The sequence below is a fragment of the Chaetodon trifascialis genome, chromosome 22 (assembly GCF_039877785.1).
Source record: "Chaetodon trifascialis isolate fChaTrf1 chromosome 22, fChaTrf1.hap1, whole genome shotgun sequence".
In the NCBI taxonomy this organism is placed as follows: Eukaryota; Metazoa; Chordata; class Actinopteri; order Chaetodontiformes; family Chaetodontidae; genus Chaetodon; species Chaetodon trifascialis.
In genome coordinates, this window is record NC_092077.1 from 12,262,894 (window position 1) to 12,395,025 (window position 132,132).

The 132,132-nt window shown below is 44.6% G+C and overlaps 3 protein-coding genes across 8 annotated transcripts in view; 2 read left to right on the forward strand and 1 right to left on the reverse strand.

The window, feature by feature from the left end:
- Positions 1-22,317, reverse strand: part of LOC139350551 (ninjurin-2-like) — a 30,436-nt gene extending 8,119 nt beyond the window's left edge. For 3 of the 6 annotated variants that reach the window (XR_011603528.1, XM_070992021.1, XM_070992023.1), the window contains exon 1: positions 22,050-22,307. Coding sequence is in view for 5 of the 6 variants with exons in the window: in XM_070992021.1 (XP_070848122.1) it covers positions 22,050-22,145 (96 nt within the window). In the remaining variant the exon portion in view is untranslated. Of the gene's footprint in view, positions 1-22,049 lie in introns of all 6 variants that reach the window. The other 3 variants (XM_070992022.1, XM_070992020.1, XM_070992024.1) reach the window with 2 other exon arrangements.
- Positions 22,318-35,339: 13,022 nt separating this feature from the next.
- On the forward strand, positions 35,340-121,290 carry wnk1b (WNK lysine deficient protein kinase 1b). The gene is made up of 39 exons (XM_070992502.1): positions 35,340-35,915; positions 39,003-40,697; positions 76,939-77,111; positions 82,024-82,244; positions 83,079-83,236; positions 87,454-87,542; positions 88,422-88,561; positions 89,048-89,127; positions 89,323-89,619; positions 89,737-89,806; positions 90,221-90,429; positions 92,335-92,631; positions 94,216-95,658; positions 98,651-98,740; positions 99,437-99,511; positions 101,448-101,711; positions 102,421-102,491; positions 102,612-102,771; positions 102,972-103,088; positions 103,225-103,335; positions 103,476-103,527; positions 103,752-103,892; positions 104,141-105,074; positions 105,181-105,500; positions 105,583-105,653; positions 106,122-106,178; positions 107,239-107,322; positions 107,428-107,461; positions 107,547-107,614; positions 107,951-108,238; positions 108,316-108,587; positions 108,959-109,034; positions 109,128-109,257; positions 109,918-110,115; positions 110,539-110,631; positions 112,857-112,898; positions 114,415-114,587; positions 115,134-115,190; positions 115,468-121,290. Exons 2-39 carry the CDS (start codon positions 39,747-39,749, stop codon positions 115,906-115,908), a joined length of 8,547 nt encoding a protein of 2,848 aa, XP_070848603.1. The 5' UTR covers positions 35,340-35,915; positions 39,003-39,746; the 3' UTR covers positions 115,909-121,290.
- An 8,781-nt stretch (positions 121,291-130,071) lies between these two features.
- Positions 130,072-132,132, forward strand: part of LOC139350776 (proline-rich protein 5-like) — a 14,737-nt gene continuing 12,676 nt past the window's right edge. Inside the window, exon 1 of the mRNA XM_070992371.1 lies at positions 130,072-130,326. The gene's annotated coding sequence lies outside the window, so the exon portion shown is untranslated. The remainder of the gene's footprint in view (positions 130,327-132,132) is intronic.

Here is a 132,132-nt window from a genome sequence, read left to right on the forward strand (position 1 = left end):
AGATAAACCCAGCTAGCTAAGAGGTAATGCTAACCCATTTCCTACAAATGTGTTGTTATATGCATGCTTAATATTTATGTAAGTATTGCATATATCTCATACTTTACACTTTAAAGAGTCAACAGCCATCCTAGTGGCTCTATGATACTGAACTAGCATTGCTTTGAGCTAAATGCCCACAATTACAATCCTGATGTTGAGCAGGTATAATGTTTGCTGTGTTCTCCATATTAGTTTAGAGCGGTGATTCTTCCCTCCTCCACCACACCTGATTCAAATGATCGGCTCGTCATCAAGCTCTGCAGTTGCCTCATAACGAGCCACTCATTTGAATCAGGTGTGTTGGAGCAGGAAACATCTAAAACATACAGGGCAGGGGGGCCCGAGGACCGGAGTTGAGAAACACAAGTTTAGAGTGTTATCATGTTAATATTTGCTAATCAGCACTAAACATTAAGTAAGCAGGCTGATGGGAATTTGTGCAGATTTTTGGCAATCAAAGTACTGCACGAGTTAAAATTTTGATGTGATGATGGAACTTGATAACAAATAAAAGCCATTCAGTTCATTCTGAGAGAGACATGCAAGCGTCATGGCCATCCATCTGATAGAGTAGCTGAGAAACTTCACCAAAAGCCAGATATGTCAACCTCATGGTGACACTAAAGGTCAAGAATGTCAGCTTCATGGTCAGAGAATGAGTGTCACGCAGACGTTGGTGCCAGTTTATCCAGTAGATGAAAACATGCGTCACTGGATAAGTGAAAACGCTGGAGGAAAAGTCAGGGGATCTCCAAAGTTATTAGGATTCGTCCTCTGGATACCATGAACCATCCAGTGGTTGTTTCAGCCAAAAAATAATCTCAAGCACATGTTGGATCTATAGGGAAAGCCTGGGCGGTGGGGTGGGGGGTTTATCCCTCAGGAACCATGAATGTCTATAGAAAATTTGATGAGAATCCACCCACTAGTTGTTCAGATTTAACATAGTGGGCTGACTGACAGACTGATATTGGCTAATTTGGCTAAATGACAGCAGTATTGATGACAACAAAGTTCTCTGTCTTCCTCCTGGTTTTTATGGACACATGGCATTTATATAATAAACTGTTCCTAGAAATCCAGAGTCCTTGTAAAACTCCCATTCCTGAAATTCACTGATCCACAACCCTGGGCACGGGGCCATATCGCAAAACGTGCACATGCCTGCACCTAAACACACCGGCTCCACGCACATACACGAACTCATGCCGGAGCTGTACCTGCATGAGGCGCATACGAGTCATTCCACACGCACAGGTACGCACATGTGCAATCAATGTACACAAAAACATGCTTGCAAAACTGCACATAAACACACACACCAGACCGCATGGGAGGCCCCCCCCCCCTTGACCTCACAGGAAGTGCTCCTCCCCTGGATTCCAATTGGTTGCCATAACAGCCAATAGGAAGGGAAGCCCAACTAGGAGTGGAGCTCTGGTTTTCTTTTGGTGTCTTATTTTTACTGTCTCTCCATCTCTCTGCCTGTCTGTCTCAGAGCTTGGCTGTTTTTTTTTTTTCCTTCTGCATTTTTCCAAGGCTCTCGCTGCCCGAAGGCATCATCTTTCTGTTTGGGTTTTATGTAACTGCCATTTAGGGCGAGGGAGCAGGACGAAAGCAGAAAAGCAGATGAAGAGAAACAGATAGCGACACAATGGAGAAAAGTCAGCATGTCGGGTGGAAGAGAGACAGTGACAAAGAGATGAGTTGTCTTTTCTCTTGCTGGCTTACTGGCAGCAGAGCAGCGTCTGAGTTACTACTTACTCAAATGTTTTTGGCTCGTGCCTCAGCTCTTTTGCCTGAAAGCAGGAGCAGGCCTGAGAGGAGACTTTTCACATGAAGCCTCTCATTTCAGTAGCTAAGATTCATGGTTTGTTGACCGTCCACTAAATACTGTAAAAGCCCATTTTCAAAGGATTTTCAAATGACGACGCGCAGGTTAGTTGGTCGACCTTCCGGAGCAGACGTGAAACCATGTTTTCAAAGTTAAAATCCTTTTTGGCATCTTTCAGCTCATTGTTTTGATTCATGTCCCTTGACCTGTTTTGGTCCTGTCTCACCGCCCTACTCCCTTGTTGTTTCCAGCTGCAGCATGCAACTGTTTTCAACCAGACAGACAAACTTGACAACAATCGCGAAAAGTTAAATCTAAAGCTAAAGAGCCCGATATTTCCCTCAGGAGTTGGTTGAGACCAAGGCAGAGCTAAAAATGAGAGCTAATATTGGACTTTCATTCATCAGATGCCCAGAAAATGGCTCCAAATAAATGCCAGTGTTGCTCCAGGTGTGCTGGATGAGTAAATCGCCAACTGTTTGGTAACAACTCTCCCATATCATCCTCATGAGGTTTTGTTTTTTTAGAGACCTTAATGGTAGAAACACTCAAACTTGAATTTTCCTTCCCAAAGCTAAAAACATCATCATCGCCTCTTGAAATGTTCTGTGTTTGTTTTGGGGGACACGGGTCAGCACATGAAATGCTGCATTTCAGGTTATTTGTTTGTCTGTGCATGCGTGAGCGGATGATAGGTGGGGGTAGCGGGCCTGCCGCTGAATAGGCTCATTATGTTTGGAGACAAACAAACGGTGGACACCACTCAACACATGCACCCGCAAACCCAGCCAGAGTCAAGACACTTATTAGGTGAACTTTGACATGGAAAGCAACAGGGAGGAGGCTGTTATCCACACACACACACACACACACACACACACACACACACACACACACACACACACACACACACACACACACACACACACATATGTCATTTCTGTCCCTTCACACACAGTAGGTTTGCAGCTGACCCTTGATCTCTGCCCCGTAGCTAACTATCGTCTGGTAATTAGCAAAGCTGACATGAGAAAACAGCCCTAAAATGGTGTGTGTGTGTGTGTGTGTGTGTGTCTTTTTACTAATTAAGGTCTATGCTTCATAATCTGAGGATGATGCTGGTCTTTATCTTATGGTTCCACAATTATAGGTTCAAAGAGCACATACACAAAATCCAAAGGCAACATTACTGAGTCTTTAACAAACATGTCCCCTGCTGCGTCCTTTATGTCACAACTGAGTGAACCCATGTGGCATTTTAACAGACCTCTTCATCCTTTTTGATCCTTTCCCTCCTCTTCCTCTCTTATTTACCATCACATAAACCACAGCTTTCTTCTTCAGCTGCACTAGCTGCATTCTGCTTTGGTTAACAAACAGAAAGGCTTGAATAAAGTCCCCAAAATCTTGACATATTCACCAAACTAGCCCTGTATCTTTAAAAAATTCAATATAAAAACAGCTCTGCACAGAGCACCAGCAACAAAAATCAAAAGTCAAAAAGAGTCAAAAATAATTATTCCTAACCACCTTTTCTTTGAGTTACCCCTCTGTGTTTACTTCCTCTTGTCGTCTCCTGCCTGTCTGTAGGATCAAAGTGTCATCCTCCTGTTTTCCTTTGGAGGGCGAGCTGTTACACAGCAGGACAGACGCCTCAGTAACTGCTGGACAGGATGCAAACAGAAATCCATTTAGTGTGTGTGTGTTTGTGTGCGAATGGTTCGATTTTTTTTCTGGTCCTCATTTCTTCCAAGATTTTGTTGAGAGACTTGCAGGATGAGTTTAGAGTAAGGGTCCAGGATGTGTAAACAGCTCAATGAGGTCAATGAGGATCCTCACCAGCATGAAGAGATAAACATGTGTGTGCCTTAACACCTTCAGTCTGAGTTCAGATTTGTGTTTTGAAGCATGTTTTGGTCAAAATTTATGACAACTCTTCTTTTGACTGTTGTTTCATATAACTTTGATTGAATATGCTGCTCCATTTAACGTCGCAGATTAGCATTTTAAATAAAGTACAACATATGATCAGTTTATAAATTATGATTCACTGTGACACATTAAATTAAATCTTATAATATATAAAGTTCTTTCTCCACCGAGGGCAGCTACAACATTAAAATGTATGCATGAGTGATAATAATCCCACAATATATAACAATATAACTCTGACAAGGGGCTGCATCAAGAACTTTGTACTTTCACTGTAATAGAGTATTTCTATGCTCCTATGGCTCTATAAGATAAGATAGGAGCACTGGGAAAATTTACAACCCACTCAACCTCAGTGACCTTTGACCTTTGGTCCCACTCCCCCAGCGGTGGGACACACACAGACTCAGACACACACACACAGACCCACAATATCACCCACAAGCGCAGAAAATAAGAGATGATTGAACAGAGGATTTAACACAGAGACACAGAGTAACCGCTCCATCAGACCACATGTGTGTGCATTTATATGTTTGTGAGTGTGTGCGTGTGCATTTGGTCTTCCATCCGCCATCTGGGAGTAGGAGAGAAAGAGCGGCAGTGATCCAATATCAGTTGACTGCATTCCTGACCATAACCACAAGGTGTAACAGAGATTCCCATATCAGGGACTCCAGCCGGCCCCTCCGGCCCTGCAGGGGCATCCTACAGAAACCTTACAAAGGGTCGCACTTACAGCTGGCAGACTGTACAGATATGGCATTATGAAGCTTCTGTTGCTCAACTGCCTGCAACGCTGACGGTCAAAGAAGAAAAATCATGTTGTTTTACTTCATCACATGATGGGAATTATGGAAAGAAGAACATGACGTTTAAAGTGTATTTGTGTTGACATAATCGAACAAATTGGCATTGTGTTCAGGAAACAGGTGTCCATGCCATGAGGCATACTTTGATAATGGCTATATGTAGGGGCCAGTAGTTGTGTGTGTGCGCGTGTGTGTGTGTGTGTGATGAAGAGCCCGTAAACACCTGGTTCTCCTCTGACGTCAGCCATGCTGGAGGAGACTGTTACACAAGACGCTGACGTATGTTACGTACTGTTATAGCATCATTTGGAATGCTAAAGACCCTTAAAGACGTGTGTCAGATATGTGCGTATGTCTCTCTGTCAGAAGTATGTGTGCCAGGTGGGTATGGGTGTGTATCACATGCTGCAGTGTGTGCACCATCCTTGTGCTCTTAAACACACTACATGCTGTCATGGCAACACTGCAAACACACACATAAACAGAAATGCCTTTTCAAGGCTGTTTTCTCTGAAGTGGTGACATCAGTTAACTTCAGTGTTGATAAGCAGGAATGACAAGTATGCGCAGCCTGGAGTTACCTCACTGCTTCATGGCTGATTTAAATCTGTTCAACATACAGCTCAGCCACAGAGAGAGTGTCAAGGAGACCTCCTGTGGGTGGAATTATGACAGAAGATTTACTTTATTAGCATCGATGTCTGAGTTTGTACTGCAGCTTTTCTTCATGTCATGGCTCTGCGCACGTAATATTCTTCCAACAGGTGATACTGCAGGTTGCTGCATTTCACACACAACAATGCGTACTGCAGCTCAGTTTAGCAAACATGGCACAACTGCAATATGCATGCATTAAAGGTCACCTGTGGTGAAGTATCTTATTCAACACTGTGGATTCTCTTAAGGTCAGCGAGTTTAATTCCAACAACAATCACCTGAAGCTCAATATCAGCTTGTGGTGGACTACAAATGTGGAAAAGTGCTGCAAAGAAGCTACAAATTCTAAAAACGTGGATGCTTCAGTCACGTCTTCAACCCAGCAGCACAGAAGATCTGTACATCAGCGCAGATTCAAGATTAGTGTCACCAATTCAGTATCTGTACAAATGTGAAACATGTTCACAATCTGTCCTTCTGTTCCTGAGCTATGATGTTGGATAACAGCCAGAAAAAGTGACACACACACCGAATCATACATCCTACAATTAGAGGAAATGCACATATACTTTACACAATGGTGGGATGATTTATAGACTTGTAAAAAAAATACTACTTATTGTTCAGTGTTTGCTTCGAGTTTTTATTACAGGGAAGGTGTGTTTGGAAAGAGGACGGGCCGATGTCAGTTAGTCTTTGTGAAGACAAAGACGGCAATAATAGCTGGAATTCCTTGTGTTTCTTTGCCTTTTTAACCTTTCATAAAAGATGAAGCTGTGCACTCTGTGAGAACATCACCGATACTGGAAATAAGCTGCTGCTGAAAAACATTACAGTCATCTTGTAGTCATAAATGACAGCTTATAACAATATCACAACATCAGGCTGTTCAATTTTGCTCGCCACCATCTGTCAGGAGGTCAGAGGTCAACAGTGAGTTGCTCAAGGACCCTTCAGGGGTGCAGATGTTTGCTCCTGTGGGAGCTGTTTGCAGACATTCCCTTTCAAGGATTGTCGTCTCTAAACGCTGTGCCACACCGCTGCTGCGTGTCAAAGTGAAATGCTCCATGGGACGATGTTTACACTGTGAGATGGTAATTTTGCAAAAAGAAAAAAAGAAATGCTCAGAATATTTTCAAAACGGAAGTCTTCCAGTGGTCTTCACAGCAATGCTGCAGCACCGCATTCTACCCTGATGGAAAAACACTGATGCTAACCTGCAAGCAAGGGCGTCCGCCAGGCCGGGCTGAAGTTGCATGAGCAGCGGCTCATTTGCCCTCTTAGTGCTGAGCTGAAAAAGTAAAATAACTGTTTCATGTTTTTAAACTGTTGTCACCTGAGACATCACACCTCCTCATTATATTACAATCATCATCATAAAATATCTCAGTCGCTCATTTTTATGGGTTTATTTAACGATCCCAGTGCATGACCACAGCACAGCCATTTAAAACGCAGGACTGGAGCCAAGCGTCATCCCCTTTAGCGACTGACAAGCGTGTTTACACACAGCCCGACAAAGGGCTGCGAAATTCACATTAATGCTACGTGATCATTTCAGAGTATAAACACAGGCTTAAATTTCCTATTTCCAATGATAAGGAAAAGCAAGTGAGTGTATAAACAAGTGTTTTCCATTGTCTAAACATGCATCTTATCTATTACACGTGCAGATGTTTGGAAAGGCTCGCTGTGTCGCTCGATTCCAGTGAGCAGAAGTGTGTTTGAATTAAGAGAATGAGAGACAATAGGAGAGGGAAAATGAGGAAGACCCAGGAAGAGCGTGAAGCTGGAAATCAAAAATACTCAGAGGTTATAAGGTGATAAGGTCTAAACTGTGAACATTTGGTAGAAACTTCATTCAAACTTGTAAATTTGTTTGTCCAAAATATTCCACTTTTAAATGAATGGACGGGATATCCAAACTGCTGTTAAACTCTACTTAAAAATCTCTCTTCAGCTGCCTCTTTCTCCCTCGATTTTCACTCTTTATTCATCGTTTTGTCCATCAAAATGTAGAAAAATATGTCTCCTTTCATACAGCTTATCCATCCAAGCAAACGGACTAAAACATTTTGTGTTATGAGCCTCAAAGTGACAAGACTGTTTGTGAACTGCCCCATTGACTCCACCAGAAATTTCAGGTGCAAATAAAAAACTTTTAACTTCTATTTTCCACATTTTTGATGCCACAAATGCATATTTTACAGCAATGCCTGCAGCAGAGTCTCCTCACTCTCACAAGGTTTTAATTGTAAGCAACAGGAATTATCCTCCTTGAGTAATAAACTGGAGTTTGAGTGGTGCCTCTGAGCTTAATCTCTGCTAAATTAACAGTCTGACCCAGGAGGCTCTCAGCTGCTCCTTCATGTAAACATAATCCAGCAATGCTGTTCAGATCCCAGCAACGCAAGAAGCAACACAAGCTGCCACAGTGTCACACGGCACGACAGATATGTTCACAGTTTGTTTTCATCCTGTCGCACAGAAACACAAGCGACGGCCGGTGTTGGAGAACATTCTGCTCTTCATCTTTGAATCCTCTACCGCTCTCCAACTATTCCCATCTCAATCTGAAAAGGCGTTTGAAAACACCAACAAACAGCTGGAAAGTGATCTGCCCATGACTCACACACACGGAGAAGAAAGAGGTTTTATCCCACAATTAACACCTACAACAACACTCCAGCAAAGCAACAATCACGCAGAGTCCGGCCTGCGCCCGCGTGCATGTGCAGCCTGCGATTGGCAAACCGTGCATATGAAAACAAAAATCAGCGAAGCCTCAAAAACAGCAACAAACTTGCTAAATGCTGTAGCTTAATCACATGAGTCATGTAAGCCTTGGAATAGAATAACAACCGCAGTGATTACACAATGCGTCCTCGGAGCGGCTGTTGTTTGGTGTAATCGTGATTCACTGAAGCGAGAAGTCAGTTTAACACAATTTAATCTTGACTTGCAGTCACACTGGAGTGCCTGTATCCAAAACAAACACGAAGCGGAGGGTAGGAGGGGCAGATCAGTGCAGGATGTGCAGAATGTGTGCACGTACGTATTGTATACTGTAAACAGTAGTATCGTCCTGTGCATGTGGCTGTGTTTTGGAGTTGCTGGCTGAGGTTTTGGTGTGAACAGATGCGATGAAACCAGCGGAAAGCTTCTGAGACACATCGTCTTCGACATGTCGCTCTCTCTGCTGCGTTTTTTTCCACAGATGAGCCGAAGCTGCTGGGAGTTTAAAACCCCCCGGGGGGCATGCAAGCTTTCAGGCCTCGGCCATGTGTGGCATCGCAGGACATTCCTCCCAGCGGCTTCCTGGCTTTCATGGCTCGGCCTTCATCACCGAGCTCAACACACACTTCCTTCCTCTGTGTTTGTGTGTATGTGGGCATTCCCGCTTCCTAAGTTCCACGAATGCTGCTGCTTTTCATCCCAAAACATGAGACATTTAAAGAGACGGACGGTAATAGACGCTGCCTGAGAGTGAAAACATGTAAAAATTAAATAAATAAATGAAGAATTCTGCTGAAGAAATTAGGGCTCCTTAATGATTTTCAATTTTTGGGAGAAATTTGGGGATTGTCTGGCACGAAGTTCATGAAGGGGTAGCACAAACTGCACATTTGCAGGATGAAATGAACATTTTCTCATCTTTTTCACTTTCCAAAGATAAGATAAAACATCATTGATTCTACGCTGGGGAAATTTTGTTGTTACAGACAGCAAGATTAAAAAGGAGATTTAGAAAAGAACAAATAGACACGAAAAAAAGAATACAGAATAAAATCAACTATATGTATGGAAATTATATACAAAGGAGTATAAAAATAATATCGGGGTGGCTCAGTTTCACAAAAAGAGACATGGGACGATGACACAACCTTAAGTTTTTAGAAGGAATAATAAAAAAGTCACCTTGTAGGCTTTTATTTGCACATATATATCCAGAGATGAAACAGTAATAGAGTTCTTATTTTACTGATGGTTTTACATGAATGATAAACTTACTATACCTTAGGTTGAGGAGCAAAGACCACGCCTCATCTAATTCAGCTCTCACCTCCATTTAATCTCTTATCGCTCTGTCCCTGACTCTCTTTTATCCCCTCATCCGACCTGCCGTCCCTGTAAATTAACTTGCGTTCATAAATGGCGTGCGGTTTATTAGCGAGTAGATATTTTAAGTAACTAACCCGACCTCTGCCTGTCATTTAACCTCAAGTGGCAGAAAGCTTCAATGGCAGTTTTAACTCACATCCCTGCCAATATTTTCTGTACTGGAGGTGTGACAGGTTCAAGGCAAATGTTTTACGAGCGTAGTGCACACCTTTTTACACAACAGTCACCTGCACCTGGATGCCTGCTAAACTAGTCAGGTATGATCAATCATGCAGCAAGGTCACAGTCGCGTCTCTCTGTGGATACACACACCTGAACCTGTACATGACTTTGCTGTGTGTGTGTACGTCTCACTGGCCTAAAACACAAGTTAATAGATGTTTGTAAGGGAACACAACAAGTGGTGATTTTTTAATGATGTGGAGCAGTGAGGACATGCAGGAAATGCATGTTTTAGGCCATTTTGAGTCAAAAGACGGAGAGTGCTTGAGACCAGTCAGTTACATATGACACAGTGAGGGTAGCTATGTCAAAGGTACACACCCGCAGGAGGTGAAGTGTCACTGTGTGTGCATGTACATGTTGTGCACACAAAGATGGATTATGCATGAACTAACATTTGCACTCACTCACACATGTTCTTGCTAAGTACAAAGCACACCTGCAAACATGTCCCACTGATGCAACTGTGCACAATGCTCAGCATTTAACACACAGACACACACATACACGGAGTTAGTTCCTTTATGACAGCACACTGCTTATTACCCCATTTTACACACATAAAATACAACACGCCTACGTAATTACTGCAGTTCAGTAGCCTATGTGCACACACAAGGAAGTTTACTGTAGTAATAAAAGCCATGATGATCTTTTTCACTGTAATAACTCTTATGGTCAGCGCGATGGTACCAGAAGTACAATTTATGGCTGATGTTCACACAGAGTAGAACTTCCTCTGCTGACTTTATACCACTGTTATCAGCCCGTGTTGAAAACAGGAAAACTCACAGTCTAGCTCCCTAGTTACCACAAGACTTTGTATTGCTGTTGCAATGTGGGAATGATCAACATGGATCTAAGACCTCTCTGATCAAAGCTACTTCAACAGCCACTCAAATAATTCCAGATAACCACATGGCTGAGATGCCCCACCGGCGCTGGAAATCAAAGCTTTTAATCGTCATGATGGAAGTTTTCCGTTGAGACAAACCTCTAAACGCTCAGTGCCACGTCTGATTTCTGCTCTGACAGACACACAGCAGACTCACATCCTCACTGTCAGTTTAAATAAACACATTTAAATCAGTTTACATTCAGTTTCTTCTACTGTCTGGTAGTTGTGCACACATTTGCAGATGAAATGCACCAGAAAGCACAAGTCAGAGCACTCTATCATCGCTGATGCCAGTGCGTCTGCAAGGCTGAATGCTAATGTCAGCATGCTAACATGTTGACAATGTTAATGCATGCTGATGTATAGCAGGTTTGATGTTTACTATGTTCTCTATATCAGTTTAGCATGTGACCATGCCAACATTTGCTGAACATAAAGTACAGCTGAGATTGATGGGAATGTTGTTTTATTAGTACAGACATTAGCATAAAATAGATTTTAACCCGATGATGGTGCAAGTTGACAAGTCAGGGGATCAAATGCATGCACTAAATTTCACAGCAATGCATCCGACGATTTGAATGATTAACACAAATATCAAACTGCTGGTAGAACTAGAGGGAAAGTCACAGGATCGCCAAAGTGATTAAAATGTACCCCTATCAAATTTCACAGAAATCCATCCTGTAGTTGTGGAGATATTTGACCCCGAACCATAAATGTCACCCAGCTAGTGGCTCCAGGGGAAAGGGCAGGGGTTCACAAATGTGAGTATGATCCATCCTCTGGGGATCGTAAGTGCCTGCACAAAATTTCATGGCAATTCATTTCATAGATGTTGAGATATTTCAGTTGGGACAAACACGATGGGCCGACCAGAGTGGCTGAAAACGTTGTTTCATCTAATTTTATTATCATTTCAAATAGTAGCCAGTGACTTTGTGTTTCTGTGGCTGTGGGAAGAGGTGAACTTAAAGAAGTTACGGCTGTTTATTTTCACTGAAAAGGTCAAAGGCTGGAAGGATATTCCTGAACGAGCAACACACACTCTGCTGCACACACCCATACAGCCACAAATATAAATACAATGGATCAGTAAAGGTGACTAACCCTCAGTAAGGGCATTTCTTTAGGTCCACTGAGGCTCCTAAACATGATGTTTATGTTTGCACAGAGTGGGCCTGTGCAGACAGAACACTGAGAAAAACTGCTGTGAAGCATTTTATGGGTCCGGTCATGGGAAAGCTTCAAAATACAACACGTGAGATTAGAGCTTGTGAAAGTTGTGCACAGCCAGAGCGATTGCCTGCATTACATTTATTCGGAGACGATAATAACTGCTAATTAGCATCTTCATAGTTGACATTTATTTTTAAATGCCGCCCAGTTGTCTCTCCAAAGACATCACACTGAAAGCTGACATTTTCCCTAACTCACTGCCTTTAAAGACATAATCATGCCTAGCGTACTGATAAACAAAAAGTGTAGTAGAACAACACATTTTTCCAGTTAATGGTAGGAAATACAAAATTTGTGAATAAATATGCAATGATTTTCACAATAATTGAATTGTATTCCCTCAAGACTTGGTCGATGCCTTCATGGTCTCCCACAGAGGACAGTTAATAACAGAGTGCCTTTGTTTCGCTTTAGGCGTGATCTCATTCTGTTGTAATCAACAATAGTCCCATGAGCACCAGGGGGACGTGAGTGTCGGAGACTGGATGAGGTAAGACAGAACCTCGCCCACCTCCCACACTCGTTCCTTCCCTCCATCACTCCTCCCCTGCTCCCACTTCTTTCCTGAAACGCATTTCAAATCAAAAACGCAGCCACAACAGTTTATTCAGGATAGCTAAAATGCAGTGATCGCATGCTCGTACACAAAGCTTGAAGTGATGCTGTCATGAAAACATGACTCCTAAAATCTTAATTCATTACAAATCATGAAGCAACATCGCATTTCTTTGGCCACCTTGTGAATTTAAGTTCAATATTCATTCTCTTTTAGCTCCGATCCACCATCTCCTGAGTGAAACATCTGGCTCTTTAGCAGCTAAATGCTCCATTATGTTCACCAGCGAGTCGCTAACAGTGTCTGTCGGTCTATGCAGGTAGTGTACAGCAGGTTTCTATAGGATTTTCTCGCTGAAAGATGCTAAAATGCTCCACAGAGCTGTAGCTTGCCATTATGAGCAACCCCTTTTATATTATATATAGTCACTGGATCCATTATTGATATAAAAACATTGATAAGAGCAGCTTTAAAGCTCTATTTTGACATTGTTTACATTGCTTCTGTAGCCTGTAAACTAGCTTAATAAACTAGTGATAACCAAATGCAAATACTTCTATCTCATTGGGACTCTTGTGTTGACCCCTGCACACACAACACACTGGCAGCCCATAGAAGCCACATATTTACATGTTCACAAACGTATGGACCGTTTACACACACACACACACACACACACACACACACACACATACACACACACCTGTAAACCCACATACAGGACTGACCAGAAACATAAACGTCTGGGATCTTTCCCACACACACGCTTTGTCTTATCCAGTGACCTAGCACTCATGCTGGAGGGAAGGAAAACACACAGATGACTGAGCGAGGGCTGTATTTACCCTTCAAGTGAGGTAAACACACACATACTCCATAGCGGCAAGCAGCATAGCAACACATGCTATCAAGAAGCTCAAGAGGTTAGCTGTCCAAGAATTAAATGAGATTGATATCGCTGACAACTCCTCTGCAGCGCACACGCTTGATGCATTACGCTCCCACCACACACAGCCTCCGATGCATTGTAAATGACATTGTACGTCCACGTCTATTTTCATGCGTGTGCCTTTCCACACGTGTGGCCACATGTGTTTGGCTGTGATCCAAGCCCAGTACACTAGAGCTCTGCGAGCTGCAGATTTAAATGAAGTGCATGGCACCTCAAACCGCTGCAGTTAAACGTTAATGTGCAGTCGATAAGCAACGCTCTGAAAATAAATACATTTTTATGAATTCCAAGAAAAACCATTAAAAGCCTACATGTGTTTTTATGAGCAGGGTGTGTGCACAAAGTGGAAATTCTGTGAAAAGATGAACTTGGATTTATAATTCTGCTGTGCGTTTGTGATTTATGTGCGTCTATGTGTGTGAGTTATGGTGTTGTGAGTTACAGTGTCCCAGCAGGGGAACCTCAGCACCAGAGGGGGGGGGTTTCCTGTTCGTTCTTGGCACAAATGCGACTGGAACAAGTGGATGAGGAACAAAAGTGTGACACAACAGCACTCTTGGCCTAAAGCTGCAGCCGGAGATTTATTTCATGTGTAATAATCAGCTCAAGGTTTTCAGGATGAGTTGATTTTACAATTGATGTCTTTGTGAAAAACCATATCAAAATAGCATTTAAGCAGGGTCGAGATTTATGCTCAAGGGGCAGATTTGTGCTTCTATTTGTGCTTTATATCTGCTGTGTTTCCCTCTATGACACAATAATTGTGGGTTTATGACTGAGAGAGCAGGAGACAGTGTGTGTGTGCGTGTGTGTGTGCGTGAAAATGTAATTGTTTATATATGGTTGGATGTGAAGTTTTGTCTGGTATAGCTGATCTTGGCTCTATTTTCAGCCCTCTAAAAATCTTTTCACGTGCACACACGCGCGCACACACGCACGCACACACACACACACACAAATAGGAGCAAATTACATCTTTTCCCGTAAAGCTGTTTCAGATTCAAACCGAGTCAGCTGTCATTTCCCCCCTGAAATGAAAAGAAAACACACATTCCCCCCCTGGACAGGGGAAGAGGAGGAAGGAGAGGAATAGAGAGAAAGGGAAAGAGGAAATGAAGATGAGGAGGAATGTATGAGGAAGAGGGAGAGACAGAAACGGAGGGAGAGAAGAAAAAACAAAGCAGAGAAAAAGCTTGTGTATCTGTTTTCAGATGACTGCTGGAGTAGCGATGGAGCGAGCAAATCTGCGACTGGGGTGCGTTGATCTATGCATTCAGCCACACCTATTCTCACATGGTGGCAGTAAGGTAGTTTTTCACTGTTTGCCATGAGAGAAAATCTAGATTTAAACATTTCTCAACTATGACACTCACGCCATGTTTGCATATTTATCTGCATAAGTGCGGACTTTGCCTCACACAGGTGCTGTTCACACTCGCCACAACAGGATAAAGAAGCCAGGTTGTGAGCAAAGAAAGGTCAAGGGTTGGAATCCCGGAGCAGCAGGATAAATCTGGGCTGGGAAATGAAAGGGCAGACCTCTTTTCCTCCGCTGAGATACCCTTTAGCGAAGGCCCTTCCAGGTGTGTAACAGTGAGCGTGTGTGAGCTAATCCTGAGCGAACAGCTCTAAACTCTGGTAAGAACACAGAGATCCGACTGCTGCTGGCGCTTTCTGACTCCCTCATTACGCTGAAGCCCTGCCTTATGGACTTTACGATAAGTTATGGCAAAGACCAAGCTCCCAAAACACAGCTGATTCCACCTATGCAAGACAGCTCTGACAAGATTTTGAATCCTGTATGAAGGCAAGAAGACCACAGTGATGTGGCCAGACCTTTTGACTGTCTGTGGAATAGCAATAATTTACCATTTCTCATATCTACATTCCGGTATCTTACAATGAGTGCATTTGAAAGATTTAGAAGATAATTAGTCCTGCCAATCAAAGCAAACGCCATTCAAATATAATTTAAAGGTTTCATGCTTTATTCATCTTTATTCACGGTCTTCATCAGGCTGAACGCTCCAGAACAAGCTAGTAACTGTGCTTTGAGCTGCGATTGTTCTGTCAAACTACAAGAATGAACCCTCCGGCTTACCTATGAGCAGACAGGGACAGGCAGTACTAGAAGTGCTTTGACTTTGAAATACGTACTGTACTTCATGACAACAGAGGAAACTCCATCAACTAATGAAGACAAGTGAAAATAAATGTGATATTAAGTCACATGAGATAGATTTGAAGCACACAGGCTTGAATTATGGTCAGTCACAACTTTGAACAATCTGGACATTAGATACGACAGTAGGTCTGAATGGAGACTGTCCATTGTTTCCTGCTCATTGTCTGTCTGAAAAATGTCTGAAAAATGTCACTCTGATTGGCTAGTGGTCATTGCCTGGTTCGGGTTCAGTTCAGGGTTCGACAAACATGTCAGTGTCAGAGCCAATCAGAGGCAGAGTAGGGGCGGGTCTTTGTGAAATCCATCCATCCATCCATTTTCTATGCCGCTTATCCCTTTCGGGGTCACGGGGGGCCGGAGCCTATCTCGACTGTCAACGGGCGGGAGGCGGGGTACACCCTGGACCGGTCGCTAGCCGATTGCAGGGCACATACACACAACCATTCACATTCACACTCACACCTAGGGGCAATTTAGAGTCACCAATCAACCTAACAAGCATGTTTTGGGTCTGTGGGAGGAAGCCGGAGTGCCCGGAGAGAACCCACACATGCACAGGAAGAACATGCAAACTTCACACAGAAAGGCCCGACCCGGGAAATGAACCTGCGACCTTCTTGCTGTGAGGCACGCACACTACCTGCTGCGCCACCGTGCAGCCATCTTTGTGAAATATGCTGAAAAATCGCAATATTGGCTCGTTGGAACAATGGCATGGCCTCATCTGAACAAGATACTCAAACCATATATATTCTGTTTGTCAAAATGTGCAAAGACATGACACATATGTACCATAGTTTGGACACACACAGCAAATATTACATTACACGCCTATTACACAACTACAGTCATTTAAAGATGAGGCTCAGTTGGGTCTCAGATGAAAGTTCCTGGAATCACACACACACACTTTCTCGTACTTAACACCCACACTCAGAATGTGGCATTTGCCGTGCAGGGGCCATGATGGGGTTACACACACACACACACACACACACACACACGCACGCACGCACGCACGCACGCACGCACACACGCACGCACGCACACACACAGGCGGGCACATATACACACATGTAATGTCAGAGAGTGGCTGCAGTGTATTCTGGGAGGTGAGAGAAGTGGGAAGGAGACGAGAGGGACGGTGGTCGTGGAGGGACACGAAGCACCGGGCACTAAAACAGATGGATGAAAGAAAAAGTAGCCTGATAAACAAGCTGTTATTCAGAGACAAAAACACAAGAAAAACAACACCTGAGATTACGGTTACACTCAGTTGTGATTGCTATGAAGCATGTGGATCTATTATTTCAGTAATTTATCAATATGATTATTATTATTGTTGGTATGACTGACGTGTTAAAGTGACCCTGCCCTTCTGGCGTCTGCCAAAGTCACTTCGTTTTGCAATTTTTTAATTGATACTTCCGTGTTAGTCCCTGGTCTCGCTTTATGGTCTTTTTGTAATTCCCTGAGTTTGGTGTATAGAGAATTGAGCCTCTCCTGTCAACGCTTTTTTAATGATGAAGAAATAGAAATTATTTTCCCCCTCAGGACTGCCTTAAATGCATCCCACACCATAGGAGGTGACACTTCTCCATTGCTGTTTTCTTTAAAATAGATATCAATTGCCTTTTCCAGCTCCTTTTACCTGAGGGTTATTCAATAAACGTGAGTTCAATCTCCATAGGGTAGATTTTGGGTTGTTACCAATAGTAATTGTCATTGCTATTGGTGAATGATCAGATATATCAACTGTACCAATATCACATGACTGAATTCTAAATCATTCTCTCTTAAATGCAAAAAAAAAAAAAAGTCAATCCTTGAGCTGCAGAAAAATAAGTGTAGTCACAGCCTGTTGGATTAAGCTCCCGCCAAATATCTACTATGCCAGTTTCTTTCATTATGGAGTTTATTTTATTAATTATGACTTTACTGTGTCCTAAATTAGAGATGGAGGATTTTATTTTTGATAATTTTATATTCATAAATCCTCCACAAATAAGCACACCCTGAGCTTCAACAGACATCATATCAAATAATTTTTTATAGAAGGTCCAATCACTCCCTTCCCGTTATCATTACATATCGGCCTTCTTTACCCTTAATCTCTGTAATTTGTTATATTGGACTTGATTTGAAATAAGGATGGCAGACCCTCATTTCCTGAAGCAATGCTACCTGTGCTCCCTCCCTTCTCAGTTTTGACAATATCTTTCACTCTCAAAGTATTATTTGCCAGTACCATTACGAAGAATTGTTTCCCAGTTTAGATGGAGTTCGTGTGACATCTCTATTTCTGCTCTGAACTGCAGCGAACACATGAACAACACAACAACCAATGAAGCTGGAACTCTTATAAACGCGTTAGGGTGCCAGAGTCACTTCATGGCCAGCTCAGGCTTGTTCACAGACTTCTCCGAAACATAACTGCAATGCTCGCGTTGATTTAAGCTTTCATTTCGTGCTGTGGTATGGTGTGGATCTGCTGAAGTTGAGCGTCACTCAGACACCTCTGAGCGAACTAACAATCCTTAACAAGTTCTGTACATGTGGGAAGTCTCCACTGTGAAAGGGGACTGTTAAAAACCCACACATGCCAAAATCCTCTTTTGCAAGAACAGAAGAGAGAGCCCTTCCCTCTGCAGCTCTCTGCTCGAGTTCATATTAATTCAAACTAAGCCCATTTTAAAGCTTTCCACTGACTTTGCACGCTGTTGCGATGCCAATCTGGCTTTGTGTTCGTTTTGGGTGTTTGAATACACCTTCAGGATTGAATGGGAATAGTAATTTGTAAAGAGTGGGTGTGGAGGAGGCTGGTTCTGGGTGAAGGATCATGCTGTTGAGTTTCTCTGAGACGTTTTCTTCCTCCGTCAGTGACTCAACAACATATCCATTGTGACAGCTTTTACTCCAGAGTCTGTCAAGAATGTACAGAGAAGATGGGAGAAAAGTTCAATCAAATCATCTGTATTCACTTAATGTTAATTAATGTTTCTTATCGCCAACAAAATCCAATTTAAAGGCGAAACCAACAATGACGTTATCATAAATGCTAATAAGTACTGTCTATACATCCAAATCTAGATTTAGCTTCTACCTCTGTACCATAGAGCTCCACTGTTGTCCAAAAACCAACGAATGAGCCACATCGTTGACATATTCCTTCATTACCATGAACATGGTAACTGTAGCTTATTTTGAGATGGTCCCACAACTTTCCCACTGCGGTAAACACCGACTAACACAACGAATCCACAGCTGAAAATAGTCCCCCGCAAACACGCTCTTAGCTCCCATTTAGTAACGTTAAATCTGCAGCTCTTTTAGTAAATTCTTGTTTATCTGACTATTTCAAGAAAAGAACTATAAAATATTAATGAGAATATATAATCTGAATCTGCAAAGTAACTAAAACTGATAAATAAATAGTGGAGTTAAAGTCCAAATGTAATGAAATGTAGTATAAAGAGCATGTGGTCACCACTAGTCAACAGCCAAACTTGATTATTTGCCAAAAGAGCTTCATTTTGCAAGCGAAGCACATTAAATGGTGACCGCTTACACCAGATGATGACTTTTATCGTCCTCTTTGAAGCTATTTGACTTTATCGGTTATTTGAAGGACCCTTAAAGCGGTTGTACACTAACAAATATTCCAGATAAGTGGCGTTGTTATCTTTCGCAGCACAAACACTGAAACATGACTGCCATGCTTAGAAAGGCTGTGTGATTCCTATTAGTGCTGTGTCAGCCCTCCACGCCCTGTTGCTGCGCTCTATACATAGAGTGTGACTTAGAGGTGTAAAGCCTTCGCACCATAGAAATAGATTCATCATGGCAGCTTCACACACACACACACACACACACACACACTGCGTGAAAACCTCATAAATCCAATTTCAGCAAATTATACGCTTTACCCGGGACTCGAAGCTGTGCTGAGTGCTCACTGTCTGCATGGAGACTTAGAAAATCATTCAAAATCAAACAAAGCAAGTATAAATTCATGAGCGTCAAACTATATTTAAAGTCTGATGTGACTGATATCACAGCAGATATCCCAATATGATTTAAAGGGCAACTCCGGATATTCAACAGAAGACATTCCCAGTGCACTATGAGCTCTGACCCATGGCACAAAATAACCAAGAAGAGTGCCAACAAGCTTAAAGACTGGCTGCAGTATAAGCTAATAAGGTGTATCGTCCAAGCGTGAGCCTACAGTGGAGGTGTCACAGCTGGTATTCTAAAGGATAATATTTATTTCATATTTCTTTTCATGCACCTGCTGCATCTTAGCATATAAGTACATTGGCAACCAGCCATCCATCTGTCGGTTAAATCAGCATGGCAAGGACATATGAGATGCTTAATGTGGTGATTACAGCATAAATCACCATCCGCTAGCATGACGTACAGGCACAGGATGTGTATCATGCCGCGAGAGCGACTTCTTAAACACACATTTCCGCTTTTCAGGGGATCATACACTCCTCTCTTCACGTCTGTCCACATATGATTAAGCCTCTGCAGTTGAAATGAGTAGTTGCGGGAAGGACTTGGCATCTGCGGATGTACACATTTACATTCTGCGCCACATGATAGGAGCAGTGCTGCCGTACAGGAGCTGGTGGCTGATGGCTGCCAAATGGGGCTATAGGTTCTCGGCTTATCTGTGATTAAAGGAGCGAGGACTCTGGCTCTGCAAACAGTCATGGTGGCGTTTATGGTCAGTCACAATCCACATTAGTCGCTTTAATTCCTGCTAATTGCTGCTGAGAAATACATACAAAATATGCCACTAAGGACTATCACAGATGCACTTTTGAGACCAATCATCTCCAGGATTGCTGTTCAGTGCACAATATTTAGATTATATTATATTTAGACATTCATAAATACCAATACTGTTCAGTGTCTCACTAATATGCAAGTCATCAAACCATGAGAAGGAGATTCAGGCGTTGAAAGTGTGTGTGTGTGTGTGTGTGATAAATCCAGTGTAAACTGCTTCCAGTTAAGTTAAATGAATGAACAGAACCAGCTTTCACCAGTGGTAAATCTGGAGGTGGTTAACAAGCAGGTAAACATTCTTCTTATTTTTGCTGCCATGAAAATTCATGCGGTGCAGCTGCTGCAGCTGTCATGCTGCTGACAGGAGCTGAAGGGATGGGTATGAGATTTTTACTGAGCAGCATCGCTTTTAGTTTTGAACTTTTTCAGTTTTTAGTTTTTACCTGTGTTAAGAACTTGGGCGGCCCTGAAGCTAATGTGACTTTCACATGTAGACATACACCCACTCAGCCACTGTACACCACCTTTTCTCCCACATCTGTCACTTTCTCACTCATGCATCCACACACATGCCCACACACATGTAGTAGCTCTCTGATTTTAGACACGCACGCACCCCCACTACACACATACACATTTGTTCTTTCTATATACTTGCGAAGACCCTCACTTGCATAATGCATTCCATTGCCACTTACCCTGACCTTGACCATCACAACTAAATGCCTAACCCCTAACCCCCCTTAAAACCAAGTTTAAACACTCAAACAGCCTCTTTGGAGGTTTTGTCCGAAAGTGAGGACCGGCAAAATCTCCTCACTTTCCAAAAATGTCCTCACTCCCGAGGTCTAAAACTCAAATTGTACACATGAATACCCACATACAACCCATGCACACACACACACACACACACACACACACACACACACACACACACACACACACACACACACACACACAGCTTGTCTTCACTGGAGACTGTGTAGCTAAATATACCAGTAACAGATAGCCCTGCTGGTTGAGGGGCAGGAACACTGCTGGCCCAGACACCGATACAGAAGATGAATCGCAACAGTGCATATGTGTGTGCGTGCGTGTGTGTGTATGTTGGGGGGGCTGGGTGCATACCTATAACTGCTGTGAATGATAGGCCAGAGGACTTTTTGAAGAAAGAAATAACTGCAAAACTGCTTTGAGTGTCAAACAAAACTGAACTTAAAAAAAAAAAAAATTTTTGATTCTTTAAAAATGAAACAAAATAAAGGAGCACAGATAAAAAAGCATCTTCTCAAAAAAATATATCAGGTCCCCAACCCTACTTTCACCCCTGGTTCTTGGCATTAGCGAGTACCTGCTCTGTTGACCCTGTGCTGCATTAGAGGACTTTATTAGCCTTTGCACCCGAGCCCTAATTGATATTTGATGGACGTCGTGATCGTAACTGGGTCTCAGACACTCAGCTGAACCCAGAGAGCCGCACAGTGACCCTCTGATCCTCAGCTCTCACATAGACAGGACATACCACAGCTCTGCGGCAAAGCTAAGACAGGAGCAGCGATTCAGAGTCGCAGATAGGCCACGACTGGGAGGAAAGGGGCATGAAAGAGTGAGGGGAAGAGAGAGAGAGGGGGGTAGAAGGAGACGCAAATCAGACAGAAAGATGCATCTATATTCAAACAGCACCTTTCACATTTCTCTTCCCCTCCTTTTCTGTCTTTCTAATTGTGTCCTCTCTGTCTTTCTCCTGGTCTGTCCCTCTGTTTCACACAGTCTTCTCTGTCTCTTTGGGTGCACTAACCTGCAGAGGGCCGGTGGCTGGCATGGTGGATCTCAGCGATGTCAGGTCGATGTCTCGGCCCTGCTCCCCTCTCTCAGTCTTCCCGAGTCCCTGCATAATAAGACCCGTAACGAGCAGGCGACCAAGCAAACACACACACTCGAATGTTGCCCCCGCAGCAGTGAAAATGCTAATGCAAGGATGGCAGGGGTCGTTGTGAAAGGAAATGACCCTGGACGCCAGGCACCGAGCACCAGGCAAGGCCAGGGAGGACAGCAGAGAGACAAACAAACGGCTTATTCACCCCATCCTGGTCTCTCCCTCTCTCTCTCTCTCACTCACTTTGCACTCTTTCAGACTCTTTCCCCCTAGCTAGTATGTAAAAATGTTGGAATACCAAATGAACCATCATCCTGAAAACCAGGCAAATACTGTCATATACTGCAGTTGCACTGTTACCATATTTAAAGTTTAATGTTCCAATCCATGACTATATTTGAGCAGCCACTGCAAACTAATGCACACCAACTTGTGTCTATTTGTGCTTGTTTGCTCAACAAAAACATTCTGCTGTATTTCTGTTAACTGAGGTTAGACGTGTTCTTGTAGAAGCACTGAAGCTCCACTGTTCTAAACCTGGAGTCCACTGGTTCTGCAACAGGGACCCAAAGATTTGGATAAGAGACGGGAAAGTGACATCAGGAGTGTTAGAGACGGATACCTGGACAAGAAAAACTATCTGCATGGCTACGTAGAACTACAGGTGAGTAAATAGCTACAGCTAGCTAAGATTAGCCACCATACAGGAGTGGTCAAACCAGACCAAGTAAGGCTGGACCTCCTTTCAAAAGTCACATAGAGTCACTTTAATGTAAAAGAGGTTTAAATTATATTTAGCATCAGAACTGCAAATGTGAACATGTCAAAGGGAATTAAATGTCCGGGACGTAATAGCCTGCAAAGGAAAAAAAAAATGTATGCTTTAAAAATGAAAATGAATGTTTATTAGGTTATAAGGTTGAATGGCCTTTTGTGAGACTGAGGAGAGGCAGGAATGTGCTGCTGTTGAGAAGCTCGGTTACCTGTCAGCATGGCTGGAAATGTTACGGTTAGGGTTAAAGAGGACACACAGAAATAACACACCGCAAGCAAACACACAGACGACACACATTTATTCTGGACGCGATTTCTTTGTTTCCCTCTGGCGTCTTCCTCGCACAGCACATCAGACCACCAACGCTGGACGACAAACATGCAGAAGAGATGAAGCTATGAGCCTTTTCGTCCCTCCCTCTCTTGTTCAAATACACACGGTGGTTGTCAGCAGTGATTAAACACACTGCAGCAAGCTCATAATCCTCCAAAAAATGATCACCTCAATGGCAGGAATTTCATCAGGTTAAGTGTACCTGAACAGAACATCACACACACACAATAAGCAAAGCAAACCTTTGTCCCACTTTGTAAAGTCTCCCACGAGAGGCGTCACACGGCGGAGAAAAAGGAGCAGTCAACAGGTAACTCCTCTTTTCTTCTCAACTGGTTTTATTTTTTTTACTTTTTCTTTAGCTCTCCCGTTGCAGATCTATCTGAATTAATGATATTCCAACAAGGCTCATTAACTGGTGACAGACAAGTGTAATTAATTTCCAGAGTTAAGTAGCTTAATATCCATCAGCCGTGTCGTGTTTGAAGCACTCTCCACTCTACTAGGCTCTAAAATAGCGGCTTAGAGCTAAAGAATGATGGTAAGCACAAGCACAAATGTACAGAACATGTCTGGTCTGAATAACGGTGTTTTTGAGATCGCAAAACCTGAAGCATCAGCACTTCCACTTGTCTTTTGATTTTGATTAGCTTTGCATTAACAAGCTTCCAGGAACTCTCCTAAAGTCAGCTAATGTTCTCTGAGAGGTTATTTTGATTTTGCGGTTTTCCAGAATTACATCTTTCAGGGATTTGGGCTAAAGTTTCAGAGGCACATAATGGACTATTTGACTCATGTGTGGATCGTTGGGCCGTTTGAGCAGCAGATTCCAAGTTAATCCCAAAATGAGAGGTTAAAAACAAACCGTCAAGCCCACAGATTTTTTTCTTTCTTTAAACGTTCCTAGAAACTGAAAGTTTACATGAGACAGCCAAACCTCCTCATTCTTTGGTTCTTAGAAACAGGGAGTCTTTAGAAGATGCCAGTTACAGTTTTGCCGGTTCTTCCAAGAAAGAATAACTGCTGTGCAGATGAAACACTTTGAGCGATATGCTAACATCTTTGCCCTGTTTCCTGTGTGATCTTTTTGGCAGACTGTCACTGAAATGTGTAATCCTGCCTGAGAAAAGGTCGCTCTGGTTTGTACACGTCTGTAAACACACTAAAGATGAACAGGTACTGCACTTCAGGGTGAAGACCGGTTTGAAAAGACAGATTTCATTTGGGGCATTCTTGACTGGTTTGTGCATGCTCAGTACATATGAAGGCTAAAGCCTGAGCTGTAAAGCCCATACCTGTAATTTTACATAATCCTCGCTAATATTTTTTTCTCCAGGCTACGTAAAGCCTTTGAGGGATTTGTGCTGCTTCTGCTCTTGATGTAGCAGTATAGTTTGACTGTAAACAAAGTTGTGAGGAGGTGTTGCGAAACACCAACAAAACCTGCCACACAGGCTTTTGTTTACACAGTTCTGAATGGGAATAGCTTTCATTTGTATATAGATGTTATTAATAGCTCCCTATGCAAGCAGATTTCAGCTGTGATGTGCCTGTGGTCAGTGGAATCCATTAAAAGTAATGACTCAAGCTGTTTGGGAACACAGAGCTGCCGCTGGTGAGAGGTAAGTGAAATAATGGGCTTTTTGTAATGAGTAGATACTTCCAGGTGCAAATGCATGGCCTCAATCAAAACCTCATTGCTTGAGGTGTCTGAAGAACGTTGGTGGAAAAGCAATGGCATTTTAGAAAACACTATTAACTTGCTTTGTAAGTGTATATTGGGAACATCTTTTCCTGCGAACACAAATAGCTTTTTAATAAAGCAGTTTCAGCTGCAGCGTGGACATTTTTAACATCAGCTTGCAAGTAAGCAAGCGAGGTTTTATCACGACATTAAAGCATATGCTGCTGCATGAAAAGAGACCCCTACCCCAAAGAGGGCTTCTGTCACAGCATCCTGTGACTTGCTCTAGATTTAGCTAAGAGGTGTGTAGTGGGCTCCAATAGCAGCGACACTCTTGCAAGTAAAGAGTTAATGTTTAGAAATGGAAAAAGGGTGTGCTTTACCTACGCTAACATAAGATACAATCATTAGCATGTTAGGCTACTAGCTTATTAGCTATAGAGGGAACCAAGCAGTGGCCTACATGCAAGGCCAAAGAGCTTACGTTAGTTTGTTGGTGTATGTTTAAGCAAAGCCATGTTCACAAGCATGTTCACGGTGTAGTATTTTCCCACTTGAGTTTATTTAGTTAGCCAAAATCTTCACCCGAGACAATATGACGCTAAAAGCCCAAATGCAAACAAGCACGAAAGCTTAGCATCCAAGCAAGGTTATGTTAAAACAAAATCACAGTCTGAGCTCACATTGTTCCTTTAAATGCTTAAACACATGAACAGTCTTTATTCTCTGTTGAGGCTCCATGGATCATCAGTTAGCGAGGATGCTAACATGTGGCTTTGGCCTCTGTTTTAGCATGATGATGCAGCCATCAAGTGCATGCTTAAGACTCACTTTCCATTTTAAGATAAGTCAGATGGAAGCATTAAGTAGCTAGCCAGAGAGAGGACTGTCATCACATAATTCAGTAACTAGCTACAGCTAATAAAATAATAAAAGTTGCTATTTCAGCCAGCAAATACACAGGACCTGGGCTAGAAATGAGAGACATGCCTTTATCTACATTTGTCTGAGGTTACTAGTCATTGTTCAAAGAATTCTTAATTATTTTTAGTGGTTAATCTGCCATTGTTATTACTGTAAACTGTGTGCTGTGTGAGAATGGAAACAGTTTACAGGCACAGCAACAGTGAGTACCAGTCAATTGAGACTTGCTCAAACATGTTGGGAATGACTTGACACTTGACTTGGACCTTCTCCAAAGGACATCGAATCAGCTGTGGCAACATGTGACTCTTTGTATAATGATACTGACTGGGACGTACAGCCCTCTCTGTCTTTGTCATTCTGTCTCTTTGTTGTGCCATCAGTCTTTGTCTTGTTCATTTGTGCTCTCATCACCCTCACACACACACACACACACACACACACACACACACACACACACACACACACACACACACACACACACACACAAAGATCGGCCTTCAGCATTTGAGTACCAGGCTGCGCTGACCTCTCGCTTTCCACCTCTGTCTGTATACACGCATGCACATACAAACACACACTAACCAGACGGTGCCAGTCTCTCATTCTGGGGGATGATAAAAGGGCCTTTATGCTCCAAGAAATTTCATCATAGTGATGCAAACACACGCACGCACACAGGCACACATATGGCTCAACAGGTAACCCACAAGTTAAAATAGCAACTTTGCACATCTAACCTGCTGATAACAGCGTGCGCTATCAGATCAAACACTCACGTGCCTGCACACACGCTCCAGGGGTTATGTAAACATACCTCACACCCACATTCGCATGCAAATACACACCAGAGAAGGAGTAGGGTACCTGGGCATGAGGGTGTAAGTGCAACAGCACAGATCAAAGTGCTGCTTTGTATCACTGACGGATGAGCAGGTGCACATGTGCTTTCATGTAGTTCACCTGTCCAAGTCAGAGTGTGTGTGGCGGTTCAATATTTTAGCTTGGAGACTTCCTCACTGTGGTTCCAGGACACAAACCTACAACATGTTCCATGCAAAAGCAATAATCCTTTTAATTCACACATATAGAGATAATTGAGTCCCGCTAAACAGATAATTACATTACATTTTCTTCATTTGTGTCATAGAGTCTAAACCTGTTTTTTAATTGTATTTGATAATGCAGGTAGCAGCTGATATCCTCTTAAAGACCTGAAAGAATATTTTCAGACATTTTTTATCACATTTCCTTTGCTTCTGGTCTCCATGTTAGCCTAAGCTGCTCAACTACATCATTGTCACACAACCGGCTTTTAAAGGAAAACTTCAAAGCACCAGTGAAGAGGATCTGTCACTCAGCTTGAGAAAGCAGGACTGTTATGAGGCAAAATAGGTCAACAAATGATTCTTACCATTGTGAGCGTGTGCCTGCCCTGGACTCCCGCAGCACCCATTAAACTCTTTTATAAGATGAGCACTTTAGTTGCACCAATTTATGGAGGCTGGATGTTTCCAAAGGTGCTGCAAATGGAATCTGAATGATTCAGTCACTGCAGGAGGTTTTTGATTAAAAAGAAAAGGTTGACAAAACACACACATGCACACAGATGTGCACATGATGATCCTCAACCATCGAGAAATGAAATGTTTTTCACATAGAAAGTGCTTTTATGGTGCTCCAAATTGCTCCAATTTCACCATTAAATGAAAATTGAACTATTTTTAGAAACATGACGCTCGCTCACACACTAACACACGCACAGGGCTGAACGCTTTCTTGTGCTTACTTATTTTCCTGGGAAACAGGAAATTAGATTTTTAAGCAGAACTGCAGATAATCAGAAAATGGTGCATGCTCTCATTTTTTGTTGTTATTCTCAAATACTCATCACATTATATGGTAATGTGTTCCACCTGTTGAATGCCACTCTGCGCTCCAATTTTGGCAACGGAGACTGGAGCGTCAGGTTAAGCCACTTGTTGACCCACCTGCACTTTTTATCTTGAATATACAGACTTGGCACTCCAACAGGATTTAGCTGCACAGGTTTACTGTAAACTGCTGATTTAGCATGAAAATGATTGAATAAAACAGCAGCTGACTGGAAAGTTGAACCTATTTTATTACCTGAAATTACTACATTTGAAGGCCATGCAGTATTTATGACAATTACGGTTTGGACAATGTGGCTTTGTATTGGTGCTGAATCTAGTCTACACACATGCATGCAAACACACACATGCTGATAATGCCAGCTTCCTGCAGTCATTTTCCTCAGTGAAAAGGCTTTCTGCGGAGAAATTCAAGCGAAAACCATTAAATACTTGCAAATACATGTTTTGGTAATAGTTTTGTATTACCACTAACCTCCCCGACACCGCCTCAGCAAACCTGATACCCATGAAGTCATAAAAACAGAGAATTATTATTTGTGGTTATATTTTGTTCCACTGTATTAAAGTGCTATTAATACAAGTTAAAAACATGGCCAAACAAAGCCGTTTATAATGGGACTAGATCAAAGTATGTAATTATCTTCTTTGCTTTTCTCTTTTCTTTAATCGCACTCTGTGTTTAATCACATTTGTCGTTCCCCTCTCCTCCCCTCTCCTCCCCTCTCCTCCCCTCTCCTGTCAGGCACTCCCTCCTTATATAATTACAGTTCAAAACCAAACCACCATGTCATATTTAACCCACTCCTCAGCCCGCAGGGAGAGAGACCTCATTTACGTTAATTACTTCCAATTTGGACTGTTACCGGGGGGACTGAGAACATGTGTAGATATATTTTGTTTGGTGGAATAATGGGTTTCTGACAGGTCTGTGGGGAGACACAAGGAACCACAGAGCGATGGAGAAAATGAGAAAGTGGAGGATGAAAGTTTGCTGTGAGATCAGGTGAAATCTGTCGAACTGGACGTTAAATGAGAATGACAGACTGGACTCTATAGTGACACTGTCTGGTAGAGGGATGTACTGCTCAGTGATTTGGCACTGCTCTCCACACTGCCACATGTCTTCACTTAACAAAGCTACAGTGAGGTTCCCTTTATCATATTATACATACTCTGATTGGGCTTTCATCACAGCTGAAGGTGTATCCCTGTAACATATGACCCATGTATCATCACTTTAAAGGTGATTTTTTTTTTTTATGAAAACACACTTCAGATCACTCGTGACAGGGTGACTGCATTAAGCACAGCTTTCACAGGCTACAAGCAAGCAAATGGATTAAATAAAGGAAAGCTACAGTTTGTTTGTTTTTTTTAAATCTTTTATACAGTGTTATTGCACTTTTAGCAACATAAGCAATGAGAAAACTTTGCTTCATTGAATCCAGGCTGCTTAAGAAGAAAAACTCATCTTAATCCTATGATTAGTAGGTAGGTATACAGAGAAATCTACATATACAATTGATGTCAGATGGACCACCACAGCACAGCACTCTGCAGAGGCTCAGGCCCACCTCTGGACTTGACCCGGCCACCCTCTGGTCCCCAAGCCACGTACTTATAGAGTGAGCGACTGCTGCCATTAAGATGAAGAACTGCCAGCACAGTGTCATTTGTCACTATCACTCTGAATGTCCCAGCCATCCTAGTAGAGGTAATTATTCCCTGAATGTTACATAAAAACATCAGCTTGAATATCTCATGTGGTCCAATGCACCAGATCGAAGTATTACATGTCTCCAAAACTTCACCACCCTCAACTCAAGATGCATACACTCACGCTGAAGTAGAGAGAGAGCGAGCTGCATGCAGCATCACAGAGAAAGGAAGTGACAGGTTCGCTGTTGCAACATGAGATCCTTTAAAGCACATCCTCTGACACAGAGAGACACCCGCATGCATACAGCGCACACGCTGAGTTACTGGCATACCAGTCATGATTCAAGAGGTCAGGCTTGAGAGAAGTCATATGCAGCACAGAGGAAGAAAAAAGAAGCAACTGATACTGCCCTCCCTCAGTCAGTCCTGTTTGAAGGGCCCTTGATCAAGGCACTCAACTAGCTGCTTCACTGGTTGGATTTAGTTTACAAAGAAGCTCTTTGGTGTGCGTGAGTGTCCGTACGTGTGTGCAAAGCAGAGGCTGAATGGGTTGAAATAAGTCAAGTGTGAGCCTCTAAGCAAGCGCAGGTTGTATTTAGTATCCGCAACAGCAGCAGGTGGTTTGAATGATTCTCCAGCTAATTTGAATTGTTAAATGACCATTTGCTGTTCTAAGGAGTGAAAACAATAGCTGGTTCCCTCCCACAGAAGACACCCACAGCCAGCATCTGATTCCTCACAAAGCCACGGAGCTTCTGTGTGTATTGGATATATTAACTCCTTGTTCTGTTAGATTCGTCTCAGGGATTCACTGAATATAATGTCAGATGTCTGTGAATGTCTTCTGCCGGGACTTGTACAAGACAAAGCAGCATAAAAATAAGGAAGATGAGGGCAGGAAGCAAAGAAGAATGTGTGTGTCAGAAGAATTGCATGCATGACATGCTGATTTTTGATTGTCAGGCAGATAAATACAGTGAATTGCGGAAAATGTCAGAGAATGCAGCATTATCTTGGTGAAAATCACCGATTTTGTCTTCATTTTGTGGTGACAGACTGTCAAATTCAGCTTTTGATGTGCTTATGGTGCCTCATAATGCTGAGCTGAAGTCAGGTGGAAGTAAAAGAAAGAAAGCAAAGAAAGACACACACGGATAGAGAGAAAGAGAGAGAGACAGAGGGGGAGTCCTACTTTACCTGAGCAGCCTTTCAACAAGTTTTCCAACCTGTTTTAACTTGTTAAAGCGGACAATTTCTTACTGACATTAGTAAACTGGGTCAACACGGGTCACACTTTGAGTGTCAGTCAGGTTGAAACAGACTGGCTGATCTCTGGAAACACTTTTATCAATAAACATGTTTATTTATTTTTTTTATGCAACATGAAAATTCACTCATCCGGAACTGATTGGTGCCAGCTGAAGGGCCGGAGAAGCAAGATGGAGGAAGAGCAAGAAAAGCACGCACACACACACGCGCGCACACACACGCGCACACACTTTGCCGTGTCAGCAGCCTTTCTGTGCATATTTCCCCTCTACATATTGGTTATACTTTCACTCTCACACCTCCTGTTTTGCAGAAACAGACCCACACTCCTTCAACATTCATGCATCCATTGTAATGCATTGAAACTGCAGTTAATATCATAATGCGAATAAGGACGGGAACTCCCACTGCAAATGCAAATGATAAACAGTGTTTTGAACAGATCCGGGATAATGTTTCTCCAGCATAAAGGTCAACTGGAAATAATTCTTATAGGAAACTGTTTTTGGAATGTCTTACTTTAATCAGAGAGGCATGAAGATAATGTATTATGGCATATTTTTGTCAGTGAGTCAGTATAGCCAAAGGGAGGAAAAGCAGGGAGCAATTATACAAAGCAGTTTTTTTTTTTTTAGAAGAATATCTGAGTTTTTTGTCCTCTTTCATTGAAAAATAGTGCTGTCTTTCTGATGTTAAAAAAGAAGCAAGGGTGCTTTTTTATGAGGACTGTTTCCTGTTTCTGAGTCAGAATGAGCTGATAATCCAGTCGTTAATGTGACTATAACTGCTAACAGTCTGCAGACGTTAGTGTTAAAATCCATCAGAGAGTTCTGTGGAAAAACTAGATTAGATTCTAGTGTGTTTGACGGAGGGATTAAACTGAGAGGAAACGACAAAAGGGGAAGAGGTTAAAATTTGACTTTTATTTTCTGAATGAAAGATTTCCAAATCCGTCAATGAACGCTTCCGTTGTCACATTCTCTCAGCTTATTTACCTCCGTGGTTTGAGCGTCAGTCAAGCTAACAAGCCAACGAGACCTGTTATTTCCTTGAACATGCAAGTGCTGTGACCGCCTGCCTCATGGAGAGCCACTAAGATTTGAACAGGCTAGGACAAAAACTAGATATAATATTTTGATTTTGGGCATTATATTGATAGCCAAAATGACTTGCAGTGCAATGATTGCAGCGCAGGAATTAGCATTAGTTTCTAATTGATTGCTCACATGCGGTGCAGTATAAGCCAATGATAGCTCATTCCTGAGCTGGACAAATATTAGCATTTTTACCCCTGAAGTGTGATTCTCACTGATATGTTGGCGGACAAATGGAAGCTGTGATAGTCAAGATTAAAGGAATAGCTAAAAAGGCTTATTTGACTTCTTGTAGGGAATTAGATAAGAAGATTGATACCACTCTCAAATCTGTATGTTAAACATAAGGCTACTGCTAATACAGCTAGCTTGCATGCACCAAACCAGATGTAAGATATAAATTAGTTAGCTTTAGAGGTGATGCTAGTAGGTTTTGGGCATAGCCAGGCTAGCTGTTTCCATCTGTTTCTTGTCTTTGTGCTAAGCTAAGCTAACTGGTTTCCTGGCTAAATGGCTATATATTCACCAAACAGCTCTGAGATCCGTATCAATCTTCTCATATAACTCTCAGCAAGAAAGCAAAATGTCAAACTTTTCATTTAAAAATCCATTTATTTACTCTCTTCTATGGTGCACAGTACAGCAGAGCGAGGTCCAGGTGTCTCCTGAACGAGCTGAGAAATGTGGATTCATCGCGCTGCAGCTGCGGCCTCCTGTCACCTCACCGAGGCCTCATGTTTTACAGTGACGCTGAGATTTTTCGCCCTGGGGCGTAACTGCCGCTTTCAGTCTGGTGTCCCTTGAACTTTGGGTGCAAGAATGGGTGGTCTAGAATGTGGGCTAACATTCTGCCTTCAGGTCAGTGCAGGTACAGGTACAGGTACAGGTACAGGTACAGGTGCAGGCAGGCAGAGATAGATCCTGAGAGTTGAATAAATTATTCATTCTGACAGAATAATTTTCAGTCAGGGGCAGTTTTACAGCTTAAAGGCTTAAAGGTGTGTCAAGGTGTGTGTGTACTAAATAATGTTGGGGCCAAACTCTTGCTGTCAGTTGCCAAGGTGGTAAGATCACACAAACGCATGCAAACCGCCGCCAAGGATTCTGGTGTAAACACTATTTTGTCCCATTGTTGAGCGGCAAATGTCAATGTAGAACAATGTGATGCTCTTATATCCACCGCCGCTCCATGAGCCCAGCTGTAGGCTGAATGACCTGCTCTGGACTGAAAGACAGAGGCTAATATTAGCCTCCCGCTGGGTCATGTGAAGATCAACAACAACAAGTCTATGACCCTGTTAGTGTTCCTGCAAACGCTGGAGTATCTGAGAGCTGCAGGTATGACAACATCCAGAGCAACTCTTTATCTTTACAGGAGTGTTTGCTGATTGCGTGGCAGCAATACTGAGAAAATTATCTGGCTATCAACAGTGGGAGCTTAGATAACAGCTATATTTGATTAAGATATGGCAATGACTGTATACATTAGTCAGTAAGGTTTACAGCCCACAGGCCAGTGGTGACTTTTATGGCATTTTCACAATGGTTACTTTTGTGAAAGAGTATGTGGAAGAACTGGCATGTGTGAAGTATTTTTCTTGATTGGGAAAGATAAAAACTTTGGTTTAACATAAAAGGCTATTGTGTGAGCTCAAGTGGGTCAGCTGCTGATGTAGAAGTCCTCAGCATTTCAGGGAAAATTAGTCATTGTATTGAACAAAAGGGCAATTGAAAGCTTGTATTTTTAGCAAGAAATCTCAAGTTCTGTACCATCTTAGTTATATTCAGAATGAATTTGGGGGCTCTCTTTAATTATGCCAAATGACAAAACCAATTAAATTCCAAAAATGAAGCAGTGAAAGAGACAAATGCCTGATAGGACATTTGGTGAATAGGTGGCAGGTTTCATAGCGGTCGATCTAATCCCTCCTTGGTGTGTGTTCATTTCAAAAGACTTGCTGCTTTATAGTCTGAACCCTGCTGTCAGATACAAACAGGAAGAAGAAAATGAACAATAGTGTGAATGTGTATCATCAGGGTTTGAGATCTGCAGCATACAGGAACTTGTCCTCCTATTTCATGACTAATGAGCACGTTAAAACCATTATCCTGTTTTGATTATTCTTGCCTGAGGCGCTGCAGCTCAATATCAGGGTGTGTAGGTGTGATAGACAGGAAAATGTCAGATTCTTAACTGTGGTTAGGTTCTGGCAAACAGTCTTTGATAGGAACTGACTTTAACCCCTGGAACCAAAAAATAAGAATGAATTAAGTAAAATGTTTCTCTCCTCCCTTTGGAAAAACTGCAGTAAAATCTGGAATAAATCACAGCCATCCACTGTTAAGGTATTTAACAACAAAAGACATATTATGGCTGTTTTTTTAAGGACACAGATGACTAAAAAATTGTATATTTTAATGAGGAATCAAGAGGTGGTCGGACAGAGAGTGACCAAGTGAAGGCCACACACGCGCGGGCGCACACACACTAGGTCGAAAAGCATCAATTGCAGAGCCTGACTATGGGTGAGTCAAACATGACCGAGCTGTAAAATAAAAGCATGATATGTGCTGGTTCACGCTGCAGCTGTTCACTGGCTCGGGGAGCTGGAGTTTGCCTCCGGTTGCTAGCGTCGAGACTGCCTGTTAAACAATAGCACTTCCGGTTTGACCTGTCAGCATAAAATTCTTATTAATGAATTTAATGAATCATTTCGTTTTAACTCTGTTTGCCTTCAACTTGACAACATATTGATGAGTAAGGAATATGTAAGCTACTGAGTTTGTAGTGGTGAAGTGCGGTAAGTTCCATCCATGTTTTTTTTGGACATACAAATAATTAGGATTCTAGTGAATTAATATGTTTTAAATTCAACAAGGTTTTAGTAAATAGTGTGACACATACATATACAAGTATATTTTAAATAAAATTATTTAATCTATTACTTAAATACCTAATGACAAGAGTGAATAATTGCGGTTCCTTGATACAGCAAAGAATTTTAGTTTGTAATTGTAGGAAAATAAGCATACAAGAAGGCCAATTTTCTTGTGAACATTGAAACAAATGATAGAACCGCTCATCGATTGAACAAATGAGGGAAAAATAAGCATTTAACTGTGCCAAAAAGAACTAAATAAATAAATTCAGCGTATGACACTGAGAGTTTGAGAGTTTACGACTGTTGTAGCAAAGAAGAAAAAGAGGTAAGAGATGCTTCCTGTCTTTCCTTCCTGATTGGACACAGCAGGAGCACAGCTGGATCTCTGTCAGATCATCAAAGACTGTCTCTGCTGTCCTCAGAAATAATAACAACAAATAGGAGGTGTGGAGCTGCAGGATGTCCTCCCATATACCCACGTGGCCCTTGTAAAAAGGAATTATAAACTGAACAATAGCTCTGCTCACTATATTGAACACGTTTAGGTGAATTTATGTGGTTTAGTTGAACAAAACGCACACACCTCCTAACTGTTGGATTTTATTTTGATAGAACCCCTCTTTTCCTGTATCATCCGGGTTAACGGTTGGACGCTTGACGCGGCACGTCTGCGTGAAAGCCCTGCCGTCGCCTTGTCGAGTCATCGCCAGAGAGGAGCAGACAGCAGACGGAGCCGCCGTCCGATGGCTTGAAAGCGGGGAATAACTGCGGCTCACAGCGGATTTATTGCACCATACAAGCCAAGAGGAGCGAAACGGCGGTCGCGGGAGCGGGCTGGGTGTCGACACGGATGAGGATATAGCATCTTTGAGGGAGACTGTTGCCTTTTGGTTCGCGGTTGCAGACCCCGGACACAGACAACACAGAGACAGACAGAAAGAAGTACCAGAGCCGCCGCGACACCAGCGAGCGAACTTGGCTTCCCTGCCCTGTGGGAGGTGTCGGTCTGTCGGCTGTGGCTCGCTGCACGTCCCGCTTACCGCTCGTACCTTTTGTCATTAGCTGGATAAGGTTGTAGCTAAGTTATGTTTTTGTAAATAGCTTCTTTTTTCGGGGGGTTTTTCGGCAACCAACTGTGGCTTTAATGTGACGCACTAACGCTACTGACATTAGTGCTGTGTGTCGGCGCGGACCCCCTCTGCAGAGGAGTTCAAGGCTTTTAAATCAAGTTTTTCACCTCCATATTTCCACGGTACCACCGATGTAACAGGTAACGATGCTTCTCTTTGCTTTATTACGATGCTGGGTTCAAATCGTGACCGGCGCTCTTGCCTGTAGGTAAAGTTAGCTGCATTGCCTCGTTTTTTTTTCTTTTTTTGAGCTCCTCAACAGGCGGCTGTGAAGCCCCTCTCTGCACGGCTTGCTCCTCACCGGACTGACTCCTCAGGACGTGCAGCATGTGGGAACTTGCACCCTTTCCAGCCCAGTTAGACACATGCACACAGTTTATTACCCGTGCAAGATTCAGATTTCCACACAACTCAGCCTATAGAAATAATAAACCCATTAACCGAGTTATCTAATGACTCTCGTCCCTCCCCTCCTTTAACAGGACACTTTGACTTCTGAATGATTGCTGAATCTCACATCAGCCTTTAATGTTTGTTTTTTAATGCTAGCATCTAGTTCAGTTTGAACAAAGAAGTTTTGGCCATGCTTGAATGTTTATATGTGCGGTCATGTTCTTCAGTGGCATTTTATGTGATGCATCCTCTTTCTTTCTTTTTCTTTCTTTTTTTTTTTAGCATTATTATCACGTGGGCTTTATTCTTCATCAGACATTCATTTTCCGTCCCTGTTTTTTATGTTCATTCTGTGTCTTTATGTGATTTCCTTGTTTTAAGGCAATTTGAGCTGCATTTCTTCATGAGAGGTGCCACACAAATTATTATTATTATTATTATTATTATTATTATTATTATTATTATTATTATTAGCAGGGGACCTGATAACAGGAAATGACACCCTGTCAAAGTACAATATCAGTAGAAAGTGAGGGTTTTTTTTGCTAGTATTATATTAAATATTTCAAATGACTACTTTTATTGCAGTATGTTTGCCTAATATAGTGTAAGTTCACTTAGAAGAGGTGTGATTGGTGGAAGCAGCGCACCTGTCCTGCAAAAATCGGTTATTATTTATGTTAATTTAAATACAGATGTTGCACACTTTACCTTAGAACCGCCACGAGCTTCTTCACAATTCTGAAATGAAAATAAAGATGAATTGAGTGTTTCTCCTCTGTTTCCTGGCTGCCCTAACGACACCCCCTAGCCGTTGTGAAATCGCTGTAAAAACATCTTGTCATGACTCAGTTCTTGAATAAGCGACATGTCATTCTCACAACAACAACAGGACAGATGTTTTCGCAGTGAGCTTTAATTAGCTGAACCGTGGTATCCCCGTGGGATCACATAAATTCAGAGTTGCGCCAAATTATAAACAGTGTGATATATTCTTATGCGGGCTCGGGGACTGAGAGATCACAGCTCTGATTGTGAGAGCAGAGACATTGTTTTGTGACGGAGATGAAACACCCAGCAGTACACCTCAGTGAGAATAACACCCTCATACTTAAGTCATCAGTCTTTTCAGGTGGTGTCACTCTATAATCAGATGCTATTGCCCAATTGATCGTGTCTGCATCTGCGCTTACAGATGAAACATCTGGTGGAGTAAAAGGCTTCTCTTAACCTCCAGGCCGGTCAGGTGCTGTTAAATGCAAACTACTTCCAAGGCTCCTTAATCTGAGGGATTATTTCAGCCATTATTTAAATCCTGCTCACGACATACAAGTAATGGAACAGCGTGTGAAGCTGCACAGAACAGGTTTTTATAGAGGAAAGGGTAGAAACGCGCTTTCTAATTGTCTGATTTCCCCTCGAGGATCAGTGAAATATTGTGATTCTATCAGGTGGCCTGAAGGCGCATACCTAGTGCGACCTCCTCACTGCTAATCCTGCATCCACCTCCCTTAATGGGGACAATATGCAGTCGGCTGTGGGGCCAAATGAGTCTCTGGTGTCGCGGTAAGGTCAGTGGGAGGAAACCGCCGGGGCAGATTTAACTCGGGGAAATTTAGATGTAAGATCTGAACAGTAGCATCTTTCAGATTGTGTGTTGCAGAAAGACGCGACATGAGATCCGTTGCTTTGCTTTGAAGTGCATCTTCTGGATTGATGCATGTGAGAGCGGTCGACACACTCCCGATATGTTCAGAGTTGCCTCGTGCAGTTTAAATCCCCATTCACAGAGGACACATCGAATTGAGGACAACTCTGTAGAAGACTTAATGAAGTAATCTGCCTGTTTCTTCGCGCGGCTCTGTCAATAAGCCTTGTGAAAACTTGTTTTACACATGAATTAATGTAGTGTGAATGATTTCTCACATCGCGCAGAGAAGCAGCTGCTGTGCCTCTGTGCCAGCGCCACTGTGGTAACAGAGTAGAAGTCAGTAAGGTTCCTGTAATGCAATATGCAGAGTAATATACATGATACGTATTTATCCGAGCGCCCCCTCCCCTCTCATGCAGAGCCGCTGAACGGCCACAGAGGAGCCTAACCTTGAGGTCAGCCGGGCTGCGGTGACTTTGGGCTAAATTTGGAACGTGGCGCAATTAGGCGCACACTCCGCTGCACCACTCCACGGCATTAACTGCACGGGGGCAATTTGGAGGGAGAGATTGGAAGTGGGATGCAGATCTCTTTCCTGTTAACGAGATTAAAGATGATGCCCGGGCTCAGCCCAAGTCGAATTATAAGTCCCAGACCAAGAGCGAAGGAGTCCTGAATCCCCCAACAGCCGAATCTGGAGTAATGAATTAGTTAAAACGCCGCTTTAATCAATGTGAATATTCATTTTTTTTGCTGCAGAAACTCTACTTTTTCCTCTCGCTGACCTAGTTTCGCTATTCCACTGACCAAATAATCGAGGAAAAGAACATCCAGTGAGGGTTTGATCTCTGCTTAGTGGTCAGAGGGGCTGACAGATTTGTCAACCGCAAATTTAAAAAAAAAAAAAGCTGTGGCAGCATTTGGCTGCTGTTCATTTCCCACCCTGCCTCTGTCACTCAGACCACTCATCACTGGCAAAATGGTGGTAAAATCTCACGATATCTGTCATCTTTCATGTTCTACCAGCCCCTCTGGCAGGAAGCAGAGCATCATTATGGGGGAGCTTGGCTTTGGTTGGGTCAGTGAAGTAGTGAAGTGACAGCAGATGGGTAATTTTGTCAAATATTGAATGAAAATATAGTTTCATCTTACGGCTCTCTTCCTTCTCTTTTTTTATTTGCAGCGACAAGGGCCAAAGCAGATCAAGCTGGGCCAGGCTAGGCCAGGCTAGGCCTACCTAGCCTTCTGTCTGGCCTTACCAGACGGGCCAGCGACCTCTCCAGGGAGTCCTGTCTTCAACGAGGAGTGGGGGCTTCAGCCTGTCCCTACGCAGACCTCCAAGTCGAGCTGTAACGGATTGGATTCCAGTCATATTTTGACTTATCAGCCTTTGGGAGGTCACACTGGTCTGTTCAACCTCCAGTCCTTCCATGTCGTGGTCATCCCTCTTTGGATGTTGGCACCAGGATGGATTCGGGTGTTAATTTGACGGTTGTCACCTCATTGCAGTGCTTGCAACCCCCCTCCTTGGACTGCCTTTCGTCCCTTCCCTCCCCAGTCTTTAAGCGAAAGCCCCTTCCTCTCTCTCGGGGCTTCCCTGAGCCCTGCACAGAAGGGCCTTGTAGAAACTGTAGGTTGTCTTGTTGAAACAGTTGCAAAGAGGAAGTAGAGTTAATAAATCCTAGCTGAAAAAAAAAACCCCAACAACTACAGAACACAATGAAAATAGCTGCGTTCAGTTGATTGATTTATTTTCTGTAACCCACCCCCTTTGTTTTTCCTGGAGCTGAATCAGAGGTTGGATAGCTTTTAATTTGAAAAAGAAGTGGAGACACCATTTACACATAGATTGGTCTGATTACTCACATGAAATAGGTCCTTATTTATATGTACAGTTTCTCTTTTGTGGTCTGAGCCTTGGTGAGGAATGTCTGAAAGCAGTAGCAGCAGCAAAGCGGTGAAATTCATTGCTCCGGCCCCCCCTCCTCCCTCTGCCTCTCCCTGTCCATCTCCCCAGACCCCCCATAAAAATGTGAACGGCTCTGCCAGTTCAGACTCGCACGTGGTGGAGAAGCTAACTGGACACCCTGAGGTCCAGCGTCGGCGCCACACGATGGATAGAGACTCTAAAACAGCCGAGCACCGTTTCTTCCGTCGGAGTGTCATTTGCGACTCCAACGCCACGGCTTTGGACCTGCCCAGCAAAGCAGCTGTGATACTCACCTCTCCTCCGGACTGCGAAGGGTCTCCCACCATCTTCCTTCCGCAGCCCTCCGGTCCTGGACCCGGGGCTCGAGATGCTGAAGTGGTCCCAAGAGGTCCCTATGTGCAAACATCGACCCCTCAGCCCAGTCTTGGGCTTGGTGGGCCAGCTGCAGAGGGGCTCATAAGAAACGCTGAGGAAAATTTAGCTGTGGGCAGTATCGCGGTTGCTGTTCCCACCAGTAGCGGTGTTGAGCGTGGTGCAGACAGGGCAGTAAAAGAGCCCAGCCCGACAGTATTGGATGTTACCGACAAAACAGCAGGCAAACAGCCTGAAGTCACATTGCGTCCCAGGGGGTCAGAGAACACAGAGCAGGTGGCGAAAGACGGAAAAGCGATAGAACGTGTGGACGAGGGTAGCGCTAGCAGTCCGAGCGAGGAGAAGGAGAGGGAGACGGAGGAGGAGAGGGGCCTGGCGAAAGCACGGGCGGAGCAGAGGGAGGCCGAGAAACGAGTGCAAGAGGATATAGAGGAGGTGGAGACAAAAGCAGTGGGGACGTCACCAGACGGACGCTTCCTCAAGTTTGACATCGAGATTGGAAGAGGGTCCTTTAAGACGGTGTACAAGGGACTGGACACGGAGACCACGGTGGAGGTGGCGTGGTGTGAACTCCAGGTGAGTCCAGACTCATAAAACTGTCCCCTCTCCAGACTTCATGCTCTGTCTCTTCCTGTTGATCCGACCCAGGCTTTCATTAAATGTTGTCTCGTGGTTGTGGTCATCTCTGAGTTGTCTGAATTCCAACCAGGTGCTGAATGTAACCTCCGTTTTTGTTGTTGACATCGTGAGATAGCTGGTACGTGAGAACTTCCTGTTCACCCACATGCTTTCCTGTATGAGTCTTTCTGAAATGAGATCAGTATCTGATTGAGATTGGGAGTCTGGTGCAGATTAAATCCCCGCTAAAAGCATTTCAGATAAAGCATGAGTAGATGCTCGTGTGCTATTTGAAGCAGCAACGGTTAGTTCACGTTCATGCTCAGCTTGCTCTGTGGAAATTTGATTGGTTTGCACGTTTCCTCTTGGGTCGTGTGTCTCGACTGCTGCCTCCTCTCATGAATGATGGATTCCATCTCAGTCATTAAAAAAATATCGCTTCTTGGACTGGTTTATTGCAAGATGAGCTGTCTTTCAGTGGAAGGCACTGCGTGGAAATACTTGGTTGACCGAGAGGTTTTTAAAGTTTTGTCATTTTGACCTGTAGCAGCTCCTCGGGCCAAATTCATATTCGCAAAATGCGGAAACGCACTTGTGAGATGCAGAATTTCTGCTCTGAACTTGCATGGCTGACAGAAAAATCTGACAAACCCAGGAGGTATGGTGCAAGTCGTCACTGCAGCACAGCCACTACTCTCCCTATGACTCATGGTTTTGTTTTTCACTGCTTTGTCCTTACACTCGCTGGTATTAACGGTTGGCTTTTTAATGTGTGTGAACGGATGCTGCGGTGCCACCACCTGTTGCATAAATAAGTGCTGAATGAGGAAGAGGATGCCAGACTATTGAGGCTCTAATATAAGCGTTAACGCGTGGGTTTGATGAGCTGATTGCTGTGATCTGCCGGCAGTCTAACCTCATGAACCTGCCTGCTCGAGATCTGTAGAATGTAGGGTGATTTTTTTTTAAGGGCATTTTCTTAAAGGTTAGAAAAGTTACCTCATGACTAGACTTCCTCGCCGAAATCCCCAGGCTGTCTGGGAAATTCAGGGTACTGAAAGTGCATGAGTAACACTGTTGCATCTCTCACCTACTTGTCCCTGTTATGGTGCCCTTGAGCAGGACAGATTAGATCCCAGCCGCCCCAGTTTAGTGTCTCTGCAGCTATAACAAGAGTGCTTGCGCTGGGCAGCCCCCCATCCACTTTCATTCTCAGTCTACAGATACATGGAGGTTAGCAAAAAAAAAAAAGGCCGCGTCTTGTGCACAGTGCGAAACATGAGACAGGATGGCACACGGTTCACCACAGGATGCGGTTGCTCCATTACTGATGCAACTTCTGCAGTCAGTGTGTGTGTGTCACAGAGACAGAGAGAGGCAGAAAGTGCCAAAAGGAGACTTGTAGAGGAGACGTCTGTTGGCGGGAGAGGTGAGGGCGACAGAACGCAGCTCGCCTGGTTGATGCGTGGGGACAAAAGGTGTGTTGAGCAGCTGGAGATGTATAATAACAGTCTGAGCCGGTCATATGACGTTCAGGGTACTGACTGAGCTGAGGAGGAAAACACTGACATGGACTCACGTGGAACTGCTTGGCCCGGTCACGCAAATTACACCGTATGAGACCGTACAAGATTAAAAAAATGCTATTGTGCAGAATGACATAATTAGCCACGGACTGAGAGTAATTTGTAATAAGTCAGAAAACATGTTTTTTCCAAACGATTTCCGAGGCGTGGCTAAGCCGGGCTACTTTTCGTGGCTTGTTCCATCTGTCCGACACGCGGCTTCGTCCTCTGCCGCGACCGAAGCATCAAAAGTCAAACGGGGTGAGGCTGTAATTCAATGTGTTCTCTGCAGATCCGCACGTGTATTCCTCAGCATGCAGTTTTTTTTTTCCTGGGAGAGTGCACTGTTGTTTTTCCTGTCATCTCCATCACAAGATGCTCCTCGAGTCTCCCTGAATCCCAGGAGCTAAAATCAGCTTTGCCTGATGCCCTGCGTCTAGGAAACGCCAGCTTGTTTATCAGAAAACAAACGTCGGGCCGCCGTCAAGCGCCCTCCCTCTGCCACAAAAGCCTCTTTCTGTCTCTCTTTTTCTTGTCAAGAAGAGGAAACCGAGTGATTCTTCACAGTGCTCGGGGTCGAATCTCCATCAGCTCACTTTAGAGTTGTTATTTGGTTAAACAATCAGGAGCAGCCTGATACAAGCATGCTCTTTAACATATCCTGGATTACAGGATTGAACATCATATACTGCGTGTGTTATGTAAGGGTATTGAAGGCCTGTGGTGACTGTGCTAAATGCATGCAGAGAGAAGTCATTTCTGCAGAGCCCACCAGCACAATCCTGTGTGTGTGTGTGTGTGTGTGTGTGTGTGTGTGTGTGTGTGTGTGTGTGTGTGTGTGTGTGTGTGTGTGTGTGTGTGTGTGTGTCAAAGATGACTGAGCAACTGCTGACATGTGGCAGAATGGTGGGAGTAAAGTTACACACATGTGCACACGCACGGACAAGCATCCAATCACATTCCCTCACTGGGTGGGCAGGGGAACTGGAGATCTGTGGGAGTCGGGATCATCTGGAACTTGTCGGTTTTCTGTATGTGCACATGTGTTTGGACGCGTGTGCGTGCGCGTCTGCATCCATTTGACTCACATGCATATTTGACTGAGGTTGTTTAAATTCTGGTGTGTCGAGTGGATTTGGCGTGAGGAGGTGTGTCTGTGCATTCTTCGGCATCTGATCCAGAGCAGGTGAACTTCTGCTCCTGGGAGAATCCATAGATGGATGGAAATGGAGGAAGATTCAGTGAAGATTTATGGAAAGATAGAAGGAGTGGCGAGAAAGAGGAGGAAGGTCATCTGGTAGCTTATCTTAAGGTGCCTTGTTAGGCTGAAAGGCAGATGATGGATGGGGAAATAGGAGGCTGACGCAGTTCTCCTGGAATGAGAGAAAATGCAGAGGGAGGAGTGTTTGGGATCGGTTTAACCTTGAGTTACTTAGAAATAGCTTGAACTGACGACACTGAACCTACTGGAAAATCGGCAGCTATATATATAAATACAGCATCAGTATTGTGCCATCGGTATCTTTGTGGCTCATGAAATGTGAAAGACGTAATTTATGATAGAAAAACATCAAATGTTTGCTTGTCCCAGCCCCTCAAATGCAAGAATGTGCTACTTTTTTGGTCTTATATCACTAGAATTTGAATAATCTGTGGCTTTGGTACTGGTTGATCGGACATTTCATCGCTGTTGCTTGTGGGGAGACATATTTCCGTCGTCAGCTTGAAATAAGCGGCACTCACGCTGTGGAATCTTAACTAGTGACAACAGGTTTGCATACGTGCCCCATGAAAGCGAGATGTGGTTCGAGAGTGAGTGAGCCACAAGGCGGAAAGAGGGGGTAAAAGAGAGGAGAAAATAGGGAGGGAAAGGAGAGAAATGAAGTCCTATGAGAGGGCGGGGGAGGAGGGGTGGAGGTCAAAGTTCAGCCCCTTTGGGTCCGCGGCACTCACTATGGGCCTGTCCAGCGTTCAGCTACCTTTGCTCGAGGGGGTGAAGTGTGACAGAGATGTGAAGAGCAAAAGAGGATTAGATAGAATAAACTGCAAAATAGAAACTTCAACTCTGGCAAAGTTTTGGAGGACAGGTGGTCGGAGGAGATTAGCAGGACGGGGGCGAAGGCAGCGGGAAAGATCGGGAGCAGGAGTCTGAGGAAGAGGGAGGTGATGGTGGAGGGAGTTCAGCGAGGGAACGGGGAAGTGGGAAACATCGGGAGGAGGGAGGGAGGGAGGGAGGAAAAAGTGGGTGAGAAAAGACAAAGGAAATGAAAAGGGAGGAGGAGGAGGAGGGAGAGGAGCATAGAAACTGAGGACGAAAAGTGTGTGTGTGTGTGTGTGTGTGTGTGTGTGTGAGTGTGAGAGAGAGAGAGAGAGAGAGAGTGTGTGAGTGTGTGACCTTAGGCTCTCAGCTCCACTGGCACTCAAAGACCTTGAAATTTCTCTCTCAACAGCAACACAAGGCGGATTAGCCCCCTCCGTGCACACACACACACACACACACACACACACACACACACACACACTAACATATACAAGGACACACACATGCATTTGGGGCTTGAAGGCTCTCCTTCAATAACGGTCATTCAATTGGTGCCTTAAGACAGCGCTCTGGGCTCAGACAGCTCTTTTGACATGTATTGTACCAGCAGTGGATTTTATTGTCTTATCTGACACCAACACCATGCGGTGCCACACTGAAGTCAGATCACTGCAGTCCTCCGACATAGAGAACATGAATCACGTCGAACAAGGCCAATAAATATGGTTCACAGTGTCCAATTTTAGCTTTGCGGCAGTTTGTTTAGAGCGGTGACCCATTTTAACCTGGGACTGGCCTGAAATCTGCCCATGTGCTGGTAAAAACCCAGAGGGACGGAGAAGAGATCATGTTGGAGGTAGAGAGGAAGATATTGTGAGGATTGTTTGTCAGGCATTTATAGTGTGATGTCCCGAAGGCAGTTTCACTGAACAGTGGACTCTGTGTTGCACTTTATCAAATTATGAGGCTTAATAAACAAGAATCTGTGCACATTTTTATTAAACGTAGAAAAAATGGCTTTTCCAAAAACTAGATTTGACACATTACGCCCATAAACGACACTCAAATGACACTGGTGGGATTGGTGAAATATAAAGTAAATATCCTCAGATTTCTCCAGGACAGCAGAGCTGAGGTGAGGCTCTCCAGAGGTTCAGATTTCCCTGACAGAACAGCAAACTGCAGCTGCGTCGAGCCTTCGGCAAAGGCGTGCTGATTGATTCTGAACTTGCTGTAAAGTAGTGTTAGCCACCCCCAAAGCACACACACGTTCGCGCGCGCACACACACACCGAAAAAGGAATGGAAACTGTTTGCAGTTTTTCTCGTAAATGTTTTAAATGCTGGCTACAAATAATTTACTCAGTTCCTTTTCCTTATTGGCAATTAAGCTAATGCCTATGTGCATGTAAATGTAAGTCTGTATATGAGTTCATGTGTGTGAGGCGGCGTGTGTGGCTGCACATGCTGCAGCTATCTTAGGGGGATTGTTGACTTATTCATTTGCCCTGAGCCGAGCTGCAGATGAGCCGGGCTGTTTAATAATGAAAAAAGTGGAAATGTTTTTTCCTGTGTTTTTAACGTGACGGACGGACAGATGGTTTTGTGGCCTGAGTAGTTTAAGAACCACCTGAAAAGGAGAGTTTATAGCTGAGCGTCAGGATGGAAAGTCGCCGTCAGCCGCGGTGCAGCTGGCTTGCAGGTCTGCGGATCAGCTGTCAATCATCAAGATTACATCACTTGAAAAGCTGTTCGCTAATAAATCAGTCTGTAAAACGGTTGAACGTCACGCCTCAGTTTAAGAATCCACTCACCGTGGTCAAACAAGTCTAGTTGGTTGGGGCCAAGCGAAAGTGAGGCTAAGCTAGTGCGGAGTAGCAAGCCTTAGCAGCCAGCTGATGCAGGCTGGTATTGAGGTGTTGCGGCGGCATTCATAAACAGGAACTTTATTTCCTCTGCAGCATCAAACACACAGCCTTCTATCGCCATAAGGCTGCAAGCTGAGCTTATCTGGACCCTGACCATTATAACTCACTCCCTGTAGCGTGTGCTTTATGGCGCTGCACTCTCACACACACGAGAGAGATCTACTGCCCACAACACATCACACCCACACAGCTTCAAAAACAAGGCAGAATATATGTTTTTAACACTCGAAAATCATGACACAACCTGATCAAAGAGTGCAGCAAACTCTTAATAGCTGAGTGTTTTGCACACATGGCAAGATGTGTCGTTCAGATATGTGAAGCCCCCGAAGCCCCAGCCGGCTGGATTTATGAGCGATGGAACGGGAAAACGCCGCGGGCCGAAGTCGCCCGGCGCTCAGCTCTGATGTTGGATAATCCAGAGATGACAGAGGATAAGACGAGGGCACGCAGGGAGTCTCTTTTTCATTCATTTTATTGCTCGTTCTTCACTGGAGCTCTCCGTCTTCCTCTGGCTCTGTCTTTGTCCTGCTTCAGTTCTTTCTCTGGCTCTGTCTCACCCACTCCATGTCTCTGTCATGTGTCAGTAACCAGCTGTGAGCAACAAAGGAAGGGAGAGAGAGAAGCTGACACTTCCCCCTATGCAAAACATCCCCGTGCTTCCTTCCGTGTAATGTGTGTGCATGTGTGTTCATCAGCTTCCCCTAAAGTTGAACAGTAAGGTCAGGCCGCCCTGCCTTTAAAGAACTTCGCTCGCATCAATGTCAGCGGACGGTGTCGCATGGCGTGAAGGCGAACGCTGTTCAGGCCTTCAAACAGCTAAAAGTGTCGTAGGTGTGGTAAACAAGCTGATGTTTTAAAGTAGCGTACAGTGTGTGGAGTCATTCAAATACAGTTAAAAATACTGCATGTAGTCTAGACCGGCCGCCCATGGGAGTGAAGCATTTTATCACACACATAAATCTCACTCGATGGCTTTGAGACCTCAGATATGTGTGCTAACAGCTCAGTTATGCGCGTGACTCTGTGTGTGTGCGTGCATGCGTGTGCGTGTGTGCACACCAGAGGCAAAAAATGACCGACCTTTCTCCCTCCCACTCCCTGTGTTTATTTAGAAAAAACAAGAAGCAAGTGTAATCCTGATCCCAGACTTTTGAGAGTGTGTGTGTGTGTGTGTGTGTGTGTGTGTGTGTGTGTGTGTGTGTGTGTGTGTGTGCGTGCGCGTGCGCGTGCGCGTGCGTGCATTTCTGTGTGTGTTTGTGTGTCAAGGAGCTGAAGATGCTGAAACGCTTTGGCATCTTCCTCTAAATAAAGAGCGCTGAGACAGAGACTGAAAGGTGCTTTAAAAAACTGCTGTGTGTGTGTGTGAGCTGACATCACACTGACTGGATGTACAGTATCTGTGTGTGTGTGTGTGTGTGTGTGTGTGTGTGTGTGTGTGTGTGTGTGTGTTGATGAGCATGGAAGTGAACTTTATGATAATTATAGCGAGGTAATTGGAAACAGGGTGTGTGTGCGTGTGTGTGTTGCTGGTTAATGGAAAGGCAGGGTGTGCTTACAGCTGATGCAGGGATTCTGTGTGTGAGTGTGAAGGGGTGACTCGGGGACAGTGAATGCATCGGGCAGATGTTAGATGACTTGCACAGTGAGACATGATGACATAGCTCATGCTCTCTCTCCGGTTTTCGATTCTCTCTCACGCGCCCTCGCTCTTTTTCTTCCCGCCCCGTCTTCGCTCTTTCCAGTCAGATCCCCTCCTCCCTCTCTTTATCTCCTGCTCTCCTCGTTATTTTCCTCCTCGCATCTGTTTTTCTCTCCGTCTCTTCCCCTGACATCAGCCCCGTCTCCCTCCTTAGATTTCACACGTTAAAAGGAGGAGTGACTTTTTTTTTGTCAGCTTCATCCTCCGCCACCGCTTACTCATTCACCCTATCATTGATCTTTTTGTAATCTCTACGCTGAAGATTTTTATCAAGGGATGTCTCATCTAGCTGGATGCTACAGAGACAGACCTGCAGAAAGATTACGTGTGGAGAAATACAGGACCTGCATTTGAACCCACAACACTACTACACCACTTTACAGTCAGCATTGTCCTGAAGGAATCCCTGAGATATACTCTACTGTGGATATGCTGACTGCAACCTAGATTCAGCCCTACACACACACACACACACACTCACACACACGCTCACAGTAGTCCGACTAAACGCAAAGTGTGCGCCTGATTAGCGAAAAGAGGGTTATTGTTTTTCCACCTTTCATATTTTTTGCCAGGAAACCGCAAAACAATACTGACATTGTGAAGAATAATTACTTCCTGGAAATTCAGAGCCGCGATTGGCCGGCAGCTGCAGATCAGCGGCAGGGGATTGGGTCACGTTGTCTTGAGCCCGAAAAAATGGCAAATCCGGGCTTAGATGGACGGCCTCTACTTCCTCAGACGGACTTTATTTTCTTTTATTTAATAGGCAGGAGTTCAGTGTCTGGCTTCAGTGCTTATCCTATATGAAACAGCACCAGTCTACCCAGTTGTCCCAGGTTCAAAGTGGCTCTGGTTGAAATGAAACCTTTGGCATTTCAATTACAGGGCGTTATCTGTAACCACTGGAATGAAGGAAAATTACACATTTTTACACATAAACTGAAAAGAGCAGATTGAGTGACAGAGGATGTGGGGACATGGTGAAGATAGATGCATAATCAAAGACAGAAGTGCAGGTTTTTGTGGATTTTGTGGCATCACCACACTAGTGCTAACATCTGGGCTGTTGCTGACTTGCTCCTCAAGCTACAGTAATGAAGACAAAGAGGAGCGTCTAGGCTCCGTTTTCAAGCCCTGTGTACAAAGCCGCATTTGAGAAATATCATTTAAGGCCTTTTGAGGCAGATTTGTGATATTGGCCTGTATAAATAAAGCTGATTGACAGACATAAATGTCTAACTCATATCTAAACTACATCACTGTGTCAAATTGGTCAACATCAAGCCTAAAAACATCATGGCGCCACACACTGCTTTGCGGTTTGTCGCCATCTTTTAGATGAGAGGTTGGAGCTGAGGAGGATACGCATTGCTACGCCTCTATCCTGATTGGATCTGACTGAGAAACACGCTGTGGTATTGACTTGTCAAAGTCAAGTTAGCCAAGCCCTAAATTATGCCCTGTCTTATGGTTTATTTTACTCTAAATGGGGCCATCATTTACAGAATGAACATCATGGTGTGTTGAAGAAGACTTGAAACAAGCCATTGAGACCATAAACTGACAAGGAAACAATTTGCTGAGGAAATAAATGATGTGAGAAGTCGGGGGAGTCTCCCCCTGCTGGCCATTAGAGATAATGCAGGTCTAAGGTCTTCCAGACGCTGATGCTGCGTTCACTGTTAATGCGGTCTATGGTTAACGCACGACATTTGTCCTGCCTTCACGACCTTCCTCCTGACCTGGTTGGATGCCTCGGTTAGAGAATTTGATTGAAATGCTGCTTTTAAACTGCCTCATGACTAAAAATACAGCAAGCGAGAGGAAGTACAGTGCAAGCTAATACCTCTGATGGCCGCAGATCAAAACAGTGGCTGCGTGGTTGAAGGCGCGTTCAGTCGACCGCTGCGCCTCCTGCATGGAAGAGGAATAGGTATAGGTGTGTGAGCGGGTGTGTGTGAACGTGTGTGTGTATCGGTCTAAAATAGCTCTAGTCTCTAAACTGCCACTCGTCTGCATCAGCGTAAAGCGACCTGGGCTGCACATCTAGGCTGCTTGCTCGACAGCACTGTGTGTCTTTTCTTTATGTGTGCACTGTGTGTGTGTGTGTGTGTGCTGCTCAGTGTGTGTGTGTGTGTGTGTGTGTGTGTGTGTGTGTGTGTGTGTGTGTGTGTGCACGTGCAAGTGAGCTCCTGTTTCTTTCTTTGTGTTCTCCCCTTATTCTCTGTGTGTTTGGGGAGGGTCCCCCCTTGTTTCATCGTATCCCACATTCCGATGACAAGATGTCATTCCTTAGTGGAATGGGGTGGGGGGCTCATTACATTGTGAACCCCCACCCCCGTAATAAATGAGTGTGTGTGTGCTGTGGGGAGAGCACTTTGTCTGTGTGTGTGTGTGTGTTTGAATGTCTTACAAACTTGAGCCTCTGCTCCCTTTGGATTTACATTTCAGGCCTTTTATCTTTAAATTCTTTTTTATGTTTGAGCTACATGCTGTTGCTCTTTCAGACATTTTTGCCATCATAGTTGATGCTAGAGAGGAGACTGGAAATGAGGGGAGAGAGAGACTTGACTGGACTCAAACCTGTGAGGCGCGATTACATAACCTGCAGCATACCAGACCTCCTCTGGATGGATGGTCCACGGTGTCTAGTGCTGCTCATGTGAGGGACTCAGCAGCTGAAGTCTTATTGGATGGATGTTTTTTTCCTAGAGAGAAAATGTAAAATATTTGATTCTAAGTTGAATCACTGTCATATTTTGTGGATTTTTACTGTAAACTCAGAGCCACATTTGTGCCACGGCACCATCTGGGAAGTCGTCCCTGGAAACTGGTTGGAAAAAGTGGCAGCCACTTTCAGAAATCTCTTGGCCGGTGTTTGGATGAGCCATCTGTCCGTCACCATCCGCCACGGGCTCGCTCCAGTCAAGCAGATCAACGGAACATACGACTTCGTAGGAGAGCGAAACTCTCAGCGAAGCCATGTGGGAGCAAAGCCTTCAACGCCGTTCTGTGCTTTTCTTTCATTGAGGAAATATTCTCCTGTTGAACTGATGCTTTAGCAGCATCTCGCTAACCTCTTTAGGAGGTTGTTTTCAAACCAACATGCCAGTAGTTCCTGATAGGACGCTGATTGGTCTGAAGGCTGTCATGAGGCCACAGTACCTGAAGCCTGCCAAGATGGCTTCTTGCGTCTCGCTGCCTCAAACTTCAACACACGGGCTGAAAGATCAAACAGATTTGTGTTTGATGATCTGACTTTTTTTATACCGAGAGAGTTTAAGTAAAATCAATTGATGCTCAAGATCCAAAAAAAGCCCATCAGGACTGGTTTTGGGTTTATCAGGTTCACTTCTCTCTGGAAATAGAACCGAAGAAGAGCGAGACAGAAAGAACAAAGTGTGGCACTGACGAGCTCCGTCTGTTTGTCGCTTTCTTTCTCTCGCTCCGCGTCGCTCTCTGGTTCTCCCCTTCTCCCGTCATCCTCCATGACCTTAACTAAAGCCTCTTGGGGGAGCAGAAAAAGAGGAGAGGCAGACAGAGAGGGAGCAGAGGGAGAAGAGATGGGATTTTTCTCTCTCATTTTTTCCTCTCTGGTCTATTATTAGCAGCAGAGCAGCCGAGTGTCATCTGCTGAGCCATAAGTAGAGCAGAAATGAGCGGGGACTGTGCGTGGCTGCGTGTGTCCAAGTGGATATATGTGTGTCACAGCGTGGTGTTTCTGTGTGTGAAGTCTTCTTTGCACACTTTGCTCACGTATGAAAAATAGCAAAGGGTTGGATAAAAGTCAGCCGGTGATTAAAAACAAGAAACTTCACGAGACATCGCCGACAATAAACGATTCGAGTGCTCAAATCTACCTTGTGAAATATTTAGCCTACTTGTTTCAGTCTCCCCCGAATCCGAAATAGTTTTCACGAGTAGTAGAGTAGTGAATTTTTTAGGGGCTGTTAGCATAATGTTGGATGGAAGCGTTGATCTTTAATTAAAGGGCCATTCCACTGCAGAGTAATGTTTTTACTCTAAAATGCTGCCTTAAAGGGCGGCTCTAAAGCATTAGTGTGGAGTATCTTGGTCATGATAGCATTATATGTAGCCGAGCAGCGTTGCAGGGGATGGTAGCGCTGCAGCTAACTGTTATTTTCATCATCGATTGATGTGCTGACGCTTTTCCCGATTAATTGATGAATGCTTTTGCCTGTGAAATGTCAGGAAACACCCTTTAAAATGTCCCTTAACTGAAGGCGATGCATTCAAATCGTCATTGTCATATATGACAAAGCATTAAATCCTCATATTTGAGAGGCTAGAACCTGCACCGTTTGGGTTTTTTTGCTTGGAAATTGTTGTAGCTGTAGTGCATTATGCTGCAAGGGTGGTTCAAGATCTTTATATACATCATATATATTTAAAAGTCTTTACTGGGAAAGCTCATTATCAAGATGAAAATGAGATGTTGAGTTCACTAAAACTTTGTTAAAATGATGTTCAGTGTTGAACAGACCGTCATTTAACATGTTTTAAAGTGGCTCTTTTTCCTGTGCAGCACTTGTTGCTTCAAGTCCAATCCCGTTCATGCCACGTCATTTGAAAGCTGGTCAAACTGAAGTTTCTAATTTTAAGGGTCACTTTCATGTCAGTGGAGGGAGAGTCTGCCTGACACAGTGCTGAGTCAAGGGAAGCAGCCGAAACACACACACACACACACACACACACGCGCGCGCACACACACACGAGATCGCACACACTGTGGTCGGTGAGGTAGGAAGTTCTCCATACCAGATTAGGAGTCAATCCCTCATAAGCCACAGTCCGCATGATGTAATCACCACAGAGCGAGGTCACATGGATGGTATGCAACGCTCTGTGCCGTTTGAATTGAACGGGAAAGCCCCCTCTGTCCTTTTAATGCCGCGGTCGGGCGTGAGGGTGAACAGCTGCGTGATTTGCAGCCGTCATCTGCCACAAATGATTTTAATGTGTAATAAACCTTGATGCTGCCAGACAGAGTGCACAGCTTGCCAGCAGTACTTCTGAGTATTACTTTTTGCCTGTAGTTAATGTGCTGGTATTATGGCGTCACATGCATTAATTGTCTTCTGTCATGGGTCTCCAGAGCGGTGGTCAACAGGCAGGGTGGTTTAAGGTCGGAGTCACCAAGTTCACTTCAGTGATGAGATTCTGGATGCAGGAAGCGTTTGCCAGATTCAGCTGATAGCAGGTTTTATGTTCCCTTGCAGTGATGTTGCATTTATCTGAGAAATTAGTTTCTGGGATAAGATAAGACGGGATGTGGGAATATTGTCTGGTGGTCTTATCTCAGAATTGAAAGGTCAAATGTTGGACGCTATGTCTTGTTAAAGGGTCCTTTTAAGGTAAATTTCCACCATTTACAACCTCGGTCCACTCACGCAATGATGGGACACACACATACACGCAGGTGTTTTCACTCAGCACAGTGATGTGAAGCGATCTGGCTCATTTTGAATAGAAAAATTTCTGAATGAGAAGGGAAAATATGAAATTCCCAGACTGAAAAGCAGCAAAAAGTCAGGCAGATGGTACATTTTAGCATGTCAGAGTAGACAAAGCCCTTCATCCATTCTCTTATCCGCCAATTATGGCCTGATTAGTAACAGGTGTGAAGGAGCACTTAATAGACAGGGAGTATTTCTTAAAATGGGTTTTTCCTCCTTTGTTCTAAAAAAAAGAAACCAGCCACAAAAGCACCATTTTTACAAATAATCTCCATCCATATGAAAACAGAAAAACACAATTGTCAAGTAAATGCCAAACCAGCAGACAGCACACTAACCCTAAAGCCACGTGGGCCAATCAGAAGCCTGTAAAAAGCTCTCAACGATAGGCTCCCTGCAGCTAGAAGTGCGATTCTTCTGTAGCGAAGGCACGACCCGCCTTCGCCATCGTAAACAAATGAGATATTAACGCACTCACTGATGGCAAACAAAAGATAAAATGGCGCACAAGCCAAAAACTTGTTTTCCCCGTTTACACGTCATCACTGCTGACAGAAAAGATCCGTTTTCAGTGACCTCAGAGTGCGTTTGTGTGCAGACGAAAGGACAAAACGCGTAGAAAAAGCAACGTTTTGACAGATTGTAGTGCTGATAAGTGACATTTTGAAAAAATAAAAGCATACCAAATGACATTACATATTTTCCAGGACGTTAGAGGAGAGGAATTTTATTTTGGACCGTGTTGGAGCGTGCAGATCTGAGACAGAGACAGAGAGTTTTAATATTAAACTGTTAGTTTGGTCGGTTGAGGCTTGAAACAACTGGGCTGGTTTGGGTGAGAGATGAAATTTCACAGGCGGCACACACCAGCGCAACATTATTACTGTGTGAAACGTGAATTTGGTTTCCACAACACTATTATTTTTATGGGGATATAGTTCAGAATGACACACAAAATGAGATTTCTTAGCGATAGCTTGTTCCTGAGGTCGTGCAGCGGAGCGGTAACGAGCTGTTATGGCTACAGTGTCTCACACAACATTCATATTTGTGCTATTAGAGCTATAACGCGCATGTAAGCCAAACAGCGTCCCGCCCGACTTTCCTGCACACACAAAAACGTGTGCGGCCACACACGCACACACAAACCCCAACAAAGCATGGCTGACACAGAGGTCGGGTCTGTTTATTTACTGTTGTCCCTCCTTTGTGTGCGTGAATGCGTGTGGGTTGTGTTGCATTGTCTATTCATTGTGTTGCGGGTGATAAACAGCTCACCTCTGTCACCCCGTTGTTGACTCGGGCTTAGCTGCTCTGAGAGCGCGAGCGATGCCGAGCCGATCGAGCCAGAGGAACACAGATGGAAGGAATAGAAAAGTGCAGAAAGAGAGAGAGAACGGATGAAAGGACGAGGGAGGAAGAGACATTTGAAGACAGACAGAAGCAGCTCTTTGTCCGACCTGTATGGGCGGGGCCGGGCCTTCTTTTAAGACTTTTCTTTGTGAGGCGTTTGTTGTGTGCATGTGTTTGTTTGTCTGCCCGGCCTCATCTGAAGTCCTCCACTCAGTCTCCCTCCATCAATATTTGATTGGAAACGGCTCTTGTTCTTCCTCTAGTGCTGAGTGTGCATGTGTGTTTAGCATGTGTGCACATTATTGCTAATGGAGCAGCAAATACAGTCATGCGCGTCTGCTCGTGTGTGTACATACAGTAACATACGAGGGCAGCTGCTACTGTCATGCAACTACTAATGCAATTTAATTGATTAGTTAATTAGTCTGAGAATATATTGCAAAATGTCGATGAGAGTTTTGCAGAGCCCAAAATGATGTCTTCATATTGCTTGTTTTTTTTCTGACCAACTGCCCCAAACCCAAGGATATTCAGCATAACAGAGGAATGCCACAAATGCTTTTATTTAAGCACACTAATAGTATATAACAAAGGACGTGAAAAAGTATACTTCTCATAAGTAGACTTTATAGTATTCAACATAATTTTGTACACTTTTTAAAGAAACATGCTTTAAATTGGGCACAGAAAGTAGAAGTGTTCTTTGAATGACTTTTCGAGACTTAAATTATGTTTCTAATACATTAAAGTATGCTACTCTTTGAGCTGGGATAAAGGACTCTCAATATGTAACATTTATGCATTAAAATGTCTGAAAATGTTTTGTTGAGTTGTGTTCTTGCGTTATTTCAGATGTTCCCAACAATGTTCAAAAGCCAAGAAATCCATAATTTTGTTAAGGCGTTGCACTTGGTTGCACAAGAAACACAAGAAACACTGGATTATTCATCAGAGTGAGTGACTGAAACGCTGATGCGTTACCTCATCCGTGAACATGATTTCTGAATTATGTTAGATTTTTATCAGCATGATGGCTGTTTAACAATGAAGAGAATAACTCCCATGCCCCCATGCCACATCTCAACGTCATCAAACCACATCTTCTTTCCATAATGTGTGTTTAAAGCAGAATCAGTTAGTTTTCAGTCACTGATTAATCATTTCAGTTTATTTCAGCACTATTACAAATATGTTTTATGAGTGTTTTTCACTTTTCCTCTCAGGACTGTGCAGCAGTTAAGTATGCATCGAGTGCAAAAACTGGATTTACAGTTGACTTCAATTCGAAGTTATAGATCAGTGTCAGTGAAAGTGAATACGCAGATGGATAACTGCTAAAATGTGATTAAAGAAACAAGCCATTGATGGACATTAACAAGGGCAAAGAGGCAAATATAGAAACAGAGAGAGGATTATCAGGCAGCAGCTGTAACGAAATCTCAATGAACGCTATACGGGAGAGAAACAGAGACAATAAAAAAGCCAGAGAGATAAGTCACGAGCAAAAGCTGCACATGAGACAGAGAGATAACGGCAAGAGACAAAGACAGAGAGAGACGGAGACAGAGGGAGAGAGAGAGACCCGACAGTTCAGAGGGAGAGGCAGGGCGCGTGAAAAACAAGCCGAAAAGAGAGTGTGATACTCACAGAGATAAATGCAGACAGACAGAGAGAGAGACAGAGAGAGAGACAGTAAGAGGGGAGAGTGAGTGAGGGTGACGCAGACTGGGAGAGTGAGACCGAAAGCTAATGGGCAGCATTAGAAGGTAATGGACTGTGGATCCCCTGTGGTCTGATGGGAGTCCCATTCAACCTGTGTACTTTAGGCATTGTATATTCAATATCCAGATGCTCCCCAGCCCTGGGGCTCTCGCACAGAGCACAGAACATGCTCACACAGCCATCTTTGGCAGTGCTGCAGCGAAGTTCCTGCTCAGAGAGGAATTGTTTGAAATGTAGGCTTGTATTCGTGCGCTGCAATAAGCCTGCTCAGCTCTAGGAATTGAGAAAAAACAGGTGATGCGAGGATGACGCGGAAATCCTGGTGCCATTATGCCCTGTGTGTACTTCATATTGAGCGTGCCTCCCTGAGCCTCTGGGTCTTTCTGTGTGTTTGAGGTGTGGGTGGCCATGCACCTGTGCATGCATGGCCATGCAGCTTTGTTTGCAGAAGAACAGGTTCGGGTGTCGATTTATTTTTGGATGTTGACCAAGAATAGCTTGTTTTTCAATATCATATCCTGAATTCTGTGAATGTTAAGGCTTCCATTTCTTATTTTCTGTGGTCGTCTCTGAAGAGAGAAGGATGGTTCAAGGAGGAGGCGCTTTGGTGTTTGCTGTCTGTGCTTCGTATTTGTCGTGGCGCGACAGAGCGGGAGGTGAAAAAAACCAGACGCTAAGACTTTCACAGGTGCCTAAACTTTGCTCCATTGCAGCTTTAGCTTCAGGTGGCAAGAAACCACACCGCAGTCTGCAGCGCATCGGCCCGCTGTGGCTGCTGCTTGCTCACACACACACACACTTTGCACGGTGCTATTTCTGTGCATTCAGAAGCATAGTTCAGATATCGTGGTGAACCGCCAGCTAACTGCGACCTGCGCACACATCTGAATAGCTTTTGTACACTCTTACACGCTCCGCTTCCTTCCAGCAGGCTGATGACCGTAGTTAACCCTTTAGTTATGATCATTTGCCATGATTGACTCATTTAAAATTTAGGGGCTCCTCCACATGCATGTGTGCCTGATACTCTCTATTGGAATAGACACTGTAGATGCTTGCAGGTGTTATATAGAATATGTATTTGTAAAGTGCTGTATGTTAGCAGACAAATATCTAAGTCAACACTGTTGACAACGTCACATTTGAATACGGTTCATCTAATCTGTTTGCTCGGGATGAACCATACATTTGATTCCAACACGACAGAGTCACCTGTCAGTCACCCGAGACACTCTGCAGGTTGTAATGCGTCACTCTTATGAAATATGTTTGCTGCCAGAGGCTTCTCTGGAAAATTTGGCACACATGGTTGGCTCTCAGTCAGGTAGTGTTGTGCAGTTATGTTCATTAAATAACTAATCTGCTATTTGTGTTTGCTTCCTTTCAGTGTTTTTCGAGCAAATGCGTTTTTTTCTACAGACAAGATGAATATTTGCCACTACTTTGAATTCTTTCTAAACAGCATAAGACGATCATTTGGTGGTTCAGTTTTACCATTCCTGCGTAATTACGCTCGCAAACACAGCTTGGCTTTGTTTTGGGTGGTGGTTGGTGAGCCTGAAACGGCTTAAGGAGCCCGCTGGCGTTTCGGATAAGTATCTTCCAGCACATTTTAGGGAGGATTTCTCGCTAAACTCTTTCGAAGGCTTCGTTTTTGGTGAGACAGCAGATCTGCTCCGACTGCAGTGGTGGGGAATGTCCTTAATTAGCCCAAACATTAGCTCTGTTTCAGCTCAGTAGCTTGAAGCGGGCAAAAGGGGGAGGATGAGAAGAAGGAGATATGAAAGGGGTGCAAAGGGGGGAGGCAGCGGAGAAAGGGAAGATGGAAAGCTGCCAAAAGCTGCAACGGCGCTGCTGCTGATGCTCGATTAAAGCACCACACTGGTGGCTTTAACGCTACAACGTGAGTGTATGTGCATGCCATGTTCTTAGCGGCCATCCGTAACTGTCGCAATACTGGAAACATTCATGTGTGTGGACACTTGCTTCGCCCTCTTTCACCACAGATTACTGAGAAATCCATCTGCGTGGTTTGGTTAAATATTGAGCAATGGCCGAGTGTGCGTGTTGCAGAGTGGGAATGAGCGCGTCACACTTGGCCCATGGGACTGGCCGTCGCCCAAGCCAAACACTATGACCGTAACGTCTGTTGTCACCCACATGTTGTCTCAGCGCGTCTGTGATTACTCGATATCAGCCAATCTCATCTCTGGTCTGAGTTTTTTTTTTTTTTTTTTGTCCTAGGATTCTCAGGTGTGTCGGACGCTCGTCTCTATTTATGGCCTCTTTCCCCTTTTGTCATAAATACATCTTTGTTATTCAGGAAGTTTTTTTTCTCATCAGCCAAAACAGGCCCTTTCTTCCTCCTTATCGAAAACAAAATCAGCTTTTTTTTTAATCTCATCTCTTATGTAATGTGAATAAACAGTCCACACACACGCTTACACACACCTGCCTTTGCTAAGGGGGTTTGGCAAACCTTAACTCAACTTGTTTGCCATTAGGGTGCCAACAGTGAAGCGTGTGACACTTCAAAAGAGAGACGCAGCATTTGTGTATGAATGGGTGTGTGAGAACATTTTTGCGGGTTTGCGCGTAAGTACGAAACTTACGCCTCTTCCTGCTGACTCAGCCCTGAGACGCAGGTACGTGCACCTGTCTGAGGCGGTGGGCGGGTTACATGGAGTTCTCAGGAACAGACTAAACGTTTTCCATCACTCAGCTCATTCCCCTCCTTCGCTCTCTCCATATTTTTGGTTTGCCGTTCCATCTATCCTCCAGCAGACAGCCGCTGTTTGACCCTGCTGTTTTCTCAGTCTGGTGCACAATCATTCGTCCATCTCTCCCTCTCTCTCCGTCCAACCCTCTAGTCCCTGTGTTCCTCTCTCCTGTCCGCTACTCTCCCTTTAACGGATTCTTCCTCTCCTCCCTGCTCTCCTTTTTTGTCTCGTTTTCTTCCCTTCAATCTTTCACTCCTCTTCCTGCTGTCTGCTCTCGGTGTTATGTTGTTTGTCTCTGAACTTCTCTTCCTCTGTGCTATCATTTTGCTCTCCCCCTCTCTCTGTCTTTCTCCCTCTCTCTGTCTATAAATAGCAGTCTCGTGGGCTGGAGGTGTTAGCAGCAGCAGCAGCGGCGGCGCATGATTCATATTTTAGCTCTGCCTTTTTATTTACCTTCACTGGTCTCCTCGCTAGACTCATCTCCTTCTCTTCTTTACACATGAAGGCATCTGGATCATATTCAAATTATATCCGCCCCAGTAAACCGTGTGTGTGCTCCCTGAATAGAGGCCACGAACAATCACGGCCTCCATTCATCAGGCAGTCCCACATAGCCTCCAACTGCTCTCGTCTCACTGCTCAGCGGTTAAACAGAGAAGAAGAAGCTGGTTGTCGGGAGAGCTCGACTTGTGAGCGCGAGGCAGGAATCAGCAAGTCATTCTGGGCTAATTTTAGAGAGAGAGAGAGCGAGATGGAGGTGTCTGTCGGCAGCGTCAACAGCTGAGCAAAGATGATTTCTCCTCCTGATTGACTGAAAACGCACACACAGAGCTGTACGAGCAGCGTGTCACACAAAGCATGATCAGAAGGGAAAAGATCTCTCTCCGTGTCGAGGCCTGGCCCATTAGCATCAGCTGTAGCAACATGAGGATTCATTGGTAAACCAGAGGAATGTGTCTGCTGTGTGGCTGAGAGGATGAAGTCTCAGAGAGAAACGATAGAGCTGTTGTTAGTTGTTTGCATTTGTGTGTATTTTGGACAGAAACGCACTGTGGACAGCTCTGAAGACGTCAGAAGCATCAGAAACGTTAGCATATGTCGGATGCTTATGCATTGTTGCGTGTCTTTGTGTGTGTGTGTGTGTGTGTGTGTGTGTGAATGCATTGATGTGGTGGTTGCACATGTGTTTATAATACTCTGCACATATATCTGACTCCATGTATGTATATTTACATAGATGTGTGTGTGTTCATCTGTACTACCGTATTTGCGGCCACTTTCATGAGCTACGTGACGAGCATTTGCAAATACGTACTAGCTGGAACAAACAGTGGGATTAATGAGAAATGTGCACGGCATAAAATCATTTAATCAACCCGTGCTCTTCAAAATGACAACACTGCATTACAATAGTGCTGAAACAATTAGTCAATCAGCTGTAGTTCATCAGCTTTTTGTCATTTGGAACACTTTTGGCTTGATTGCTTGTTTGTCATTGACGTTGATTGGCTAAACACTAAACTCACCGTATACAATGCAAATGTTAAATGATAGTTGATTATAGTCTAACATTATAAACCAAGCAGGCTCTAACACCCATAACGGTTCCCTGGGGAGTTTTTGACCTAGTAGCGCCATGGACTGATCTACCGCCACTGATCAACAGGTGGCAGTAACACGTCTGTACAGCAGGGAAGAAGAAGAAGCTAGAAAATTAACATGAATGTAAACAATGTAGGATTTAAAATACTTGAAATAATCTGCTTTGTACATGTTTTATGAGGAAGGAAATGCCTTCAGCTCAAGAATACACTGAATGTAAACATACATACAGGAAAATTTCCACAGGCGCTTTAACCTCTGTTACAACAGACGCTCTGGTTCATGTATGTGAAGTTAAACCTCTTCCTCTCTCATTCATAAAACGTGTAGCATTAAATGATTCTTTTCACACGAGTTGTCCACACGAGAGCCTGTTGTCTCACTTATCTCCCACACTTTGGTCACACACACTGAAGTCGCCAAGTTTCTACAAAGTGGTCACACACACACACACAGAAGGATTGAGGCTCCCATGAAGTAGAGGGGTCTGAGGTCAGATTAAAGGTCGCAGTTGGGGGTCACTTAAGGAGGTCTATCGGGGGAGTCCTTCTGAGTGATGATAGATTAGCAGAGACAAATAGAAGAAGAAGAAGAAAAGGAGAAGAAGGAAGAGAAGAAAGCACAGCTCAGCCAACACATGAATCATATCTGATGTCCTGTGCTGACTTCACAGGATGTGAGTGTGCAAACTCATTGTCATTTCTGGTACGTGTGTGTGTGCGTGTGTGCATGCCAATCCCTCATCACTCTTCTTTATCACGCTTTGGCCCTTTGGTGAACTGATGAGGCAAATGATTTGTTTTCAGTAGGAGAACATTAAAGCATTGATAAATTGGGGTTTCCTCTGCTGAGTTTGTCCATGTTTAAACTGGGATTTCTGGCTTTGGGGGGGGTTCTGGTTGGGAGTTAATTTTTCTGTGATACCTTCTGCTGCTTCTTCTCCTCTTCCTCTTCTGCCCTGACTCGTACTTTTGCTGGATCGCGTTCTTTGTTTCCTCTTTGTTTCTCCCTCTCATGACATCACCACCATGGCAGCTATTGGCAGCTGCACTGCGTCTTCATTAAACTAGATACTTTCTGCATCTGTAGCACTAGCAGATGCTTCAAACATGAACAAACGGTGGCTGACTCCTGGTTTAAAGTCAAACACGTGTGCCTATCATCACACCCAAAGTTTTGTGACATGAGGAAAGGTATGTTTATGACAGCGTTGTTTATAGATATTAGTGTAATAAATCTAGATAATAATAACTCTGCAGAATCACAGTAGCAGCTGTCGGTGTTACTATGCCAGCGGACCGTAACAACAGTTTGACAGGTACACTGTGAAAGATTTATGAAGATTAGTAAGATGCCTTTTTGCATTGTCTATCTACAAGGTTCGCACACAATTGGAATATTTCCACATGAAGCGACGAGACTGTTGCTGTTGTTTGGATCAGGAAGTTGAGCTTGGCACTAACCCTTCAGGTTTAGGGGTTTGAGTCATGAAACAAGTTCCAGGAGGTAAAAATATCATAAAAATACACTTACAAGAGCTTTTAGAATTGGCCACCTGTCAACGTCATACCCCAAACAACGTGGGGCTCGAAGGTTAGTGTGCACATCCCTTTGTGCACAGTCGCTCCCATAGGTCGTTCTTTCTTTCAACAAACAAATGTAGCAACGCTGTTAGCAATGTTATACAGTTAGCTACCTTAATAAGCTATCATGAAATAGCCAACATTACCATTAACAGCTGTTAACTTCTTGTCTTAAAGAAATGTGAGTTCTTCATCCATTTACGTTGGACTGAGAGCAGACAGTAACTCACCATCGCCTCTTGAGGTACAATGCGGTATTACAAGGCACGACAGGGCACGGGCTAGCTGGTTAGCATGCTAATTTCAGAGGATATCTCTGCAGCACAGTACAGAGATGTCTTGGGTGCAACATCAAAACTGTTATTTCTTAACATCCTTTTGATAATTGTAGTTCAATTTTGAACATTTTAAACTAAAATTTGTACTCCTTTAAATGTTCCACATCCCTCAATGTGCAGACTTGTTGTCCCTGCTCTCTGGGATGGTGTAGCTGGAAGTGGAAAGGACATGCTACCTGTTGAGCGGTTGAACTGTGGCAGTGATGCTGTGAGAAGGCGTGGGTTGATGCAGCAAAGCAGGCCTCGTTAGAAGTTTGATTTCCTGTGCTCGCGATACAGTAAGTGCAGTCTGAAGAGAGTCTCATTTGTGTGCTGCTGCTGCTGCTGCTGCTGCTGCTGCTGCTGCTGCTGCTGCTGCTGCTGCTGCTGCTGCTGCCACACAATATTTTCACAACTGCCAGCAAAGTGTTCACACAGCAACTGCGGAATAACTGGCAAACAGAGTGTGTTTTTCAGGTTTTCATCAGAGAAATTAATGATTTACCTTCCAAGCACAACATTCACACACTGATGCTGCTGTATGTGTTGGCCCTGCTCTTAGTATGGACAGGTGTGGGAAGTCTTTTGAAGTAGCTCTGATGGATGTTATCACAGCACGCACACACCTCTCTTCTCCCTTGGGCTCTGCACCTGAATGAATCTGAATCGCTGCCAGTCGCCACAGAAAGTGCGCGTGCCCCCAGAAGCCGTTTGAAGAGGCAGCCAGTTTTTTGTTTGTTTTTTTTTAACGAAGCTGCCTTATCAAAAACCAAATGTAGTCATCAAAGCAGACGTCCTGCCGGAGCCGCACATCCTTTTGCCCTGTGCCCATACATGGGCCATGTGTGCCTGCACCGTACGCTGCACAGCACCTCATTCGCCTCGTACTCCGTTTCTCGAACTTTCTTACCGACTTTCTTCTTCGCTCCCTGTTTTTCTGACCCCTCATAAACCTCCAGCAGCGTGATGTGGCATGTGTTTGTGTATGCGCACACGTGCTTTTGTGTGTTTTTATCTCAGCCAGAAAGCCTAGCAGAGGCATTTCTGTTGACATTACCCACTCTTTCTCTGTTCGTGCCCCCCTCTCCCTCTCACTGGAGTTTTCCAGATTTTTCTTTTTCTTTCTCCATTCTGCTCCAACAGTGTGCATACTTGTGCGTGTGTGCTTGTATAGAATGTGTTAATGACTTTTAATGTTCTGCGCACACCCGCGAAAACTCACATCTGTGTCACAGATCAGATTTCTTAATCTCTTTATGATGTCATAGCTTAATCAGCAAATAAGTACCATAAGTCGTTTTCAGCTTGTACACTGTGAGAATTTGTGGCTTTTTCTTGTCTTACACTGTAAAAAATTCAACATCTTTGGCTTTTAGGCTGTTTGCAGTTTGAAGATGCCACACTGGGCGCTGTGAAATTCTATTTTCTGGCATTTTATTGACTGAATATTGTATAAAAAGAGGAAACGTTACACCATGCATACTGCTAGCTGTTCAGTATAACTAGCCCACAGTTGGCTGCTGCAGCTGCTGCTCAAACTAAGATCTGGTCGCCTGTCATTTACTCACCTCATCTTCTGGAAACTCAAACCAGCAGCATCCATAGTCCCACTCATTTCACCTTCAGGCAGTCGCTGCTGTGCTTTGAGGAATCTGACACATGAAAAGAAAAGAAAGTTTCGTTCAGTGTCTCTGTCTTCTTTGGCCTGACCCTTATGTCATTGTATGCGTATGATATTTAAAGCAGCGATTGTGTTAACGCAGGCGTAGAAATCTTCTTGTCATCGCTCATTGTCGTCATTGTTCCCAAGAACGAAAGTCGAACATCTTTTATACCTACGCTCACACACACACACACATACTTATTCCAGTGTGAAATAGGTTATAGGCACAATGAAACTTTTTGTTATGGGTCATGCGTGCCTTTGACTTTGCACACTGTATGGATTTCTTTTTGCCAGTGCGTGCGTGTGCGTGCACATGGATCCCTGCGCTTGTGTGTGCCGGCAGGTGCGCGGTGTCAGAGCTCAGCTATTGTGCAGGTCTTTGTAAAGCTAATCGTAGCCAGATGTACTGTGTGATTAATTATTGGGTTTCCTTTCAGAGGCGACAGAGCTGTACATTATTGTAATTATCCAGCTTCTCTCCCCATAAGAGAGTCTGCCAACCATTACACTAAAGCAGGGGCAGCTGAAATAGCAAACTCACTTGTTTCTGAAGCTTCGGGTCGGGATCCAGAATGAGTCACAGGTTGAAAGCTGGTGGGAGATAGAAACGTGTGTGTTAGGGTTACTTTTAAAGTCCTGATATGAGATGTTAGCAGGGTAGCAGGGTGGCTTGTGATACTCGCAGGTCTCAGCAACAAGCAGCAGGACACCTTTTCAGATGCAAGTGATCAAACTTTCTTAAACAAATTTCAAGCAGAAAACAGATTATATGAGTAGTTAGTGTGGCGAAAGCAGCTGTATAATGACAGCAAACCTTTTCAACTGAGGGGGAGAAAAGTTCATTTCCTGCCTTATTATTTTAAAGAATGCTCGCCAGGCTTAGTCTGAACAGAGGTAAGAACAACCGTCAGCTTCTGAACAAACCTTTTAACTTCCTCCTTTATAAAAGTGTCTTTGTTAAAAGTTTTAATCAGGCCTCGTGGTTATCTTGGTATAATAGTTTGCTCGGGTTGCTCCGCCGTGTGTGAGTTGGTGTGCTAGTCTCATTAGCGCTGCCTCGTTGTCATCGTTATACTTATATTTCCTGAGAATGAGACTCATTATGAAGTTATACAATTCTGCTTTTGTCTCAATTGACAGCTCATTATCTTAGCTGCCTTCCCACCCATCCCTCCCCCCCTCCCCCAGCCCTCTCCTCCTCCTCAACATCTACCTCCTCCTTTTAGCTCTCCTTCTCCCTGCTCGTGCTATTTCTCCTTCCACTGATGAGCCTTTCACATCTGTCGCTCTGCTACTTTCCTCTCATCTTCCTCCCCTCGTCTCCTCTTCAGCTCTTCTCCCATCTGTCCTCCCCCCCCCCCGTCCCCTCCTATTTTTATTACTTTCCAAACATAACCATTTCTCTCACTTTCATCCTCTCTTCCCGCCGCCCTTAAACTGCACAGTCTCTCCTTCTGCTTCTCCATCCACCCTCCGCTCCACACGTCATCGATGCTGGGAGAACTGGGTTTTCTTCCAGCTCCGTCCCCGCTCCCGTCCTGTCCAGCCCGCTGGTGAAGCAGTGTTTTTCACTGACAAAGCTTGTGTGTTTCTGGTTGATGTAAGTGTTAGACTGACTCAGTCCTTGTGACATTGACATATCTGTCTCTCAGCAAGGCATTACTGAGACAGACAGGCACCTCTGCAGTAACCCTACACCGCGTGTGTGTGCGTGTGCATGAGCGTGTGTGTTCTCACACTTATTGCATCATTGTGTCATATAATCCAACCTCCATTTCTGCCTCCCTTGTCTTTTCTCCTCTCCCTTTGTCTCCGTCTAAACCTGCTGCAGTTTGCACAGTTGGCTGGACATTAGCTGTCAAGGAAACGGCTTTTGTTATGAAACTTTCTTTCTGGCCTGTCTGCTTTCCTTGAAATTTTCTGTTCAATCTCACAACTCAAACATGCAAGATACAGTACTGCTGGCATTGACGCCATGTTTGCGGCGAGAGAGATCAGGCGCTGTGTGGAACATTTCTGCGCTGTGTGTGTCGTCCCAACAGGAAAAACTTCAGAGGACAAATATGCCCATTTCCTCTTCCTGTAACCTCACTTCTCACCCATCCTCTGTGCTCACCTCCCCTGATTTGTTGGTCATGTGTCGGCTAACAACGTAATAATTTGTACATTTATTGTATCCTTTATGGTAAAAAGGACAAACGGGGAAGGAAAAAAACTCATTCTATCATGTTTCTATGCTTTCTTTGGAGTATACAAATGTTGCCACCGTTAATAACGTCACACATGTTGACATATATTTTCAACACTTGCTTCAAAGCATGCGCGGGTGTCTGAGATAGCGAGATGGACCAGAAGTCTGAGAAAAACTAGGCTAATGTCTTGTAGCAGTGTGTGCTTTGGCAGCAATGGAGGCTCATCTGGAACGAATTAACCCCAAAACCTGCATGTAACAAAACCACAGCCACTCATCAGACAGAAACACACATACCAACATGCGATTGGTTCCTGGAGCCCGTCTGTCGCAGCTTACTTCGGTTTCCAGCGCACGGCTCTATCGGTAGCTCGTATCTGTTTAACTTCTCTGGTTACCGCGTCAGAGCCGGAGCCCAAATCAGTTCCTCTCCCTCGTCTCAACTGACCAGCTGCAGAGGAAATATAGGTCACTGCGAGGGGAAGAAAAGGGCAGAGAGAGATCGACGGGGACGCCGACGGAGGCGCGGAGATATGAAGCGGGGAAAGGATTGTTGACATCCAAGTTTTAACTTGTTTGTCCTGTAATCTTTTTATTTTTCTCCCACGTTCAAATTCACCTCATTTTCCACTCACTTCCAGCTCTCTCTGTCTCGTTCCCTCTCATCTCTTGACATGAGCTAATCCCCCCCCTTTGTGTTTATTGTATAGCACTTGTGGAGTTCACGTGGGTTTGTGCAGTTTGTGTTTCATGCATGTGTGTGTGTTTATATCCCTTCAGGGTTTTTGTTAATCTGTTGACAACCTCGGGGGTTTGTGGAGGAATTAGAGACGAGACCACGGCACGAGCACGCAAACACTCACACGCATTGCTGACATAGTGCGTGTAATATTCTCAGAGTCAGTGAGTGTTTGTGCCAAAGCGGTGTTGTATACATGTAAACAGACAGTTGGTTACTCTCACTCAGGTGCTTGTTAGGCTGACAGAGCATAAACACTAAGTTCTGACTCCTATTCAGAAGCGTCCCAGCAGCGTATCTCCGCTCTGCTCCACGAACAATACTCGCCAAGTCTGTTTTTGACGGGCGACGGGTAAATATGCACAGAGCAGATCGAGCAGGAGAGGAAGTCAGACACCAACGGTGTAGTGAAAATTTCAAAATAAAACAACCTGTGCAGATTCACAATCACACACCAAAAAAAGGAATAATTACTGATACTTCTATTTGAAACTAGCTGATCACTTCGGTCGCTACGTGATTGGATGCCGATAGCTGTTGATGCTCTTTCAAGTGAAACCTGAGAAGTGCTAAAGTTCAGCCGAGGCGTTAACAGTGGAGGCCTGGATTTAATGTGTGTAAAGTGTAAAGGGATAGTCCTTGCAGATTATGTAATAGTTTTATCTGGGGCAGCCCCCGTTCTCTCTTGGCCTATCCCTCTGTTAGATCATCAGTTACTGTAACAGTGTCAGGACCTCGCTGTAAGATGCCATTTACACCCTATGGATCCCAGGGAGGCGTGCACAGAGGAGCGCACGCTACATAGTGGCATGCAGATGTGGTGTATAGAGTTTCTCGGTAATGAACTCGATAGCATCTGGCTGTGTTTTATTAAGCTTTAGTCGGGATTTTATCCGCGATCCTCCTGCAGCATATGGGATGTTTCTTCTCGCTCCAGAGCCACGCAGACTTGCTCAGCAGTGCTCTCTTTCTTCAGATGTAGAGGTAGTGAAAAGACTGAAAGGTCTGTGATGCGTTTGGTGATGATGTGTCAAAAGAGACAAGTGGATGGATGCTGTGTTAAGACTGCCACCTTTTGTACGCAAATACACAACGCCGCATAAAGACATGTACGCACTTCAAAAGCCTGAAGTTCACATACATTCTCGTGTACACGACGTGCTCACAAGCCGCATAAGCGCCGTGTGGCCTCGTCCGCACGAAGGGTCAAATCCTTAAAAGTTGAAAGACTTTTGGGTCCCGTCGAGGCAGACAGGGCCGCTGATATACGATGGCCATTACCTTCCAATGTCTCAGGTTTCAAATTAATCTTCATTACAGTTCAAAGAGCGTTTTACTGCCTAATCAATCAAGTGAGACACATGGAAAACGTACACGAAGCACTTTTACTGGGTACCAGATTTCAGAACCTGAGCAGGTGTGTTACGTTTGGACCAAATGTTTCAGAAAATGACTTGAACTTCATATTTTTTTAGACTTTTTTTTTGCAATATCCTGCGCTCCCATTTTCCTTTTTCCTCTCACATGTACAAAAGCATTGCCTTAAGCCATTATTTATCTTTACCTTTGAAAACAAGTGTCCCAAATTCACACCATCACATCGAATCCCCTAAACTCTGATCCAAAGCTTCTATATAAGATTACCGATAATCTTCCTGTCACAGTAATGTTATAATGAAGCTGCCACACTTAATAAAAAAGGCTTTGTGCTGGGTAACCTTTTGACCGTATTTAAAGGATACTTTGGATCCCTGTTTTTGTTCCTATTTAAGCGACAAAGGAGGTCGTTGTTGGTTGCTAATCATTTCAATCAAACCCCCGATCAATGAACAGGGCTTTGTTAGAGTCCTGGATATTGGGGCAGGTTGGCTCAGCTGATTCAGGATTTGGGCATGAGACTGGCGTTAGAGTATAAGACTCAGTATAAGAGACAGTGCTCTGTGAATTGAAGGTTGTGGATTTTAACCACAGAATCTTAGTTTTAAAGTCCATTTAAATGTGAAGTGACAGTATTTGAAGCCCGTTTTGTCCTCCAGCTGTGAACTTTGGATGCCTTGCTTGTCATCATTTCCACTCATTAATCTCCAAATTTGGGATAATTCCTGGTATAATGTGATTCTTTGTGCATGGCGTGCTGCTCTGTTCAGGATTAACACTTTAGAGGGGAAGAACTTTACACCAGAAGTTCCACTCATTGCCCTCAGATTTCCTCTCATTATCCTCGGATCAGGACGGTCGGATCAAGTGGCCAACCGGGAGGGTGTGATGTGGGCGAGAGGGGCCTTTTTTTTTTCTTTTTTTTTTTTGTGAAGCGCATCCTGCTTGTGTTCTGGGGGAATCCCGAGAATGGAAAAGAGAGGAGAGTGAAAGAGTGAGTAAAGGATAGAAGAGTAGCAGTGAGGAGAGAGGAGGGGAGAGGAGTGGAGATGAGGCGTGACCAGCAGAGCAGAAGACTGGCACATGGTCTGTGTGTGTGTGTGTGTGTGTGTGTGTGTGTGTGTGTGTGTGTGTGTGTGTGTGTGTGTGTGTGTGTGTGTGTGTGTGTGTGTGTCGCACAGCCAGGCACAGAGAGATGAGACAATAGGTTGCGCAGTGAGTGGCAGGCTGAGATGGCACCTATTGTTAACACACATGAGTACACAACATGTGCATGCGCGCGCACACACACGCACACACATTGGGGTTGTTATTGAACCCATCCTGATGAATGGGTTTGTTTGTAGTGCCTGTTACAAATCACAAAGAAGAAGAACAGAATCAATAGATATCGGTTCTACAGGGTAATGACGCCTGATCACGCTGGTTTTCTTTTCTTTTCCCTGTTATAAATAATAATAAATCAATAATATAAATAAGGTCCAACATGAGGAAAACCATAATATATGTATCTGACCACACTTTCTGCAGAAGCAACTGATTTTCAGCCGCAACTAGGTCAGATTACAATACACACACATGTACACACAGGGACCCCGACACATGGGCCTGGTTACTGCAATATGTAGAGTGGTGATTGATGGGAAACCAAAAACCACCTAAATGGGGGCAAAGGAGGTGGGAGCGGCAGGGCGACGGAGAAACAAAGAGCGGGCGAGGCGGGTGGAGGGAGGAAGAAAAAGATAAAGCAAACGCGAGGGGAATATCGCAGGAGGGCGTGAACAAGTCGAGCCAAATCTTGGAATGCGTGTTTAAATGACGAGATCGGTCTCCGCCACTTTCTCTCCCCCTCTGACTTTTACGGGAACTTATTCATCCTCTTTTCAATCATTCTTATTCATAACAGATGCTCTGTCTCTCTCTCTCTCTCTATCATAGGCTGGCTAACCATAACAAGCTGTGGTAAAGGTCTCGGAGAGGTTTTGGTTTGCGTGTGCAAGCGTGCCGCACGTATATGTGCGTGTCTTTTTCTGTGCATGTTTATGAGGTGTGTGTGTGTGTTTGTGTGTGTGTGTGTGTGTGTGTGTGTGTGTGTGTGTGTGTGTGTGTGTGTGTGTGTGTGTGTGCGCGCGCGCTGCAGGGGGTTTGTGGTTCTTTGCAGGAGAGTGTTTCCAGAGTGTGGGGGGTCTGAGAGGCGCTTTGGCTACATACTAATGGAACACACCAGCACTTCTGCACAGACACACCTTCACCACCCCCATCAGGAGCCCCTCTCCTCCACCACTGCGCTGCAGCCCTTTTCCTGTGTACAGAAACAAATTAGCTCACTCACTCAACCGAGAGGCTTAATGTAATAAAGATTTGAGGGTCCTGATTTCACTCTCCAGTTACAGACAAGCATTCTTCCATATTTGGGTCAGAACTCAAAGGTTGATGGAGGGACGTCGAAGTGGGTCAACAACACATTCTGGAGAAACTAGGCTAAAAAGTTTAGCGCTCACTTAGGTCTCCGAAAAAGGTTGTTTTGTCGTTTTGTTGTTGGAATAATTATTTCAAGGCAAATGTATTAGGTCATGCTTGGTGTTTGGGGGGAAAAATGACATATTTCACATCACCTTTTTGCAGTGGAGCATGTCTAAAAGCTCATTATCTCTCCTTCTCCTAACTGTACAAACCGTTTCACTGTGCAGCTGCAGACCTTGGACAGAGTCTGTGTCTTTTGTCATCATTTGATTTTCAACCAAATCATGTCTAAATGCTTTGAGCAGTAAAAGCCTTTCATGAGAAATGATTTACGTTGCTCGGCCCTCGGCTGTTTGATTGCGGTCATATGGGTACATGTTGTACATGCACGCACAAAAAAGGAGCGTGATAAATGTAACAAACCCGTCAGTATCTGTCAAGTTAACGATGATGACACTCGCCGTGTGCAAACATGCCTCGTTCCTTTTGGAACTGCATTGTCATTGGCGCTGGGCTCCCTGGATTGCTTTGATTTCTCACCATATATGAATTTTAACCATAAAAACGGCAGATAATTAAAACATAAAACTATATTTTCTGATGTTGTTATTTCATATTTGCTAGATCATGTGGTAATAGTTCATAGTTTATTAGTAGAAGGAGAATTTTCACCATCTTGGACGCATCAAAAAACCACGCCAGTCGTACAGAGCTGACATTAGATTATTACTGTCGCAGCGGCAGAGAGGGAAAATCCATTGCATGCAGCCATTTCAGTGTGTTATTTAAGTGGTTTCAGGATCTGGAGAAGTGTTCAACCCTCTGTGCTCAGTGCGCCTGGCAATCTGTTGAATGCTGCTCTGCAGTCAGCCCTGCTCCTGTGGTTTGCAGTTTGCACAGTTTACGTTTAAAGCCCAAAGTGTTAATGTTTTCAGAATAATATTTGGCCACACAGCCAAATAATAAACTGCTCTTTTTAGCCTGAAAAGTGAGTGGGAGAAATCACTACAGGTAAAAAAGTCGATCCAGTTCTTTCACTGTAACGACGTCAGTTTCTTGGTCGGACTGTGTGACGGTGGAAATGAGGTTTGCAAAAGGCGGCTCTGTTTCAGTAAATATGATATTCCTTCAGCTTTCCAACGCACGGACGCACAAGCACATGCATGCTAAAATTCCTGGGATCCTGCAGGCATTTTTCCTGAGAAACAGGAACAGATTTTGAGGAAATACAGACCTGATATTCAACCCAGATAAACACCTCTAAAACTTACTTACTGGTAAAACAATAAAAGTGTCACTTTGTGATTTGCCCCATGTATATTGCTGTTACATAATGAACAGCCTGAGAAACAGATAATTATTTTTTGGGCTATATTTGGGCTTCAGCTGTCCCCAGGAGAGGTGAGACACTTTGGACAGCATCCTATCAGTGTGGTACCCAGAAACTGTAAAGTTACCTAATAGCATTATGGTTTGTTATAACACAGTCGAGGACCAGTTCACCCTGTCACACTGTTTATTGTCTGAATTTTCTGGCGCTCGCCGTGTTGTCTTCTGTTGCAACCTCCATCCATCTGGTGCCGCGAGTACCGCTTGCTCGCCGGGGTGCAACAGACCAGAGCAGATGATCGCCGAGTGTTAGAGCGCGGTGGGACGTCCAGACTAGACGAGCTGATCAGAGGGTATCAGCTTTCAGCTTCTCTGCAGGAGGCTGCATAATGCTGTAACACTGCTGGTTCTGTTCCTGCGTGCCTGTCTGACTGCTCAGCTGTATGTGGGTGTGTGCATGCCCGTGTGTGCGTGCGCTCGTGTGTGTCCTCGGCTTGCTTGTTGCAGAGCAGAAATAGGGCAGACAGACTTAGAGCTGTCTCTTGCGAAGGGATGTATAGGTGGCTTCTTTCAGTTCCTCAGATAGTCGGAAAGGAAGATAGCGAGAAAGCGAAGCTGGGCTTAGAGAGCGAGAAGTCCTCTTTTCGGGAAGAAGTGTGTGTGTGTGTCAGATAAGACGCCGCAGATTTAAGCGTGTGGGCTCGTCTTGCTTAGGTGCGTGTTTGCCTGAGCCTGCGTGTGTGTGTGTGTGAGAGAGAGAGAGAGAGAGAGAGAGAGAGAGAGAGAGAGAGAAGAGAGAGAGAGAGAGAGAGAGAGAGAGAGAGAGAGAGAGAGAGAGAGAGAGAGAGAGAGAGAGAGAGAGAGGAGAGAGAGAGAGAGAGAGAGAGAGAGAGAGAGTCTCAAACTCAAGTCTCATGATGTTTTGCAGCTCGGAGCAGAAAAGACGGGATAGAAAAAAAGAAAGAAAGAAAGAAAACAACCACTCTGGACAGGAAGGCTTATGCACCAAGGATCAAATTAAGTCCTTTAAAAAAAACAACCTAACAGTTTTTTATAGAGCTGCAACAATTACTGGATTAACCGATTTAGTTCTCAACAACTTTTATCATTGACGAATTGTCATTTTTCAAAACTGTCAAACATCTGCTGCTTCCAGCTTCTTATATATAAGGATTTGCTGCTTTTCCTGTCATTTATCGTAGCAATGAAGAGTCTTTGGGATTAGATTGATCAATAATGAAAATAGTCATTAGTTGTAACCCTAGTTTTTATGTACATTTATTTTAGAAAGCCTGTATGTGAGAGTTGTGTACCCGTTTATACACTAGAATGAAGATGGAAACATTAATAATGTATTCGAAAGCCCCCATAGACTGTCTGTCTGTCTGCTTTCTCTGCTCACATCTATGGAGACAAACACACACACACACACACACACACACACACACACACACACACACACACACACACACACACACACACACACACTCACTCACTCAGCGAGAGACGGAGAAAAATACGGAGAGAGGGAGTGAGAAGTAATCTTGTGGTGTCCTGGGGGAGGTGTCTAACAGTGATATGGGTGGTCAGGGTCTTTTCTAAGTGCTGCTGGGAAGTGGAATGTTGACTTCCAGTCAGTCAGTCAGGTGACCTGCAGCTATTGTCACGTGACCACGGGGTCACGTGACGATAATGTGAGAAGGAGTGAGACGATGGCAGAAGGGGTCAGTAAGCACATGCATGGACGTTTCTGTGTGCTAATGTCCATCATCAGCAGAACGGTTGCTGCAGGATGAAGGGATAAGCTGTTAGCGCGCGCACACACACACTCTACACACATTAATGCACTTTGAAACACTGAAGCTTTCAGACTTTCTCAGTGTGTGTGTGTGTGTGTGTGTGTGTGTGTGTGTGTGTGTGTGTGTGTGTGTGTGAGTCATATGATATAGATGAGGCCCCCGGTTACACAATATGACAATATGAGCTCATCACCTCAGAGATTGTCCTAATCTCTGAAGCAGCTCACAAGGTTTTCAAATCGCTTTTATAACGTTTCACAAGACTCGCGCACCGTGACCTGGCACGATGTTCTGTGCTGAACTGTTGACTGGCTGCGGTGGATTATCAAAGCAGGAACATCACCTTATATTTAGACATCTCCGCAACACTCATATAACACCTGCACGCGCCTGAATGTTGGGCGTTTGTGGCGCTGTAGCTTTAAACGCTATGAATGATTGATGCCCAGCTTGTGCTTTGCCTCGAATGGTTTGCACTGACGCATTGTTTTTTTTCTTTTTAAGTTCATATTCAGGTAAAATAATAAGACATGCATTTGCAGTATTATATCTGTGAGTCTTGAACATGTCAGATATTGTGGATGCATTCAATGAAACAACCAACCAGTCGAACTGGAGGCAAGGTGCGCCTCATTGTACCTCGTTTTAAAACGGGTTGCCATGGTGATGGTCCTGATGACGGTGCTGGGAGTAAGTGTCTAACCTCCAACGTCTGATCTTGCATCACCTTAAAAATGCCGTTTCTTCTCTAAAACGAAGCCTTTGTCGTGGCCGCGGTCTCCCTCTGTGGTTCATCCACACTTTAACAAACGCACACAGCCTTTGCGTCGGTGCTGCTGCTCTTACCGTGTTTTGTCTGCACGCCCGTCCGTCTGTGCGATGTAATTTCATCCTCTAAAAGGGTCACAGGCGTTATGAAATGTTTCTGGATGTGTGTCACCAGCTCCTCTCAAAGCGCGCTTTTCAGTTTGTTCCAGGTTAATTGAAACATCTCGTTCATATTCGGTTCATATTTGTTTTAATCTCTCTCTTTTTTAAAATATCTGCTGTAACCTACTTGTAACTGCAGGTTATCCTGTGATGACACCAACGACGTTATCATTCAGAAGGAAGCTGCGACCATATTTGGGCTTAAATCCTCCGAGTATTGATTCTTTGTTGCCTTACTTTATTGTTGTCAGGCGGCACTGATTTTGTTTATTTTTGGGATAGCGATGTGCTGAATGTGTCAGCTATGGTTAGACACAGAGCTGGTGAAGACACTGGAAACACATTCAGAGTAAGCGAACACACACGCGCACACACACATACACACACACACTCGCACTCTCGCTGAACTGAAACACACATTCTGCAACAGAGATAATTGAAGTAAAGGCAAAAAGTAACAAATAATGATTTTTCTGAGCTTTTCTGGCATCTACACAAACACACAGGCTAGACACAGTCAAATGTGTGACTACCTTTTCCACACATGCGTGCGCGCACACACACACACACACACACACACACACACACACACACACACACACACACACACACACACACACACACACACACACACACACACACACACACACTTCTTTACAAGATCTGACCCGCCCAGGCTGCCCTTTGCATCTGTGTTTATTGAGGTATCAGTGGTGGAGCTGGAATGCCCATTAAAGCATTCAAGCTTGTGTGTAGAATGTGTGGCCGAAGAACGCAGACTGTAACTTCAGCTCATGTCGGTCAAGCTCTTGCTGGGTGGCTGCGACTGCCTCTAATAAAGGCTCGAGCTCCGAGTAACAGAAATGCGAAAGATGGAAGACGCGGGAGCCGGTACCTGAGGATTTGTATGTTCGATCGTAGCAGCCCTGCACCTGATAGTTTACTGACAGATCCACTGCATGACTGTCATTTTGTCAATGGGATTTTCAGCAAGACACTTTTTGGGGGCGTGCAGTAAAATTAGCACTCTGAAAATGGTGCAAAGTATAGTAGCTAACATGAGCTAACAGTGGATTTAATGGACAAGGATCACGGTAACGAGGAAAACACACTAGCTTACCAAATGTCCCTCCTGTGCAAAGTCAAATCAGTTGATTTATTTATTTATGAATTGCATAGAAAAACCAGTTTGTCTCTCAGGGAAACAAAGCATGCACTGCGCTGATAAGACAAAGTCATCAGAACACAGCCTCAGCCTCACTCTAATGGATGTTTGTGGCTCCTGTGAGTTCAGATGAAAGGACCGTCTTCTGTTTTATCCACATCCCTCTCTGCTGCTGCATTTTAATGTAACAGGGCACCATTTTCTGGAAGTGCTGGGTTTCATATTTCATCTGCTTTTGTATTCGAGGAGCGTGTCAGCGTTTGATGCAAAAGATGTTTGTGTACGAGGCCGTCAAACCGCAGTTGTGTGTTTTGTAGGCATTTATTAGAACTTGCTTTTGTCTTGTGTTGATTAGCTTTTCTTCTCCACCCGCCTCCCGCTTAATTTGATTGTAATCACACTCACCACAGTAGTGTTGTGCTATTTATAGAACATGTTATCTGTCAGTGAATCCTTCCTCCTTTAAGACTTCAGGTGTTTACTTTCTATGTACGTATGACTAATTTTCCCCCTCTGTCCTGTGTGCAGGATCGCAAGCTGTCCAAGTCGGAGCGTCAGCGCTTCAAAGAGGAGGCCGGGATGTTGAAGGGTCTCCAGCATCCTAACATTGTCCGCTTCTACGACTCCTGGGAGGGACCATGCAAAGGAAAGAAGTGTATTGTTCTGGTCACTGAGCTCATGACATCTGGAACGCTTAAAACGTGAGTGCGTGAGGGGAGAAAACGTGCTTTCCAACGTGTTGATTTGAGCGAAACATTTTGCTTATAGCCATCCAAAAGGTGGAGTGTCTTTTCTGTAGCTCCATGTAATTTGCACACACAGGTCAGATCATGTTTTTCATGTGCAGCACAACTAATGCACAAACACACACTTACACACACACTGTTGAAATGGCCTTTCACTGTAGAGTCGTAAGCACCTCTCGTCCCAGCAGGATTTCAGCGCTGAGTGCAGCTGTTAGTGGGTCAGCTCGTGTGTGTGTGTGTGTGTGCGTGCGTGCGTGCGTGCGTGCGTGCGTGCGTGTGTGTGTATGCGACTGACAGAGCGTCTGTCTACGTGCATGTGTGATGTATGTTCCAAATTAAGGTGTGTTCTCATCCAATTTTAGCATCAAATACGCAGAATAAGCTCAGGACTCATGGGGATACTCCTTTATGTGTGTGACAAACTGTACAGGACGGGCGTCTGTCAGTCTCTCTCCCCCCACCCCCTCCCCAAAATTCATTGTGGTGAATTGATGCCTCTGTGGCTGCCATTGTCCATGCCATGACCGCATGCCAGTCTGTATAGATTAGACGTGTGTCTGTGAATGCGTGTGTGATTGTTGAGCTCCTGACACAATAAAAGGCTAAATGTGGGGCGTGCAGTGCACGGCGTGCCCCGTGCAGTGCATCGTGGGACATCGGCCCACCTGCCAGCTGCTGCTTCTGCTGCAGATTCCTCTCATTCCTGACAGAGACAGACAGAGGGGGAGACCAAATGAGGCATAGGAGGGGGGAGAGGTGGAGGATGACCAGACTGATATACAGTTAGCTTCAGACAGTGACAGAACGAGGGAGACAGGAAGTCAAACGGTCTGATAAACTGATCGGCGGTCAGCCAGAGAGGCAGATAGATGCACAAATACATCAATAGATGAATAAATAACTGCATGTCAGGTTTAAAGGCAGAAAGGCAGAGTGACTGACAAAGCAATGAACCACCTGTGACCACAGAGGATTAATCCAGCAGCACACCTCTACCCAGGACAGTAGCGCCCTCCACTGGAGGACTGGGAAAGCTTCACAAATATGTTAACAAATGCAGAAGCTGGGCTGCATCTGTCCTGCATGCTTCACACAGAACAGTAAAATTAAGTAAGTTTAACTAAAAAAAAAAAGTTGAATTTTTCCAGCACTTTCCACTACACACTGTGTTAAAAAGAAGGAAGCAGAGAATATAAATTACCCGGAAGGTTTTTAGGAATTATGCAAGAGTGATTTAAATATTCAGATCAGGGACAAAATGAGTCACCAGAATGCAAACACTGTGCCCGAGTTTGACTTAGATCATCCATTAGAAAAGACGATGTACAGTTCTGCCAATCTGCTGGTTTATAAAGTATCATAAGGTAGTGAAAAGGTGATGTCTTCATGTATCTGGTTTTGCCGCCATGCTAACATGTAATCACATTGTGATGGCGATATCAAGAATCCCTCCCCAGAACGACTCACCCCTCCCATGAATGAGCAATTTTCTGTCAGCCAACTCATCAAAAAATCACCTCTGTTTTTAAGCATGTGTAATAAGCTCGTGTACGAAATGAAGGCTGCACAGGGATTTGGCCGTCATCCAGATGAAGACTCAGAAAGGAGAAGGGACTGTTGTACACGGTGGAGGATGTGGAAAAAGAAGAGAGAGATGATGAGAGGGAGGACTGATAGGGAAGGAGGGAGATGGTGAGGACGGAAAAACTGACTGACACTGAGCTCAGGGTATTAGAGGCCCCTTATCTGTGTGTGTGTGTGTGCGTGCGTGCGTGCGTGTGTGTGCTGCTATTGCACTTATCTGCTCATGCATGGCTCTGTATACGTACATATCTGCCCATTTGTCTGTTTCTGTGTGTGTGTGTGTGTGTGTGTGTGTGTTGAATGGAGCTCGGCTGAGTGAGAGATGCTTTGTGCAGTGTCACTCCAGCGTCTCATGCCACAGAGTTTAACTCCTCTGTCAGCACTGCTCTGACTTCAGAGAGGGAGAGAAAGAAAGCGGAGGAGACAGGTGAGGGAGAGGAAGGTACGGAGGGAGGAAGAGGAGAAGGAGGTTTGTGAGGAGATGTGTGAGGAATAAAAGGGAGAGGTGGCATGTGATGGAAGGGGGGAGGCTTTGAAAGGTTTTAGTTGGAAGACTTGAGTGATGCATTTTGAGGTATGTTCACTTAAAATAGCCCAGAAAAAAAGGATTTTCAGTGTGTTAATGTGTTCGGTGCCCTGAAGGCAAACTGTGCGAGTCCACCCAGATATTAATTTCTAACAACACAGAATAATGATTAGAGCCTGTTTAAGAGACACACTCATCATTTCAAGCCAGGGGAGAAGCTTCACTGTGTAATTGAAGGAATGAATTAATTATAACTTTATTCATGCAAAGATTCAGCCCAAAGAGCTTCACGAAGAGAAGATAAAAAAAGGTGAAAAACTGCATTAATAACAGAAGCAGCAGCACTAAAAAACAAACAAAAACAGTTTGTTCACAATGCAGTTCAAAATGAATGATGCCAGCAAACGTTCACTCGGACTCAGGAATGAACTGAGTAGAACTGGTGGTCAAAGGTCAGACTGTGCTGCCAACATCCATATTTGAAGCACTGTAGTCCACCACAAGCTCATTGGTTCTGCTGATATTGAGCTTCGGGTGATTGTTGTTGCACCACGTGATGAAGCTCTAAGTGAAGACAGCGTGTTTCTCACTGGAAATGATTCGCTGGAATCATATCAATATAATGAGACCTTCCATTTCACCAAGAAGTACACTTAATACCTTTTATTAAATTCCTTCGCAGTCTTCACCTCATATGTTACACGAGTCTGGACAGAAACGGATGTAAAGTGTAACTTGGTGGTTGGCAGAGGCACACGAAGGCGAGGCGGTAATTCTAGGTTTTGTCTCGTGTGGTAGTGAACTGAGTTGGGTTTTGTACGTCGGTCGGACTAAACGCTCATTTTGAAGAGATGAACTTTGTGAGGGGCATTTTTAATTGTGTTCTGACAACAGATTGATGACCTGAGACTATAATCTGCAGCGTAATGCTCAGTGAAGGTCACAGTTGGTTGCAGTTGTGCTGTGGTGATTCTCTGAATGGGCCGACTGTGATTTTGAATGAAGTTAGTGCTTTCGCTTATTCACTTAGAACGGCTCTTGAGTACAGTATGTGATTAAATGTACTCTCTTTTACCCGCTGATAATGACTGTAGTCTCCTCTGATAAAGACACAGGCTCCACTGGAGCCTCTGTCAGCAATCTGGCTCGGACCAGACCGATGTACGATGCCGATTCCTGATTTGTCTGGATGGCTCCTCGTCATATTTGCAGTTGCTGCAGCTGTTGACGGTCGGGATCTGTGCGTACGTGGAGCTGCTGGAGCCGGGCTCGCTGATGGTGCAGGCTCTTTGCAGGGTCACTATGCAGTTCGGTCATCTGCCAGTTATTTACCAGGACCATGAGAGGATTTAATTTGAGCTCGGACATTGAATTGACTGCAGTAAATAAATCAAGGATGGCGTCATTCTCAGCTGTATGACTGGAAATGCTTCAACAAATTGGGTCAAATTTGTTTTGATTCGGCTCGCTGTCATGCAGGGAAAGTTGAATAACCATCAGGATGAAACAAATCAAAAAACAGGAGTTTTTGGGGCAGTTGATCTCCTTTGAATCGCCCTCATTGCCTGAATGATCCGGGGGTGACTGAGGAGTACACCCTGCCTCTGTGAGCCCAGGAGAGACGGGCAGACGAGCCCCCAGCCGAAAATAGAAAACGGGAAAGGCTGTTTAGAATTCAAACATTGATTTTAAACGAGCTAATCAAGAGTCACAGTCAGATGAATTTTGGATGAGTTCTCAGAGCTCTTGGAGAGACGGAAACATTTTCATCGAGTAATTGCATCTAATTGAATCAATGAAAATAACAGCGACTGCATGGTAAAGTTAATCGACTAAAATCTGCTAATCATTGTGGAAATACTGTAGTGGACCTTCTTGGAATAAAACTGAAAGTCCTTCCCCGGTCTGCCTCAAATCCTGTGGGGTTTCCTCCACTTTCCTCCCACATTCCAAACACATACGAACCAGGTGGACTTGCGGCTCCAGATCACCTACAGGTGTGGATCTGCGTTCGCTCTGTGATGGCCCGGAGACATGTCAAGGGGTTTCCACCCAGTGCATGCTGGGATGGGTTCCAGAGTCCTATAACTCAAAGGCAATGAACAACTCCCGCTTAGAAACCACACTAACAGCACGGCTGCTGCTGTTTCAAAATGCTGAAGTGGAGAATTTTCATGAAAAGGTCAAATAAATTCAATATAATATATAATTCTACAACGACTCCTGAATAAAAACAGAGCTCAGGACTACTGGCTGTTCATTGACTTTGCAACTGTCATTCACCAGATTCTCTGTCAGTGTGTGTTTTAGTGCGCGCTCTCATGTTTGCGTGAGTATTTATGATGACTGTCTTTGAGCTGGAATTGTCTGACGGTAATCCACTTTGGTTGGTAAGCTTTCATCTTTAATTGAAGCATTATCCGTGTTTTCCGTCGCTCTTATCCAGCTATTCACTGGCCTCTTTGTGCCTTGCTTTGGAACAATTAATTCCCCCGTGGATGGTTTTCAGAGTCCCGCAATAATATTAATGTGGAATACATTCAAAACAGTTGAAAGAGTCACCTGAGTACGCCTCAACCTCGCTAAATTGGTGCCACGTGTGATGAGATATGAGACGCATACGAGTGTGTGTTTGAGCTAGTTGGCAGTTATCGCCACTTGAAGGAGATACATGCTGTTGAAAAGCTGCTGCGTGGTCGAACCATCGTGCTGCGTTGAATGACGCGCTCTCCCATGTGTGATCTTTCCATCCTGCAGCTACCTGAAGCGCTTCAAGGTGATGAAAATCAAGGTTCTGCGTTCGTGGTGCAGACAGATCCTGAAAGGCCTCCACTTCCTGCACACCAGAGCCCCTCCCATCATTCACAGGGACCTGAAATGCGACAACATCTTCATCACGGGGCCCACGGGCTCGGTGAAGATAGGGGACCTGGGTTTAGCCACGCTGAAGAGGGCCTCCTTCGCCAAGAGTGTCATAGGTAGGAAAATTCATGTGCACAGATACGCAAATCCCCTATCTCTGGCATGCACACACACTTGACATTAAGTTATGCATTCGTTGTGCACACGCTATCTCGTACAAGATATGAACGCACACACTTTCTGCACCACTGCGCACGCCTACCGTAGATTCATTTTACTGCTTCGAAAATGATTGTAAAAGCAAACCGCAGGCATTTGAAAAGTGAAATGCAGTCCGCTAGAAAGCTAGGATTAAGCTGTCTGGAGATGTGCTGGCTGCACACACACACACACACACACACACACACACACACACACACACTCACTCACACACCAAACACACACTCTGCATATAATACCCACTTAACACACGCACATTCAAGTGGAGCAAAGAGTGTCTTCTGCGCTCCATATAATAACTTGGCAGTAGTCTAGTTGTGCAGTTAACCACAAGTTTTCTGGTATTCACACGTTTTCTCACACACGTACGTACACGAACGCACATATTCCCATGCACTTGAGGCGAGAGTGTTTTGGAAATCTCACAGCTGCTCTGTAGCAATTAGGTAGACCAAGTATTTGGACACTTACAGAAATCCGCAACTTTGCACGAATATGCATGCAAACGCACAATAAGGCTAGTGTGTGTTACCAGTAAGTGTCTGTTATGGCTTATGAGAAATGCACAAATACCATTCACACACGCAAAAAAAATACTCAAAGCAGTTATTATGTCGGCCGCTTCTGGAGCAATGATGACACGCAGTATTACACTACAGTACTGCAGCTGAGTTTGATATGATGTTAAATTCCCAGCACGGTGTACGAGCTCAGCTTTTGTTTTTCCTCAGGAACCCCAGAGTTCATGGCTCCAGAGATGTACGAGGAGAAGTACGACGAATCTGTTGACGTGTACGCCTTCGGGATGTGCATGCTGGAGATGGCTACCTCAGAGTACCCCTACTCCGAATGTCAAAACGCCGCCCAGATCTACAGGCGGGTTACCAGTGTAAGTCTGCGTCTCCTGCACAGTGTGGCTGCGGCAGAAAGAGTGAAACTATTTCTTTTGAATGCCTCAGCTGTGAGTGATTTGAGACTCTGGGCTGACATTAATGTGTTGTATCTAACAGTCTCTAATCTCCATCCTCCTCCCTGCGGCGCCCTCTGCCACTACCCCATACTTGTTTACTGACTGTATTAATAAGTTTGGCATGAGCTGCAGCAGATCCAGTCATATGACTGTGTTTTTGCACTCATTAGTCTCTCTCGCTGATTCCCCCTCCCTCCTCACCTCTCTCTCTCCTGCTCTGTCTTGCAAAAGTAAAAAAAAAAAAAAAAGGAAGACCACCACCGCTAGAGAGCAATACCAGTCATATCAGGTCGAAATGTGTTACCTCAAAGAATGTCATTCTTCCTTGAGTACAACACTTTAAAGGAAGTAAAAGCGGAGAAGTAAGAGGCGTGTATGAGGAAAACGTCTTGAATAAAATGAAACAAGCGCAAATGTGCAATAGCTGCGACCACGCAGGAGAATGCATGCATCCCCGCGATCACACGCTCCAAATGCCAAATGTCAGCCTCCCATTGTGGAAACTGTGTCCGCCAACGGGTGGGGAAATTTTTGTGGACTGACTGACCAACTGAGCCTCAGAGCTGCCGTTCGCAGCTCAGATGAGGAAAATAAAAATGCATCAGATTGAAAAGCCCCTGCTTCCCTTTTAGTTTTTGACGCGTGTCCAACATTTGCTAAAATTGAGATGACAGTTGGCTGGAAAACACAAAACGAGACCAAAACACAGACGGAGGAGAGGACAACAGATGCAATCAGAGGCTGTTTTAAGTTGAGTGCCTCTGAGGTCATCACCCCAACACACACGCACCCACGCGTGCGCGCACACACACACACGCGCACACACAGAGGCAGATGAGATCTGTCTCCCTGCTCTCCTCACGGGACTGAGTTCAGCTTTGTGCAGGCTGACAGTGATGGTTAATGGACCAGAGGAATTTACTAGAAATCTCTCTCTCTCCCCCTCTCCCCCCCTCCCTCCCTCCATCCCTCCCCCCTCCCTCCTCTAGACCCTCCATTATCGCTGTTCTTTCTGCATCTTTTATTTCAATTCACTTTAAATCTTCATGTTGCCGAAGCACCGGCGCAAACACGTGGGCACATTTTTACTTTGTTCAATACAATTTTTTTACAAGAACATTTATTTCAAACTAAAGGAGGCTTACCACCATTATCCCTAAATATCTGGCTTTTATTACTACAGAACTGCTGTTTATCGCTTATGGAAGCGCGCAGCATCCCCCTCAGTGCTTCTGTTACCTCTGCTGAAGCCTAATGTTAAAATTTAATGGTAACTTTAGACACACTCCGGCAGCACTGAGAGGATTTTTCTAATAAGTAAACTGCAAATAAAGAATGGTGCGCTCCATTTTCTATTTTAGATTATTATTTTCAGGCTTTGTCCCCATATTTACATCTTAAATGCCTTCATGTACATTCGGTTTGTTCAGATTTTCATTAATGGAATCGATAAAATGTTTTCAGTGGATTTGGATTAAGATTGGCTCCCTCCCTCCAACCATCACTGTTAGAGCAAAGAATTGTCTGTCTGTCTGTCTGTCTGTCTGTCTGTCTGTCTGTCTGTCTGTCTGTCTGTCGTCTTTCTCTCAGTTTAATTCAGACCATATATTTCAATCTATATGTCCATCTGTCTCTTTTTCTAGTCTCTCCTCTCGCTCGCACAAAGCTGAAATCGCATCCTCACTTCGATGGAACTGTATTGATGACCTCAGCCTTCGCCGCGCTTTGGTTAATCTCATACGCTGACAGCGAGAGGGCATTATGCCTCTCAGCTCGCTCTATGCACTCAGCAAAACATGTAGTCAAACAACCAACTTCACTTGTCTGTATTTGTTATTGTCACATGTAACACACACACACACACACACACACACACACACACACACACACACACACACACACACAGCCTTGAGACAACCCCAGGGTGCCCGAGTCACCTGCTTCCTTTCATTTCGCTGCCTAATCCGTCCTTACAGCTTTCCACCCTCCGTTTCTCCCTTTGTCAGTCCTGGGGAAGTTAGAAGTTAACCCCTAATATGTTCAAACTGCAGCTTTGGAAACAGAAAGTGTGACTTTAACTGGAGCATATGTTTATGCTGACAGCCTCTTTTCTGCAGCAGGTTACTGAAGAGGAGTTACTAAGCTCATTAGGACACGAACAGGTCACTGGTTCTCAGGAGCTTCTTTTGTCCATTGTGCCATTTCTGGACATTTAATTATTAATTAACTCTTCTCATCTTTTCTTCTTGTTAGTCACTGGATAACTTCAACTCTTCAGACCTCTAAATGTGCCTAAAAATGGTTTTGAAACCACTGGCAATGGTCATTTTAAGGGGTCAAAACAAGGTTTTGAGGCTCTTTGTATTATTTTGTGTCACTGTAAGGCAGCAGGAGGATGCATTTTATGGCTCATCTTGTAATATCTTGACATATAAATGTTGTTGACGTACCTCGTGGAACATTCCTGACCTCCAATCAGCCTTGTTGAATTGAAACTGTGGTTTCTCTCTCTCTCTCGCTCTCCGTCTCCTCCTTCATCCTCCCTTTCTCCGTCAGACTTAATACCATTACCTCCTCCATCAGTCCGGACTCTGTCTGGCCCTGGACTCTCAAAACATCTCAGTGTGTGTGTGTGTGTGTGTGTGAGAGAGAGAGAGAGATTGGGGGGGTTGTTATGTAATAGTGGACTTGGGGGGTTGAAGGAGAGAAACAGACCAAGAGAGTGAAGAAAGAAAGGAGGAAAGGGGGCAGAAAGAGGTGGTTGTTAGCTGGCACAAACAGGAGTCCCAAGTCCCAAGACGTCAGTCAGTCAGTCAGTCAGTCAGTCAGTCAGTCTGTAGTCTGCTGGTCTCAGTGGTTTCCAGGTAAGTGACTTTATTAGCCAGGTATTCAGCCTGCTCCTCCTGCCTTTTCAAACCTATTGCCTCCATTCTGCACTCATCTTTGTGAGTTTATTTGTGCATTTGTACAGGATACACAGTATTATGTGCGATTTGAGGAAACATCTGTCAGCAGCTGCATTTTAGGTCGACTCTCCTCGGCGAGGAGGCTTTACACTGAACAAGCAGCTGGATGATTATTGCCCATAAAGTTTATTGAGGTGTTAGTAGCGTCCTCCATCGTCAGTTGGAGAGGATACATTTTTTTCATGTCTCTTTTGCCACCTTTTTATCTGCTCAGGATTTAGCTTCAGCCTCTTTCGTCCTCGCCTTTGCTTCAGTCTCTGTTGTGTTCCTCCATTGACAGCGTTAATGGGCTGGTCATTAAGATGCCGTCTGGCGAGCTGTGTGGCTCAGCTTCTGTTCAGCGCTGAATAGTGGACCTAAAATGTGATGGGCCTTTAGAGGGTCTTTGTTCTTAGTTACTTGTAAGTGCCAAAATGGAGAACCCTGCATTTCGTGCATCATATGTCGTCTTTTAACTGTTTTCTTTTTTCTGGATCTGCAAACAGTGTTGGCTTTTCCAGATATTAGGCCTCCGAGGTGCCTTTGCATAGTGCCAGACTTTAGAATGGGTCCCTTCTGAGGCCTTTTATTAGTGTTATCCATCAAAATGGGCTCTAGTTGTCTTCATCGGCTCTTAGCAGCTGTGATTCATTATTTACTCCTGAGAGGATATCCACATTCATGTGGGAATAAACCCTGGACGGTCTCTGTTGCTGTGGGACCTCTGTCTGTCAAATGTCGAACATTCTATTTGCATGGCTCATAAATTTGAATTGCTGAACGGGTATTTCACAGACGTAATTCAGTTTAATTTAATTAGCGTCAGTTAATCCTGCAGTGTATAAAGGGGATTTGACAGTTAAGTCTTTGCAATTTGTTGCATATTCGAGGCTTTTTCCTTATTTTATTTGTCCTGTTTTTTTTATTGTCCTCTTCTGAAAAGTGATTAATTGTGCATCACTAACAGACAAAACCAGCAAGTAAACAGAAAGGGATGACATGCAGAACATTTGTGTGTGTGCATTGAAAAACCGCAGCCGAGGGTAAATCTCTACTGTTAGTTAGTGAGAAAGAACACGTGTGCGTGCGTGCGTGCGTGCGCGCGTGTGCGCGTGTGCGTGCGTGCGTGATGGACTCTGCGTCTTTCTCCGTGGGGTTCCTCGTGCTAACTGCTCTTCTTTCTGTGTGCAGGGAGTGAAGCCTGGCAGTTTTGACAAGGTAGCCATTCCTGAGGTGAAGGAAATTATAGAGGGCTGCATCAGAACCAACAAGGATGAGAGGTGAGACGCACACACGCACACACACACACACACACACACACACACACACACACACACACACACACACACACACACACACACACACACACACACACTCTCTCTCTCTCTCTCTCTCTCTCTCTCTCTCTCTCTCTCTCTCTCTCTCTCTCTTGCACACACACGGCATGAAGTTAAACCCAGGATTGCTTATATTTTGTTCCATCTTTGGATGTTTAGTTGCCTTCTGGACTCTCTTTCATAAATTTGTGAGATTCATAGACAGCATTTTGATTCAGTCTCTTTCTTTTTGTGTTAATTAATCACAGTCTCACCATTGCACTCTCTGATGTGTGATGGCAAACATTGCTTGGCGTAGTGGAGAATCTGTGTGACTTCACCTAATCCTGTTCTCATTCACAGCTCCTTGGTCAGAAATAAGAAGAGCCCTGTTCTCTCTCTCTCTGCCCGTGCTGTGGCCCTGCCAAATCATTTGTTCCCCCCTGGCTTTCAGCTTTAAAACTTACCCAAACCTGAACCCTCTCCCTCTCTTGCACTTTCTTTGTTTGTCCCCTCGTCCTCCTTCGCCTTATTGTCCAAATTCCTCTGTCTCTCTGTGAAGAATAGTCATCCGATTGTTTGTTTTTCTTTTCTAAGAACCAACAGAAGGTCCCAGCTCACAAACTGAATGGCACAATGTGAAATATACGTGGAACGCTGTCCCAGGGCTAAATGCCAACATGTGATTCCCAGCAGATAAATGAAGTGCCATGTCTGTCCTGTTAGCCAATCAGCTGGACACCAGTCCACAAGGCCTCGCTGGGCTTGAACAAAAATATTAAATTAGTATCAAGATGTAAATCCTCTGTTTTATATCTACGTATTTGTCTCTTGTTCTTCTAGGTATGCTATAAAGATCCTGTTGAACCATGCGTTCTTCCAGGAGGACACAGGGGTCAGGGTTGAACTGGCTGAGGAGGATGATGGGGAAATGATCGCTATCAAACTCTGGCTCAGGATAGAAGACGTCAAGAAGCTCAAAGGTAAGGAAATATTTTACCAATTAGGGTTGTAATAATATCAAAACCTGGAAACACATCGATATTAAGGCCACGATACGATTGCGACATTTAAAAACAAAGAAAAAATGTCCTTTATTAATAAATCAGTGTATACAGCATTATTTTTTACTTAATGTGCTTCTGCTTTTCTTCTTTCATAAAATAAAGGCAGCCGGCCATGACTTAAGCATGTGCAGCACGAATTGTCTTTGGCAATGAATGATTGAACCATGTGTAACAGTGCAGCAGTCAGTAGCAGCCCTTTTATAATATAATTAATAAGTAATCGTCAGAACACCAGCTGTGACTGTAGTCTCGCTCTGAGCAGCTGCTGAAGTCCACCCGTCTGTGGTTATTGAGATGCTCTCTGCTTCTGTGAGGCTCGGTGTCACTTTGTCTCTTTGTACAGAGCTGCTATCACTGTGCGACTTGAGTGTGCCTGACCAGCCATTTGTAACTTGTTTGCAGGCAAATACAAAGATAACGAAGCCATCGAGTTCTCCTTTGACCTGAACAAGGATGTCCCTGAAGATGTGGCGCAGGAAATGGTATGTGCAGTAATGGCAGATGGAGGTATGAATGCTGGGAGGAAGTGATGGATTTAGGCAGGAGAGTATAGCTAAGAGGAAGGATATTGGATAGAAACGACTTTGGCAAGAAGACATGCAAAGAGACAAATCAAGTTGAGTTTCCACGCCTGTTTGCTAAGAAAAGCATCCATGTGGCTCCACCGAACTCCACAGGTCGAGTCTGGCTATGTCGCTGAGGGTGACCATAAGACCATGGCCAAGGCTATCAAGGACCGCGTGTCTCTGATCCGGAGGAAGAGAGAACAGAGGCAACTGGTACGAGAGGAACAGGAGAAGAGAAAACTGGAGACAGAGCAGCAGCAGCAGCAGCAGCAGCAGCAGCAGCAGCAGCAGCAGCAGCTGCAGCAACAACAACAGCAACAACACCAACAACAACAACAACAACAACAGCAACAACAGCAGCAGCAGCAGCAGCATCAACAAGAGGCTCTAAAACCTTCACACACACAGGTTTGTCAGCCAGTTAGCATGATTTAATGACGCTGGAGCAGTGGGAGCTTTGTCTCGCAAAAAATGTGGGGTTTTTCTTTTTTTTTAATACTTTTCTTTCTGTTTGTTTGTCTGCAGGCGGATGCAGAGGAGACGGAGGTGGAGCAGCAGCAGCTTCACTATCAGCAGACCGGCATCTCACACACATGTAAGACAAGCTGCAAACAGGAGATACGGTCGATGTGCATATACTCATATACATGTGACGCATTACTGCATACAAAGTATTTGCTGGGGAGACACAATCTTCATCATCATGAGCCAGGAGGGTTGTTTCAGTATCATATTGTCACTGTCTTCCTGCAGATCAGGGGCGGCCATTGTTGAGTCATCCTTCAAATGTGGTGCACACTGGAGCTATTAATTCTTCCCTCCTGTAATTGCGTGCCATTAAAGTTGATGTGGCCTTTATAAACAACTTGTGCTCCACTGTGGCTGATCAAACCAGCAGCCAAACTAGCTTCTCCGTTGTAAATAATGGACTCTGTTAGGCTGTAGTAGATGCAGGAGATGAGGAGAGACAGGACGATGGTTGACCCTCCTCTTTCTGTCTGTCTCTCAGCTGAAGGAGGTTTGGACAGCGGCCAGGGCTCCTCAGTCTTCTCCTCAGACTCCCCCCACCTGGGTCAGCTGACCATGTCGTACAGCTGCCCCCCCTCCACCCAGCCCCCCTCCCAGCCCCAATCCCCCTACCCCTCCGCCCCCTCTGCTACCCCACAGCAGCATCAGCAGCAGCAGCACCCGGGCTACGCCCAGCCGCCGCAGCCAATGGTAAGTGCTGATGTCATCCAGGTTACGCATGCGTAGCGGCGCCGCTCACAGGTGTGATGAAAATGTCTGCAGTGAGCACCACGTTGTGTTTTGGGAGTGACTTGGAGTGAAGTTTGCAGTGTTTGCGAGTCGGCTGGGAATCGCGGGTGTTTGTCGAATGAAATGCGCAGCAGCGGCTTGTTTTATGTGGAGATGACCACCTCCGACCTGAAGACGACGAGAACTAGAGCTCGACTTAGACGATCAGTCAGTCAGCGTCTGATATCTGTTCTCAGCCCTTTTATTTTCTGTTGTTTCATCTGAGAGTCGCGCTCTCTTCAGTGTACCAGGCGTCATGCATCCATCTGTCCCTCACTGTCATTTTATCACTCAGTTCCTTCTTTCTTTCTCCTCTGTGCTGAAAACCATGTTGTTTTATATATTCTCTCATGTAGTTCAGGCATCTGCTGTTTATTCGGTCACTCGTCTTTTTGTTGCAGTCGATATGCTGTAGATCTCTTTTGCTTTCATGTTTTAAACTTGTTGTCTACATTTGAAATGCATGAACCCCCCCCCCATGCTTTTTATTTCATTCATGCAGATGCTTCATATTCAGGAAAAAATGTCCTTTTGACAGTCTTTAAATGTTATATTTACTATTTGTAGAATATTGTAGTTTTGGGGTGATGCAATTATCCACCTGGTGTGCACATTTTCTTTTACAATACAAATATTAGAGATAAATTTGAAGATGAAACAACATGTTCCTCTTTATTCACATTATTTTGCATTAATTTGTCACAGGAGAGACTTAGAGTAAGTGCATTTGAAGAGCTGGAGTGCACTTCAGCCAGAAAACAGAAAACTACTACTACTACAGTACAATTACTTGTACAAGTAGAAGAAAGCAGCTTTTCCTCTTATTGACTCCTGATGTGTCGTATATCTTCACAGCGTTGCCTGAGCACGGTTTCTACTTCTCTCCTGTGGCTCATGATTTTTATTGAGCTTCCTTCCTTCGCTCACTCAGGGAATGTTTGCTGAGCATACTTGCTGTTTTACCCATAATCCTCAATTGTTGACCTTTGAGCAGCCTTACGGCACCAGATGAGTCTCATTCCAAACCGAAGGCCACCTTATAAGTACCTACTAATGGAGCGCGAGCAGTTCTTGTTTAATTTCCCACCGTAGACTTTTCCATCTGGTGACCTTTTGGCTGTAAATGTTGTCTGACTTCCAGTTTAGCAGCAGCCACGCTGACTGATCTGCTGTCCAGCTGGACGATCATTCAGTTTGCAGGCTGATTGATTGAATAATTTAATGTTGGTTTTGGTTTATTTTTAGCATTGTAGCGTTTCTCAATAGGCTCATGTCCTCATCAGAGGTCACTACCAGCCGCCTCTGTGCAGACAAACACTTTATCTGATTAATTAGATACTTGATTAAATATGAATCGTTCTTTTGTTTCAGGTTGAGTTAATTTCTTTTTTTTGCTTTGTTTTGAATTTACTGATTCCATTTCTTTTGCCATTGCTCTGTCTTTCATTTGTTTTTACTGCATTTGTTCACAACTTGTTGTATATTTCTTTGTGTTATTTTGCTGTTTGTGCTGTTGTCGGAGCATCACTGGTGTAATGATCTTCCCTTTCCAGATTGAGTTTTCCTCTAAATCCTTTAATAACTTAGGTGCTATAATCTTGTTGTAATTATGGAAATATGTTTTTCTTTAATGTGAAACTTATAATCACTTTTAATTTTGTAAGATTTTCATCGTATAATTGATTTCTTTTGGCTTATTATCTTAGTTTTCATACGTGTGGCCTTTTGTTGTTTCACTGCTGTTTTATATGTTTTGTGTTTTTAATTTCTTGTGTTTGTTTTTCATGTCGGTCCCACCTTCCTCCATCACCCCTCCCTGACCTGCAGCCTGCGTCGCGCCGTCGTCGAAGTCGTAGCATGTCTGTTTGCGTCCCCCCGTCCTCCTACTCATTTTCCCATGCTCCTCCGCCCTCGGCTGTTCCTCCAAAGCAGCCCTCCACCCCTCCTCCAGACTTGTCCTCCTACACCACCACCTCCCCCTGCATGCCTCTCGCAGCCGAGAGGGACACATTCGCTGGGCGCCTCTCCAAAGCCCTGGAGACAGTCCTACCGCTTCACTTTGCCCCCTCTCTGCCCAGGGCCAGGCAGCGGAGGGCCAGCCTACCTGCCCTGTTCTCCACCCCTGTAGGTTCACAATCTTCAACCCCACCTGGGGCCACAGTGGTGGTGAGAACCACAGAGGAAGGGAGAGTCAGAAAGATGAGGAATATGGGCCACACAGGTGTCTGAAAGTAGATTTCCTTTGCAATTCCAGCCTGCTGCCATTGTACTTGGAAACCAGTGACAAAGTCAGTATACTGCACCAATGCCAGTGATTGAAAGGATTGTCAATCAAACAGCTTGCATTGCTCATACTGATGCAGCACAGTTTTTTTGTCACAACTGAAATGTGTAAACAGCCACGCGGAGACAGAAAATTTAATTTATTTGTAAATTAATTAGCGCAAAATGAGAAAAAACACCTCAGTCTTGGCCTCTTCATAGTTACCACATTGATAAAATCTTTTGTAATAAGGGCTGAACTGACTGTACGCAGGAGGTTTAAATTGTGTGGGCTGAGCCAGTGCTGTAGATTAGCTTGCACTCTCAGTGTACAAGAATAAATCGTTAGAAAAATGCTGCGATGCTCTTAATTTAAGGGATTTTGGGGTGATTTAACGATTTATCTCGTGTGATAGATTAGTCTGACCTCAGTGTTTGCTCAAATGAGCTGGTTGCTTTCAGACCCTGCTGTGAGCCTCTCATTCGCCCCATCCATCTCTCATGAACTCTCTTTCTCCCCCTCCTCGACCACTGTGTTCACCCTTAAAAACAGATTTACTGGCTTGAGCTTGAACTTTGCTCTGTCACACAAATGTGTAATATCGTGCGCATCTGCCGTCAGGAAAACCGCTCATGTGACAGCCAGAATTATTGAAGTGCTTTTGAGGTATTTTAGGGCCTTAAGAGACAGCTGACAGCAGAGAGAAAATGAGGAGAGAGGGATGATGTACGACATTCAGTTAAGGTTGTGACTCACGGTCGACGCCCTAACCCCCGAGGCCTCCGGGGCGTGGTCCTTCTCAGCATTTTTACTTTACAAGTCAAGACAACATGCTTAACGCCAAGCCTGTGAAGATAGTTTAAAGAAGCATCTCATCGTAAATCAGTCCTGACAACACAACCAAACTCCTCTTTAGGATTTGATTTACACTTTATCTATATACTTGGTCAAAGTCATGTCAGCCCACACATATTGTAATTAGAGGTTGCAGCTGGTTAGTTATAAGGTCAACATTTTGTTCTGTAATGAAAGTTTTCCTGCGTGCAGATGCCTCAGGATATTATTGAGCTTAGATCCAGTATTTGGCCTTTCTTCTCTTTGTATTTAGCGACCTGTGAGCTCTCACCATGTCTCCCGCTTTTACTGTCTTTTGGTTGTCTGCTTGTCTTTGTGCTGTCTGTCACTCGGTCCGTCCGCCTGTTTTACTGCACCTCTACATTATCTGTTTGCTCGTTTTTACAGCTGTTAAGTGTATTCTGTCTGTCTGTCTTAACCACGTCATTTTGTTTCTAGTGTGGAGAGAGAATACATGTTTTCTCTTTTATGGTCTTGAAATGATGCCCTTAACACACTCTTTTCTCCATTTCATGCGGGCCTTTTCTGTGGTTCTCTCTCTCTCATTCTCTTGAGTCTCATTCTTAAACCATTGTATCTCATTGTCGCAGCAGCATTCAATGCCGCACCCCTACAGTGGAGGAGCAGGAGGAGGAGCAGGAGGGAGCATCCCCCTCTCAACTCTCCCAGACCCCACTACTATTTTCTTCCCCTCCATCCCCGAGCGGCCCATTTCTTTCTCGCCTCCTCCCACGGGGCCTCCTAAGGCCTACAACACCCAGAGACGCAAGAGCACGTCCATTCTCGAGGCGCATACCCGACACTTCCAGCCTGCCTACACTCGCTATGGGAGCAGCCTGCATCCCTTTTCTGGGCTTGAGGGAGCTGAGACCCCCTCTCTCTTCATGGTTAATCCCGGCTTTGCAGCTGCAGCTCAAAGACTTGGTGTCGGGGAGCCACTGCATCTCCCAGGACAATCTGACCCAAGTATGTACGGCTATAAAGACATGCGAGCAGAGCATGAGGAAGCAGTGAGGAGATTAAGCCTAAATCAAGCTGCCTTATTGGACCATTATGAAGCAATGGCATATGGAGGATACCCAATGACTGCACACCAGCTTGGCCACTTGAGTTTCCATCAGCAGAGGCAAGCAGCAGCTGCAGCTGCTAGTTTGGGCTTTGATCCAGTTCCTCCACCTCAACCCAGCTTCTTGCACCCACACATCATGCAAAGAATGAGTGCACACAGCCCGATCCCTCCACCTTTACCGCCCATGAGCGCGTCCACCGGTGGCTCCGTTTCTTCTTCTACATCTGATGGATGCTATCCTCCACAGCACGCTTCACCTTCCGCTTTCCCTATTTCTGCACCTCCAGTAATAGCTGACACCCCGACGTCAGCTGGAAGCGTCTTTGAGTTCCATTTGGCTGCAGCCGCCGCCGCCGCAGCTGCAGGGGGCTTGTCAGGAGACCCAAGCATCCTTGCATCCAGACTTTTCCGGGCCCGAAGGAGCTCCATGGACCTCCCTCTGGAGGACAACACTGGGACTGGATCAGGTGGTTCAGGCACGTACAGCCGTCTGCAGCCGGTGACAGAAGAGCTGTACACGTATGTCAGTCCCGAGCTCCCCTTACCTCCAGGAAGTCTTCTTCTTCACCACACAGGTTTAACCACAAAAGACAGAAGCCCAGAACCTTCTAGTGACTCTTTGGCCTCCTCTGATGCCGGGGAGTTCCAGTCGCCTCCTCCCCCACCTCTCCTCCCTTCATTCGACTCCTCAGCCGCTCAGTCCATCCCTCACTCATCCTCTGCTGCGCTCTACGATTCATCCGGTGGAGTGTTTCCCATAGACCCCCAGGGACATCCACCCTCCATGCAGAGCTTCCTCCCTCCCACCCCATCCTCTGAGCTCCCACTAGGGGGAGCTTCATCATCCCAGCTGGAGTCTCTGATCCAGAGTGCCTGGGCCCGGCATGGCGGGGTGGTACCAGCCCAACCCGATATGACATACCATGAGTCATTGCTGGCCATGCAGGCTGCTAACCCCACTCTGGTACTGAGTTTAGACCTTTAAAACACCTCTAAACCTCTGGGTCAGTTACTGGTTAAATAGCACAAGTTGCTTTTTTAGCAAAGATCCACAACCAGCAAATTGTCAACATGTCATTGTTTGAGAATTTCACATATATTGCCATGGACCTGTAACACCAGGAAGGCAATTAATGCATTCATTTTGCACGACCTTGTAAAACAAATGTATGTTCAGCGGAGATAAGGACAAAATGGTGTAACCCATCAAGTGGATCCTTCTATGAAAAGCAGCTGAATTAACCCCTCATTGTAATTTGACCCAGAGGCCTGAATACCGGTCCCTGTTTTGTTTTCACCCCACCAACCCAGGAGCCCCAGCCGTTTCTCATCATGTAGTCTTCAGTTGTGATTTTAATCCCATCCAGTCACATCAACACCACAGAGTGAGTCTCATGGCCCGCCTTCAAAATGCCTCACATCGTTCATTTGCTTCCAGAAAAAATTGTCAGTCAGCAGTTCATTATTTGTAAATGAGGGCACAACCCACATAATGTTCCGGTGCAACCAAAACCAGAAACACTGCAACGTAAGAGTCAGTTTTGTGAGTCAAGTCATAAATATTTTAAAGGCAACATTCAGAAGGGAGTCTTTGAGACAAACTCTGGTGTTCAAGCTATAAGCAAGCAGTCTAAGCCCCCTTCCTTTCTGTCTTTATGTTGTGTATTTGATTTATTTATCGATGTCAGTAAGTAGTATTTTGTCTGTATGTTCATATATGAATGTATATGAGAAATGTGTGTTTGTGAGAGTATACTGTGTGTGCGGTATACTTCAATACTGCTCGTACAAATCCAAAGTCCACCCGGTGCCAAAACAACATCACCTCGAGCGGTGAGCGGTGTTTATGTAAAAACACCCGCACATTGAATAGCGTGCTACGAATCTAAGAGCGTGAAGTACGATAGAGCTGCGAGACTTTGTCGATTTGTACGGACAAACACGCAGAAACATACAACAAAACCAAAGGGGGCTTCGACAAACCAAGCAATGTAACATGCAGAGAGACATTTCATTTGTATATTTTAGATTCTTTCTGTTCTTTTGTGTTGTAATTGCTAAAGATCTTGACTTTTAAGTTGGGTCTTTGTTATAGTACACTGTGTTTTCATTTCCTGCCCCGGACTGCAAATCAACTTCCTACACAGGGTTCAAAGGTCACAGTTCAGATTCATTAAACCCTTAGAATGCTGCTGTTATCAGTGTCACCTTTACTTTCTCCGTCTTTCGTTTGAACCACTTGTGATCACTGGTCTTTGTTATCCGTCATTTCCTCTCTGTTCTTCTTTCATGTCATTTATCTTGAGTTCTCGGTCTTTCTTTGTGAATCTATTGATTAGATATCCGTGCTGTGAAGTTCTTTATTGTGTTTACGTGACTGCCTGTGATGTTAGAGAAAGGTAGGTAGCCGTGTGTGTAGTGCAACGTGCTTGTGTAAGCTCCCGCCACGCTTTGTGAGGGTGGGCTTCATGACAAGTAGAGAGTTGCAAACAGCCTTCTAAGGGTTCAGGCAGCAGAACGGCCGTGATTGTCTGTACGCTGCTGTCCTGCTGTGGATCATTCAGATATGCAGCCCTGTTTGTCCCGATGCTCCCGAGAGCTGAACCAAGGTTGAAAATCAAATATGCAAGTAATGCTGCAGTCAGTTGGCAAACTCATTTTGGTGGATGCGAGCAGGACGGTAAATTAGGCAGAATAACAGTAGATGGCATTGCCGTCCGAAGTTAAAATATTTAAACTTTTTACCATCATCCGTGGCTGAATTTACAGCCAGATGTTACATAATACAAGGAGAAAACAGGTGACCTGGACAACAAGAAGCTAATAATGAATAAGAAGTAATAATTAATCTAATAACCCATCTAATAATTAACAATTCCTTGTAAACAATATGACATGACCATGGCAACATGCCCAATTTAGAGCCCTACACAGGTGGGGTTCGGGTCGGTCATACAGTGTCAGGGCATGATCATGATCTCATGCAACAAATCAGAAGTTGATGCTTGTGTAGTTTTTTTTTTTTAAAGGAAAGATAACAGTGCAGGTTCTTTAAAATCTTTAAATTGCAGTTCAATAATTGTGTTTGGTGTCAGTGTTCCAGCTTCTACTCTGTGCTTCATTGGCTTATTATCACTACCAATCACGTAGGGTCTGACCTGCATGTTAAAACCCTGTACTTACGCCCAGCCTAACCCCGTACAGTACTGTGCCTGTACTGTTGTACCTGCTGCACTACAAGTTGTGTATCTGTGTATATGCATACAGCAGGTGTCGGTGTGCATATATCTGTTGCTGTAAAACAACCCCGATTCCAAAGAAGTTGGGTCTCTGTGAAACATAAAGAAAAACAGAATCCAATCACCATCTTTATCCAATCATGTGTTCACAAGGTGGTGAACCTCGCTCCACCCTCGCTTGTGAATGACTGAGCCTTTTCAGGATGCCCCTTTCAGACCCAATCATGACACTATCACCTGTCACCAATCAACCTGTTTACCTGTGGAGTGATCCAAACAGGTGTTTTTGGAGCATTCCTCATCTTTCCCAGTCTTTAGTTGCTCCTGACCCAACTTGGTTGAAACCTGTTGCATCAAATTCAGAAAAAGCATCTTTGTACTGTTTTCAGTTGAGTACATGTCTCTTTTATTCGTGCTTCACGAAGCGTCCCATCTCTTTTGGAATCGGGCTTGTAGATCAGAGTAGTCTGTGTGCATGTGTGCATACACAAGAAGAAAATGTAGCACTGACCCCTAAAGAAGAGCAGAAGTACCTTGTGTTTGCACTCATGTACAGTTTCTAGTCAAACTGCAAACATGTTCTCATTCGGTGTTGTTTTTCTCTCCTTTCTGCCAATCTCTTGATTTCTCACCGCTACCCACCTCCATCCTGTCGTGTCCCACAACATCGCATCTCTTCCTCTCTGTCCGTCTTTCTCTCAATCTGTTTCTCAACAGCAGGTTCAGGCTCCCACCCCCCAGCCATCTCCTGGACCCCCTTTGGTCCCCTCCACCACCCAGCCAGCTCCTCCCGGGACCTCCCAACAGGTAAGTCGACCAGAAAAACAGCCTGAAAACTGGGACTTTTTTTACACATCCACCCTATTTTTGCGCTTATGTCAGCTTTCTCTTTGAAGTCGTTGCCTTTGCTTCAAGGTGACCACTCCCACAGAGCTGGCACTGTGCCTGCAGTCATGTCACACACTCTTTCTAAAGCACTGTTTGCTCCCAGCACAAACTATGCTATGAACTAATTGCAGCCCTAAACTGATTTGATTGAGCGTGTAATTGGATGTTAATCAGAGATCAAATGTTTCTTGTCAGAATAAGATGGAATGTATTATGTTTTATTATTTAAACCAGCAGCAGTAGCAGTTCCCTCATAATTACACTGTTTAACAAAAGAGTTGCGTTCACATTTTACAACAGTGCCGTCACATGATTTCTATCTCATTTCGGAACTTTCTGGAAGTAGTTATATTAACAACCAGCCAGGAAATTAACAATAATAAAGGGAGCAATATAGGACTGAGTTTAATGAGATGAATTCCCAGCTGGTCTCCATATAATTCTGCTTTCTCATAACTGGGATTTGAGTTTATCCAGGTTATTATAAGCAGGACATGACTGGGAACTAAAAAAAGTATCAACCCTAAAAAGGACTTTGGTGTTCATGTAAATGTTTGCATTCATAAATTTAGCCATTTCTGCTCTTCTTTCCTCACTCTTTCTCCCCGTGTCCAGGTTGTTTCATCCAATCAGAGCATTACATCAGTTCAGAGCCCCACACACACATCTCTGCCGCAGGCGGCCGCACAGGTACGTAAAGTACTGCAGGGCCGTTAATTGAAATATACGCAGTACTTCATAAAGACATTCCTAATGCACACAAGCTGGTACTGGTCCTTCAGACAGGCGCACGCATGTCTGCACTCATCTTTACGCACACACAGTTTGTTTGTACGTATGGTAATTGTGCACACTTGAATATCCAGTCTAATAAACACTGACTCATTGCAGTCTCATGAACACACCTCAGGGTTAGTTTGAGTTCTAAATTAGTGCTTTTCACAGTATTTAATACGTCACTCAGATACTGTGCTAGTCCTGTTAATTCAGTCTTTGCATTTCTTTATTCTGTCATTCTTGATTTATGTGTTATTATCGCACGTTTTCTCTCAAATTGCTCCTTTTTTCACTTTCAATTTCTTCTTCAGCTCAGTTGATTTCTTCTTTTTTCTCCCCATCCTCTGGCTCGCTCATGGCATGCTGCCTGTGCTCATCACTGGGTTTGTTTTCATGTGTTTTTGCACATGCCTCCTTGTCTGTGCGCTTGTACGTTTGGTCATATGTTCAAAAAATGAACGGGTGTGCGTCTGTGTGTTCAGTTTTGTGACCTCAGTCCGTCTCCCAGTATAGAACATCTTTATCTTCTGTACCAAGCTCTGGTTCAGGTACCAATAATATATGGCAGTGGGTGTGTTTAAACTGTATGCAGATGCCCGTGTGTGTCTATCCTTGTGAATGAGTGTGTTTGTATGTGTGCATCATAGTGTGTAATTGTGTACGGTGTGATTTGGTGGGTGTATCTGCTTGATATCCTGCTTGTCTTCTGTTGATGCCTGTGGCCCTGTAGCCTCCTTTGTTCACACCAGATGCTCCCACTAACAATATGATTAAGAGCATGGATGCAAATACACGAGCACATTTGTAGGAAATGAAGATGGGTAATATTTCCTGGATTAGAAAGATGAACAGTGAAAGCTGAATATAGAGAACAGTGGGCATTAAAGGGTGAGGTGTTGTTGTCCTGTATGGTTTTAAAGAAAGCTTTTTCTGACAGTATCTGTGAAGAGCAGCTGAATTTGATTAACTGACACTGACAGATAAGAAGCGTTTAAAGATTGACGACTTAAGTTAATCAGCCTGACCGGCATGTTGGCTATTTTTATCTTTAGATTTTTGTGTTGTTTTGCACAAATAGATTAAAATAAAAGTGCTACAATTCTACTTTTTCCACAAACAGTTTAAAGATTTTGTGCCACTTCCTGAATATAAGCAAATTATTTTTATCTACGTTGCCTTTTTCGCCTCAGCATAGCTCTTTAAATTACTGGTTAAACAGCAGCATGTAGGTTTTCCAGCCCCAGACATACAGATGAGAGTGTTACCCATCTACACCGTACGAAGGGTTTGCTTGCTCTTCCTCCACCCGTGAAGCCGCACTGTACCTTGTCTGTAGAGATCTTTGTGGCTGCATGACGTAAAGTTGTGTGTGTTTCACACAGTCGTCCCGTCACAGAGTTTGTCGTTTCATTTCTGGTCCGTCACTAACGGGTTTGATTTCCATGTTCAGTCGTGTTGCTCGGAGCGTTGCCTGTCGATGGTCTCAGAGTCAAACGTGTCAGTGATGGGTCAGTGAGCTGTGGGTGGCTCTTCCTCCTGGAGAAAATGAGAAAATGCGGACACTGAAGCGAATGTTCTTCTTTTGATGAGAAGCCTTGATTCTGTTTTAAGTGGACTGAGAGTTATTCAACTGAAGACCAGCTTCAGCTCACTGCTCCATTACCAGACCATTGACTGTAAATGTCATCACCCCTGATCACACGCCGGGTTTAATACCTCCTCATCCTCCCTGTGACGTTGCTCCCTTTTCTCACGTTTTCCTCCAACCCGTCCTCGGCCTCATCTGCCTTCTTCTTTCTCCCTTCTGCCTCCTCCTCTTCCTCTCTCTGGCCCTCCCTCCTCTTCTCAGCCCAGTGTAACTCCGTCTACCGTTTCCTTGGTGACCCTGCCCTCTCCATCACCGTCCCTCCCTGTTACCATGCCGACAGCGGCCGTGGCGTCCCCTCCCTCTCCTCTGTCAGTCCCCGTTGGGGTGGTGCCTACTATTGTTTCCCCTCCTCCTCCTCCTCTTCCTCCTGTGCCCACACCTGTGCCTCAGCCATTGGCCACCGTGGTGCCAATCATCAGTGTAGTCACCGCCCCGCCTGATACTCCCCTGGAAGCCCCTCCCCAGGTACTGGACAGCCATGCGTTCAGCGGTAGTACAAATAAAGTTTGTAGTCTCATGATGGTTTACTCTTTATCTCCAGAGGAAAAACCAGCTTTTTCCGTTGAAAAGCTTCTGTGGCTTGTTTTGAGTGTAGCAGCGCTGGTTTACATTAAAAAAGCAGTAATTGTTGGGAAGTTTTCTTTGGTTGTGCGTGATGTCAGCCTGCCAGCGAAAGACTCATAACATCTGTGCAAACTGCAAGAGACAGTTTTGATTGTTCTGCAAATAAATGATGTCTGATAGGATCAGTCGATCACTGTCTGCAGATTTCTTTTTGGTCCAAGCGCAGCAGTCGTCCTCAGCTGAACTTTTAAGTAATCAGCGATAGACCTTAACGATAGGACGGAGTTGCATGTGTAATTGGGGAAACTTTATGGATGCAGTCCAGTTTCTTTTCTCTTTTGTGGCAGAGCTTTGCTGCCATTGTTCCATGCTCTAGTTTCAGTTCTGATGTGTTCTGACCTTAAACTCTTGAATATAATTCAATCCAAATGAGTGCTTGGGACTCTACAGTCATGATCTAGCTACTTTTCTCTCATGCTTTTGCCAAACTTGCCTTGTATTTCGTGCTTTCCTGCTGTGTTTTCTGCCCCCACCCCCCCGGTGTTCGACGGTGATCGTGATCATATTGATTGTGTATGTGCGTTTTGATTTGCCTGTGTGTGTGTTTCAGTCTGCCTCTCAGTCTTCAGAGCTGTCCCAGTCCCAGCTGCAGCCACCTCAAGTCCTCTCATCTATCGAGAGGTACGAAATGCATCAGCTCGCACACGATTACTGAAGTGAAGCCACATTCCTCAAACAAAACCCCTTTTTCCTCTTTTGCTTTTATTAACTGTGGCCTCTGTGTCTCCTCTGCCCCTCAAGCGGCCACTCTGAGACTTCAGGTCTGAGCGACGGCAACGAGGGAGGAGGAGGTGGAGCGGGTCGCCATGAAGGTCGCTCCACCAAGCGACATCAGAGGCGTTCTGTACGAAGTCGGTCACGCCACGAGAAGCTCTCCAAGGCGAAGCTCAATGTTCTCAATGTAATAGCACGTCCTATAAATCCTACCAGGTCATAATTAAACAATAAATCCTCTTTTACGCTGTGCCGCTGTGGGTATTTATAGGTTGTTACAGAGTTATGAGCTGCAGTAAAAGTAATGAGGAACATCTAATCGAGACGATCATCTGTTACATTACGTTCAGTCTCCTTCTTTCTAACTAGCTGTGTGTTTGCATATAGATCTCCAACCGAGGAGACCGTGTGGCGGAGTGTCAGCTGGAGACCCACAACAGGAAGATGGTGACCTTCAGGTTTGACCTGGATGGAGACAACCCAGAGGAGATCGCCCAGATCATGGTACACTCACGGTTCATTAACAGCTTTGTGTGTGCTGGCAATGCACAGGCGTGTTACACATAATCACACACACACACCTCAGTCTGACTTTTTTCCCTCTGTGTGTGTGTGTGTGTGTGTGTGTGCGTGGATTCAGGTCCAGAGTGAGTTTATCCTGGAGAGCGAGAGGGAGTCGTTCATTGAGCAGGTCAGAGAGGTGATAGAGAACGCTGATGAGAAGGGTCTGGAGAGGGACGCAAACAGTCAGGTAAATACACTTCACGGGGATAGAGAGTTGCCGGTGCATAGTTTCAGTTGCTGGTGTTGTTTTTTGATCGAAAAATGTGAAAATAGCTGCTTTTCTAAAATTAAAATTTGATTCCTTTTGTGTGTCTTGTTGATCTACAGATGGCAGGTGATAAGGAGCAGCAGATTCCTGCCATATCTGTCCCCATGCCAGGTAAAAACAACATAAAAAGCCTGTTTGAGTGCCTGTGGGGGCCACAGGGCAGCATGTGCCTTGAACACAGCACTGAATTCCTACCAGATCTGTAGACTGTAGAGATTTTCTTTATTTTCTCTGTGAAGCTCATCACTTTGCAGATGAACTAGATAAGACAAACTTTTATGCTGTTCTCTTCTAACAAATAGCAATGTTCTGCATGGACATTCATCTCTTCCCAGACATCCCTCCCAGTGCAACAGCACAGGTCGTCCACTCAGCGGGTCGGAGGTTCATCGTCAGCCCCGTGCCTGAAGCCAGGCTGAAGGAACAAATGTTTCCCCCCACGCCGTCTCTTGCCCCTGCACCTCCTGTTGAAACAGGTCAGGACTGTGTGTGTGTCTTTTCATACTTTGCTCCCAACTTTGATGTGTAAAATCAGCTGATTTCTCCTTTAACTTCTGTGCCTACTGTGAAAGGTACTGTCTTGTACATATGTGTGAGTCCCATGTGGAAAATAAAACCTAATTTCAATCTCCATGTCAGTGAAAACAGGTCCTGTTAAGTTGAGGACTGTGTTACGGTGAGCAGGACCTACTCTGAGGATTAAAACCGCATTTCTTTTTCCCAGTTCCTCCAGCTTCAGCTCCATCTCAGACTCCAGGCCAAGGTTTGGCCTTGTCCCAGTCGGCCGGAGCAATCAGCTTACAGCAAGCCTTCTCTGAGCTCAGACAGAACCAGAGTCAGTTTGATGCTGGGCCCAGCACTGCCCCGGCCTCCATCCACTCCACCCATCCTCCTCTGCAGCCTGCGGCGGCTTCTGTCCCCTCACAGGCTAGCACAGTCACTCCCACTGTGGACGCTACTGCTGGACTTGTCCCTTCAAATTTAAACCAGGCACAGGAGAAGGTCTTGGAGCCCTCTCTTCCTCCCCCTTCCTCCTCCTCCACCCCTTCCCCTGTGCCCGCTGTCTGTCTCAGTCCCCCGTGTTCCTCCTCCCCTCCTTCCAGTGTGGTGAATCAGTCCATCCTTCAGTCACAGGTGCTGGGGATGCCGGCTGTGTCTCAACCCCAGGGACAGGTGCAGGTCCAGGGGCAAGCACAAATTCAGCCCCAGGCTTTCACACAGCCTCAGTCTCAAGCGGTCTCTGCTGTCATTGCTACTTCAGTACCTTCCACTTTACCCCCAGCCAGCATCCCCCCAACTATGCTCACCTCCCCTCCTCCTGCCCAGACTGCCCCCCTTGTATCCTCCCCTCCCTCCTCCACTCTGCAGTCCCCTGCAGTCTCCTCCGATCGTCCGCCTGTCTCCTCCACCTCCCCTTCTACCCCTTCCCTCTCCTCCTCTGTCATACCCACTACTGCCATCCCAGGCCCCCAGCTTGCTCCCTCTGCCACCCCCCACCCCACTTCACCTCCCTCTTCCTCCTCCTCCTCCTCCACTCTGGGGCTCCAGCCAGTGACCACCAGTGTTCCTTCAGTCCAGCCAACCTTGGTCCACTCCCAGCCGCAGACAGCAGCCCTGCCCGGGCAGACGCACACACACTGTGGGGAATGCGATGCAAGGTGAGAGGTGGCACATGTGTCTTTATTCAGACTCTTTACATTATTAATTATTAGGATTGGGTACCCGACTACATCTTTGCAAAACATCTCATACTATCTTTCACAGGTGTGAGGCGTCCACTGAGTCCCAAGGCAAACCGGACGACATCCAAGCCCTGGAGAAGAAGCTGCGGTCTCTCTTCATGGACCTCGGTGGAGGGGTGCCACCCACCCAGGGAGACATCTTAGCTGCCGACGCCGCCTCCGGACCCTCCGCGGCAGGTACCTCGTCCCCAATGGGCCCCTGCTCTACCTCCAGCACATCTGTCACAACGCCTGGCTCCAGCCAGGCAGCCAATCCTCCCCAGCCACCCTCCAGCCTAGCGCTGGGGTCACCTGCTCCAATCCAGGGCCCTGGAACACCTGTCTCCACCCCCGCACAGATCGGTTGGTAGATGAATGTGTTTACATGTTTCTGAACTTGTGTCAGTTAAATGGTGTTTTAACACTGTTGCTTAATGGCTTTCAGTGTCTGCAGTCGTCCCTGCTTCATCCTTTGGCCAGACCACTCCATCCAAAGCCCCCTTATCCAGGGTACCGGTGAGTCAGACTAGATGTAGATTACAACACTGTTTTTTTTAGATTTAGTCAACCCTCTGAACCCCCAGCAGTTTGTCCTGTCACATTTTTACTCACTGTTTGCTCATTTCTTACTGCAGTACATATATATATATATATATAAGTCCCGCACGTCTGTGGAAACAGCACAATCATGGCTACAAGGAGAAAGAGTTGTATTTAATTCAGTGGTCAGCTGTTAGACCAGTGTAGAAACTGCTCAGGTAGTTTTGCCTTTAAAAGTTAAGATGTCACAGATGATTTAATCTTTAGAAATTTTAGGTGTTCCTTGATGTTTCTACTCACTTTCCTCCCAACTCATCCAGCATGTAAGTTTCTTTTAACATTCCTCACAGTGACCGCCATCCTTATAACCTCCTCTGCAAATCTTTTCTCTCTCATTTTTCCCACCCTGTCTCCTCCTCATCCCCTCTCTGTCTCTGGGATCAGGCCAGTTCTCCTCCTTCAGAACTCCTGCCATCTTTCCCTGGACCTTGTCTAATACAGGTGTTTGTTTTTTTTTAGTTTCCAATGCAATTCTGTATTCAAGCTGAGCCTGTAATGCTCCTGATTGTAGCTCCATGTTGTATCTGTTGAATGATGCTTCCGCTGTGCAAAAACACATCGCATTCACGGTGTACACTGAATATTTTAACAGCCAGTAAAACCATAAACACATCTCACCTCAAAAGAAGATTACTGCACATCCTAAACGACTAAATACACATCAGAATGAACAAGTAAAACTCAACAAAGAAGAACATAACGTCAAAATGATATATTCAACTCCAAAGAAGTGCCTCTGCTTTCACTTTAAATGAATAACAGATATAGAGGATGGCAGACAGTTGCATCAGAGAGAAGCCAGTGAAGAGACCTGGTAGGCTGAGGGCCGGGTACTTCAGGGCAGAGACGACGCTGAACTGACGTTAATTTCCAGACTGCTTTGTTGTGGCTGTGAATGCTGCCGTCCAAAAATAGACCTCCCATTGAAGCACCGAATAGCGAGCTATGACTTGTAACTCCTTTATGAAAAGTCAGACCTGGCATGTTGCTGACGTTCACTTTGCATCCTTTATGTAACTCTGATGGGTGAGACGCAGGATTTGATGTAAACAACTTCTTTTTTTAATTGTAGGTTAAATGCTCTGAAGAAAAAAGTTCAAATTTCAGACTGACATGTCCTCATTTCTGCACTTCCTGTCCAGATTTGACGAAATCATCAATTATATATCTTTGTTACGTGTTTGCTTGTTCACTCACAGTTGCCTGGATCATGAGATAACAATGCCGAGCTTTGTGTAGCTACAAAAGCTCAGTGTCATGGTTGAAATCATCATCTGTTATGCCTCACATGAGGCCAAAAAAATCTCACTTCACTTCACTAATTTTGTCACTCTTTCAATGACAACTTGCTTGGAATCATTCATTTAGACAACAGCAATAAAATGCTGCTGAATGTCAGTTCACGTGTGCTTTTGGCTGATCTGTGCGTGTTTTGCTAACCAGCTTCAGTCTATGTGTGTGTGTGTTTGCTCACTTTTGTGTGCATCTTGTCTTGGTCCAGTCTCAGCAGCCTCTGGAGGACCTGGATGCTCAGCTGAGGAGAGCACTGAGCCCAGAGACTGTTCCTGTCAGCACACACACACAGGTAAACACACAAGTGTTTGGATATTATTCTGTTAGCTCATTCTGCTCTAAGTCAGTGACAGTGCTTGATACTTCTTCTTCTCCTCTGTCTCCACGCTGACCCCAGGCCTCTCACAGTGGCACACCTTCAGTGGGACAGAGTATGTATATTAATATATCTATTAATCTATGTATCGGTCTCTATATATGTGTCTTCGTTTAATATTTATAACATCTGTCTTTCAGTTCCCTTTTCTCTGGAGGAAGAAACTGTGTCCTCTTCTGGTCCTGGAATTAAACTGGGAAGATTTCAGGTCAGAGTTCCTTCACACTACAGGCCTCACATGAATACCATGAGTCTAAGATTGGCATTAAAATAAAACTTCTGACAGGCTCAGATTTTTCTAAGTATCTGACAACACTATGGAAAGGATCCCTACTGAGATACATTTTTATTAAAGAGTGAGATCCGCTTGGTTTAACCAGAAACAGCCGTTACATCATGCTCGCCGAAGCCACCAGACTCCATTCACAAAAACAGTCATTTTATCATCGTTAAGCACACTTCATTCAAAGCCGCTGAACGCTTCAGCAGTAACAGCAAAGTGATGCTATATTTTTCATCCTCCGCTACTCTTCTCACTGATCAGGTCTCGCTGGCTGCTGAGCCTCCGGTCAAACGTCCGGCCTGCACCGAATCTTCCTCCACCACCTCCTCCTCCTCCTCGTCTTCTTCCTCCTCGTCCTCCTCCAGCCTCTCCAGCCCGGAGAATACACTGCACAAGGAGTCCTTGTCTCCTCTGAGATCAGTAGAAGGTCAAGGAGGGGATGTTGTGGACGGACTCCCGCACAGGACCCTGGGAGGCTCCCACCACCCCTCCCCCTTCACTTCACCCTGCCCCTCTCCTAAGCCCACCACCACCATCGGACGCTTCCAGGTATTTCCTTTCTCCTCTGTTTGCCCCTCCTTCCGTTCACTCATTATTTCACCCGATATTTTGCTCCTTTCCTTCAGGTTACCACCAACACCGAGGCCCGTGTTGGCAGATTCTCAGTCAGTCGTGCCCAGGAGCAGAGCCTCGAGTCCAGGCAGACCCCTCCTCCCGCTGCCCAGGCTGCTAACGGACCCAGTGTTCCAGAGCAGGTTTTGAGTCCGGACACCGCCCATAAAGCCTCGCTGCCGAGCCTGAACAACAACTCCTTCAATAACTCCTACATCAGCAGTGACAATGACTCTGAATTTGAGGATGAGGACTTCAAACGGGAAGTCAGCCGCCTCCGAGAAAAGTAAGTTATCTCTTCCTCTCCTTGAAAAAAAAAACCGTTGCCCCATCAACACTATTATTGAGGTTAACTGCTTTGAAGAAAACTGGATTCTGCTCTCGTCTTTCTTCTCCCTCTGTGCTCACAAAAATAGCCGCCTGTGCTCTCCTTCTCTTTTCTCCTCTCCTTTTTCCGCTTTCCTCACCCTCAAGAATGAGGTCGAGAATTCACTTTCCTTCATTTCATCTTTCTCTTCCTTTTTTCTAAAAAAAGTGATGTTCAGTGCTTCCTCATAAGCTAGTCCCTCCTCCTCCCTCCTTGCTTCTTCACCCTCATTATCGCTTTCTTTCTGATGCCTGTTCCTCTTATGCTTCATTCCCTCTTTCTACCACCAGGCATATGCGTGAGATTCAGGCCCTGCACTCCCGCCAGAAGGAGGAAATAGACAGTCTCTTTACCAAGCTGGGAAAGGTAACTCACCTGGATCATTACATCAGTGCAGACACTACAAACATCACATACAGCACGTACCAAGCAGCCGTTCTTCCCTTGGTATCGCCGTAGGTTCCTCCAGCCACAGTGCTCCCTCCAGTTATAACCTTGACTGGCCGAAGGAGACGACCAACCAAAAGCAAATCCTCCAAATCGTCCAGGACCAGCTCCACGCATGGCAGCAAGAGTCCGTTACAACCAGGTGGGCTCTTGTTTAAACATTTATATTAAAGGTCGGTTCAACCAAAGTCCAAAGAAGCACAACTTTTTACTTACCTCTGGTGGTAACTAGCCACACAGTTTGCTTTGATTTATCCAGGATTTGAGATATCTGAAACCTAAGATTGCAAGATTGCTTTGTAATTTGGTTGAACTGACCGTTGAACCCTGCACCTCTCAACAGAAGCTATTAAAATATCCACTCCACTACACCATAGGATGGTCAAAAACCTTCACCCTAACCTTACACCCTCTCTGTGTTTATGCATCCATGTGCACATATGTGTGTGTGTGTGTATTTATCCGCTTGGTTACATGTGCATGTGGGTGTACGCTGGAGCAGGCCCAGAGCTTGAACATTTCTGACTGCTTTCCCTGTCTGTCTTTCTCTGTGTGGTTATGTGTGTGGTGGTGTCGGTGTAAATGTCTGGGGGTTTACGGGTGTCTCGTCTGTCTGTTATCTTTGTGTGTGTGTGTGTGTGTGTGTGTGTGTGTGTGTGTGTGTGTGTGTGTGTGTGTGTCTGTGTGTGTGTGTGTGTGTGTGTGTGTGTGTGTGTGTGTGTGTGTGTGTGTGTGTCTCTGGTCTCTGCGGTGTGTCGTATCTGCCCTGTCCTCTCCTGCCTATGCCTTGTGCTATCTCCAGGCAGCACTTTATCCGCCCAGAGCGTCCCCACCATGTACCCCGGCCAGCTGGCTCTGCTAGCCCCAGGAGGATTAGCCGATTCGGGCAGCAGCACTCTGCTCCAGCCACTCAAACCCTCTCCCTCCAGCAACAACCTGTGTTCGGCCTACACCAGCGAGGGGGCGCTCTCTGTGCCCAGCCTGTGTGCTCCCACCCCAGGTAGGCATGCGACTGCGAATCCCAGTCTGCAGCAGAGCTTCCCCACAACATAAGAAATACTGTGCATACAGACAAACACGAATGCATGCAGTCGGTTTGTCCTCGCTCCCTCACAATGAGACACCTCTCACGTCTTTCTCTGTCTTTCTCTATCCGTGTGGAAACAGTGTGATGGCTAACTGTTACATTCTTCCTGTGTATTCCTTCACCTGTGTCTCCTTCCTCCCCTCTCATCTACCTTTTCTTTCCTCTTGTCTGCCTCTCGTTGTTTTTCTCTGTCTGTCTCTTTGCTGCTCTCATCTTCTCTCCCTTGATCTTCTTCACCTCTCCCTTTCTCTGCTCTGCCTCCTGTGCACTCTCCCTTTCTGTTTCCTCGTCTCTCCTCTCCTCTCCTCCCTTCCCTCCCCTCCTCCCTCTCTTCAGGCTGTGTAAAGTTCAGCTGGGGTTCGGAGCGTTTGGCCTTCAAGCCTGGCGGCAGGAGGACGCGCTTTCTGAGTACGCCCTGCTTGGCTCTTTGTGTGTAACGCTTTATTTCTTTGCTCTTCTCCTTTTACCTGTCATCCTTTCTTACTTTTGTTCTTTTTTTTTCCTTTTTACTCCTATATCTGTCAAGTCTCGGTCGTCCTGTCTTCCAGTGGGTTTCCTTCTTTGATAGAGGAAGACCCCGTGCTTGTGGTATCACCAGTGTCCTGCAGGAAACTGGCATTTCCAAAAAAGTCAGGCATTAATAGAAACATTTATTCAGCTGAGCAGGCAGGCTTATGCTTTTACACCTCTCTCCCTGCAGCAGGTTGAGTCTAAGTACTTTCCTCCAAATACCAGCCAGACTAAATTTCTAATTTCCTTAAATCAGGACCTTTTAAGTCAGTTTGCATTTACATTTATAACTTCACTACCGTACAAACGCCCTTGTTGGATATGTTGGAGACAATAACACTTAACAGGTATAGAGGACAAATCAGACATTAGAGCTTACTGCAGGACACGTGAAGTCAGCACAATGAGAAATATGGTCAGTTTCTCAGTCATCTAACTTACTTTCTAATCTTCTTCTTCTCTCTCTGTCTTTCTTTTTGTTTCTTTCCTTCTTTTCTTTCTTCCTTGACAAACAAGTCGTTGCTTAACTCCACATTCAGAGCCAGCTTTGTGCACTTTTTGGAATAACAGCATTGCTAAAAATACGATAATAGCCTCGCATTCGATAGAAAGGGCGCAACGAAGTGTTAACAGCCATTTTCATCATAACCTGTAAGCTTTGTAGAGGCCATGTGAAGTGCACCAGCCAAAATCACAAATCAGCGTTACCGATTTGTGATCGCCATTATTCTCTATGTACAGTGCTTAAAAGCGATCAGCTGTTAAAAAATGCTTAGGCAGGCAGGTCGGAGCATTGCCACTAACAGTGAAAACTAATATTCAGAGATCTTTACAGAGGGGAAATACCTTAAATGACTGTTGCTTTAAACATGCAGACTGTAAATAGAAAAGAAAAGGTTGGTGGAAAAGACACTTCGTAGCAGCAGCTATGAATGCATCTTCATCGTGCTGTATGTTTACATTTTAGCCCTTTAGCTAATGCTGCATGCCAGCAGGTTAACCACCACTTAAGCTTCAAACCCATGATAACTAGCAGGTGTTCAGCATACAGTCTATTTCATCTCTAGTCCTAATAACTTAGACATAGAGTTTGTTTGTCAGTTGAATCCTGGCTGCTTCCATTTCTAACCTTTGCCTCTGTGAAGACAAGCAGACTGACAAAGAAAGACAAGTTGAGACGCGATGACTTGAGATTTCTGCCGTACGGTTTTGAAATTTATTCTTTGTTTTAATTAAACTTGATTAATTGCGGTTCAAATACTGTGCATCAGTCTTTATTTGTACTTTTTGTGATCAAGAAGTAGTTTTTCCTCAAATGATGTTCTAATCATAATATGTAGCGTTGGTTAAATGTGCTTGATGACGGGATGTTTATGAATGCCTCTGAACCCTCTGCAGCTCAAACCCTTTCTCTCCCTTCCTTACTCCTGTCCCTCACTCCCTCTCCTCAAGCCCCACCCCCTCTCTCTCACCTGCTCCCCTGTCACTGCACAGCCAGGAGGGGAGAGAGACAGACCTGGGTCTTATTGATCAGAACCGTTTTGATAAAAGACTGTCATCATTTTGTCTCACTTATTAAATCCGTTGACCAATTCAGAGCTGTGTGCAGCCATTCAGAGGTGTGGAAACAGGGTACTTTGATAGATATGAATCCTAATTTGGACCCAGTTCTGGTGCGGCCCTGTGAGCTGCAGAGAGGACTCAGAGCCAGGGGTTGGTTGCCCAAAAGCATCTTGAAGTTGCAGCACACAGGCAAGAGTTTGAGGGAGTGTGCAAGGACTCAGTTTAGTTTACCGTTAAACACAAGTATTATCCTCAAGAGCTTTGGTTACAAAATATTTATGTTCCATTGCTAACTGGTCTGTTACTGTGTCACTGTCAACCAAGTGTGCTTAAAGCTGGAGTCTGCACTTCCTCAGAATATCTTGGCCTTGTCAGAAGAAAAACATCTCTCCTCAGTTGTTGTATAAAGATGGCAGCCGTTAAAGATGTTATTGGGCAACTAAACCCAAAAGTGTTGTTTATTGACTACTTCAGTTCAGTGATCGTACTCAGATGCATTGTGTTTGGTTGTCGGGTCTTGTGGGCGGGGTTTAACTCTGACTCTCTCCCAATCCTCCAATCGTTGTCTTCCGGCCGCACAGGGAAGATGGTGAAAAAAGTCTGCCCCTGCAACCAGCTCTGTAGTAACTATCTCTCTTTTTGGTCTTTCCTCCCTCCCTCCCGCCATCCATCCCCCTCCTCCATCCTCGCACTTCGCTCTCCCACGCTTCCTCCCGCTCTTTAATCTCCATTAGATTTCAACTTCACTCCCTCTGCCAGATTTGAGATCAGTTCAGTTATTTCAGCTCGCGTGACTGACTCACAGAAACCTTTTCGATTTCGACATTTCAAGGATCGCCCAGTTTGAGGACTGAAATGACTGAATTGACCTGCCATCACAGACTCAAACTGACAGCGCATGCACCCGCCAGCTCACGCACACACACAAACACACACGTTCAAACACACCTGAACAGCTGTTAGCCTCTCCTCCCTTTCCTCCCCTCCCTCGTCATGGCTCGTGGTCTTGACTACATCGCCCAGAATCCCATGCTGCTGCAGTCAGTCATGACTCAGCGTCTCCTCATTCTTATTTTCCTCCATTTTATTTAGCATGACATGACAATTTTTGTCAGACCAACTGTGTGATTAGTTTTTACCAGCTAATCTCTGCATATTACATCTTTCCTCGTGCAGTTTCTGATATGAACAGATCATGTAAATATCTCAGAGCCAAGCTCTTTATGTCAGCACGGCTTTGGGATCCCTTTTTCTATAAATGAAATGAAGACTTAGTAATCCCTGATCTTTCACTGGCCTGAATGATATGTTAAAACTGTGCATTGGTGACAAATACACATGCATATTGTCAGGACTGTCTGCAGTTTAATCCTGAAATTCTGTGTTTAGAGAAGAGCTGAGGTCTTTTTATGATTGATGGGAATAGAGGCACCAAATGTGAGGAAGTGCAGTCTTGCTACGATCATGGTGTCACACAACAGTTAATGTTACCAGTGTCTACCTGCAACAGTAGCACAGCACTTACATGCAGACACCCTGGCCAGTTTGCAGTGTGTGCTTTCTGTGTTTTTCCCTGCAGTGAATTTGCACTGATGAGTTTGATGTTCGGGGCTGGCTGAAAGCAAACCAGCTGTTACGGAGCTTGAGTGCCACCTAATGGTCAGAAAATAAATCATAACAGGACATCTGTGGTACAAGGCACAGGGCAGCTAATCGGCAGCATTGCTTTGTTCGTGTTGGAGCATCTTGTGGGTGAAAGGGCATGTTGGCTTCACAGGTCGCCCAGTGTATCACTAACCTGAAGCAGTGGGAGCCTAGATAGATAGAGAACCTAGATATATGACTTAATTACAGCGATAGATGATAGAATTGATAGTGTTTTGAAATGCTGCTGTAGTGTCAGTTTTTCTCATATTCCCCTCTTCCATCATTATTTCCATCATTAAAACTAAACAGTATAATTCTATGATCATGTTGACCTTAAAACCAGCCCCCGTCACCATGTAACAGCCCTTTTAATGGTCAAGACAGGAAATGCATTCTCATTCCTTCAGATAACATCAATTACGATGTCATTTGAACAATATCTCACAACCTTCGCTCTTCTCCTCCTCCTCCTCCTCCTCTCTTCCTCCGCAGGGACTAATAGCACCAATGCCGTGAGCGGTTCAGGTGGCCTGGGTCAGAGCCAGGGGGGTTCTCAGTGTCTGCCCCCGAACATGTCGGCCCCCCACCAGAGGAAAGGAACCTTCACCGATGACCTTCATAAGCTGGTGGACAACTGGGCCAGAGACGCCATGAACCTCTCACAGGTTTACTGCTGTTTTCTGATCCATCGCACTGTCGCAGACGTTGTTTCAACACAGAAAATGTTCCTCCAGGGATGACTCACCGGTTCCAGTGTTTAGTTTCACCAGACAAGAAGACAGAGCGAGTAAACTCTAAATGGTAGTTTGTTAAAAGCCAAAGTGGCAGAAGGAGTAAACATACTTCAGCCAAAACTTACTGGCATTTGGCTGATGGTGTGTTTGTCCTGTGTCCATTTGGCACTTTGTGTGCGTCTGCATTGACCAGAACATCAGTTAAGACCAGAGGAGGGAATATAAGAAGATTCTACAAATTTGGATGATCTAATATTCTAGAGTTTAAAGACAAAGACAGCAAAAGCTTTATTTTAAGTCGAGCTCTGTGTGCATCCTTCCAGGCTGTTTTTAAGAGACATGGAGCATTTTATTAAAAAGTTCTTTGTCTGTATTTATTGATCCCTCAGGTCTAGAAAATCACTTCTGTGTAATTGTTTGTGTTTAATAATCTCATTTCAAGGTGAGTAAATTAAACTAAGTGTTAAACTTTTCCAGGGGAAGAGGAGTGCCAAACAGCTGCAGCAGGCCCCAGCACAGGGACACAGCTATGAGGTTAGTTTAAGAGTGCATGGTGTCACATCATGGCCGGATTAGCTGTTGTGCCCCCGCCTCCCTCGTCACCTCCACATTCCCTATGAAGCACACAGCAGACTGTCCACAGTAGCTTCATTATAAACCAAGAAGCCCACAAACATCCAGTGATTGTATGCTGGATTAATATCGACCAGATTTATTTTACAACATGCAGCATGTGAGCACATTATGAGCTAATAATACATATGTGTATACGCAGGCTGTATTATCACATTATGAACATCCGCCTCTGCAGGTCATCCAGTCGGCCAGTCTGGGCAGGAAGTACTCTGCTCCCAGCCAGCTGTGTACCAGCAGCATTGGAGGTTCAGCCCACCTCCCTACAAACCCCACCACCGCTACCTCTATGGCTGTCCGCAAGGGCTCCCTGTGCCACCCCCCTGCCTCCTCCACTCCACCTCAACCCCAGCCTCCCCAGTTCATCCACTACACCCCCACCGCTGCTTACAGCGCACAATGGTCCGGTCCAGCTCACGGCCTGTCAACCCCACACCAGGCTCCGGCGCAGCCCGGGCCTCTCCTGGTCAGCACCTCCCAGCCCCTGGGCCCCTACCCCACCACGGTTGGTGGACAGGGCCAGATTCCGGGGCAGGGGCCTCTCCAGGCTTTCCATCTGACCAACGCTCTGCAGAAGTCAGTCAGCAACCCAGGAGGACCCAACCTGAGGACCACGTAGGGCTGGGAATGAGGGCTGGTTTGAATCACGGCCCGACTGGACTGGACTGGTGTGGAGCAGAGTGTCGCGCACTCGATCGGCCGGAGAGGATGGAAGAACCGGAGGAGCATGCGGAGCGAGGAGTTTGAAATGACAGAAGCTGACCTGCTGAAGAGGAGGAAAGAAAAAAGGAAAAAAACCAAGAATCAGCTTGCGTGATGCATCTCGCTGTCGCAGACACAAATGCAGTCACACCATCTCCCTCTCTGCTGTGTTTGACTGTGTTTGACTTGAGACAGCCAGCCAGATGCTCAAAGATAAAGGAAAAGACTCGTGAGTGCAATGTTACAAGGCCAAAGAGGTTCTGACAGGGTGCGGGACTGGTGTTAATCACTGTTTGTGTGTGAGGTGTTGTGTATTGGCTCGGGTCACACTTGTTCCATTTCATGCTGATTCTAAATTGAGTGAACAAGTCTTTACCAGGCAGGTCACACCATCACCATCGTGAGACAGTGGAGGGGAGATGTTGGATCAGGTTGAGGGGGAGGAATGTGGTGGCCAGCTACGTCTGAATAGCTTCTAATGCTGCAGTGGCTGAAAATATGTCAGCCTTTTACCTCTCAGGCTGAGCGCTGAAGAAGTTCTGAAGCTCTCAGAGATGAAACAGTGCAGTTATCCAAAATTCAATCCAGAGATGACATTGGCACCCAGTAGAGAGGTAAGCGGTGGATACAGAGGGGAGCACGGCTGGCCATTACATCGAGGTTCAGTGTCAGCATCAAACGATGCACAAGAAGGCCACATCAGTCTGACCTCAAGAGCGTTTCTGCCAGCAGTTTGAATCATTCTGCACCCCTCAAGTTCATGCATATAAGGAAACAGCAGATCTGAGCTTTGAGAGCAGAATGGAGAGGTGTCCCAGGGTTGGTTTTTCTTCAGTATTCAGAATTTGGACATTTTCTTAACATCAAAAGCACAAAAAAAAAATCCAAACTCACATTGAGGATTTGAACGCCTGGAGCGAGCTGACCTCGAGGATGCTTTAGAGTAGGCAGAGTCCAGCGCCTGGTGGGGTTCGGACTCGTCAGCTACTCCTCCGTCACGTCCGTGTCTTGTTCCTCCCTCGTCCGTTTGTCCACCATTCAAACAGATGGAGAGAGATGGAGGAAGGCGGGTGAAGAGGCAGCAAGAGAGCGTTTGTGTTAAGTAACAAGTCAAACACCTCTTCTGTTTCGTGCTCCTCCGCTCACTTTACTGGCCGCACGCAACATCGCCGAGGTCCTGAATGAGCACGACAGATGCTTCTGCGCACCAAACGCCTCTGCGCCGTCACGACTCCACCTCGTCCTCCATCCCTCTGTCCGCCTCTCTGTTGCCATTTGAAGCAATAACAGCAGAAACCTTTTAGAGGAAAAAAAAAAAAGCCCAAACACGAGTGAACTCAGTGTGAAAAAGTGGCCTTGTTATCAGAATAATACAGAGTCCGTGTACAGTTTGTGTGTTTATTTTCTAGATTGTCAGCTATGATGATTCCATTTTGTCGTTTTATTTTGGTTTTGTTTCATTGGGTTTGTTTTGCTTGCTGCCCCCAGCTAGCAATCTGACACACACTTACACCCACAACGCATGAGACATTCATATCAGCACACACACCCGCATGCACACACACACACACACACACACACACACACACACACACACACACACTCACACACAGTCATGCACAGACTCATGTAAATACACGCACATTGTTGGAGGCGTAGCAGCTGTTTAACAGATTCACAGACTAATTCCTCAGTTCTCATCATTAGGTTGGTTTCAGCATTTTGTGTTGAAATGATTGCAATGTACATTATTGTCATGATTATTGTTGTTAATGATTATTATTCTATTTAAAAAGAAACAAAAACAAGAGCGTGTTCCGTCGATGGACCTGTTGTACGCGCACATCGGTGTACGATGTGGAAACACTGTGATTATTGTTGTTTATTATTAGCAAATGTTGTTGGACAACATTAGTTTTAGGGTGAGATGTCACAAATTACAAAAAAACAACAAAAAAAAAAGCATACAGAGAACGGCTTTGGGGTCCTTTCACTTTCAATTCACTGCTTTCAGCGATTCTCATCCAAATGTGAAAATTGAAAATCCCTCTTTTCAGTAATCGTCCTTGCATCCAGTTACTGAGGACGCGATCCCAAACAGATGCCTTACCGACAACTAATCAACTGCAGCTTCAGTTCACCTTCATAACTGATTGAATTGAAAGTCGAAACTGAACTCCGAGCCTGATTATAAAGACAAACTGGGGTGAGCGGCAGGATAGTTGATATTTAGATGATAAAGTAATGCTAGCTATTTTTTTCTTAATACAGTACTTATATATCAGACACTTTAAATAGCCCTCCTCTTCCCCTTCCTCCTCTGGTTTTTGTTAGATGAATGTGAATGTATAAACCAATGGTGTCCATTTTAATGTACTTGAAAAAAAAGTCTGTCTTTTATTTTTGCTTTCTCCCCCCACCCCACCCCACCCCACCTAGAGCCTCCAGTGAATACTGGAGGTACTTACTAGTGCCTTGCATCCTTCCTGTTGCTTGTTTCGTTGGGGCGTGGAGGACTCGGGGTTAAAGTAAGCACACTTAACAGCATGTGTGGAGAGTTTTGGGGTGTCGCTTTGAAGTCAGTGGTAGTGGTTGGACCTGGTGTTTGTGGAGCAGGCAGTGGATGAATAATTAACGGAGATGCAGGAGTGATGCTGTTAGCTGCGACGTGTGCGCCGCAGCCGGTTTGTGGTTAATTCTCTTTGATTTCACCTGCAACTGAAAATCCTAACTATTAACCATCCAGCTCGGCTCTTTGGGTGGACTGCGTCAGCCACCAACGTGATGACAGGTGAGAGGACGTGACAGTTTATCAGTGCCATTTTTTTCAGGGTTTTAAATGTAGATACAGGGAAGAAAGAAAAAGGGGGGTGTGAGTATTTTTTCATTTTCAAGGAGGGAGTTGTTGAAGATTGTATTTGAAGCTTGGACCACTCTGTACTTTGGAGGCACGGACCCAGGTGCAGGATACAGTCAGCAGCTTTAGTACAGTGAATTAAAGTTAATGTTGACGTATCTCCGGCGTAATGTAGATTTATTAAACGAATGATGATGCTGTGGCCTCTGCCTGGTTTTGAGCACAATTTTAGCATTATTCAGTGAATAGTGAGTGCAGACATTTGCCGCAGAGAAACTGTTTGCTATATGAGGCACTTCTGCTATGAAATTCACAAAGAATTACAGAGAAATTGCCACAAAATAGTGGACACCTGCCGTGACCACCTGCCCAAACAATATTATCACACACTTACTCTACATTTACTTTAAAGCCCCCCGAAAGAGAGTTTAGCACTCAGATACTCAGCTCATCTGCTGTGTCAGGGCTGCATGGGTGTGCTTTGAATCTGATTTGCTGAGTCCTGATTGGTACACAGCTGAGCCCTGCCCACTGCAAACCAATGAGAAAATAACACAGAAACAAAGAAATACAGAAAATCTCTCATTCTTTCCAAACTTTGTCACAAATCTGTGCTTTCATGCATGGAAAATAAGCTTTCTTATGGTCTTTAAATGTCAAGAGCTGCACGCAGATATACTCCAAATGTGCACAAGTAGGCCAACTGGTGTCGCTCACGGTCGTCCAAATTTTATCATCAGGAATGACGTCGGCTTTAGAATTGAGGCAGAAAAAAAAAAAACAGGTCTGCAGAGGGTATGAATATTCATCCACTCTGTCTGAAGCTGCACCATTGGGGTTTGAATGGGATTTACTCACAGAATAAGCCAAAAATTAAGAAAATATATGTGAATAAAAGGGCATCAAAGTGCTAGAGGTGGTGATAACGGCAGTGGTGGTGATGATGATGATTGTACAGACAGCGATGATGGAGTTGTGGCGGTTTTGGACTCAAGGCCTTTGACACCCTGTCCTCTTTTCTCTTTTCTTTCATCGGTGCAAACGAAACATATCTGGTACAAACTCTGACATTCACTTCTTTTTTTGTTCTTTTTGCTGGGGGTGGGTGTTCTGGATTCAGATAGAAACATGAAACGGTTACTTTGTAAAGTTTGTACAAAAAAGAAAGCATTGCTTTTGCCTGTTTATGGGGGGATATTTTCCATTTCTCATGAATAATAATGCAACATTTTTACTACTAGGCAAGTTTGGTTGAAGCTGTGAATAATCATTGAGCCACTTTGCTTTAGTTCTGGTTCTGAGGATTCTGTTGACCATGATCTATGGAAAGAAGTCAGATCTTTAATGATGCCACCAACTCAGTGCCATTTTTATTTTATTTTATTTTATTTTGTCAGTGGAGTGGAAACATCAGAGGTGAAAAATAAAAAAAGAGTGTTTTTAGCTGCTTTTACTCACTGGAGCTGGTTTGGTTGCCAGGTGCAGTAACATCCTGGATTTTCACTTTGCAATTGCTCGAGCCTCAAATGATTTCCACAGTAGAAGTCTGTTGTGTCTCATAATGACTATGAAAGGAATGCCTACTGCAATGCAATATTATTTAAAGTTACAGTCCGCTGTCTGGCTCTGAGGTTACAGTCGGGTTTGACAGTTACGCCCCCGCTGGAGGACGTTACCTTTAAAAGCTGTAGAGTTAAACATCAGTGGGTGCAATTATTGTGAAGTTTATCAAGGTTGTAGTGGAGGACTCTTACTGTGAAAGGCTGGAGAGTTATCCAGTGCGGGCTCTCTTATTGTGAAGTTTTCTGAAGTGGAGATGTAGGCTTCTTTTTCCTGGTGACACACATACAGTGTAGCAATAGTTGTTTTAACGCACTCGCATTACACTCAGTTTATGTTCATGACTCGCTATCCTTTTATGCTTTTTACTGTAGAAAAAACAAATGCCTGACAACACACACACACGCACGCACGCACGCTTCTTGCTGTTCATGTAGCTTGCTCCTGTGGAATGACGTCGAGTCTCGAGCACAGCAACAGTTTCTTCTGCAGACTGTTACTGAACGTGCTGGTTGTGTTTCTGGTCTCTCTGACGCTCTCATGTTTAATTTTTATTTCTCACTTCTTTTTATCAGCTGTTTTAACGTCTCTGATGCAGCACCTAAATTAATTCAGTGGTCTCATTTTTTTCTGTATCGTGTTGGACATTGTACAAAGCGGTTGGATTGAGAAAGGAAAAAAAAAACACGTGGATGAATGAATGAGAGAAAAAAACAAAATACATGTAGGGAGTCATCGACAGCCTTTAAAGGTATGTTTTGCACTAAGTATAGAGTGTTCAAGCTTCATATTAAAAAAGAACCTTTGCGCTTTGCGCTACAATACAATGAAATTTGTTACTTTATTTGTAAAAACTTAATAAATAAAAGTTGTTTAAATGAATCACAGTGACTGGACTTTAAATCTGTGTGGAGAAAGATGAACTCATGTATCTGCTGTTTATGTTTTAACATCCACAATCCATTATCTTTTCAACAGGCTCCAGGGTCACGATGAGACAGGACAGACCGACAGAAAGAAGGACAGAGAGTCACAGCTGAGAAGCACAGTACTGATAAAGTTTCATGATCATGATTTTGTGTATCTGAGATGTTTTGAAGACATTTAGTGTTAAAAATTGAACAACATCACAGTCTCATACAGGAAGAAGCAACGGAGTTCAGTTTCGAACTGCAGATCCAACAAATCAGCGGTCCCCAACCTTTTTTGCGCCACGGACCGGTTTCACGTAAAGCAATAATTTGCCGGAGCGGCACAGAAACGAATAAAAACAAATGATTAGAAAATCCAACTCACCATTACCCTGGATGTAGCTGTTGTAATTAGTGGGAGCCCTGCGCTTGTTTCTCTTCAACGAGAAGGCACCTACGGATGCACCTGATTTTCAAAATAAAACTTTTTTATTTTCAGACTGATGAGACACAAAACATTTTTTGTTCAGTCTCTCTGTGCTGCCCGGTACCAAATGGCCCCGGTGGCTGCTGTAACGCACTATTTACTGCACTGACTTCCTGTAACTTATCATCAGTGTGCGTCCTGGGTCAGATCCCGGAACTGATCCCGACCTGGGTTGTTATAATAATTATTAATCATATTATTTGTGTGTGTGTGTGTGTGTGTGTGTGTGTGTGTGTGTGTGTGTGTGTGTGTGTGTGTGTGTGTGTGTGTGTCTGTCTGTCCCGCGTCAGATCCCGGCCGGGTTGCTGTTATTATTATTATTTGTGTGTGCGTGTCGGATCCGACTAAGTCCCGGGTCGGATCCAAGGTCGATCCCAGGACATTGTCGGGACCGACCCGGGAAAATCCCGGAAAAGTTCCGGGTCGGTCCCGGGTAAATTCCGGAAAATTTCCGGGTCGGTCCCGGCAATGTCCCGGGAAAGTTCCGGGTCGGTCCCGGCAATGTTCCGGGAAATTGCCGGGACCGACCCGGCAATGTCCCGGGACATTGCCACGACCGATCCGGGAAAATCCCGGAAAAGTTCCGGGTCGGACCCGGGTAGGTACCGGATCGGATCCCGGGTCGGATGCTGAAAACCTGATTTATGCCCTTAATTCAAGCTGACTTGACCCAGCTGTTATTATCAATATTATTATCATTAGTGTGAGTGTGTGTACTGGGTCAGATCCCGGGTCTGGAACCCGGCCCAGGTTGTTATTATTATTATTGTTGTTGTTGTTGTCATTAGTGTGTGTGCGGGGTCGGATCCCGGGTAAGCCCCGGCTACTGACCTCCAGAAGAAAAACACTGATAGACTTAAGCTCATTTAAAACTCTGCAGCTCGACTATGAACCTGATCAAAGAGCAGAGAGCCCGGTGGTCGGGGGCCGAAATGACAGACACTAACCCACCACATCAGTAAGTAAGTGTCTTTACTGTTGCAGTACCGGTTCTTTCCACAAGGCTGCAGCACATCATTAACTGCATCACCTGCAGGATTAACTGTATATGCTGGCCTCCTTCCTGTTATCCACACCATATTTAACAGCTTCTTGCTTCGAGGCCAATCAGGAAACAAGTCGTTGTGAGGTGTGAATCTGTGCTCATTATCTGTCACCATGGATACAATGAAAATAAGGTGCACAGGCCAGAGAAAAAGAGGCCCGAGGAAGGAAGGGAGGAAGGAACATGAGACTTACCGGTACATTAAAACAATAAATTTCCATCGTACCGTTTTCCTGCTGTGATATGAATACTGCACTGCAAAAAAAGACAATTTGGGGATTAGGATTTTAATCTGCATTAAACCATGTCGAGTTATCTTAATGCTCTTAAATTCTTAATTTACTCATCCTGATTTTCACTGTTACCCATCCCGACAATAAAACAATTACAGGAAGATATTTAGGATTTAACATGGCATGTAACAGACTTAATGGGTCTGAATATTAAACAGGATATTTTCCTGATTTTGTCATTTTTTGCAGTGTAGGGCTTGGTTTTCAGCCTGCTATGAACCACAGCCAAGGTTTGCAGGTGAACTCACACAAGTTATTATGTTAACTTTATAGTTTTTCTGTCTGTGCTTGAGAAAAAACTCAAAATACTTTTCATGATTATAAATGTATAAACAAAAAAGAACACATTTTGGCTTCTTTAAGCTTGTGTTTAAGACAAATTAGTGTATTAAAGTGCTCTTTAAATGTAAGTACTTTTCCAAACAGCAAACACAGGGTGAGAAAAAAAAAAAAACTGTGACTACAACCTGTAATAGTATATGATGAGGCATTTTTTCCCCTTAATCTTACAGGAAACCACCAACATTTAGGGTCCTTATTGGCTGAGTGGCAAGTGAATTTTGAGAGTCACGTCTGAGTGTTGCCTGAGGACAGCAGTGACCTTGCTTACACCTTGCTTACAGAAAAAAAAAAGAAAACTGAGCAAATTTCTCATTCTTTAAAAGTTAAAGTTGAGAGCAGAGATTAGTCAATGGGATGTGAATCGAACTAGAAAAGCAGCTTTTTGTGTGTGTGTGTGTGTGTGTGTGTGTGTGTGTGTGTGTGTGTGTGTGTGTGTGTGTGTGTGTGTGTGTGTGTGTGTGTGTGTGTGTGTGTGTGTCTCGCCTTCATCTATTCATTCTGTTGTCGTGACCAATTACCAGACTTTTTTTTTCTATGGCAGGATGAAATGAAAGGACACTGACAGAGAAAAGGAGGGAGGGAGGGAGTGGAGAGATGGTGGTGAGGGAGCGAGAGAAAGATAAGGGGGGGGGGGGTCTTCAGATGTCGTGTGTGTGGGAGAAGGTACAAATGCACAGATTGCAAACAGAACAGCCAGTTCCATGCTTCAATTTCTGTAAATGTTACTAGAATAAGATGTAGAATCTGTGTATGCATAGAAAACATCTTGACATTCGTAATATTTAGAAAAATATACAGCAACAGTTACCTGAAGCAAAGAGCCCCTGGCGACAAGACCGAGCATCTACAGCTATGGTAGCACCTTTGTTAGGCTGTGCTGAGCCGCCACATGCTTAAACAGCAGCGTTTGCTATGTTCACCATCCGTGTTTAGCATGCTAACATTTTGCTTCATTTGCTAATTAGCACTAAACACAAAGCAGCTGAGGCTAATGAGAATATCTGGTTTTGCAGGGTCATTAACTGAGCTAGTGGACAAATTGAATGTTTAACCAGATGATGGCGCTAGATGCAACGTCAGGGGCTCGCCACAGTTAGTACAGTTCACAAACCACAAACCTATTGGTGGTGCTGGAGGAAACATCAGGGCATTTCTCATCTGGGAGCCATGAATATTCATACCTTTGAGTATATGTGAAGGCATTTCTTTTGAAAAAATTAAACTTTGACCTCCTGGTGGTGCCAAATAAGCAGTCGGGGCTATTAGCATACATCCTCTGGGGACCATGAATGCCTGTGGCAAATTTTGTGCCAATCCTTTTAATAGTTCAGATATTTGAGTCAGGACCAAAGAGGCCAACTTGACCAACAACGGCATCCGCAGAGCCGCGATAAAAAGGACTCCTGAGCACGATGTGAATCTAAGAACTTTAACTCACTCATCGATGACAAGATTAAAAAGAAAAAACCTATCTGAACCACACGTGAACCACAGAGACCACAGACAATAAGTCAGCCCGAGCGTCACTTCACTGTGACTTTTTACAAAACTCTGGAAACCCTGCCGGCTCGTTACACGGCACAAAACAGGAAGTGGTCGCCGCTCATCCAGCTTTAACCAGAGTTTTCAGACTCACTCTCGATGTCAGATGAAAGAGAAAATTACAGTCGCAGTCGATGAAATGACTTCCTCCTCAGAGAAGCAAACAGTGAGACAAGTGCATACTTACAAATCTGAGCTATGGGAACAACAGTTTCTTTGAGACCTAGAGGAAATCTAGTCTTAAAATCGACACATGACAATTAATTTGACAAGGATATGTCGCTGTGTAACAACATTACGCTAACATGTGATAGTCCGAACAGTCTGCTGTGTGGTTCATGGGTCTAACTTAAATATCTCCACTGTAAACTCCATTGTCAGCGAAACAAATAGCATCACGCTAAGTAACTGATATTATCACACATGGCACTATTCACTACATTGGTATCATGTGTCTGAACTGCTTATTATTGCAGTGGTAGGACCAACCACTGATTTCTTTAATATATATAAACATAGATAAATACCTACTGCATATCTTTTTCAGCTGACTGAGAGTTTCCATATGGGCCTAATGAAGGACTATGTGTGTATGTGTGTGTGTGTGTGTGCTCATGTGTGTTTACTAAACAGACATCACCCTTGCATTTCTTGCCCCTGCCAACACACCCTGAGGATTTGAAAGTGTCTGCCTCAGATGGTTTGTGTTCTTGTGGTTTTAAAATGATCATCTGACGGCAAAATTTTTGAGATCAGATTTTTCTCATTAGCACAAACGTCATCAGTAAATAAGTTCACATAGATGTGTCTCCCCCTGCATTTGCTCATTAATACATTAGCTGCTCTCCAGCAACGTTCAGCTGCCCTTGAAGGAGGCATTTAACCTTTAGCTGCAGCTGGACGGTGGCCTGTGTGGGCCAGGAGGCCACTGAGGTGGAACCTTAACGATCTGTAAATAAGGGTTAGTACTGACTTTGCTCAGTTTCTCAACCACGCTGATAGTCTGTCTGATAAGACTTTGTTATTTGAAATTAGAAGCAGATGCATTACAGGGATATTGTGCATATAAGGGATTAAAAATATCGTTCTAGATAAAGATAAAGTGCACTTCATGGTGAAAATATGTGGTTAAAACGGTGTGAGATCGTTCCAGCTTGGTTCTCACATTGATATGAGACACATCGCTGTCTTTGTGTCAACATAAAACACACAAGAGGAAAAACAATCACCCGAATGTTTCCATTGTTAGATTAATTTAAGGAAAACCCCGTCCTTCCCCCATGCAGTAGCGATGATGTTGCAACCCTGCTGTGTTTAGTGTAATCATGTAGCTGTGTAAGCAGAGGCTGCAGGTTCGCAATGGGGGCTCCATCCAGAATAGAGTCATCACAGGTTCCTGCTGCTGTTTCTTTTGGCCCGCGAGCCCCTCGTCTGTTTCCACAGCCCAGATTAACATGGCACCCAGTTTGTTTCTAAAACTACAGACATTGTCATTTTCTCCTCTTTCTTACAGAGGAAACCTTTTTTTTTTTTTTTTTTACACAATTCTTCAACCCATTTGCAATGGCAACGGTAACCAGGAAGAGGAAATTGTCATCGTGTGAAATAATTTGAAAGTAAGCTTTTAGATGGTGTGTGTGTGTGTGTGTGTGTGTGTGTGTGTGTGTGTGTGTGTGTGTGTGTGTGTGTGTGTGTGTGTGTGTGTGTGTGTGTGTGTGTGTGTGTGTGTGTGTAGAACAGGAAATGACAAGCAAAAGCAGGGAAACTTAGAGCAACTCATCCTGACATGGGCCTACGGGTTTCACACTCATAAAGAAAAACATATCTTTATATAATATGGGTGTTGTCACGCACAGGTTTGTACTCTCTAACGCTGTGCTTTGTGGTATTTGACCCCAGAGCTCCCCTCTTGAAATCAACTTCAAAGTGTGCTGTGAAAGTGCGACTTTCCAGCCGTAAACCATATTGGAAAGAGGTTGTGAAAGAGAAACAGAAAAGCAGTGTTGTTGCCACTATACTGCAGAAATAAATGAACATTTTGGGCCTCACCTTTTACCTCGTGGTCCTCCCACAAAAGTGTAGCTAGCATCAATAAGACCAATGTTGTACCACAGCTAAAAACTGGTTTCAGCAGCGAACAGCCACAGAGTAAATTACAGGATAAATGGCAGAGTGATGCATGATCAAGATGATGGAGTGTTCAGTGGCAGTGCAGGTTAATCCTGTATTTCCTGGTATCAAGATACACGTATGCATACAACACACACACTCCCACACTAGTTATAAGCAGGTTTCTCTTCAAGTGACAAGGCTGAGAGTGTGTCGCTAAACAGACACTACAAGAAACACTCACACCACTCATTTACTGCAGGTTTTTGATGGTCGCACGTGGCTGATCAAACACACACAGTCGTGTTTCCATTGCTTCAGAGGACATTGCATTAATTTCCTGGAGACTTACTCTAACCATAACCCCGTCACTAACCCAAGTCTAAACCCTAGACGTAATGATTTATGTGATGGGGACTTGTGTTCTGTCCCCATAGGGTAGGCAAGTCCCCACATTGTGACTTTGTTACAGATTTAGGTCCTCACAACATGAGTCAGTGTGTCAGACGCTGCTCGATGTGTTCTGTGCTAGTCTGCATATCTGTACAGTGTGTGTGCATGTGTTTGTGCACATTAGTAACACTCTGTTTATATGATGTTCAATGATAAGTGAACTCTGGAGCGAGCTGTGTTTTTCCAGGTACGTGTGTGTGTATTACTCATATTATGGGGACATGGCTGTGTACACAGTCCCATTGTGGGGACTAAATGGTAGTGGTCATGATTAGGGTAAGTTTCCAGGAAATTAGTCTATGTAATGCCCCCAAAAGTGTTGAGAACACAACTGTGTGTGTGTGTGTGTGTGTGTGTGTGTGTGTGTGTGTGTGTGTGTGTGTGTGTGTGTGTGTGTGTGTGTGTGTGTGTGTGTGTGTAGTTCTTTTATGTTTTATTGTCCTGAGAACTTTTAAGATAGCATCTGGCCTTGACCAGAAGACTTTGCTATTATAAACCTGTTCCTTATTATGGTACGAGGGACTGTACAGTGTGTGTGTGTGTGTGTGTGTGTGTGTGTGTGTGTGTGTGAGTGAGAGAGATGCCCTATCAGAGGAGTACAGCTGCATATTTATGAAATCTCTGTAGACAGAGTGCAGTTTGTCTGATCTGACACTCTGTGCTCTGTGGTTAATGTAGTGATCTGTACATTTAATTTAATTAGATACTGTGTTTGTGCAGTAAATGCAAGTTGTTCTCTGAAGTGAAAACACACTCACAGAGACGCACACACACACAGAGGCCTGTGTGGCTGCTGAGTGGCCTCCTCTTCCGGCAGTAAAAGCACTCTCAGTGTAATGTCCAGTAATGTGAGTGGGCTGCTGTTGTATTGGTTCGGCTGTGAATTATTTCACTATGAATTAAACATGATGGGAGTCCAATCTGCTGACAACAAAGACTCCCAATGTTTTCAACCTGCTAAGCAAGCTGCCTCAAATCTGCTCTAAAAAGTCACGTTCAGGCAGGAGTTTGAGATGTTCTTTCTTCGGCGTGCTTCTGAACATGGCAGCCGGTCCTTCAATTGGTCTGTCGGTCGGTCCGCCTCTTTGGGCCACAGTGAAATATCCGAACAACTAGAGTACGAATTGTTGTGAAGTTTTGTGAGTTCATTGTCCACAGAGGATCAATCCTGCTGACTTTTCCTCTATGGCCTCCAGCAGGTTGACATTTGTGGTTTTGAGCGAATAAAGTGTAACAATTTTGGCGATTCCTTCATTTGACTTAATTATAGTGGTTTTGTTGAGCTTGACAGTAAAGTTCTTAAGTGGTTTCAGTAAAGTTCTACATAGACTATATCATTAAAACAGCAGCAGTTTTCTACCATGTTAATGTAGTCTGCACGCACAGGCTGCATCCATCGCCGCCAGCCGAAATCTAAGTATCACCAGTAAGTGGTTGCATATACATCACACATCAGCACAAACACGTGCCTCTCATTCAGCTTTCTGAATCTGCCACTGCAAGCAACATAAAATGGAAATAGTCAATTAAAGTTTAAGCACCTCAAAATTGTGCAATGCCAATTCCAAAAACAGTTAGATGCTGTGCAAAACATAAATAATACACAATGTAATAAGTTGTTAATCCTTTCTGACATACACTCAATTGAAAAAGACAACATATTTGATGATTCACCTCATCAGCTTAATTGTTTTTTTTAAATATCTGTTTATTCTGAATCTGATGCAGCAACGTGTTTCAAACAAGGTTGGACAGGAGCAACAAAAGTTTGGGATCATTCCTGTTTGGATCATTCCACAGGTAATCAGGTTCATTGGGAACAGGTGATAGTATCATGATTGGATATGAAAGCATCCTGGAAAGTCGTTCACAAGTGAGGATGGAGCGAGTTCACCACTTTGTGAACACAGGATTGGATAAAGGAGATTACTACATGAGCTCAGGAACACTTTGTAAAACTGCTGTCAGTAAACAGTTCGTTTGTAAATGATTGCGTTCTGTTTATGTTTCACTGAGTGGTCTGACCTTTTCAGAATCGGGGTTGTATTCCAGCGCTTGACTGAATGTCGTGTTCATAATGGAAGGAAAGCAGTAGATTTATAACATGGAGTAGGCTAACAGATGAATCAGAACAATGAATAGTTCAATGATGACAGCTTATTTATTCTTTGCTTTGTATCTGTCTGTTCAAGTGTTATGTGCAGCCTGTTATTATATACAGTACACACACACACACACACATTAAACCACCAACACTTTCCATAGGCTGCAGCTCTCACCCGCCAACCCCTGTTCACACAAGGCCTCATGCACGTACTTACGCACGCACGCACACGCGCTCTCTCTCTCTCTCTCTCTCTCTCTCTCTCTCTCTCTCTCTCTCTCTCTCAGCCTCACTCACGCTCTTCACTTCCTCCTCTCTCTCTCTCTCTCTCTCTCTCTCTCTCTCTCTCTCTCTCTCTCTCTCTCTGACGCTCGCGCAGAGTCCTGAGAGCCGCGCTGACAGCTCGAGGCTCGCGCGGGGTCAGGTCCACATCTCGTTATCTTTCCAGGAGAGCGTGCGCTGCCCTCGCGCGCTGTTATCTGAAGCGCCGAAGAGGCTCGACGGTGGAGCGTTTACTCCCGTGCGGAGCCCCCGAATCACAGAAATACTATTTTTTTATTTTCGGTTTTATTGCCGGATTTTAACAAGGAGGACACTTGCTACTGAAGGGAGCGTGGAAGACTTCTGGAAAAGTGAGTACACTGTGTGAAAATCGATCAGCTCAGTCCAAACTTTACTGTCCTCTCGACAGTTGTAAGCTACCAGCATAAAATATTAGTTTATTGTTGCCTTAAATCCCCAAAATAACCTAATACTGCTTGCACTTAAACTCCATACAGGATTATGTCCTAAAGGGACTTTTCTCTCCTAAGTGTTTTTGCTGTATTGCCTGTCTTCATACAACATACTCCAGCATTTCTGTCCATTACGTGCATTAAAGGTGTTGTATTGCCTTCAGGTAGACAAGAGGCAGGTCTGAAGGCATGTTGTCAGTGTAGGAAAGATACTTTTGCGCTGCAGGACCTCCAACTTGTGGTTTGGTTTTCTGCCAGAGGCTGGTAGAGCAGACAAACCTGCTGCAAGACAAAGACAACACTTATTTTAGCACTTGTGTGGCGCAGGGTGGTAATTTCCCCGCTGTGCTGCCACTCTGCAGTGTGGTGTGGTGTGCATGTTCCAGTCGAAGCAGATTATGGGTGTTAATTTTCAGCAGTGTAGTCCCTGATATCTCTTTACAATGTAAACTGTCTACTGAGAGAGAGGGAGGAGGAGGAGGAGGAGGAGGCTTTACACTCAGAGAAGTCAGGATTTTACATGAGTGGGAGCTCGCTGGTTTCAATCCCTGGATTGCTCATGAAAATCTGGCCTGAGCCTGAATGAGAAGCACTCTCAGGCTTCTATAACCACAGTGCATGTAAGAACAACTTAAGAGCCCTTAAGCAAGGCATTTAACACCCTGAGTGTGGCAGAAGAGACATTTAAAGACAGGCGGCAGGACTTGCAGCACCAGGATTAAGCTGTGGTGCATGTGTGTCATTCAATCCGAAGACATTTCCCTCTGCACAGCCAAGTGTGACACAGACATCCATCTAGACAGAGAGCGTGGCTATGATATCATTCACTTTTTTCCGTACTAAAACTTACCTGAAAGTGGTCCCTTTCTGGTCTCAGCTTGTCTGAATTCAGGACGTCTTCTGCACAGTCCTGCTTCTAATAGAAAGTTAGAATATCCTCCATGCCGTGAGGAAGTTAAATTTCAAGAGCGCAGACCTCACAGAGAAGTGAAACTACATCATAGAAATTATATAAATAGTAAAGACCAGGTAATGCATATAAGTGTATAGCCGCCAGGCAACAGCAGCTCATGATTTATACTGCACAGCGACAAATACAATTTCCAGGAAGTAAAGTCTGAATCACTGGAGAGCCATTACTTGCCAAGCAGACAAACGCATCACAGTTTTTATCTAAACAGACCATGATTACCCAGATCAAGACCTCACTTCACTTCACCACGACCCTCATACCAACACCCCACCCACAGTGCATCTGAAAACAGTTTTGACAGCGCAGAGCTTTTAGTGATGTAACTTTGCTTGCATGCATGCTTTGCAACCAAAAGTCTAAAACCAGCGCTGGAGCTGTGAAGTAATAGTCTGATGCCTTAATGCTGCAGGTTTTACAGATGTGATTATAAAGCTGTCGAGCAAAGAAAACGAAGAGCGCAAGTGTTGTTTTGGTTAAGACAGTGATATAGGTCATGAGGAAGCCTCAGCTTTACCCTGTTTGGCCCTGTGCTACAAACCTGCCTGATATAGGTGTTATTCTATCTGTGTGTGTGTGTGTGCCAGTGAGTCGGGGCATTTGAGTTCAAGGTAGGATCACATTTCTGTCAACCACTTTACTGTAATTTGATTAGAATAGTATGTCTTGTTAGCTAGACAGTGAGTGGAAACACCTGTCTGTCTGTCTGTCTGTCTGTCTGTCTGTCTGTCTGT

Coding starts and splice junctions, on each gene's coding strand:
- wnk1b (XM_070992502.1), top strand. CDS start 39,747: ATGTCTGAAAGCAGTAGCAGCAGCAAAGCGGTGAAATTCATTGCTCCG. Junction 89,620..89,736: donor TAAAACCTTCACACACACAG/GTTTGTCAGCCA, acceptor GTTTGTCTGCAG/GCGGATGCAGAGGAGACGGA. Junction 107,323..107,427: donor CTGTCAGCACACACACACAG/GTAAACACACAA, acceptor CGCTGACCCCAG/GCCTCTCACAGTGGCACACC.